The following is a 144,179-nucleotide window of genomic DNA, read 5'->3' as shown; positions in this document are numbered from 1 at the left end:
TCATTCTCTGCTCTTCTTTCTGTTCTCCATGCTTAGTGTGGCACACTCAGACACACAACAGAAAGGTTGAGTCAACTTTTCTCCATTTTAACTGGCTTCAGGTGTGATTGTTATATTACCAGCACCTGTTTCTTGCCACAGGTGAGTTCAAACGAGCATCATATACTTGAAATAAAACGATTTACCCACAATTTTGAAAGGGTGCCTATAATTTTGTCCGGCCCATTTTTGGAGTTCTGTGTGACATGTCAGATTTGGCTTTTTTTCTGTTGTTCCAATGTACATAAAGGAAATAAACATGTATATACAAAAACATTTGCAATTACAATAATTTTCTGAGAGAAATGGTGCATTTTCTGGGAAAATTCCAGGGGTGCCAATAATTTCGGCCATGACTGTATCTGTTGAGCCCACCCCTGTGACTAAAAGAATCTGACTTTGTCATTAGTGAGTTATGAACTAGTTAAAATGAGTTGCTTGGTATGTTACGTTAACACTCAACTGGCTTCATGGGAGCACACTGCCAACTGTCTGACTCTCTAAGAATTATGTAAAATAAAGGCTACAACCGAAAATCACTGGAAAGTAGTCTTAATGTGAGATGGCTTTTATTTACCTAGACAAGGCAAACAAGCTGTATCAGAGCTATGAGAACTTGTTTTAAGCTGGTGAAAATGAACAACTGTAAATCCTAGGCTTGCAGACATCCAAATCTATTGCTCCACTTACCAGTCTTTCTCCTTTGCTCTGAAACCAGATCTTTTTACAAATAGCCAACACAGCCAATAACATCCAGAAGTAGGTTTCTGATAAATTTTTCCACTTTTTTTTTTTTCTTTCCCCCTCCATTTTCTTTGTTTACTTGACAAATGCCGGCATTCACTTACAAAAGTATTTGCACTGGCATATATTGTTTATCAAGTGCTCGCTGTTAGTGTCAAAAAATGGTGTTGATGCATCTCTTCTGGCAATTGTGTAATTCAGACTGCTTGATGAACTCTTAATCATCTCCCATTATTTGTAGTTTTTCTTATGTGCTTACTGGGCATGTTTCACTCATTTTTCTTTCCCATTTTAGGACTATCTTCCATCTCAGCAAGATATACTGTTGGCCAGAAAGCCCACCAAAGGAATCCATGAGTACGACTTTGAGATCAAGAATGTTCCCTTTAAGATGGTTGATGTGGGTGGACAGCGATCAGAGAGGAAACGGTGGTTTGAATGTTTTGATAGCGTCACATCCATTTTATTCCTTGTTTCATCCAGTGAATTTGATCAGGTGCTGATGGAGGACCGACAAACCAACCGCCTTACTGAGTCTCTAAATATTTTTGAGACAATAGTCAACAACCGTGTGTTCAGCAATGTTTCTATCATTCTCTTCCTAAATAAGACGGACCTGCTAGAGGAGAAAGTAAAAATTGTGGATATCAAGGACTATTTCCCAGAGTACACTGGGGATTCTCACAGCTTGAATGATGTTCAGAAGTTCTTGGTGGGGTGTTTCCAAAGCAAGCGCCGGGACCAGCAGCAGAAGCCACTATATCATCACTTCACCACTGCCATTAATACAGAGAACATTCGTTTGGTATTCCGTGATGTCAAGGATACTATCCTGCATGACAACCTCAAGCAGCTTATGCTACAGTGATACTCAGCTGGGACTTTGTTTTTATTTCGTTTAATCTTTTTATTAAAATTTTAATGGCAATTTTGGCATGGTTAGCAGGGAATAAGTACAATTCCTTTCGGACTTAATATTGTAGTGGCTAAACATTGCAATTTTTAACTTGCCAAATATCTGATAAAACACACCCTGCCTATCCATTATTTTATTTCCTTTTAATACTTTTCCTTGTGCAGTTATGTCAATCTTTAACACCGAAATTCAGGATTATTAGTTTATATTTACTAACTTAATGTTCAGGCTAAATAAACATGTTTTGGACATGGCAGGTAAATGGTTATTGTAACAAAATAGCTCAACTTGTTTAGAGCAGAGCCCTTGTTTTTCTATTTTTGAGCCTTGAATACTGTTGGGTCTTGTTGGAGTTTGAAGTTATAAATACTGCAAGCCTTATTGTGCCAAGCATGTAATCGCTCTTTGCTTATATTTTTATTTTAATGTGCAGTCTTTTTAATGATTTTAAGTTATATAGTAAAGGTTTACAATGCTTGCCTTTTGGTTTATTTTTACTAGTGAACTTAAGGGTAAGGAGCTACAATTTGCTGGCAAACTCACATGCACAAAGCTAATACTTAAACAGTAATCTGTAGTGCCAAGCAGTACAGTAGCTAAATTATCTGTTTTTTATCTCAGGGTTTGAAAATAAACCACTTTTGTGTGTGTGTGTTCTTGAAAAATACTTTGGATTGCACCTTAATATCCTTTAAATACAAACATCGCAGACCAACAGCGATAATCTATCCAGATGGTTTTCTTATACCCGTTTTTAGTAACTAATGTATTCTCATTTATTAATCCCTTTAGCAACTGAAGTTAATGTTTATATACTTTTTTCAACTGATTACTGTATTTGTATGTGCCCTTTTTATTACAGTGGTGAATGCCAGCTTTAAAATGTTCCTTAAAATATGCTGAAAGAACCACTGCTCAAATTTCTCCAACAGCTAGTTTATAATGGCACCAAAAAGCGATCAAAAATACATCACATAATATGTGGATTAAACTTTGAGACATAAACTGATTCTTTCTCCTGGTTTTTACACTTCTCAGATGCAGTTTTATCCTAACATATGTATGAGGCATGGATTTTGGATTGACAAACATGCATGTTTAACTACTTGAATTCCTATTCCGTGCTTTTTTTTTTTTTTTGTTGTGGGCTGCCTAGATACTTTGGTTCAGTGGAAATTATGATATACCAAAACATTGTTTTCCTGGTTTTTTTGGTCATTGGCTTTTATATAAAATGACCTTGGCCATTACTACCTTAACTTTTTTTTTCAGTGCTTTAAAAGCTGACCTTATTTCTTTTAGTAAATTGCAGCTGTATACAGTACTGTTTTATTTTTGTTTAATTGGGTAATGGGACTTCAAATTAAATTTTAAGGAGTTGATACATGAGTGTTTTTTTTTTTTTTTTTTTTTGTTATAAATTTTAAAGCTCATCATGCACTAAACTGTGACCACTCTGTAATTTTAGGATAACTATCCCATAGTCAGAAATTTGCCTGCTTTTCTGTCATACAAGTTCCAATCCACGTATGCACAAATTCTAGTTGTTATTGCATAGAATAAGAATGTCATTTTTGACCCTAACCAAAATGTAACTGACCTGAATTTTTGTTTAATCTGGATTTGTGTGAAACTTTGCTGTACATGAAAACCTGCTGTTTTTCCACTAACAGGACTTTCCTTTCTTGCACATACTGTGCCATTTTGAATAACAGGACTTTTTAAGTTATTTGCAGAAGTACTGACTGTATTCAGTCTGCAAATCAGACAGTGTTCCAAGCTGGCACTTTTTGTTATTTTCCGCAGCTACATTAAATAAGCATAATGTGAAAACAGAAGTCTTAATGTTTCTAACTCACCTTTTAATACTTTCAGCAGATGCATGTTATATCTTTGCTTCTGATTGGTGTTATTGCTATTCTTTAGGAGTCCTTTTATTTTATAGACCAAATAAGATATAAAAAAAAAAAAAAATTGGTGGTGGGTTGTTGTGGTAGATTTTATTTTTTCCCTTCCTCCACACTGTAACAATGTTTTTGTTATGTAATAATTATCTCACGTTTAGTCCAACACCTGTGGTGAAATTGACACACGAAATAAATGTAGCAGGTACTGGCTCTGCTGAGTAATGTTTGAAACCTTTAATGCAGTCCCATGCTTGGCTTGTTGCTCCTTTTTTACTTTATGGATAACTGCATCTTTTATTAATGTATAATTGATGATATAAAATGTAAAAAGTCCTTTTTAAAATATGCTTAAATTATGATTCTGCTTTTCCAGTCTCATTTTGCAGTATAGACTGGTCTAACATAAGCAGCCTCTTGGAAGCAAGTTATTAGTATCATTGTGATTTTATGTTTGTAAATCTAACGATCTCTAAAAGCATTCACCTTGAGCCTCATAATCTATAACAGTGCTGCTGTGCGTTTGTCATCTCAGTCTCCTGTAGTATGGTGGCTGTTATCCAAAAAGTATTTTTTGAAATTAACTGTTTGTAAACTACAAGCATTTATCAAAAACTTCTGTTGGGCAACAGTGCAGATTTATATAAAGTATGATATCCCTACAGATGGAAAATGGGAAATGAATGCAAGGCCAAGAATGACTATAGATACTTATGTTAAGAGATTGTTTAACTGGATCTTAGTTTCTGCCACATTTAACACATAGCAACTACAAAAGTGTAGATTCAGGGACAAAATGTTATAGTAATGTCACATAACACATGTAAATGTTTCTCTTTTTGCCTTGAAAGCTATGCAAAACAGTTTACCATTTAACTGCTTTGTGTCCTTGTTGTAACTTAAATTAGAAATCTGCCTATGTAAATTTTTTTTGTTCTTCGTAAGATTTCATGGACCCTTTGAGCAAATGGAAGTGTATATAAAATGCATTAATGCAATATAATGCAAACTTAATTTGCCAAAAAAGTTATGTAGTGCCTCTATGCAATTGTAGCTAGTCATTTGAGCTTCCCTTTGGTTATTGGTTTAAAGAGCGAAACATCGAAATCCAACATTTGCCTTAAATATTGTGTATGTCGTCCCAGTTTAAAAAAATATATACAAACACAAATATAACACTTAAGGTTTTGTAAGCACAGCCTTAGACTCATGGTTAACTGGTGATGTCTCTAATTTATTTTTTTTTCTGTTTTGGAAAAAGCACAAAGGGGGGGTTAACGTGCTTTATACTTTTTAATCAAGTATTCCTGTACAAATGCAATCTTTTAATGCATTCATTAGGTGCAGTTTAATCACAACAAATGTGTAAAATACTTGCCAATGTGACCTATGCAGATATCCAGTATAATTCAGTGTGAAACGTATCCTTTCTTCTTGAGCAGAAGCTAGGAGAGAAATCCTAATTAGCCAGAGTTATTTAGGTTGATGTAAATTTGTTTTTAGACTGCCTCTGCTCTGTCTTACCCCATGTCAACTTTTCAATAAAATGATGAAAAAGGTGTGCACGCTTTTTTTTTTTTTTTTTTTTTTTTTTTTAAGGTTCTGTATCATGATGAATGCCTAGAATGTCCATGAAGCAGCCTGTAGCGAGAGGTGTTCATTGTTGTAAATGAAAAAATGTTTGAATCAACATTTTAAGTTAAAATATAAGTTATTTGTTTTAAGTGAAATGGCATTGCAATATTTTTCCATTTATATGTTCAGGCTGGTGCTCTGTCCATTGTTTGTTCCTGCCTTGCACCCAGGGACTGCTGGAATAGGCCCCAGCTTCCCTGCAACCCTTCACTGGATAAGCAGGTTAAAGTGGGTGGATGCAAAAAGGTTTACCAGACGTTACTCCCTTTCATACCAGTATTTTCTGGATGCTTTATTATGAAATTGTTAAAGGCACAACAGGCTGGACAACATTCTTGAATCATTTGTTACATATACATTTTGCCCATTTTCATACTGTCCATATTACTCAAGCATTTCCTGTTTTGTGTATTAAAAAAGATATTAAAGTGTGCATGCATAATTTTCCTCTACAGGTAACCTTAAGCAAATATCATATCTGTTTTCTAAACTTTTCCAAATTTATTGCGATATCACTAACCATTTATCATTGCTGTCTTAATCATCTCTTCATTGCAGACACTAGGAATTTTGTATAGATTCTTTCTCGCTGTAGTCTCTGATGCAGGAGTAAATCTTGTGTGGCACTTTCTGCAGACAGGCAGCGCTTGTGGGCACAATTACAAAAGGAAAATAAAATCGAATATCAACTGTGAGGCCCTGAAGGCTAAAAGGAGTGTGATTAGAAACGGGATAAGAAGTCTCACAGGGCTTTGTCAATTCCTTCGGTGGTGCCATGGGAAAAAGGTTAGGGGCGGATTATTCTGTAAACAAGTCTCCCTATGCTTGCAAGACGGTGATGACCTGCTGCGACTCAAAAGTGGCTGATAAACACTGGTTTAGGTGTCTGTATGACTAGCTCAGGACTGCACTGTGCCCAGGCAGCAAAGGCATGTCCCTACTTCCGTATCCCAACACTGGAAGAACTGATATGAATATGTATGTACAGTACTTGCTTTATTGCAAAAGAAAAATTGTGGGGCAACTGCAACAGAAGGCAGGAGAAGATGGGAAAATAGCACAAACCCTAATCTAGTTAGGTACAAATGTAAGGTTTTGCTGTGTCTTTTTAAATAAACTCAAGGACTGGCATGAAAAATAATTTTAACACTAAAGGTTTTGGTAAATATTTTTTCAGAGTGATATAAAGACTGTGTGCATATGTATAAGTATATATGCAAAAGAATACATAACTGCCATACTTGTTTTGAGAGTGTTTATGTGCAAATGACGAAATGTTTTGGTCAGGTGTGCACCTTGTGCCAAACAGTACAACTGCAATACTATGGGGTATGACATCTAACCTTGTACAGTGATGACTGGGGCACAAAAGAAGGTTGATTCTGGGTGTTTGCCTCATAAATTGACTTGGTTGTTTACTGTAAAATCCAATTCGGTGAAATCCCTATAGTAACCTTTTTACAGATTTTGGTGAAAACAAAAGCTTTTAATTTTTGAAATATTTTAGAGCTCTGAAGTGATTTGGACTCTTCAGCCATCTACAGCACTGAGTTAATACCCATTTATAATGAGGTATATAATTTAGAAGCAATAATGCTAAAAACCCTTTAGTGCATAAGGAGTTAATTCAATTTAAGTCTGTAGGGACAAGTCCATGTTCTATTATTGGGTACAAATTTGGATCTATTGTGAAAACAGGAGACCAGTTCCTTCACAGGGTGCACTCTCCACATAACCTACACAGTCGTACAAAGTGTTGCACTGTAAATTAAATTTGCACAGTAATCAAAATGCAAAGCAACTAGAGAACATCGAGCAAGGTTACGGCAAGCCAATGTGATCAGTGCTTAATGCAAGTGGTGCTAGTTATGGATGATATTAAAGGAACAACAAAGATTGAAAATTTTATTTCTCCGATTAATGCTTTTTGTTTTGAAATTGCAACCAGGGTTAGAATTCTTCCAGGTAATAAAGACATTGCTTTGATAGAAATCACTTGATAAATGATTAGTATTTTGCCACATCTTTGTACACTGAAAGTAGTTGTTAAAAGAATCTATGATCATTTCAAATGTGTTTGATAAATAATTTTAGACACTGGTCCTTTGTGGCATGAGTTGTGGAATTTCCCAGAACTTTATCGTTTGCGTGGTAAAAATGAAACCTCTATATTCTCCAACCTTAGAAAAGATTACAAGAGAAGACTCCGTGCTGTTATATTGGCAAAGGGAGGTTGTTCAAAGTATTAAATGCAGTGGTGCCAACGATTGTGGCACGTGTTTTTGTTAAAAATATTTATTTCTTGATGAGGGCTTTGTTTTTCTTTGAATGAACTTGTTTCAGTTAAGTCGCATGTTTCTCATTTTTTCAGTGCAAGATGACAGTTCTTCAGCAAACAGTATTTTTTTTTTCTAACCCTTCTAATTTTTACACGGGGTGCCAATAATAGTGGAGGTCACTGTATATATTGTTTTTTTTGGCCCTTGTTTACTTTTTCTTACTCCAGTATCGTATTGTTTTTAATGATGCTTATTTTTATCTTTTGAGCGTCTTACCAGGAGTATTTATAATGTTTTGTTATTTTTAGCAATTTGCTAGTCGCTGCTGTCGGAGGGAAGCTGTGTGTTTGGGTGTGCCAGCTTTCCTGAAATGTCAGAGGACTGGAACTCTGAAGTGTTTGATCTTATCCTAGTGTGGGGGGGGGGGGTGGTGAACGGAGAGGGTGTGCAACCTTTCTGTGCTTTTGCTTATCTTATTCTTTGTGCACATGAGGTTTTGATTAGTGGACTTGTGACAGGATTTTACTAAAATAAAATTTAGCAGATTTTTATCTTCAGAAGTTATATGCATATATTTTTTTTATGCATGGAGTTACTATTTCCTTATTGATATTAAGTAAAGGTAGAACAGTTCAATTAGCTTCTACACAAATTCATATTTTGTGGACACCAATGAATCCCGGGAGGTAGCTGCAGGCCATGAGCATGAGCACTCAAACTATAACTGTCGGGACACATCATTTTTAGGTTTTGCAAAATTTCCAACTTACGGTGCATCCGGAAAGTAATCACAGCGCATCACTTTTTCCACATTTTGTTATGTTACAGCCTTATTCAGCTGTAACATCCCTCTACAGGGATGTGTCCGTATCGGATACCCAAACCACCTCAATTTTCTCCTCTTAACATGGGCGGTCAGCAACTCTACTCCAAACCTCTCCAGGCTGTATGACGGTGCTGGTCCGCTCTATACTCCCAGTCCCAGTCTTAAACCCATCACCATCTGTAACATAACCAAAGGATGAGGACACAGGCAGACAACAGGGAGGTGCATAAAGGTGCCAAAGTGCTTTTAATAAAACCATCAAAAAAAAAAAAGCCTCCAAATAGTGCAGTGCTCAAAAATATTCAGTAAATAATCCAATAAAAACAGTGAACTGTAGATGGTAAAAACAAATAAATAAAAATCCATTAAAACAAGGTTAAAACTATCCTTTCAAACTCCCTCCAGGTGCATCCATTTTAAAAAAGGATGTCTTTTCAGCAACCCCCAAGCGGGACCTTACAGCCGAAGAGACACCGAATTGGCAGTGCAGCCAACCCTTTGCGCTTGCTCTTAAGCTCGGAGCCCTGCTGCCATCTGTGGCCCCAGCCGAGCACTACACCAAGCTGCTGACTCCAGCTGCCTGGTTCAAGTCCCAGTAGTCCACAGGACCCCTCAATGAGCCTTTCAATTCCCCGGCAGCCCCTGCTGCCTTAATCCTGGCTGTAAGCGGAGTCACCCCAACCAATCAGCATGTCAGCTACTGCAGCTCCCTGACCACTCAACTGGAGTGCCCCCCCCCCTTCAGCACCTGAGCGTCTGTTTGAACCCCCCAACCCCCTTTTTCCCTGTTCGCTTACTGGCTCTCTTGCACACCTCTGTGGGCAGAGTGCCTCAAACGCTAACCACGAAAAGCCAATGAACCAAATAAGACAGAACACACCTTCACTTGCAGGTGTGCTCTGCCTCCGCCACCCCACCAACCTCCCATACCTGCAGTGCATCCGGAAAGTATTCACAGCGCATCACTTTTTCCACATTTTGTTATGTTACAGCCTTATTCCAAAATGGGTTAAATTCATTTTTTTCCTCAGAATTCTACACACAACACCCTATAATGACAACGTAAAAAAAATTTACTTGAGATTTTTGCAAATTTGTTAAAAATAAAAAAATGAGAAAGCTCATGTACATAAGTATTCACAGCCTTTGCCATGAAGCTCAAAATTGAGCTCAGGTGCATCCTGTTTCCTCTGATCATCCTTGAGATGTTTCTGCAGCTTCATTGGAGTCCACCTGTGGTAAATTCAGTTGATTGGACATGATTTGGAAAGGCACACACCTGTCTATATAAGGTCCCACAGTTGACAGTTCATAGTTCAGAGCACAAACCAAGCATGAAGTCAAAGGAATTGTCTGTAGACCTCCAAGACAGGATTGTCTCGAGGCACAAATCTGGGGAAGGTTACAGAAAAATTTCTGCCGCTTCGATGGTCCCAATGAGCACAGTGGCCTCCATCATCCGTAAGTGGAAGAAGTTCGAAACCACCAGGACTCTTCCTAGAGCTGGCCGGCCATCTAAACTAAGCGGTCAGGGAGGTGACCAAGAACCCGATGGTCACTCTGTCAGAGGTCCTCTGTGGAGAGAGGAGAACCTTCCAGAAGGACAACCATCTCTGCAGCAATCCACCAGTCAGGCCTGTATGGTAGAGTGGCCAGACGGAAGCCACTCCTTAGTAAAAGGCACATGGCAGCCCGCCTGGAGTTTGCCAAAAGACATCTGAAGGACTCTCAGACCATGAGAAAGACAAAGATTGAACTCTTTTGGTGTGAATGCCAGGCACCGCTCATCACCAGGCCAATACCATCCCTACAGTGAAGCATGGTGGTGGCAGCATCATGCTGTGGGGATATTTTTCTGGAACTGGGAGACTAGTCAGGATAAAGGGAAAGATGACTGCAGCAATGTACAGAGACATCCTGGATGAAAACCTGCTCCAGAGCGCTCTTGACCTCAGACTGGGGCAACGGTTCATCTTTCAGCAGGACAACAACCCTAAGCACACGGCCAAGATATCAAAGGAGTGACTTCAGGACAACTCTGTGAATGTCCTTGAGTGGCCCAGCCAGAGCCCAGTCTTGAATCCGATTGAACATCTCTGGAGAGATCTTAAAATGGCTGTGCACCGACGCTTCCCATCCAACCTAATGGAGCTTGAGAGGTGCTGCAAAGAGGAATGGGCGAAACTGGCCAAGGATAGGTGTGCCAAGCTTGTGGCATCATATTCAAAAAGACTTGAGGCTGTAATTGCTGCCAAAGGTGCATCGACAAAGTATTGAGCAAAGGCTGTGAATACTTGTGTACATGGGATTTCTCAGTTTTTTTATTTTTAATAAATTTGCAAAAATCTCAAGTAAACTTTTTTCACATTGTCATTATGGGGTGTTGTGTGTAGAATTCTGAGGAAAAAAATGATTTTAATCCTTTTTGGAATAAGGCTGTAACATAACAAAATGTGGAAAAAGTGATGCGCTGTAAATGTCTATGTGTAGTGTATATATATATGTACACAGTTCCTGCGCTCTCAGCTCTTATAAATTTTAATGTTTTCCTCACTTTAAGTTCCCAATTAAAGAAGACTTACAGTATTATATCCAAATCTTATTGAAGAATTTCATCACAGAGGGTTATCAACAGAAGAAACAAGTACATGGGCAATCCTAGCACCGAGAAACGATGAAGTCAAACAAATTAACACCAAAAATGTCGATCGGCTACACAGCAAATTGGTTAAATGTGTACCAATAGACTCTGCTGAAACAGTTGGTGGTGATTGTGCAGAAGAGGAAAACATCAACTTGCAATATCATGAAGAATATCTACAACTGTTAACACCGTCCGGTCGTCCTCTGCATGAATTACTGTAGAAAGAAGGATGTATCCAAGAAAGGTAATGTAGTAGATCTCCCGCAGATAACATTAGACACCAAAGGAGATCTTGATATGCCATTCGTATTAAAACGTTAACAGTTTTCCATTAGAATAGCTTTTGCAAAGACAATTAACAAATCTCAGAGCCAAACATTCAAAAAAGTTGTCTTATTTAATAGAGAGAAAGAAACTAAACCCAGTCACGTCACGATGAAAGTCCAAACACAGAATCAAAATTCAATTCAATATTGACGAAAATTTAATTCAAAAATTTGTTTTTACTGACGTTTTACAGTAAAAGTGTAAGTTTAAAAATTATTTGCATGTTAATTTCAAATCCAAACAGAATGAAATTGTATAACACGATGAATACATCTAACGCAACATGAAATTTACTTTCAAATTTTTATTTTTATTTTAGTATTATACTAAATTAAGGATTACCTGTGTTCGTATTGTATTGCGCTTCTTTTCAACACCCACTGAACGCCCAACCTACCTTTAAACGGGTCGCTCCTTGAACTGCCTTTCTCAAGGTTTCTTCCATTTTTTCCCTACTGGGGTTTTTCTGGGAGCTTTCCCTTGTCTTCTTAGAGAGTCAAGGCTGGGGGGCTGTCAAGAGGCAGGGCCTGGTAAAGCCCATTGTGGCACTTCTTGTGTGATTTTGGGCTATACAAGAATAAATTGTACTGTAGTGTATTGTACACTGCACACATCTTCCAATATTAAAATTGCCAAAAATGTATCAAGGATTGAGCGCTAACTATGTATGATGGTATTAAGCACCAGCCTCACCAGGCCATGTGTTTTGAGGTTGTCCTAAGAAACTTTAGCGAGAAAATATTTGCTTATTTGCCATATAATGTTTTTTTCCCCACAAGTATTGCTAATCATTTAATATCATTGGTTTGGTGTAATACCCAAAGGGATACAGTTATGTAATGAAAAATGTATTGTGATTTATTCTGCTGTATTGCTTGTGTGTCAGTTTATTTTCTTGCCTTTATCTGAATGTTTGCTGTTTTTGATGAACTTTGACAGATATGGCATATCACATTCCGGTAGAGTGTAGCTGCACTTTTCCAAAATTAACAAAGTTCAGCAGCCCTAGCATAAAAATGGGATTCAACAAAAGCCTGACGCGCTGAAATGATTCCACAGACAAAATATCTTCATTTTTAAAAGTTTTAGTTAAAATTCAAAGTAAAACAGTTCACACAAAAAAAAGAAAATCGAAATAGCAAAAAAAAGGAAAAGTTCTGTTCAAAGCCTAAATCTTGTTACATTTCAAATCGTTACAAATCACTTCAAAATGTATCTGAACCATTTGAAAACAGTCGGAAAACTGTATGCCTATCCCATTTCTAAGTTGAAAACGTCCCTGTGTACTGGGACCACCAATTCTAAACAACAACTGACACAGTTAACACAGTGTGTCTCAGTTAGAGCAAGAAAGTCCTATCTCTTGGTAACTTATAGGGAGAAAGGACTATACCATTGTCTATGACTATTAAAGAAAATTATATTCTATTCAAATTAAGCAAACACTAATATGAGTTTAATTCAAAACTTTAACTTTTAACTTTGGCTCTTATATTGAGTGTTTGCCTCCTTAAAGATTAGGAGATTTAAGAAACAGACAAATTGCAATATATGGCTATGTCGTAATTGGGGACCATATGTGACAAATGCATATTGAAATGCTCATTCTTGTTTTTTTTTATTTAAGTCTCAACTCAGTCATGACAAATTAGTATTATCCAGTCCAGCTATATTTCTTTATGATGTCAGATATTTAAAATAATGACTTAAGGGTCTTTTAAACAAGTTATCTTAATACATAATTCGCCTGCCTCCTCACTCACTCACGTCCGTCCGAAGCTGAATGCGCAGTCGCCTTCTGCGCAGCTGCCCAAAAAACTTTATGAGACCGACATCCAACCCCAACATCGCGGCAGGCGGCGGATTTACGGCCGCAAAAATTCAAAGAGAAAGGCGACTTCGATTAAAGCTCGAGGCCTAATTACACATTCATTCAACACACCTACATCAGGTTTGTGGTGCTTATACTTATTACTATTCCATATTGTACTGAAATATTCATCATTCAATATTATACTATAGGCCTGGAAAATTCATCAACTAACAGTACAAGCCTGTACAGTAATGAGTAAAGCGGACTACAATCATTACAAAACAACTTCTTCGTTACTTATCATTTGTTTTTCATACACTGCTGACACAAACTCGTGCCCGTTTCATCTTACGTTGTCGAAACGGGCTCTTTGTCTAGTTGTAAATATTACACAACAAAGCCAGTTGTCATGAAATTGAGAGATAATGTACTGTATGTGCAAATGATATACACTTCATGTGATGAATTCTTTATTCAGGAATACACCTGAATTTGCATTTTACAAGTACGGACATAACGATATATTTTTGAGAAATTTGACTATGAAACTGTTTCTGTAATGCAGTACTTATTTTGCTTTGAATTTAAAAACATTTTTTTGTGCATTCATCCATCCATTTTCCAACCCTCTATCTCCTGACTACAGGGCCACGGGGGTCTCCTGGAGCCAATCCCAGCCAACACAGGGTACAAGGCAGGAACCAATCCCAGGCAGGGCGCCAACCCACCACAGGGCACACACACACACACACACACCAAGCACACACCAGGGACAATTTAGAATCGCCAATACACCTAACCTGCATGTCTTTGGACTGTGGGAGGAAACCCACGCAGATACGGGGAGAACATGCAAACTCCACGCAGGGAGGACCTGGGAAGCAAACCACGAGGCAGCAGAGCTACCCAATGCGCCACCGTGCCACCTTTTTTGTGTATTTCTTCTCATAATAATTAGAATAAGGCATTTAGATCAGTAATACAATTTTTAGTCCAATATGGCTTAAATTAAAGATTTACATTAGTTGTGTACAGCTGTCTAGTGCCCTTCATTATATAAATGAGATTAAGTCCTACATACTTGTGTCCTAATACTTTTTAATTTAAAAAGATGGGTTTAGTAAGACAAGAAGCAGTCTTGTATTGTCCAATTGGCTGCAAGACGAGACTAACGATATTAAGAGAAATCCCAAAACAAAGGTAACCATTTTTTGCTGTGGTACCGCCAAGCCATGATGGCCTGTGCTTGACTTAGGCGGTTTGTGAAAAGAAGCCGAGGAATGCGCTTTAAAATCCTTAATTTGTGGGCTGCAGTAGTAGGATTTTCCCTCAGTCCTCTGAAATGAAACCAGTGGTGGGAAAAATAAACACAACAGGAAAAACAAAATTGCAATAAAACAAAAAAGAGAAGTTGTGAAAGGAGAGAAGTAATGATAAAGGGGACACAATGTGCCACTATATTTGGGAACTGATTTCTGTTTTTCAGTCAGTCATTCTCTAACTGGCAATATCCTACCACAGGGTCACGGGGATCTGCTGGAGCCAATCCCAGCTAGCACAGGGTACAAAGCAGGAAACAAACCCCAGGCAGGGCGCCAGCCCACACACACCAAGCACAATTTAGGATCACCAATGCACCTAACCTGCATGTCTTTGGACTGTGGAAGGAAACCCACGCAGATACGGGGAGAACATGCAAACTCCATGCAGGGAGGACCTGGGAAGCAAACCCGGGTCTCCTAACTGTGAGGCAGCAGCGCTACCACTGCGCCACTGCACCACCCTTTTGTTTCTCTTTAACTCCAAAACAAAGATCAAGGAAAGTGGAGACATTAGAGTTTAGTGATTGTAAATAGTCAGAAATGTGGCAGCAGAGATGTTCAAGAGAGCAAAGTGTGAGCATTAGGGGAAGAAGGAGGTTTATCGCCCTGAATTCCCTCATCTTAGGCACAACTGCTTACTTCTTTCTGGGTATTATGACTATCGTCACTGTACTGTATATTTGGCACGTGCTGTTACTCAAGGTGCCTTAATCAAAGCCAAGAGGACATTGTAATCACTTCGTTGTTATTTTAAAAGGGGCTCAGGCAGATCAAATCACTTGCCCAGGGTCGCAGAGTGTGTTGAAAATGAAGACTGAGCTTGGCAGCCTTGTAGTTTCATGACTATGCCAACCTACATTTATACCCAGTGATTGATGCCAGCTATACTTTTATTTTATCAAAATAAAAGTAACTGAATTATCTGTTTGCTTTTCTTTGTTTCACTTTTCAAATCTGAAAGTGCTACTGGACATGTCAACACACACAGAAAGCAGTTTTTTTTTTTTCCTTGTTACAGGCTTTGCATTTGGTAGACAGCTTTCAGGGACGTTTCGTGAGGTATCCCACCCCCATTGAAAAAAGCCTTATGGGAGCGTAATAGAAGATGAGGCTTAGAAGGAAGACTTCAGTAAATGAAGCTTTCAGGTCTCTCCGGCCTAGGTCAGCCCTGGCAAAGACACTTGGTAAATAAACTGAGCGGCAGGCACTTTCACATCTCTGTCAAGTTCTGCAATGACTCAGCGTGTCACTTGACAGTGGAATGTCCCCATTCCACCCCGGAAAATCTTCCCAGCACGAAAGAGAAAATGTTAACATGCAAAGAGGATAAAACTTGTAATGTTTAAGAAAAGAAAAAAAAAAACAATTCTTTGCTGCTGGTTGGGTAGTTCATACTGCAGTTTCACTCTTTGCCTATCTGACTAAATATTTCTCATACATCAATAGATTTTTATTTATTTTTAGGAAGTCACTACGTACTGGAGAGATGACGAAGGACTGGAAAATGGCAAATATCATCCCATTATATAAAAAGGGTGACAGGGCAGATCCAAGCAACTATAGGCCAGTAAGCTTAACATGCATCACAGGAAAATTAATGGAAGGAATTATTAAAGATAAGATTGAGCAACACCTGGGAAGGACGGGAGTTATTCTGAACAGTCAGCATAGGGTCAGAAGAGGGAGGTCGTGTTTTACTAACATGCTGGAATTCCATGAGGATGCAACAAAAGAATATGATCAAAGTGGAGCATGTGATATTATTTATCTGGACTTTCAGAAAGCATTTGATAAGGTGCCACATGAGAGTTTGGGCATCAAATTAAAAGAAGTGGGAGTTCAGGGTGATGTTTTTAGATGGGTGCAGAATTGGCTCAGACACAGGAAGCAGAGGGTGATGGTGAGAGGAACCTCATCAGAATAGGCCAAAGTTAAGAGTGGTGACCAGCAGGGGTCAGTGCTGGGGCTGCTGCTATTTTTAATATACAGTGCATCTGGAAAGTATTCACAGCGCATCACTTTTTCCACATTTTGTTATGTTACAGCCTTATTCCAAAATGGATTAAATTCATTTTTTTCCTCAGAATTCTACACACAACACCCCATAATGACAACGTGAAAAAAGTTTACTTGAAGTTTTTGCAAATTTATTAAAAATAAAAATACTGAGAAATCACATGTACATACAGTAAGTATTCACAGCCTTTGCTCAATACTTTGTTGATGCACCTTTGGCAGCAATTACAGCTTCAAGTCTTTTTGAATATGATGCCTCAAGCTTGGCACACCTATCCTTGGCCAGTTTCGCCCATTCCTCTTTGCAGCACCTCTCAATCTCCATCAGGTTGGATGGGAAGCGTCGGTGCACAGCCATTTTAAGATCTCTCCAGGGATGTTCAATTGGATTCAAGTCTGGGCTCTGGCTGGGCCACTCAAGGACATTCACAGAGTTGTCCTGAAGCCACTCCTTTGATATCTTGGCTGTGTGCTTAGGGTCGTTGTCCTGCTGAAAGATGAGCCGTTGCCCCAGTCTGAGGTCAAGAGCGCTCTGGAGCAGGTTTTCATCCAGGATGTCTCTGTACATTGCTGCAGTCATCTTTCCCTTTATCCTGACTAGTCTCCCAGTCCCTGCCGCTGAAAAACATCCCCACAGCATGATGCTGCCACCACCATGCTTCACTGTAGGGATGGTATTGGCCTGGTGATGAGCGGTGCCTGGTTTCCTCCAAAACGTGACGCCTGGCATTCACACCAAAGAGTTCAATCTTTGTCTCATCAGACCAGAGAATTTTCTTTCTCATGGTCTGAGAGTCCTTCAGGTGCCTTTTGGCAAACTCCAGGCGGGCTGCCATGTGCCTTTTACTAAGGAGTGTCTTCCGTCTGGCCACTCTACCATACAGGCCTGATTGGTGGATTGCTGCAGAGATGGTTGTCCTTCTGGAAGGTTCTCCTATCTCCACAGAGGACATCTGGAGCTCTGACAGAGTGACCATTGGGTTCTTGGTCACCTCCCTGACTAAGGCCCTTCTCCCCCGATCGCTCAGTTTAGATGGCCGGCCAGGTCTAGGAAGAGTCCTGGTGGTTTTGAACTTCTTCCACTTATGGATGATGGAGGCCACTGTGCTCATTGGGACCTTCAAAGCAGCAGAAATTTTTCTGTAACCTTCCCCAGATTTGTGCCTCGAGACAATCCTGTCCTTTGACTTCATGCCTGGTTTGTGCTCTGACATGAACTGTCAACTGTGGGACCTTATATAGACAGGTGTGTGCCTTTCCAAATCATGTCCAACCAACTGAATTTACCACAGGTGGACTCCAATGAAGCTGCAGAAACATCTCAAGGATGATCAGGGGAAACAGGACGCACCTGAGCTCAATTTTGAGCTTCATGGCAAAGGCTGTGAATACTTATGTACATGTGCTTTCTCAATGTTTTTATTTTTAATAAATTTGCAAAAATCTCAAGTAAACTTTTTTCATGTTGTCATTATGGGGTGTTGTGTGTAGAATTCTGAGGGTAAAAAATGAATTTAATCCATTTTGGAATAAGGCTGTAACATAACAAAATGTGGAAACAGTGATGCGCTGTGAATACTTTCCGGATGCACTGTATATAAATGATTTAGATAGAAATATAAGTAACAAGCTGGTTAAGTTTGCAGATGATACCAAGATAGGTGGATTAGCAGATAGTTTGGTATCTGTTATATAATTACAGAAGGACTTGGATAGCATACAGGCTTGGGCAGATTTGTGGCAGATGAAATTTAATGTCAGTAAATGTAAAGTATTACACATAGGAAGTAAAAATGTTAGGTTTGAATACACAATGGGTGGTCGGAAAATCAAGAGTACACCTTATGAGAAGAATTTAGGAGTCATAGTGGACTCTAAGCTACCAACTTCTCAACAGTGTTCAGAAGCCATTAAGAAGGCTAACAGAATGTTAGGTTATATAGCACAGTGTGTGGAGTACAAGTCCAAGGAGGTTCTGCTCAAGCTTTATAATGCACTGGTGAGGCCTCATCTTGAGTACTGTGTGCAGTTTTGGTCTCCAGGCTACAAAAAGGACATAGCAGCACTAGAAAAGGTCCAGAGAAGAGCGACTAGGCTGATTCCAGAGATACAGGGGTTCAATTATTAGGAAAGATAAAAAGAGCTGAGCCTATACAGTTTAAGCAAAAGAAGATTAAGAAGTGACATGGTTGAAGTGTTTTAAATTATGAAGGGAATTAGTACAGTGGATCGAGACTGTTATTTTTCAAAATGAGTTAATCAAGAACACGTGGACACAGTTGGAAACTTGTTAAGGGTAAATTTTGCACAAACATTAGGAAGTTTTTCTTTACACAAAGAATGATAGAAACTTTGAATAAGCTACCCAGTAGTGTGGTAGACAGCTTTAGAGACTTTCAAAACTCGACTTGATGTTTTTTTGGAAGAAATAAGTGGATAGGACTGGTGAGCTTTGTTGGGCTGAATGACCAGTTCTCATCTAGATTGTTCTAATGTTCTAATGAGTGCTCTAATTTATGGAATTCATTTGGGTTTGGGTTTACAGGATGGTTTAATGTTTTTTCTTGGCATGACTATAAGCAATGCACAGTTTTAAACAAGTATACAGGTAAGTGATGGTAACCTATCCAGAACTGGATCATGCTGAGGTAGATTGTGGGTACCCATGATTCTGAACTACAATTCAGCTGGCTCAGAAAATACAGTAGATTTATAAACCTGTACGTGGTGATGGAAAGCAGAGGGCCACTGGGATTTCAGTCATATTCATGAATATGGAAATTGCTTATTGCCACCTAATTTGCCTGGACACTGCCACTTTTCCTTAAGAAAGGTTGAAGTGTCTTACATTTGCACAGTCTGGTGTTATAACTGGGTACAAATGTCACCTACACAGTGCCATCTGCGTGAGCATTCATTCCAGAATGTACAGTATAACCAAGCACTCTGAAGCTCTTCTCAAGTAACTTCCAACCTCTCCTGAGTTTGTCTTCTGCTTAACTTCTTTGAGAAAAACAAGGTGGTGGTGGGAGTGTAAGCATAATTTCCAGGAAAGACCAGGCAGTTGGTTGGTATCACTGTTCTTAAGGATGATATAGTAATGAGGCAATCAGCACTGCCACCTTATCCATCCAACATACTCAGTCTGAAGCTCTTACTCGGTTATTGTTTCTGGAAAGCTTGTGCAACCTCTGTTTCTCTGTGGATTTTTCCTCCAGGTTCTCTAACTCTTTGAGGGCTGAATATTTTTCCAAAAACATAATTTCTGAAAAACAATAGGTTCACACAGAAATCAACATAAAACGTCTGTTGCTGCATGCTGTGGCTGCCAGTTTACCAAGATTATGCCTCAGGCTTGCTGCCATGCTGTCTTTGCGTGGCTGGGACAAAGTCACAGTGCATTCAATGTGGTTTCTACCTCTTATCATTGTTAAGTGGCAGTCCTACCTGGCGAACATTCTTAGTACAACGATTAGCTGAGGACCAATCAGCTGAAGCTGGAACCTCACATTCATTTTCAATCAAAATCTGAGTCCGACAAGTCATAGTCCAGTTCAGAGATAATAGGCAAAACGTCGTCCACGGAGTGTTTTGCTTTACGCATTCACTTTGATCTCTCTCCAGATGTCAGTACCATTTTTGCCATTGTTTGCGCCTTGCTACTCACAAGAGTGCAGGAAATCTCAGTCAAACCAATCAATCTAACGTCCTTCTAGCAACGAGAGTGCAACTAAAAAATAACGGTTGGTTTTGTCATGGTTTACAGTTGATTACCATCATCAACCTCCTTTTGACAAAAGTTGACATCAGCCCTGAAAGAGTTCATTTAATTCCTACATCCCTAAGGATTATTAGTTTTAAATCAGTCTTGTGTGTGTTGGGGGGTCCCTTTGGTAGACTGGTGCCATGCCCAGGGCTGGTTCCTGCTGGAGCAATGAAATTTTTGTTCATCCTTTCTGTTTGCTTGCTTGTAGGTAATGTCATTAGAAAATCTAAATGTACAGTGTGAAAGCCGGCCTCGACCACGAACAGAAACCAAGACAGCTATGTCCAAAAACACATGTTTATTGCTGTTTTCCTTGTCCAACACAGCACAATGCACAAGTCACTCACAGTCCTTCGCTATAATCTTTTCCTGCCACCTCTACTCCTCTCTTGTAAAGCTCCGTCACACTACCTCCCAACTCTGGCTCCCCGAATGGAGTGAGGCGGACCCTCTTATACAGTACCCGAATGTGCTCCAGGTGCTTCCTGACGAACTTCCTGCAGCACTTCCAGGTGTGGCAGAAGAGGCTGTATGACTACCCGGAAGCACACCGGGTGTATCTGTCTTCTGATTTGGCCAGTCCATGTTTCCTACAATGTTCTGGCACCCCCTGGCGGTGATGCCACGTGCCCCAACAGGGTGGAGCATCCCAGCTCCAATCTTGTGGCTCCCCTGCACTCCAGGGCAGCAGCCCTCTTGCATCCCAGGGGAGGTTTTGGTGTTCTCTCAGTCCTTCCACGTCCCAGGCATCCCGACTGTACAGCCGTCTATCACAACAGTTTGTGTTAATTATTTTTAATGGCACCTGTACCTTTAAATATATAATATGACAGTGAGGCTTCTTTAGTGAGGAGGAAGAGCTAATGTTGTCTATCATAAAGATGTAGGGAGGGCCAAAGTAAGCATGCAGGACAAAAGTGCCCAGGCAAAAATATACAAGGACAGTTGTTGTGTTGTGTTGTGTTGGGCACTTATACAAATGATTAATGGTTCCTCAGTGCATTAAACATGTTATCAGCTTTAAGTTTTGTACTTTGAGATGACATGCCTGCTGCTTTTGAAGAGCGTTTGGATACTTTCTTTCCCTCCTGAGCTAAAGATGGGCAATAAACCAGTTGATACAGTCTCTCTATTATAATAAAAAAAATCCTGCGACGAGACGAGACTTTTTGGAAGATTTTTTCAAGTCCCGCGAGTTGAGACCTTGGCCATGAGATATTTTCAAGTCACGCCCTCCTCTTAACCATTTTCAAACGCGTACCTCTCAGTCGTGTGAATGCTTTTGTCAGACACAGTTCCTGCGCTCTCAGCTCTTATAAATTTTAACGTTTTTCTCACTTTAAGTTCCCAATTAAAGAAAACGTATTATGTCCAAATCTTATTGAGGAATTTCATCCAGAAGGGTTACCAATAGAAGAAATGAGTACACGGGCAATCCTAGCACCAAGAAACAATGAAGTCAAACGAATTAACACCAAAAATGTCAATCGGCTACACAGCAAATTGGTTAAATGTGTATCAATAGACTCTGCTGAAACAGTTGGTGATGATTGTGCGGAACATGAAAACATCAACTTACAATATCCCAAAGAATATCTACAACAATTAATACCATCTGGTCTTCCACCGCACGAATTACTGTAGAAGGAAGGATGTATCCAAGAAAGGTAATGTAGTGCCACTTCCACGAATAACATTAGACAACAAAGGAGATCTTAATATGCTGTTTGTATTAAAACGTTAACAGTTTCCTGTTAGCCAAACAAAACAAAATTGTATTACACAACAAATAACTCTAATGCAACATAAAACATAATTTACATTCAAATTATTATGTTTTAATATTTTTTAATATGGTTAATTACTCGCTGTATTGTAAAATAGTTAGTCAATTGTACATCCGCATCCCCGTACGCGAGTGGCAGAACTGCAAAGCACGGAGGTTAGCGAGCGAAGCGAGCAGGGGACAAAGCCACCTAGTATACCAGATGAAAAATTTCTTGTAATATGGATTAAAAAAAAAAACATTTCATCGGTAAGCTAAAAAGTAGGTGGAAAACCTCCAAGCACATTTTAAAACATAAAGCACAAAACTTCCAAAATGAAATCTGGAATGTGATTTTATGTTGGTGTATCAGTGACTTACAAAATGTTTTGTGTATGTGAACTGTGTATAATGAGTGAGCCAACCATCTTTAAGAATATTACTCATAGACTGGTCAGTTGAGGTTGTCTCCTTCCTCCATGACTCTACATTAGGTTAAGTCGGCTTGGCAATGCATGTATGTTTAGAACATTAGAACACTCTAGATGAGAACAGGCCATTCAGCCCAACAAAGCTCGCTAGTCCTGTCCACTTAATTCTTCCAAAATAACATTAAGCCGAGTTTTGAAGGTCCCTAATGTTTTACTGTCTACCATGCTACTTGATCACTTATTCCATGTGCCTATGGTTCTGTGCGTAAAGAAAATCCTCCAAATGTTTGTATGAAATTTACCTTTAACAGGTTTCCTTCTGTTTCCCCGTGTTCGTGATGAACTCATTTTAAAATAACAGTCTCGATCCACTGTACAAATTCCCTTCATAATTTTAAACACTTCAATCATCCATCCATCCATCCATCCTCTTCTGCTTATCCGAGATCGGGTCGCGGGGGCAGCAGCTTGAACAGAGATGCCCAGAGTTCCCTCTCCCCGGCCACTTCTTCTAGCTCTTCTGGGAGAATCCCAAGGCGTTCCCAGGCCATAGTCCCTCCAGCGTGTCCTGGGTCTTCCCCAGGGCCTCCTCCCGGTTAGATGTGCCCGGAACACCTCACCAGGGAGGCGTCCAGGAGGCATCCTGATCAGATGCCCGAGCCACCTCATCTCACTCATCCGGCTCTACTCTGAGTCCCTCCCGGATGACTGAGCTTCTCACCCTATCTTTAAGGGAAAGCCCAGACACCCTACGGAGGAAACTCATTTCAGCCGCTTTTATTTGCGATCTCGTTTTTTCGGTCACTACCCATAGCTCATGACCATAGGTGAGGGTAGGAACGTAGACCGACTGGTAAATTGAGAGCTTTGCCTTGCGGCTCAGCTCCTTTTTCACCACGACAGACCATGTCTCCTCTTAATCTTCTTTTGCTTAAAGCTAGAAGTATGAAGTTGAGAGTGACGACTAGTTAATAAAAACAAAAGCTTTGTCTTGTTGTTTGTTTGCTTGGTAATTGCACAAGTGTTGGAGTGGAAAAAAAGAAGCTGCACCTTCCTTGTTTCATGTCAGAGGGGTGAATTCTTGCTGTCAAATCCACCTGAGTAGGAGTCATGATCAAGAGTTTCATCTGGTAAGAGGCTTCCCAGTGTGCACAATTTATTTGTAATACATTTGTTAATATGTATGTCTCAATTTAAAAAGTGTCAGCATTTACCTAAACTGTAATACTAGGGTGTTGTATCGTGTTAGCCATTATGGATTTGGTGAGAAGTCAAGCAAAAGGACACCTTTTATTGGCTATCGTACCTGAAGAAGGAGCCTGAGTTGCCTCAAAAGCCTGCATATTGTAATCTTTCTAGTTAGCCAATAAAAAGGGTCATTTTGCTTAACTTTTCACCTGAACTGTAAGAATTTTTTTGCAATACTGCCTATTCCTACATCCAAATAAAGTTATGTTCAGCTTAATCACCACCTACAACAGTTAATACCAATATGTTAACTGCTACCACTTTTAGTTGCAAGGAATTGCTATAATATGGCAAAATAAATATCAAAATACCGTTATTTTTTATTTATAGGTTCTATATATGTTGTTTTACAACATTTTCATTTAATTTATATTATTTGTGTGAAGAATAGTCTCATATCAGTAAATGAATGTTACATCCATCCATCCATTTTCCAACCCGTTGAATCCGAACACAGGGTCACGGGGTTCTGCTGGAGCCAATCCCAGCCAACACAGGGCACAAGGCAGGTAACAATCCTGGGCAGGGTGCCAACCCACCGCAGGACACACACAAACACACCCACACACCAAGCACACACTAGGGCCAATTTAGAATCACCAATCCACCTAACCTGCATGTCTTTGGACTGTGGGAGGAAACCGGAGCGCTCGGAGGAAACCCACGCAGACACGGGGAGAACATGCAAACTCCACGCAGGGAGGACCCGGGAAGTGAACCCGGGTCCCCAGGTCTCCCAACTGCGAGGCAGCAGCGCTACCCACTGCGCCACCGTGCCGCCCGGGGTGTTACATGCTTCATGTATTTGTCAGTGCACATTTGCTTTACCGTCCCAAAGTTGTTTTATCAACTGTGGAAGAACAGGAGTTATATAGGGAAGTAGCTAACATAGCTGAAATATCCAGACAAATAAAATAAAGTGTTTTTTTTTAATTGTTTGAGAAAATATAATAAAAAAAAACACAACTAAAAATAAAATAACAGACAATGAATACTCCCTAATGTCCTTGCCTTGCAGTCTTGAATGTATGTTATCATCCAGTTGATGCTTGGAACCGGCCAACTCTATTTAATTTCAAAAGCAACAGGGGCTTAAACATAAAGAATGCTGGCAGTCGCCCTCTGGTGGTCGTTCTGAGTGTCAACCAGATCACTGGTCCCCAACCTTTTTGACAGCAAGGACCATTTTATGAGATGCAAATTTTTCCACGGACCGGGTTGGGGGCAGCAGTTTTATACACAATTTATATAACATTTCTATTATTATTAAAGTTATTAAGCAGTTCGCATACGTTTGCAATCTGAGATTTTTCTTCTTTTTTTGCATATAACAAAGACATATGCTTTACATTTGCCAATCCAACAGATTGCACATCACAAACATTAACACTGCAATCTTTTTTTCGTGTCTGTCGTTTCTCTAGGAGGGTGACAATGAGTTAAATTCCAATGGATGTTTTTCAAATGTTGACAAGCAATAAGCAAAAGGAATCAATGAAAACCACAGACAACAAAAACAGCAAAAAAAAAAAAAAAAACAGTACGAGGAAAGTTCGAAGAAAGAGATTTTTTTACAATGTTTCTGTTTGGGGATCGTTGTGCAAACGTCACAACTGAGCTGCGACCACAGATCTAACTGCTCTGTGGATGATTCGTTCAAGCATTTCAAGGTCACTTCGTTGTAATGAAAGCATCTGTTGAATGTACTTCGTAGTAACGCGATTTCTATAGACTCGTATCATATGGGGAAACTGTCGGGACCATAAAAATACTTTATTGTAATAGTCTCTCACCTCGGTCTCTCTCTCTCTGCACCGCTGCAAAGCCCCGCCCGCCAAGCGTTCTGAAAAGTCTGAGTGAGTCGCCGTTGCCGGCAGTTCTCTCGCGGCCCGGCTGTCAGACAGCTGCGGACCGGTAGTGGGCCGCGGACCGGGGGTTGGGGACCCCTGAACTAGATGATAACATGCATACAAGACCGCAAGATCACCCCCCACCCTACACAGAAAGGGGTGGGTTAGGGTTGATTTCACCGTACAGTATTTTTAGTTGACCACTGAGAAACATGTTACCAAGTTTCATGAAAATCACTGCAGCTGTTCAGAAGAGATGCTGGAACATACATACATACATACATACATACATACACACATACATTGACTTTTATATACGGTATAGATTAATATAAAAAGACATAGTACAATCCGCCATACAGATTCATCATCTTACATTCTTCAAGTAAGTTTTTCTTCTCTTACACCTGCATTCTTGAAACATGCATGTTACATTAATTGGTGATTTTAAATTGGCACTGTGTGCGTGTTGATGTACTGTATATATGAGTTGGTTCTGTGCTTGTCGGAATACATACATCCATCCATTTTCCAACCTGCTGAATCCAAACAGAGGGTCACGGGGGTCTGCTGGAGCCAATCCCAGCCAACACAGGGCACAAGGCAGGAACCAATCCCGGGCAGGGTGCCAACCCACCACAGGACACACACACACACACATCCACACACCAAGCACACACTAAGGCCAATTTAGAATCGCCAATCCACCTAACCAGCATGTCTTTGAACTGTGGGAGGAAACCCACGCAGACACGGGGAGAACATGCAAACTCCACGCAGGGAGGACCCGGGAAGCAAACCCGGGTCTCCTAACTGCGAGGCAGCAGCGCTACCACTGCGCCACCGTGACGCCCCGGAATACATACATGTTTTCATTGTATTATCTCTCTCTTCATTATCCATAATGGTGTAAACTTTTTAGTTATCTATTATGTCTTTCACAATATGTAATGTTGGGCGGCACGATGGCGCAGTGGGTAGCACTGCTGCCTCACAGTCAGGAGACCCAGGTTTGCTTCCCGGGTCCTCCCTGCGTGGAGTTTGCATGTTCTCCCCGTGTCTGCATGGGTTTCCTCCCACAGTCCAAAGACATGCAGGTTAGGTGGATTGGCGATCCTAAATTGTCCCTAGTGTGTGCTTGGTGTGTGTGTGTGCCCTGCAGTGGGCTGGCGCCCTGCCCGAGTTTTGTTTCCTGCCTTGCGCCCCATGCTGGCTGGAATTGGCTCCAGCAGACCCTCATGACCCTGTGTTAGGGTATAGCGGGCTGGATAATGGATGGATGGACAATATGTAATGTTATACTTGTTATATGTATTGTTAGTCACACAGGAATCCTTTGTTTTGTTTTTCATTTCAATGTTTTTTCATCTCTAATTATCATAGTTACTCTGCATGATCCACCTGCCAATTACATTTTATTCTATTCTATTTTATTATGTTATTGATAAATAAACATATAGGATAGGAACATTCAATGGTAATAAAGGGAGGCAGATGCATTATATATAACATAGACTGTTTTGCCATTGAGTTCCTTTGTTTAATGAACAGTGACATTATAGCGACAGCTTGGCCAGATTTTTTAAAATTTTATTTTAAAGTTGTCAGGATCTCTGGTTCTCTGCTTAAAGTCACATGCCACATGCTATTGAAGGAGTGGGCCGCTTTCCTAAAACGTCTTCTTTAGTGTAAAGGATTCAGTTTTATTAATGATGAAGTGTTAAAGCATTCCCTTCTAAAGTAAGGGTGTTAAAAAACGCCTTGGTTTCTTTCATGTAATCATCACATTGAGAACACCGTGCCTCTTTGTTTTTGTGACCAGCATTGCTTTTATCAGCCTGCTTTTAAGATGAGCGCCCCTGTATTTTTTCATTTTGCCTTTATAGAAAAATGTGGAATTACAATACACAGTGCCCTCGATGACGTTTGAGACAAAGACGTGTTTTTCCTTGCTTTACCCCTCAGCTCTACAGTTTAAAATTACAAATCAAACAATTCAGACGTGATTAAAGTGCACGTTGCAGACTTCAATTTAAGGCTGTCTGCATACTATTTAATACAGAAATGACAACACTTTTTATACAGTGAAAATACGTCTCTTGGTCTCAAACATCACGAAGGGCACAGTACATCACCTCATCATGAAACATGTTTTCCAGAGCACAAATCTTACATTGGAAATACTGTAGATGTATATATTTCTTCAGTCGCAGAGGAAACTGAATCTGCTAAAACAACGGCTGCACTGAGAGGAAGTAACGGTGAATTCCTAACCCAAGACCTACGTTAGGAGCCCTCAATGAGAAGTTGCCTCCAACAATAAGTGCTTGTCATGAAGCACACCTCATATCAGATCCTCCATAGCAGCTAATCTGAAGAATTACTTGGGTTGCACCTCTCCAATAGTCTCCACCTGTTTAGGATCAGACTGGACCAGATTCACACACAAAGCAGTCTTTGATCAGTGCCCTAAAAAACAGGCGCATGCTGCACACACCTCGCGAGCAGTGGCTTCCACTGCTTTTCCACTTGCATTATTTCCATTGCACAACATCATTTATAAAATAAACAAAAGAGGAAGGAAGATAAAAGATGGAAACTGACATATGGCAGCTGCTTCTGTAGAAACACAATCATATGTATAATGGGGGAAAGAATCAGTCACACACTCTGGTTGTTGCACAATAGTACAGCTTTTTAAATATTTATATGGCTTTTACAGGAAGTGCTTATGTCTCTGTTAGGATTACGACTGACATGTTTGTCCACAACTCCATCCTTGTTATTTGTAAAACCCCTGACCTCGTTGACACGACACATTATTTACACAATCAGGGCAGTCAGAAAAGTCCCATCAATACTCAGCTTTGTTTAGGTTTTATACTGGAACGAAAGAAAAAAAAATCTGCAGAAACAAAGTGCAAATCCATTGACATCACCCAAGGAAGGAAGATCCAGTTGATACACAAATGTACTTATGCCAATAAAAATAAACCTGAAAAAGCTTATTGATACTTACATGACCAGAGGCCTCAGATATTTCAGTTTACTGACTTGAAAAACTGGTCAAAAGGATTTACTTGTCATTTCTGCATGAGTATGGACTTAAAAACAACAAAGTAATAAGGTACAGTATGCTCATATGAGTGTTGTATAGAATATCAGCAATAAATAATCTTTTTCTTGCATTCAATTCTTTTTAGATGGACCAGAATCCCAAACTCTTCATCAAAATCACAAGCCAGTCCAGAACACACAAAAGTTCATAATAGTCACAACATGGCAATAGCAAAAAAGGAAAACCAAACTGAATTTCTAAGTACACATATAAACATTTTCTTACCCTCTTAATCCAGTTGGTGAGGGTGAGGTGTGTCGACAGAAGAGAATAAAACACTACAGAACACAAAATAAAATAAAGTGCCCGCTTCTCTCTGGGCCGACTAACAGTGCTCAGTTCAGACTGCTTAGGCCAGCATCTAAAACTCTGGCCCAGCGCTGGGATCAGAGTGTAGTCATTTATTAATTTTTCATTTTCTATTTAATGGTTATGTAGAGCAAAGAGCCTTTAGCAACTGCTTCAGGTGCCATGCCAGGCACCAGCCCATTGAAGTCCACCTTAGTTTTTAGTAAAATATATGATTGGTGATTCTCTAATTGGAATGAGTATGTGTGTGATATCATAGCTCTTCACTGTTGCTTTAAAAGGAGTCTGACATCCGAGTGTCATGGTTCACAGATCCTTCAACCAGAGAGTAGAAGAGGTGCAAGAGCGAGATTGACTGCAGCTAACTCAAGTGAGTCACAGGTTGGTGGTGGCCATGGTTCTTTCATTGCAGGCCACTTTGAAAGGAAAAGAATGAACTGTTGTGGAATGTTGTAATTATGAACAGAAGAGCCATATAAGTAAGGAGTCTCCTCGTAATAGAAAAGGCGGACAGAGATCTATATTATTTGCCAGATCTATTGCCATCATTTTTATCTGTAGTAAACAAAAAAGGTGACAACTGTGTTTATATGATGAGAGTACATCTTGCCTGAAGAAGGGGCCTGAGTTGCCTCGAAAGCTTGCATATTGTAATCTTTCTAGTTAGCCAATAAAAGGTGTCATTTTGCTTGGCTTTTCTCTACATTCATAATGGCTAACACGGTACAACACCCTAGTACTATGATGAGAAGAAAGTCTCTAAATTCCTGAATTCTTCTGTTAAGCAGTGAAGTCATTCCAAAGTGTACGTACGGTGATGAGGTTATTCTTTAGTCAAGGTGGACCTGGAGATTGGGAAGCAATGAATATTTTTTGTTCTTTATTCCGTCTTATACGATTTCTCATATTAGAAATTTGTAATTTTTCGCATACCCCTTGGGGTCAGAGCGCAGGGTCAGCCATTGTACAGCGCCCCTGGAGCAATTACAGGTTAAGGGTCTTGCTCAAGGGCCCAGCAGAGTAGGATCTCTTTTTGGCAGTGACGGGGATTCGAACCGATTCAGGATACCAGCGCAGATCCTTAGCCTCAGAGCCACCACTGTTGTAGAGTATTCCAATTTTCAGTGTTTCTAGGGCTGCACAGGCCAGGTACTGAGGATCTGTTGTAGATTGATTTGGAGGGAGAGATTGTGGTTGTCACTAGGGCCCAGGCCTCCAAAGAGAAAGTGAGCGACTATGAAAGATGGAAATCAGTCCTTTTCATGGACAAATATAAAGATGGCATTTTCCATAAGATCCGTTGTCAGAAACACAAAAAAAGTCTGGGGACTATGACAGGCCACGTCATTGTGCTGACATTAGTCGGGATCATTGCTGTTCTTAACTACTTCTAGCCAGAGAGACAACTTGTAAATAGTTCTAAGTGCACTTACTTGAAGTAAAACGAGATGGTACAGAGTGGCATGCTATTAAAAAATGGCTCCGAAGTGCCAAATAGATGTATTTTGTTATAGGTCCGCCTGGAATATGTGTGAGTCAATGCACATCTTTAAGGAAAAAGGAACTCATGTTCTGGTGTTAGTCTACAACTGTGGGAGAATGGAGCAAACAAGTTTTTGGTTGTCAGCAGAGAGAAAGGGCCCAGGCCCTTGAAATTAGAAAGACACCAGGTTATCTGAAAGTGGAAGCTCACATGAGACTTAACAAATTGCAATGATTTTCTGCCCATGAGAAGCATGTCACGTTGCAAATATCACAGCGTGTATTATAATTGTAGGATACAGGAGAGAATTCATTGGGATTTACAGGTTAAATCCCACAAGTATATAAAAAACTAAAGCAGACGCCAGGCGTTGTCTTTTGAACTTCTAACTGAACTGTAGTTGAGAAGAAAAGGTTGCATGAATAAAGCTCTGATGTGGGGAGAGTAGTGGAAGTATAGGAAAGAAGAGCAGTTTGTTTGTTCATTTGTCATTTTGTTCTTTCTGGAATAACTTTCTGAACTGTTAATTTATCATTTGAAGAAGGAAAAATTTATTTTTGATTTTTCTTTTCTTTACTACTTAGCTTTTTGGGGTGCAGTTGTACATATGTAAATAATTATTCATTATTATTTTTTTAGTATGGTGTTTACAGTTGTATGACTGCATAACACTTTGTTTCTGGAACTTGCTTCAAGAAAAGAATAGCTGTTTTAATACCTTATTTACTTCTTATGTCTCTTCTTCATCCAGTCATATGTTCAGTCATGAACTACAAGATACCCCGGGTATAGTCTGTGCAGGACTTCTAATGCATGGGGCCTCACAGAGACACCTTCCAAAAGAGAGGTTCAGGGCACTGACTGTGGTTGTCTGGAGTTAAACTTTGACATACCAGACGTTTCTCGACAGCACAACTTCAGCCTGTAAAATTAGATAGATAGATAGATAGATAGATAGATAGATAGATAGATAGATAGATAGATAGATAGATAGATAGATAGATAGATAGATAGATAGATAGATAGATAGATAGATAGATAGATAGATAGATAGATAGATAGATAGATAGATAGATAGATACTTTATTAATCCCAAGGGGAAATTGTTTTACTCCTAAGAGAACTTCTGCTCAGAAACAAACCAAGACAGGAGAAAATTTATTAATTAATGAAGGGTGTGAGGTGACTATATAGTGTCTACCTATTGTTTTAAGATATTGAAGATAGGGCACAATACAACTTGACCACGTTAATTAGGATAGACAAAGACAGCAGATCATACTGCAAAATATTTTATTGGCCAGAATAGTTCAAAGATGTGGCAAGATTTTGCAAAACCTGTCAGGAATTCGAGAAAGCAGATCCAACAAAGCGAGCACCTTTGATACCCTTACTAGTAATTAAGGAATCATTACCGAGGATTGCTATGGATAGAGTAGGCCCATTAGAAAGCAATAAATTGGGGCACAAATATTTTACAGTGATGTGTAATTATGCCACAAGATAACCAGAATCGTTTCCACTTAGAAAGATATACACTGCCTATATAGCACAACCTCATAACTGAGTTATTTTTAAGGTTAGACAACAGGGACGTGCAGTCAGGGGAGGTGTCATCATGAAAAGTGAAAAAACTAATAATGATAACATAAAATAAATTTGTCCACTGGTCTGTGCTATAAATTTGTTTTCTATGTGACTCCAATAACTTTGACCATTTTTATAGTAAAAATCGCCAAACTGGCACATTTCCTGTTCAAATGCTGGGGTGAAATGCGAGGTGCGGCAGCGACGAGCCTCACCTCACCTCAGACTGCGCTCTCCCTCACACACTGGACTGATGCCTGCAATTGGCGCGTGCCTGCGTGTCGTTAATATAATGTCTGCAGTCATGTTTATTATACACCCTGACTTTCCACAGTCTGGCTAATATCTTTAATGTATGTGTGTGACATATTTAGTCTTGCTGATCGGACATAAAACCACAGTGAAAAGGCACAAGGCGAGGCAGACAGTACCGTGCCGCCCTGAAGGGGGCGCCTGTGAGCCCAATAGGTGCTCGTTGCTGCTGTTCTTCTATGCAGAGGCTCAAGGCACCAATAAGTTAGCAATATCAGAAAGTCAAGTGCACTGCAGTGGTCCATTTATTTTTTGTTTTTTGTTCCGACTGACTGCCAAAATATAAGATTAAGACCTTTAAAACTAAAGTCAAATAGGAGGACTTTTACAAGAAAGTGAGAGAGATTTTCATGAAGAAGGATAGGTAAGACCATAAATGGCTTTCAATTTTTTTTTTTTAATTTTATATTTTATTAATTTTATTGTAATCATTCTGTACAAATAGATCAATTTTTACAAAAAATAGGATTGAAAACAAATCAAACCCCACCCCTGAGAAGGAGAGCATGGCCAAAGGAGTAATACTTAAAGCTTGTAAACATACCTAAATTGTTGAGTTTAATAGGGCAATAACGATAAATGGAGAAGAAAAAGAAATGCAGAGATAATTATTTCTTCTTATTCTAAAATATTATTGATTAGATCCTGCCAGGTTTTGAAAAAGTTCTGTACAGATCCTCTAACTGAGAATTTGATTTTTTCCAATTTCAAATAATATAAAACATCGGTTTCCCATTGACTTATCAGAGGAGAATTAGGATTCTTCCAATTTAACAAAATAAGTCTGCATACCAAAAGTGTAGTGAATGCAATCACAGTTTGCTTGTTCTTCTCCACTTCAAATCCATCTGGAAGAACACCAAACACAGCTGTTAGTGGGTTAGGAGGGATTGTGACACCAAGGCTGTCTGAAAGGCACTTAAAAATTTTGGTCCACAATGATGCTAATTTGGTACAGGCCCAAAACATGTGACTCAGTGAGGCAGGAGCTTGGTTGCAGCGTTCGCAGATTGGATCTTGCCCTGGAAATATTTTGGACAGTTTTAAGCGAGACAGATGTGCTCAATATATAATTTTGAGTTGAGTAATTCTATGCTTTGCACATATGAAGCTCGAGTGAATTCTCTGAATTGCTACCTTCCACTCTTTTTCTGATATACTAATTAAGAGATCTTTCTCCCATTGTCCTCTTGAATCTTTGAAAAGAAGGGACTCTAATAAAATTTTATATATTGCAGAAATTGTGTCTAAGTCCTCGAGGTTGAGCAGTATTTTTTCCAGCATGGTGGAGGGTACGAGATGAGGAAAATCGGGCAGGTTCTGTTTAACTAAGTTTCTAATTTGAAGATAGTGAACGAAATGTGTAGCTGGAAGGTTAAATTTGGAATGTAGTTGTTCATAGGATGCAAAGATGTTGTCTATATAAAGATCTCTGAGCAATTTAATCCCAAATCTTTTCCAGATATTAAAAACTTGATATGTTTGCGAGGGTTGAAAGAGGTGGTTCTCTTGCAGAGGTGCCACAGATAAAAGATTCTCCATCTTAAAATGCTTTCTAAATTGGTTCCATGTTCTGAGTGAATGAAGCACAATTGGGTTATTAGTATATTTGCGATAACTTGCATTTATTGGGGCACAGAGCAGGGAATGTAAAGAAGTACTGCAGGATTTTACTTCTATTGTGGACCAAGCCTGTGTATGTTCATCTGTTTGTTTCCAGGTTTTTATAGCTTTATGTTTGCTGCCCAGTAATAAAACTGAAAATTAGGTAGAGCCATGCCACCTTCTGCCTTAGGTCTTTGTAGGGTCGCTCTTCGGATACGTGAATGTTTTGAGTTCCAAATAAATGAGGTTATGGTTGAATCTAATTGCTTAAAAAATGATTTATTGATGTATATTGGAATGTTTTGAAATAAAAAAAGAAGCTTAGGAAGGGTATTCATCTTAACAACATTAATTCTTCCAGCTAGAGTGAGATGAAGTGACCGTCTATGCTTAATTTTTTCCATACAGACGGCAAAATTTTGTTGATAAAGAGCTTTATGTTTACTTGTGATATTTACCCCTAGGTATTTAAACTGATCTGCTATGGTAAAAGGTAGGGTGTCCAATCTAATATTATCTGCTTGAGAATTCACTGGAAAGAGTACACTTTTATTCAAATTAATTCTGAGACCAGAGATCTTTTGAAATTCTGTAAGCGCTGTTAAAACTGCAGGCACAGTGTTTTCTGGGTCTGATATATATAAAACCATATCATCTGCATATAGAGAAATTTTCTGTTCCAGTCCTTCTCTGATAATCCCCTTTATCTGATTAGAATTTCGACAGTGGACCGCCAGTGGTTCAATGGCGATTGCAAACAGCAGTGGTGACAAGGGGCATCCTTGTCTGGTGCCACATTCTAGCTTAAAGTAGTCTGAACAAATGTTATTAATACAAACTGAAGCTTCTGGATTGGTATACAGTAGTTTGATCCATGAACAAATATTCGGGCCAAACCCAAATTTCTCTAATGTAGTGAAAAGGTAGTTCCATTCAATCATATCAAATGCTTTTTCTGCATCCAATGATAATAATATCTCTGAGGTATTTGACTTTGCTGGTGAACATATTACATTAAACAGGCGTCGAAGATTGGAAGATAAGTGTTGGCCTTTAATAAATCCAGTTTGATCCTGTGATATTACCGAAAGCAGCACTTTCTCCATCCTTCTAGCTATAATTTTTGAGAGTATTTTAACATCATTATTCAGAAGTGAAATTGGTCTGTATGATGCACATTGTAACAAGTCCTTATTTTGTTTAGGAAAGACGGTGATTAATGCTTGACGAAAGGTTTCAGGTAGAATTTGATTGTCTCTAGCTTCTGTAAATGTTTGCAATAAGAGGGGAGCTAGCTGAGTGGAAAATTTCTTATATAATTCTACAGGGTAGCGATCAGGGCCTGCTGATTTCCCGCCTTGAAGTGACTTTATAGCATCTAGTAATTCCGATAGCATCAGAGGTTTATCCAGTTCCTCAGCACTAAAAGTATCCATTTGTGGTATCTGTAATGTATCCAGAAATGCATTAGATTGTCTGTTATCTTCTTTAAACTTAGTAGAATATAAGGTTTTATAGTAGTCTCTAAATGTGTGCATTATATTTTTATGGTCAATGATTTCATCTCCATTCGTGTTGGTGATTACTGGGATTACATTGCAAACTTCTTGCTTGTGGATTTGTTGAGCTAAAAGCTTATTGGATTTCTCTCCATGTTCATAGTAATGATGTCTTGATTTATAAATAAGTTGTTCAGTTTCTTTAGTTGTCAAGATGTTGAGTTCTGTATACAGAGCCTGCCTTTTCCTATGAAGAGCCTCACTTGGACACCTGGCTTGTTCTACATCTATTCTAGTAATTTCGCTTCTTAGCTCTGACACTTTCTTGGTTTCTAATTTATTTCTGTGGGAAAGATATGAAATAATCTGTCCTCTTAAGAAGGCCTTTAGAGTTTCCCAGAGTGTTCCTGCAGAAACCTCTGAGGGTGTGTTTGTCTCTAGGAAGAAGCTAATTTGTTTGGAAATAAATTCTGTACAGTTCTCGTCTGCTAATAGAAGTGGGTTAAGACGTCATCTGCGAGGTGAGTGTGAGGGGCATAATGATTTTAGCTCCAAGACCAGAGGTGCATGGTCGGAGATAACAATTGTGTTGTATTTGCAAGATTTAATTGTAGGCAAGAAATTATTATCTATAAAGAAATAATCAATTCTTGAGTAGCTATGATGTACTGGTGAATAGAACGAATATGTTCTTGAGTTTGGGTTTAGAAACCTCCAGGAGTCTGATAAGTTGTGGTCAGTTACAAACTGTGTGATTGTCTTTGCAGTGTTAGATGTCGTCCCCCTTGTCACAGGAGTCCTATCTAAGAGTGGATTTAAAACACAATTAAAGTCCCCAGCCATTATAATTTTATGAGTGTTCACATTGGGAATGGATGCAAATAGATTTTGCATGAATTCCTTATCGACATTGGGTGCATAAACATTTATCAAAATCATTTTACAGATAAATAAGTTGCCCATGACCATCATATATCTCCCTTCAGGATCCGATACTACATCTGATGCTACAAATGAGACTGTTCTATGTATGAGAATTCCCACACCTCTAGTTTTCTTTGTAAAGCTAGAATAGAACATTTGGCCAGTCCAGTCTTTTTGCAGCCGGAACTGATCCTTGCTTAGTAAGTGGGTCTCCTGTAAAAATACTATTTTAGAGTTTAAGCCTGTTAGGTGAGAGCATACTTTCTTTCTCATTAATTCATGATCCAGGCCTTTAACATTCCAGCTCACAAAGTTAACTGACCCATCATGGAGATATTGATTCTGAATTTTTAATGTCATTTTATAGTCTTAACTGGTAGTGAGCCAGTTTTAATCTTAATTTCCAATTTCCTCACAAGTTATTGCCATACAGCCTATTGTTGCGTTGATAGTTATAATTATAAGGATTAAAATGATAGATTAGATATAGCCTACTCTCTTTCTCTCCCCCCCCCATATCCCCCCACCCCCCCATTTTGAGGCTAGACCCCACTTCACAATGTCCCGGTCCTCTCATACCGAGAGACAGAGCATGTCCAAAATAAAGCGAGCATAAACACCCCCCCCCCCCCCCCCCCCAACCCCGGCCAGAGTGGCAATTGAGATTTGAAAAGTAGAGATATCTATTGCAGCTAAAGTCTAAATACTACCTGCCAAAAATATAATCATTAACAGACTGTAAGCTTAAAATATAATCTTCAGCAATCTTAAAATATTAAGATAATAAAATAATAAACCCTGGGAATAGTGTTAAAAAGTGGTCTAGGATAAGCATAGTAAATCCTAATGCAATAATAGCAATAACAATAAACCAAGGGTATGATGTTAAACAGTCTCCTTTAGGGTAGTAAATGAAAAAGAAAAGGAAAAAAAACCCTACTTTAATTTCTTCCACACACACGTCTATAACTGTAATTAAAACATAAACATAAAGCGTCCAAGTAGAGAAAAGGATGTATAATTATAATACCCGTATCTTTACAAGTGGATCAGACAGCAGGTGATATCTCCTTGCCATGCCATGACAGGATATGGCTCACTATTGTCTTTCAAAAGAGTGTTGGGATCAGCTTCCTTAATTCCTTTTCAGCTTCCTGCTTGCTGGAAAATACGTAGTATTGGCCTTGAACATCCACTTTCAGTTTGGCAGGATACAAGAGGCTGTATTCGATATTGGCTTTCCGTAACAGCTGTTTAATGTTGTAGAAGGCTGCACGTTTAGCAGCTATTGAAGGTGAGAAGTCAGGGAAAATACAATGAGATTATTTTCAAATATAATCTCTTGCTTGTGTCTGAGAAGTGCCATCACATCAAGCTTATATCATAATCGCTCAAAGCAAACAATAAAAGACGTAGGTTTAAAGGTATTTGATCCGCATATGCGATAAGATGCTGCTATCTCAGTATCTTATTTAAAGTCATCTCCAATTATTTTAGAAAGTAATTCTACTGCAAATTTCACTGGGTTTGTACTTTCACGTTTCTGAGGTAGACCATCGATTCTAATATTATATTCCTTCTGCACCCATCTTCCAGGGCCGCAAGTCTGTCTCCTGCTGTTTCAATTCGAGCCGTGAATGCCTGCTTAACATCATCCAGCTGACTGGCAAGTTTTTTCAGTTTAGACTTATTTTCTTCAATGTGTTCCTCTAATTTCCCCACTATACCTTTAAAGGTCGCATCAAAATGATTAAATAGACACATTTCCAGGTCTTTGTTATCCTGACGCAGCTCCTGTCGCAGTTTCTCGTTTGTCTTAAGCAAGTCACTTCTTTCTTTCTTCATATTTCACTGAATGTCTTTCTTAAGCTCACTTACAGCTGTAGCCACGGCTGTGGCCAATGTTGTGATCATTTCCTTCAGTTCAGACATATTGTTTCGGCTTTCGTGCTCCGTGGGTGGAATTGCAGCCCCTGTTACAGCCGATGCTTCAGGCTCGCGAGGAGTAGATGAGAGCACGTATTGCAAGGCCTTTTCTAGTTTCAAGTGATCTTCTGAAATCGGCGATCCATCGTGACCTGCATCACTTGCATCTTCACTCCCATTTTCGCTCTCAACTGGAGACGATGCAGTGGAGCGGGGTCCTAGGAAGTCTGCGCATTCGTCTGCCTGTTCCAGGTCAGTCTCCGAGAGACCGTACCTCGCACTTGGGCTTGATGTCTGTCTAGACTTTGATGTAGCTTTAAGTTTCCTTTCCGGTTCTTTCTGACCTCCCTTCTTGTTACTCATGTTTATATACTGTAGTGGAAGCTCCTCGGGTTGGGTAAATACAGGATACCTCAAAATAATAAGAAATATGTGAGAAAATAAAGCCTCTGCTAATGGAGCTCCACTTCAGACGTCCATTTCCTGTAACAGACGAGACCAAATGGCTTTCAATTTTATAAAAAATTGGATCAGACTAAAAAAAAACAATCCAATATTTTAAGACTAAATTTTGACCTTAAATAAAATATTCTTTTGTTTTTCTTGTTATCCTTTTATTGAACGGTCTATATTAAAATTGATTAAAGCATCAAAATTAAAAGCTTTTAAAAACAACTAAATATTTCAATCAAAGTCAAAATTGAAATGCATTTTTTTTTGTACACCATGCTATACTTTAATTTGTATTGAATAAGAATGAATTGTGGAATCGCAATGGCAAATTTAGAACACGTGGATTGTGTGGAACAAATGCGATCTCTCCACTCTCTCTCACCACTATAAATGTAACGTTCTTTCTTAGCCAAATATGTACCTTACCTATGTGTGTGTAAAGAATGCTGATGAGATATGAAACATAATCAGTAGTCAATGTGCATGCTGGCTGCCAATTGAATAGTGAATAAGCTACTCTTTTGGGTTCATATATTTGTAAATCTGACTCTGAAGGAGTCAGTACCTCACCAGATATGAACCCCACCGCATGTCACTGGTAGACATCCCTCATTAAATTTATATCAGGGCTCTTACAAGAAACATATGAGTTTTTAGGTATTCAGGGGATAAGAATCACACCAGGGTTGCCAGGTTCCTAAAAAATTTATAGCCCAAGGACAGCTTAAAAATAGAGAATATGCCTAAAAAATTGCCCAATGCCTGAGGTATACAAAATGACACACCAGAAAGCATAGCGGGGTGATATCATAGTGAGAGGGTTAGGTTAATACCATCAAAGCCCAAGGGGGTCCTATAGAGATATTTGAGAGGGATAGAATAAGTCTATAATGGGGAAGGGGTATCCCCCTCAGAGATTTTACAATGTTAAAAGCCACAGGGGATGCACGAACCAGTGTGTTTCTTTATGCCAGTCCCATGCCCAGATAAATGGGAAGGATTACGTCAGGAAGGGCATCCGGTGTAAAATTTTGCCAAATCAATATGCGGACAACAATACAGATTTCCATACTGGATTGGTCAAGCCCCGGGTTAACAACGACCGCCACCTGTACTGTTAGTCAACAGGGTGCTGGCGGAAATTGGGCTACTGTTGGCCGAAGAACAAGATGCAGAGGACAGAAAGATATGGAAGAAGATGATCCGCCATGGCAACCCCTAATGGGAGCAGCCGAAAGAAGAAGAAGAAGAAAAGACATACACAGTGCAACTGCAAATAGCAGGATAAGTGGTGCCAGATGGATGAAAATCAGTTGGAAGGGGGTTTAAAAATGGCCCAACATATTGTTGTTTTCTAAAAAGTAGCCCAAAACAGCACAGCCCACAAAAGCCCACTTTTTTCCTAAACCAAAAATTCTTAAGTAATGTACATACACACCAAAAAGTCTTTGTAATGGTATCTGCAATTTTGGATAAACAGGAAGTACATAGCACTGCCATTTATACTGCTGAGCCAATGATGTCACAGGTCACAACCTCTGGTCATCCCTACATGACAACCTCTCTAGCAACAGCATACAAAGATCCTACAAAATGTTGGCTCAAATGAAAAAACAAAATAGTGCCAGAAAACACATGAACAGTTTGCTACTAATTAAAAGAACTTGATAACAAAAACTGAAAATTGGAAATGGAACCAAATAAGTTATACTGGAAAATAAAGTCTTGAATAAAGTTCAGAACAATGAGGAAAAAATATGTAAAATGAACCCAAATCATAACACTAGGCTAGCAGGCAACTCTAAATTGAGGCTATATGAGTGAGTAGGGGTGAGTGTGCGCTGCAATGGACTGACGCTCGCTCCAGTGTTGTCCTGGTGTGGAAAATCTTCAATTTTTTAACTGCAGAACTTTACACTAAATTCTAATTATTTTTCTCAAACAAACCAGGGTGAATGAATTTACAGGACTTTAATTACTGACATTGCGAGCACCCTTTTGTATTGCACTAGTAATTTATGTATTTGTTTCAGACATTTTCTTTTCCAATTAATTTCTGATCTGGGAATGGGAAATGCATATAGATGCCACAAAACTTGTTTTAATTAGCTTATATCATGGGACCAGATTAATGCCAAATGGCTAGGCTTTACAGAAGTAGTTTACAGATTGAGAAAGAAAGGAGTGCGATAAGACTTAAAAGATCAAACACTCTGATCAGTCATTTGTCATCAGGACAAGACGGCCAATCAAATGTGTGCAAAGTCACATGTCCTAAAAGCCCATGTGTGTATTTTAACATAAATATGGTTTATCTGAGGGACCAAAGAAAGTAACGTCAGAGATCGAGACACATGTGATCATTTCATCTGGACATCGGAAAACATAACCTGCTTTGAATAGCACCAATCGCTAAACCGAAAGCTGCTCAGGACAACATCCTCCCCTTGAAATTTCTGATTTTCGATAAGCTTTTCTAAGACCGTTTATACTCAGACTTTACTATCTGTTTTATTTTCTATCAGATTTTCTTCTATTTGTTATTGTTATACATTAATAAATATCATGTTGCTTTTTATATTCTTTATACTTTTACTTTCATCTGGAGTGGATGAAATAATAAGAGGAGACAAAGTGTGAGTTAGATCTCTATTTTTGTTATTCATAAGATTTATCGAGGTTACTGGGGTGGCTCCTCAATAATTAGAACTATTAAAAGTAAGACATTGTTTGTTTGGTAAGAAGCATATAACCAAAACAGTTGCGTTTTTTTGTAAGTCACGATGACACCCGCATGTTTGTTACAGCTGGTGATAGAGTGTCCCTGTGTAGACAATCCCATGCAGAATATTTTGGCAATTGGCACAACTCGAAACTTTGTCTGGATAGGATCGCTCTGTGTATGTGTGTGTATTAATCTTCAAGGCCAAGAGCAGATGAACCCAATAAACATTCCTGGTATGTCTCAAAATAATGCAAATGCTATATGTTCATGTTGTGAATCTTAGTTGTTGGTCCCCCTAAATCCAAATACTTTTTTGTACAATTACTTCAGTTTTCTTTATATTGGTAAATTTTACTCCTATTTGTGATATTACCATGCTGCCATTTTGTGTTCACATTATTCTCATGGAGTTACTGCAACTATTTAAAATGGAAGATGGCAGAGACGGTTCTATTCAATAAGGGCGCGCACAAAAAGGCGACCTTCAAAAGGGCGACCTCAATTGAGCGCCGAATAAAGGCGCGCGTATATAAAGGCGAGCTTCAAAAGGATGACCTTCGGAGCGAATTAAATTAATTGTCCTTGATTATGCTAATAGACCGCATCTCGAATATCTATGTGGCATTGCACATAATCTACAGCTTCAAGTGTAACTTGCTTTCACCTTTTTATACATTCAGTCATTGCCTTAATCTAATTTTCTGTAATTTTGAAAACAAGGAAATATAGAGAGCTTTAGAAATAGTTCGTTAGAAGTAGTTCGTTAGAAGTTCATGCATTAATTAATTGGATGTTTTAATATTCTTGCTTTCACCTTTTTATACGTTCAATCATTGCCTTTATCTAATAAATTTTCTGTAATTTTGTTGCATTTGCCTTTATTCGCTGCGCCCAATTGACGTCACCCTTTTGAAGCACTCCTTTATTTATGTGCGCTTTTATTCGCCGCGCCCAATTGAGGTCGCCCTTTTGAGGGTCGCCTTTATGTGCGCGCCCTTATTGACGGATACCGAAAAATATCAGTCATGAATGAAAAAAGTAAAATTCTCTGATTTTTATCCATAAATGCTTCAAAAATAATTTTCAGACTGTCCTTCTGTGATGGCATAATTTATGAGGCAATAACAAAAATAAAGCATAAACATTACACTGATAATAATTTCTAGGAAAAATAAACAACTAATTTACAAATTATAATTTCATTTAGTTTTCAACCCGAATCCGTTCTTGCTCTGCACAGAAAACATCCCCACCTATCACTTGTACACTACACTGGTTCTGGTTTTCGCAGCGTAATTATATCTCTCTATATATAAAAGAAAATCCTGGAATGGAAAGCAAAAGCAAGGCTACGATACGTGATCCTCTCGGAATACATTTTAAAGACCCGTGAGACCAAAGAGACTTGCCACGGTACAAGACACGCCCTACTTACAAGATAAGACCACGGGCATAAAAAAAATCAGTAGTGTAAAGGCAGTCAGGCAGCACACACAGCTCCATGGCTCTCAGTGCATATAAAGTGTATAAGGTCAATATGGTAGAAATGAAATGAACAGGGTAGAAATGAAATGTCGACAACTAAACGAAGAAGAAAGAAAAGCGCGGAGAAAAGAGACCCACATGCGGTGGAGAGAAAAAAATGCTAAAAAGAAAAACAATAATCTAGGTGCAAATTTAGAAAGTAAGGAAAGTGATAATCAGTCCGGAAGAAATGGAATTGAAAACAAAGCACGTCCAATAGGGCTCAGAATTAAAAGATTAGAACTTCATAAACGGGAGCAGCGTTATACATCCTGCAAAAAAGAGATTTCACCACACCCGGGCCGGAAATAAAGGATAATTATTGTTTTTACAACGTCACGCGAGATAAGTCAGTGAGCCATCATTTAAAACAAGTCCACAGACATTTAACTAAGCAGTTGTTGGATTGCTTTTGGCAGACACGCACAGGGCCAGATTTTCCTATAGGCTAACTAGGCTTCAGCCTAGGGCCTCAAGATCAAGAGGGGCCTACATTCAAATTGTTAGCAAAATTAAAATTACACTATTCTAAAAACAGTGAACACTAAAACACTGAACCGAAAATAAGGAGAAATTCTACGCATATGACTAATAAACAAACATAAAAATGTATTGGTTAAGATCAACGCGTATTACGTATTTTATTATCTCTCATGTAATTTACAAACTTAAAAATGGAAGGTGAAAGGGCCTCATAAGTGGAATAGCCTAGGGCCTCTTTTCATATAAATCCGGCCCTGGACACGCATCATGTGCTCCCAGCTCTTAAAACAACGACATGCGACAAGCAGAACAGGCAGCTCGCCAGCAGGTTGAAGCCTTTTTTGTTTTAAGTGACTGATAGGTCCGATTGAGGGGGGCAGAGTACAGCATGGAAGACTGATAGCGGGGTATTGATTGATGCGGTAAGGGGGAGGCGAGACCCGAGGGAAGAAGGGTCGGAGAGGGTGCTAGACAGTTGTGTTTGGGGTTACGAAGTCGGTGATTGTTCAAGTAAAACGTTTGTGACACTTTATTACGTCAGCCGCTACAGTATCAAAAAAAAAAAGATAGTAAAGATCTCATTAGCGCAAACAAAAGGTAATTAATCATCAGAGCCAGGTGCAACTGAAAAAATAGCAGGACAAAGCAAGGTCGTCCCACAACAGTTAAAGCAACGACAAGTTTAATTTCAAAGAATACACAATTCGGTCAGGTGTATATTTATGATGACGAAGAAGCGATGCAAATTTTAACAGGTGACAAGAAAGGTGATATATATATTCTGTGAATAACATTCGACACCAAAGAAGATTGTGATATGCCATTCGTATTAAAATGTTTACAGTTTACCGTGAGAATAGGTTTTGCTATGACAATTAAGTAGTACTAGGGTGTTGTACCGTGTTAGCCATTGTGAATGTAGAGAAAAGCCAAGCAAAATGACACCTTTTATTGGCTAACTAAAAAGATTACAATATGCAAGCTTTTGAGGCAACTCAGGCCCCTTCTTCAGGCAAGTTGTAACATCTTACATCTTGCCTGAAGAAGGGGCCTGAGTTGCCTCGAAAGCTTGCATATTGTAATCTTTTTAGTTAGCCAATAAAAGGTGTCATTTTGCTTGGCTTTTCTCTATGACAATTAACAAATCACAGGGACAACCATTAGAAAACGTCGGATTATTTATTAGAGAGACAGAAACAATATTCACTCACAGGCGATTATATGTTGCGTTGTCACAATGTATTTCCAAAAACGGATTCAAAATTCAATGCGATCTTGAAGAAAAGGTAATTCAATATATTGTTTTTAATAAACCTTTAAAGTAAAAAGTGCAACTAATGAAACTGAAACAATTCCAAAGAAAAAAAAAGCTTTTAAAATTGTATATCCGATTAACCAAACAGCGGCACAGTGGTGCAGTGGGTAGCGCTGCTGCCTCGCAGTTAGGAGACCTGGGTTCGCTTCCCTGGTCCTCCCTGCGTGGAGTGTGCATGTTCTCCCCATGTCTGCGTGGCTTTCCTCCGGGTGCTTCTTCCCACAGTCCAAAGACATGCAGGTTGGGTGGATTGACGATTCTAAATTGTCCGTAGTGTGTGCTTGGTGTGTGTGTGTGAGCCCTGCGATGGGCTAGCGCCCTGCCCGGGGTTTGTTTCCTGCCTTGCGCCCTGTGTTGGCTGGGATTGGCTCCAGCAGACCCCAGTGACCATGTAGTTAGGATATAGCAGGTTGAATGATGGATGGATGGATTAACGAAACACAGGGGTTGGCGAGCGAAGAGAGCAGGGGGCAGAGCCCCCTAGTTATACTAATAATTAGAACACAAATTATCAGTGCGTCTATACTATATTCTTGTCTAATTGATGCTTATAAATAATTATATGTGAAAATGTTTGCTGTTTCTCTATATATGAATAAATCTATGCAAAAGGTATCTTAATTTTTCTCTATACATCATTTTTATTTTCTATTTAAATAGGTTAACATATTCAGATATGTTGGAGGGCAGAAAATTGGAGCACCGCCCCGCTCCGAGGGGCACGAACTCGAGTTACGCCACTGTGTTCAAGATTATGGATTTAATTCCATTTGAGCTACTTATTTAGGGAAAGGATTCTAAAGCAGTCAGATCCCTTTTGCTTTGGTTTATTTTGACTTTGATTTGTGATTTGATAATCATCTGTCTCTCTTCACAGATTAGATCCTCACTAATCTATTATTTTTTGGCTTACACCTTGTCACACACGTGCGAGTAGGGGGACGTTGTGTAGACCAAGTAAAGGTAATTCCACGCCAGGCCGGGGGCGGAGTGCACTAAACCTTCTCCTGTTGTCTCTACAGACCAGCCACGGGAAAACCTATCTGAATCAAGAACGTCACTTCCTGTTCCGGCGCCTAGAAGGACGTCACTTCCTGTTCCCTACATCACTTCTGGTTACCCTACATCACTTCCTGTCTGACCACTTAAAACCGCCATCTTTTCCAACCTTGATCAGTTCTGCAATCAACAACTTTGTTACATAAAAAAGGACTTAATATGGATCCATCTAAAGTTAAGACCTTTATAGAGTAAAAACTTCCAAACACATCAAAACTTGTAAAAGAATTTATGGGGTGCGCTTATTATTTCTGATATTATAAGAGTTTTAGTTCAGTGATTGCTTCAAATTGCTGCTTTAACCAAAAAGAACATTACATTCTGTTGGACCTCTGATGCTCAAGAGTCTTTCGTCCATTTAAAAGGATTGTTTTCCACAGCTCCCATTCTTTGATACCCAGATTATTCACAACTAGGGATGCTCCGATCAATCATCTGCTGATCTAAATTGGGTGATTTTCATTAAAGAAAACTTGATCGGTGATTAGTAAATTGGCCGATCACTAAATCTTTTCAGCCCCTGCTTTTCTAAGCTTTACGGTAATTTAATTGCCATGCTCCTTTATGCAAGGCATTATGGTAGTTGAGTCAGTGTGCTTCTTTTCTTCTTCTTTTTGTTTTATCAGAGAGCTTAACCTTTACGTTAAAGAAAGTGGAGTAATGAACAGAGAAAATGGAATCAGAGAAGTCGTCCTGTGCTTTTAGACAAAGCTACTTTAATGAATTCAGACCTTTTTACTTTATCCTTTAAATTAAAATAGACACTGTCCGAGTTTGGACTGCAAGCTTGTTTTAAGTGCAGCTGCTCACATTTTCAATTGGAAAAAAAACATAAAAGACAAATTTGAAATTATTGCTTAGTTAACAGATAGTCTTGTTAGCTTAACAGCGAAATGCATCTTTTACTTATAAACCTGTTAAGCATGTTAGCCTTGTGTCTTCTTGATGAACAACTTGTGAACATTTGCAACTTTTTAAAACAGTTGTACTGTGTCTGTTATTTATTTCTGTGCGTCATGCAGTATATTTTGGTAAGAAACAAGTACTACATAATTAAAAGGTAATCCATACTTTATAATTACACTTCAAAAATAATGAATGTCTGGCTAATACACTGAAGGAAAAAACACATCTTTATAAATATAGTAAATGTATATTTTAACAGGAAAAAAGCTGGAGTGCAATTAATGATTAAAAATAATTAAAACTGAGAAGTATATATATATATATACTAGTGGTCTCTGCCCCCTGCTCGCTTCGCTCGCCAACCCCTGTGTTTCGTTAATCCATCCATCCATCATTCAACCTGCTATATCGTAACTACAGGGTCACTGGGGTCTACTGGAGCCAATCCCAGCCAACACAGTGCTCAAGGCAGGAAAAAAACCCCGGGCAGGGCACTAGCCAATCGCAGGGCTCGCACACACACACCAAGCACACACTAGGGACAATTTAGAATCGTCAATCCACCCAACCTGCATGTTTTTGGACTGTGGGAAGAAGCACCTGGAGGAAAGCCATTCAGACACGGGGAGAACATGCACACTCCACACAGGGAGGACCAGGGAAGTGAACCCGGGTCTCCTAACTGCGAGGCAGCAGCGCTACCCACTGCACCACCGTGCCGCTGTTTGGTTAATCGGATATACAATTTTAAAAGCTTTTTTTTCTTTGGAATTGTTTCAGTTTTATTAGTTGCACTTTTTACTTTAAAGGTTTATTAAAAATAATATATGGAATTACCTTTTCTTCAAGATCGCATTGAATTTTGAATCCGTTTTTGGAAATACATTGTGACAACGCAACATATAATCGCCCGTGAGTGAATATTGTTTCTGTCTCTCTAATAAATAATCCGACGTTTTCTAATGGTTGTCCCTGTGATTTGTTAATTGCATTGCAAAACCTATTCTCACGGTAAACTGTAAACATTTTAACACGAATGGCATATCACGATCTCCATTGGTGTCTAATGTTATTCGTGGAATATATACATCACCTAACTTGTCGCCTGTTAAAATTTGCATCGCTTCTCCGTCATCATAAATATACACCTGACCAAATTGTGTGTTCTTTGAAATTAAACTTGTCGTTGCTTTAACTGTTGTGGGATGACCTTGCTTTGTCCTGCTATTTTTTCTATTACACCTGGCTCTGATGATTAATTACCTTTTGTTTGCGCTAATGAGATCTTTACTATCTTTTTTTTTTTGATACTGTAGCGATTGACGTAATAAAGTGTCACTGTAAGAGCCAATCTTAGAAAGTTAAAGTTTTGAGTTAAACTCATATTAATGTTTGCTTAATTTGAATAGAATATAATTTCTTCCATAGTCATAGACAATGGTATAGTCTTTTCTCCCTATAAGTTAGTAAGAGATAGAATCTTCTTGCTATAACTGAGAAACAGTGTGATAAGAAGCTCTTGTTGTGTTTAGAGCAGGTCCCAGTAAACAGGGACTTGAAAGATCCATTTTTAAGTTAGAAATGGGATAAGCATACAGTTTTCTGACCGTTTTGAAATGGTTCAGAAATTATAAGTGATTAGTAATGATTTAAGATGTAACGAGATTAAGCTTAGAACTACATTTTTCTTATTATAATTTTTTCCATTTTTTTGCTATTTTAATTTTCTTTTTTGTGTGAACTGTTTTACTTTGAAACTTAACTAAACTTTAAAAAACGAAGATATTTTGTCTGTGGAATCATTTCTGCACGTCAGGCTTTTGTTGAATCCCATTTTTTCAGTTAGAGCTGCTGAATTATGGAAACTTTGGGAAAATGCAGCTACAGTCACAAACATTTTACTTGAACAATCGCCGACTTCGTAACCCCAAACACAACTGTCTAGCACCCTCTCCGACCCTTCCTCCCCTGGGTCTCGCCTCCCCCTTACCGCATCAATCAGTACCCCGCTATCAGTCTTCCGTGCTGTACTCTGCCCCCCTCAATCGGACTTATCAGTCACTTAAAACAAAAAAGGCTTCAACCTGCTGGTCGCATGTCGTTGTTTTAAGAGCTGGGAGCACATGATGCGTGTCTGCCAAAAGCAATCCAACAACTGCTTAGTTAAATGTCTGTGGACTTGTTTTAAATGATGGCTCACTGACTTATCTCGCGTGACGTTGTAAAAACACTAATTATCCTTTATTTCCGGCCCGGGCGTGGTTAAATCTCTTTCTTGCAGAACGTATAACGCTGCTCCCGTTTATGAAGTTCTAATCTTTTAATTCTGAGCCCTATTGGACGTGCTTTGTTTTCAATTCCACTTGTTCCGGGCTGATTATCACTTTCCTTATTTTCTAAATTTGCACCTAGATTATTGTTTTTCTTTTTAGCATTTTTTTCTCTCCACCGCATGTGGGTCTCTTTTCTCCGCCCTTTTCTTTCTTCTTCGTTTAGTCGTCGACGTTTCATTTCTACCCTATTCATTTCATTTCTACCATATTGACCTTATACACTTTATATGCACTGAGAGCCATGGAGCTGTGTGTGCTACGTGACTGCCTTTACACTACGGATTTTTTTTTATGCCCGTGGTCTTATCTTGTAAGTAGGGCATGTCTTGCATCGTGGCAAGTCTCTTTGGTCTCACGGGTCTTTAAAATTGTCTTCCGAGAGGATCACATATCGTAGCCTTGCATTTGCTTTCCATTCCAGGATTTTCTTTTATATATAGAGAGATATTGTGGGAACCAGCCCGGATACAGACAGGTAGACATGTTGTTTTCACCACACACACGTTTATTTACACTATTATTTATAAGATAGTGGGCACACCCCAGTGCCTCTGCACCAATCACCCCTTCAAGTCCTGGCCAACATACACAATGCCTTTACTATTCAGACCGCCTCCACTCCTCTCCTCCGAGCTCCATCAACTTCCAACCGATTTGAATGGAGGGAGGCAGCCCCTTTTATTCACCCCCAGATGGGCTCCAGGTGCTTCCTGATAAGCCTCCGCCGACACACCCTCGTGTGGCGGAAGCACCAGCTGTGTACCCAGAAGCCCTCCGGGTGTCCCTGATCCTCTTCCCCCCAGCACTTCCGGGTGTGGCGGAAGTGCTGAGGTCCAGGGCTCCCAAGGCATCAGGGCGCCCCCTGGCGGTGACCACGGGCCCCTATAGGGTTGAACTTCCCAGCTCTGTACCTGTGGCCCCCAACACAACCAGGGTGGTCGCCCCCTTATGGTCTGGAGGAGGCACAAGCCCTCCTCCGGTCCTCCTGGGCTTCCCGGCTGGGTGCCACAATATATATATATATATATATATATATATATATATATATATATATATATAATTTTAAAATATATATATTTACATGTAAGCAGTGTTTAATTGCCAATATTAATTAATTGTGTGAGAATATTGTGGACACCTTTATTTACAGGTGGGGAAGCCATTTTCTTTGCTCCCCACAAGAGCAGAATGTCCACAAGACCAAAGCACAGTCCTTTTCCTTTCTTCTCCTTCTCCTCTTTTTCTGCATCCACTCCTCCTCCAGCAAGCTTCATTCTCTTCCTCCCGACTCTGGCTTCTTGAATGGAATGAGGTGGCTCCTTTAATTCAGCTCCTGTGAGTGCTCCAGGTAGTTCATCATGTTACCCTGAATCACTCCCAGGTTTGGTGGAATTCCTCTGTAGGGCTGTGCAGCTCCCATTGGCAGCCCCCACAGAACCCAACACGGCTGTAACAAACTCCAACTCCCAGTGTGCCCTGCAGGAATTCATGGTGCCACAGCGGCCCAGCAAGGCTGTCCTCTAGTGTCCCGGGGAGGTAGTGCCTTGTAGGTGCTCTCTCCCCTGGTCGTTCCATCCACATATGTGTGTGTGTAATTTTTGTTTTTTTGTTAGAGAAAGGTTGAATTTTTTTTAATTAAACCTTGTTTCAGATAGGTGCATTACAGAAAAAAATATCCAATATGACACCTTATAATTATAAAAAGGATGTTATTTTCTTTTATGCCATATGTATTATGAATACATACTTCTGTATATATTTTACTGGTTAAAGTATGAATTTTAAGGAAATTTTATTTATTTTATTATTTTTATTGTCATTGAACAGTAAGCCTACAAAATTTCATTTTGTTAATAAAAAAATAAACAGTTAACACCTGTGGTCTAAAGTTTAATTATAAAAATACCAAAGGTAACACTTCAGTATAGAACAAGGCTTCTATGCATCTGGTTAAGCAGGAGCTTAGTGTGAAATGTTTTTTAAAGGAGTAAAGAAAAAAAATGGAATTGGACAATCAAGAAATCAGTGATCAGTATCGGCCTTCAAGAAGCCTGATCCCTATTCACAACCCTTTGAATTGGAGGTTGACATTTTTAATATTGGGGTCAGACCAGCCCTCTCATAATGTTTCACAAATATACTGCATCCTTTTACATTTTGTTCTAAAAAAATTAGCTCCAACTGATCGTAATTATGATGTAGGAAACAGAGAACATTTAGCTGTAAAATTAGCTTGGGAAGAATGGAGACATTGGCTCGAAGAGGCCAAACAGCCATTTGTGATATTAATGTATTTGAAGTCCATAAAAATACAGGATATTCATGAAGCTAGGTGGTTGTTATTCTTTAACAATTTAATTCTGGTATTCCATATATAGTTGGAAAGCAAAATGTAAAAGGAAATGCTTTGTCACATAAAGTTTGATAAAACAGAAGACCACAGTGAACCAGAAATTCTCCTTATCGAACATTTTGCTGGGGCAGTGACAATAGGAGAACCCTTTGATTTAATAACTAACATCACTGTGGCCCAGCATCACAAACAACTGCCTGACAATGTTCCAAAATATGTTACATACAGTAGTTTCCCAAATCAGTTAAATAAATTGCGTTTTTGGAGACATGACTCCCTTTTAGCTAGGCATCCTGGAATATAGAGAACAATATAACTAATCAAACATTAATTCTGGTGGAAAATGATGAACATGGATATTAAGAACTACGTAAAAGCATGTAAGGTCTGGTATAAATCCAAAAATAGTTTAGGAAGCTACTCAGGTGAACCTCAACTCCTTACTCCCTCCTAGGAGGACATTACAATGCATTTTATTTCAGATCTGTCACTTTCTGCTTGGAAGATCTGAAACTTTTTCTACTGAAATTTTGGTCATAGTAGTTTTCTAAAAGTGTGCATTTAATTCTTGCTTGAAATTATCCTTTTAGAATATTTTTGTTCTCAAAAAAATCTTTTCTTAAATCTGTTATCTTCAATCATGGTCCTTAATTTGTATCTAGGTTCTAATGATGTTTTTGTAAAAAGGTAGGACTAAAACTAAATTTTTGCTCTGGTTATTTCCCCAAAAGTAACACACAGACTGAACAGATAAATGAAGATCTGGAAAAAAATTTCAGATATAGAATCATACCCTGGGAACTGGTATTATCTACAGGATTAGCTATGGCTATTTCAAGGCATGTTCACTTTAAGTCTGCTTTAGGAATGTCTCCATTTGAACACTTACATGGGTATAAACCTCATTATTAACTTTTGATTCTGATTAATCTTCTCTTCCTAGTTCTTGCCTAGGTATCTGTGAACTAACTGGAGTGGTGTTTGAAGGAATCTGTTGACAAGGAGAACTTCTGCTAAAGGTCAGTCACGTAAAAGTCAGAGAGTTGTGCCAGAATTTAAAGTAGGACATAAGGTGTGGCTTGTTACACAAGACAACTGCCTAAGGGTATTGTCTCAAAAAATGGCTTCCAGGTTCATAGGACCATACACTATTTTAAGACGTGTTGGTCCAGTTTCATTTACTCTGGCTCCTCCTATTCATTTTCGGTCACACCCTACTTTTTATGTTTCTCAGTTAAAACCTGTTTTTTTCTAGTCAATGTAGTTGTCCCTCATCCCCCTGTGGATGTTGAGGATGAGCAGGAATTTAAAATCTATAATATTTAGGATTTTAGGTGACAACGTTCTATGATGTTTTGTTTGATGGACTGGAAGGATTATGGCCCTGAGGATCAGTCATGGATTCTGGCAGGAAATGTCCGTGCTCCTCGTTTTTTACATTAGTTTCATTTGTGTCATCCAGATAGGCCTCATGGGTATGCTCAGAGCCTGTGCCTTAGACAGGAGTCTCCGTTGTGAATGTTAGTTTTTTATCCACTTCAATCCATTTGTTTCTCTTATTTTGCACAAGCTATACAGTATGTGATTAGTACTTGAGAAGTCTAGTCAAAACTAGTGACTCCATATAAAAAATGGGATTAGCTAAGGAAGAAGAAGATTTCATTTTTCTTTATTTTAAACATTTTAACCGTTAGAGTAGGTTCAGTTTTGTTGTCATTGTACAGGAAAAGTGCAAATCGTAGAGTAAGGTGCAATAGACAGTGGGTGCAAATAGTACATTAAAGAGAAATAGAGAGTAAAGTGTGATAAGGCAGCATACAAATGAGAAAATATATCTATATGATATTTGAATTTACAGGTAGTAGTATATACAAAGAAGAGTAAAATAGATATGAATACTGATCAGTAAGTAAGTACAGATACAACATATGAATAAATATAGATAATGTATATTAAATATTTTTTTGTACAGAACACATATGTAAACCGGTGAAAATATACATAGAGCACGTTCAGAAGTTACTGATATTTAGAAAGGTCAGCTATTGAGTGGTTAAGGGTTGAGAATCGTGATGGTGTTATGAAACTGTTCCTGAACCTGCTGGTGTGGAACCGGATGCTCCTATAGCACGTGCCTGATGGAAGTAGGGTAAGTAGTCCATTGCTGGGGTGTAAGGCATCCTTGATGCTGCTGTACAGGTGTCGCAGGTTAGTGATAGTTGGCAGCGGGATGCCAATGATGTGTTGGGCAGTTTTCATCACCTGCTGCAGGGCCTTCCTGTCAGCTACAGAACAGTTGCCATACCACACCATAATGCAGTTTGTCGATATGCTCTCAGCAGTGCAACAATAAAGGTTCAACAGAATCTGAGGAGACAGACAGGCTTTCTTTAGCCTCTGCAGAAAGTAAAGTAGCTGCTACACCTTCTTGACTAATCTGGAAGTGTTTATTGCCCAAGAAAGGTCCTCAGAGATGTGGACACCCAGAAATTTGAAGCTGGGAACACACTCCATCTCAGCTGCATTTATATGTATGGGAGTATATCTGCTGCCTTAAGTTTTCCAGTAATCCACAATAAGCTCCTTGGTCTTCTTGGTGTTGAGGGCGAGGTTATCATCAGCACACCATGTTGCTAAGTGCTGAACCTCCTTTCCGTAAGGTGACTCTTCATTGGCACTGATCAGTTGTATTACCGGGGTGTTGTCTGCAAACATTATGATTGAGTTGGGGCCAAATAAAGGGATGCAGTCATGGGTGAAGAGGGGTTAGAGGAGTGGGCTGAGCACACAGCCCTGCGGAACACCGGTATTCAGGATCAGGGTAGAAGATGTGTGGTTGTTTAGCCTGACAGACTGGGGTCCAATTACAAAGAGAGGTGTTGATCCCGAGGTTGCTGAGTTTATTTACCAGATTGAAGGCAATGATAGTGTTAAATACAGAGCTAAAATCAACAAATAACATCCTGACATAAGAGTTGTTATCCAGGTGTGTCAGACTGAAGAGCCAAGGATATGGCATCCTCTGTTAACATATTGGGACGATAGATAAATTGGTAAGGATCTAGTGTGAGAGGGAGACTGGGTTTGAGGTGGGCCAGAACCAGTATCTCAATGCACTTGGTGATGATGCGGTGAGTGCAACAGGGCGGTAGTCATTCAGGCTCCCTGGGGAGGATAGTTTAGGCACCAGTACAATTGTTGTGGACTTAAGACATGCAGGGACAACAGTCTGGGCCAATACAGTTCAAAGATGTCACTGATGACTTCAGACGGTTGCCCAATGCAGGCCTTAAGCACACACCCTGGTATGCCAACAGGGCCAGCAGTCCTGCGTGCATTCACTTTGCTTAGTGCAGACTGTACAGCACAGGTGATAAGTCTGAGGAACTGGTAGCCTCAGGGAGGAGAAGTTTTAGTTGCAAGTGTTTTATTCTCCTGCTTAGAACGAGAATAAAAGTTGTGTAGCTTGTCAGGAAGGGAGACATTACTTGATACTGAGGTTGTATTTCCTTCCTGTATTCTGTGATGGGCTGGATTCCTTGCCAAATACGTTTGGGGGTTGGAGTTTTTGAAATGATTCTCAATTTGTTGCTTGTATTTCGGTTTGGCTCTCCTGATGCCCTTTTTCATGTTAGCCCTGGATTTACTGTAGCTCTCAGCAACGCCAATCTTATATTTGTGACATCACCATGCCACCATTTTGTGTTGACATTATTCTCAAGGCAGTTACTGAGGACAGGATTTGCAGCATCACTTTGGGGTCTGCTAGGCCAGAAGCCTGCAGTTAGCAATTTTCAGGTTAGCTGGATTTGAGATAAGTCTTCTTGGGCAGGCTGTTTAGGTTAAGGCCTTACTTTTGTAGTCCTATTAGGAAGCTTCAGACCCATATTGCTTTGTTTTGGGCTCGTAGTCATAATACTGTTTACAGGTAAGATGGCACTGCTGAGACATCAGTCCACTAGTATGCGGATAAAACCCTTAAAAATTTCCTTTTGAGCTATTAATTAGTTAAAAGATTCTAATGCAATTGGATACCTTTTGCTTTGGTATATTTTGACTTTGAACTGTGATTTGATGATAAAGTTTTTCTCTTCCCAGATTAGATCCATGTTAGATTGCTATAACAATGAGGACTGATTTAGATCATTTATGTTAGGTAGAACACCCAGTGGGAGCTGGATGGTCTCAGGACCTTGGAACCCCTGCAGATTTTGTTTTTTTTTTCTTCAGCCCTCTGAAATTTTTGTTTGTTTGTTTTCTCTGTCCTCCTGGCCATCTGACCTTAGTTTATTCTTTGTTATTTATTGCCTAATGTTATTTTTATTTTTTTTATAAATTTTTATTTTTTCATCTTGTAAAGCACTTTGTATGAAATGTACTATATAAATAAATTTAGTTTTGTCTGGTCCCCTTTTTGGTGTTCAATTTCCTGGTCTCTTCCTAAATTTTTTGTGCTAGCCAAGTCTTGCCATCAGTTCATTTCAATGTCAATAGGCTATGACAGGGGGTCTCCAACTCCAGTCCTGGAGAGCTTCTGTGGCTGCAGGTTTTCATTCTAACCCTTTTCTTAATTAGTGACCAGGTTTTGCTGCTAACTAACTCTTTACCTTAATTTTAATTGATGCACAACTTAATACTCAGGCCCCCTAATTATTTCTTTTTTCCTTAATTAGCAACCAAACAACATTAAGATACAAAATGTACCAACACATAAACAACCTGCGTCCATCACACAGTAACTGAAAATAAAGAAAGGTGAAGGCCTCAGTAATGTTGATCTGCTCAGGTCCATAAAACATTTTGACAGCGCTCTTAAAAAAGAAAATCAACAGTTTTGAAAATGTCTGCCATGGCAGAATGAGCACCATGGAATTAGATAACTGGTTTAATTAGCAACGAGAATTGGCTTCAAATGAAGAAACTAAATGAAATGAAGTTGGTTGGAGTTTGAGGCCCCAATTTAGTTGGTCATCTGTTGGCTCACTTCACATCAAATTTATGTTTAGGTGCCGTTTAAGGAAAAAACGAATCAATTCAGTAGTCAGAATCTCAAGAAAAGTCAATTAAAATAAAGGGAAATAGTTAATTAGCAGCAAAAAGTGGTCACTAATTAAGAAAACAGAATAAAAACTTGCAGCCACAGTAGCTCTCCAGGACTGGAGTTGGAGACCCCGGGCTATGCAGTGGTGTAGCTTGAGTTCGTGACACTCGGGACGGGGCGGTGCTTCAATTTTCCGCCCTCCAACATATCTGAATATGTTAACCTATTTAAATAGAAAATTAAAATGACGTATAGAGAAAAATTAAGATAAATTGTGCATAGATTTATTAATATATAGAGAAACAGCAATCATTTTTCACATATAATTATTTACAAGCATCAATTAGACAAGAATATAGTATAGACGCACTGATAAGCCATGTTCTAATTATTAGTTTAATAATTGCGCTGCAAAAGCCAGAACCAGTGTAGTGTTCAAGTGATAGGTGGGGATGTTTTCTGTGCAGAGCAAGAACGCATTCGGGTTGAAAACAAAACGAAATTATAAATTGTAAATTAGTTGTTTATCTTCCTAGAAATTATTATCGGTGTAATGTTTATGTCCTGCGGTGGGTTGGCGCCCTGCCCGGGATTGGTTCCCTGCCTTGTGCCCTGTGTTGGCTGGGATTGGCTCCAGCAGACCCCCGTGACCCTGTGTTCGGATTCAGCGGGTTGGAAAATGGATGGATGGATGGCTGTTTATGTCTTTTTTTGTTATTGCCTCATAAATTTCAACTGCTGTGTCTGATGCCGTCACAGAAGGACAGTCTGAAAATTATTTTTCAAGCATTTGTGGATAAAAATCAGAGAATTTTACTTTTTCCATTCATGGTTGATATTTTTCCGAACCCTGCTGCTTACACATGAATTGTACTGAGGCTTTTGGCCAATAATGCCACCCCCAAAAATGTGCCACCTGGGACGAACTGCCCTCTCCGCCCACCCCTAGCTACGCCACTGAGGCTATGCACCAGCTCAACATAACCATGAACTGGATAACTGGGTTGGAAAAGGTATAGCTTTAAAATTTTAATTAATAATATGGTTTGTGTGCAGGGACAGAGAGTATCAACATAGCTGCAGGGACCTGGCTTCACATCCTGGTCTGGTCACTAGCTGGGTGTAAACTGCATGCTCATCCTGTGTCCATGTGTGCTTCCTCATCCATCCATCCATCCATTATCCAACCCGCTATATCCTAACTACAGGGTCACGGGGTGCTTCCTCCTTGTTAGCCAAATACATTTACTGTACGTTAGGTTATTGATGTCTTTCCTAATCTCACTAGCACTTCATTGTCTATGGTGTAGGTCTAAAATTGAACCCAACCATCTCTGGCATCTTTCCCCATCAAAATGAATAAAGGATATAATAGGCCAGACTCACAAAAAGGTTTATTTTATATAGCACTTTTTGTGTTTTGCTCCATTGGTTATAAATTCTGCAGGAAATTTTACAGAATTACAGGTGGCAGCACAGTGGTGTAGTACTGATTTTGGATTCACATTCTGCCCTGCGTACAGTTTGCACGTTTCCAAGTCTCTATGTAGATTTACCTTCAGGTACTCCAGTTTCCATACCAAAGACATGGTGACTTTAAGTTGGTCTAGTGAGGGTCTGTTCATGAGTCTGCCTATTAATGGATTCACACCCTCTGTAAAGTTTCTTTCTAACATGCACTCAGTGTTGCTAGGATAGGCAACAGCTCATTGTGACCCTGAAAGTGGATGGCTGTACTTTAGAATTTGGGAACCTGGCACTCGAAGTGATAGCTGTGGTTTCCTTGTGTTAGCACATCTGTTATGTTGTTAAACCATATTTTATCTTTGGCTCATATTGTTACAGGTTGTGCACTGGAGAAACAGTCCCTGTAAAATCTTTAAAGGACACCTTTCTTCTTTTGCTCTTTTCAATTGTATTATCATCTGTATTGCCAAATGCAACAAAAACTGCATAACTTATTTAGGATTATCAGTGTAAAAATAAAACACAAAGCAAGTTTGGGACGGCATTCAACAAAGTGCTGGTTCAAGGAAGTAACATGTGGCAAGGGGTTAAAAAAGACTAAAAGGAGAAGAGCCTGCACATGTGCATATTCCTGATGATGGCTTCTTTCCTCTTCTGTCTCTTAAAGAGGACTAAAGAATTCTGGCTTGTTCTTTGTTTGTGGCTGGCACTCTGGTTTTGGAGTCATGTGTATAATCCCAGGTATAACCTAACAGTTCAGCTTCGAGTGTCAAGAACTCTGTCCAAGAGTCTGATGACACATGCTAGGCTACTGCCAGGCGTCCGTTTTGGATAACAAGTGTCTGGTAACAGCCTCTCATCATGTGATAAAAAAAGGTCTGACTTTTAAATATGAAGGTCAAAAGAGAACATACATTTTTAAGTGTTCATGCTGTACAGTAAACCAAAGAAGGAAACTGCCTTTGTGCCACTTGAGCAATTAATTATGGTACAAGGCCCTCCATAATGTTTGGGACACAGACACATTTTTCCTTGATTTACCCCTCAGCTCCATTTAAAATTACATATTAAACATTTCAGACGTGATTAAAGTACACATTGCAGACTTTATTTTAAGGGGATTTGCATACATTTTGGTCATACCATTTAGAAATGACAACACTTCTGCTACATGATACTGGCACACTTATCTTCATTGATGATAGAACTGCTGATAGCAGTCGCACAATGAATTCTGAGGTGTATATAGCGTCAAGCAGCCATTACATGCAAAGGCTATGCAACAAAGTGCTAAATACGACTGCTTTAATAGAACTGCCATTGCTATGTCCCAAACATGGGGGGACCATGTAAAATCATTTCTACATGCTGTGACCAAAACATATGCAAATCCCTCTAAATGGAAGTATGCAGTGTGTACTTTACTCACATCTGAATTGTTTGATTTGTAATTTTAAACTGTAGAGCAGAGGGGGAAATCAAGAAAAATGTTTCTTTGTCCTAAATATTATGGAGAGCACTCCATCTAATATAAAATATGCTGAGTCTACTGCTTGTTTTAGAAAAGAATTCTTTAGAATATCCTTGAATGTGTCATCTATCTCTCACACAGTGTTTCCTATCTATCTATCTATTTATCTATCTATCTATCTATCTATCTATCTATCTATCTATTACTTAAAGTATATAGTGCATTCCTATCTATCTATCTATCTATCTATCTATCTATCTATCTATCTATCTATCTATCTATCTATTACTTAAAGTATATAGTGCATTCCTATCTATCTATCTATCTATCTATCTATCTATCTATCTATCTATCTATCTATCTATCTATCTATCTATCTATTACTTACAGTATATAGTGCATTCCCATCTATCTATCTATCTATCTATCTATCTATCTATCTATCTATCTATCTATCTATCTATCTATCTATCACTTACAGTATATAGTGCATATCTATCTATCTATCTATCTATCTATCTATCTATCTATCTATCTATCACTTACAGTATATAGTGCATATCTATCTATCTATCTATCTATCTATTACTTAAAGTATATAGTGCATTCCTATCTATCTATCTATCTATCTATCACTTACAGTATATAGTGCATATCTATCTATCTATCTATCTATCTATCTATTACTTAAAGTATATAGTGCATTCCTATCTATCTATCTATCTATCTATCTATCTATCTATCTATCTATCTATCTATCTATCACTTACAGTATATAGTGCATATCTATCTATCTATCTATCTATCATTTACAGTATATAGTGCATTCCTATCTATTTTTTTTCCTATCTATTTTTGAATAATTGGGATCTATTTGCCATATACAATTTGGCCATGTTCCTGAGTGACGTCTTTACTGCAAACGATGGAAAAACACAGAAAATTAATTTTCAGTGAATATTAGCTTGCATGATTACTGACTGAAGTGGAGGAACCAAAAACCTTCTTTTTGTTCTGCAAGAGTCACAAAGCAAAACAAGCGTTGGAGCGAGTGACAGCATCTGAGAGGGGACAGTAACAGCAATGTGCCATAATGCAGCACACGCAAAAGAAAACCTACGGTGCCTTGAGGGCCACTGTAGTAAACAGTGTGAATTGATGCAGGCTGTTATGTCATGCAGAACTAAGAGATATGAAGAATTTTCTTATTGATCTTTTAAAAAAAATCTGTTTGCCAAGGAAATATCAATGTTGCAACACATACTGTACAAGTGTCTTTACATTTAATGTACAAAAGCGAAACATTTTTAGTTTCAACAGGCATGTAGGCAGTCCAAGTTTCTGCTGTGTTTTGTGGTACTGCACAAGCCATCACAATACAGCAAATCCTTGTAAGGCTGTACGGCAGTGTGCCACCTGATGAGTTAAAACTCCGCCATCTACCTTTTAATGAACCAATGAATCAATAGGGCCCTTGCCCGGCCGGGACATTTCCACACTTGGGAGGACCTGGGGAGTAAGCGTGGCCAGAGCAGCTCCCCTGGGTTGCAGCGGTGCCTTGGACTCCTGCAGGGCTTCATGGGAGTTGGAGTTTGCTGCAGCCCTGTTGGGATCCGCAAGCAATGAGTCATTGAGCACCTGGAGCACTTCCAGGTGCCTTTTAAAGGAGCCAGCAGCCACTACTCGGGAAGCCAGAGTTGGGAGGAGGGAGACGAAGCTTGACTTAAGGAGTGGAAGAGAAAGAGAAGAGAGAGAAGACTATTGTGTTTGTACTCTGCTTGTGCTGGGACTGTGTTGTAAGTGTGGGAAATGGGGAAGGTGTTTCTGATGAGGTAAAAAGAAAATAAAAGCCAACGTGTGTGCCTTAAATCTGTGTCCCACATTTGTCTGTGTCAGGTTCAGCTGGCAGTGCCAGCCTGGGTGGGCCACACCATTTTGTCATGCCTTTCAGTATATCTCCTCTCTTGTAGTGTCTGCAGGTAGAGGAATGGGGGTACCTACTACCACCTGAAAGATGGATTACCTGTGCATGACATAACTGGCAATGGCATTATTGGCTGTTTTGGATGACATCCAATGGCATTCTGTACAAGGAACGAGTTTTCAAGGATTACAATGTTTCTTTTGGCTTGTGATGATGACAGGCTTTTAAGCCAATTTACATTTTGTTGAATTGTCCTCTCGGGAGATGAATGCTGAATTGGAGTTGTTTCAACAACTATAAGGTGTTTGGCAACGGGTACTTTTCAGCGTGGTCTGTCTGACCAGTCTGGAATCTCGCAATCATCCCTGAGCCTGAACCATTTTGTGTCATCTATATAGGATGGTAGATGTGAGATAGTACCCAGATACATCTAACTTTCTTACCGTCTGGGTAAACAAGCTAAGATCAAAAGGCAGTTTGCAGCAATTGTTGATTTTACTAATGTAATCAATGCAATTGACTCCACACCATCACTGAATGAATTTACTTTTGTATACAGGAAGCACATCCATTTGATTAATATACAAATAATATGTGATGCTCAAATGTGTCTGGCTAACGTTGTTGCAAGGTGGCCCAGCTGAACCCGTGATTCCTTTCTAATGTGGGAAGCAGACTTTAGGGTCATGGTCTGTGCGATAGTTGACTTCTTGCTATAGCCACTATGTCATACAACAAACAGCACACGTAAAATAGATATGTGACACATTAAGACAATTAACAATAAGCATATGCATTAGGCGTCAACAAGCACTGAAGGCAGAATATGTCATTTAATCCTTATTTGTCCCTGCTCAGTACAAAGCAGATTTAGAAAATGAATGGATGAATAATTATTTCAAGAACATCACACTGTGACCAATGTGTCACAGAAATGAGCAACAAAAAGAGATTTTTTGGTAACTTCATTGTCCTGCTGCCACCCATTCAGTAAAATGCCACCACCAAAAATGTCTGTATAGGACTAAGGGCTCATTTATACTTCACGCTCAGAACGCGTATGCGCCCGCATCATGGCCGCCACGCGTTCCCAGCGTTCATTTGACTTGTCCTCTGCATAGACATAGAATTACTAGACGCCGCATGACCTGCAGCATCGTACGTCAACGTCGCCGCCATATTGCAAGTGGCACTGCTATGGAGTGAAGTAATGGATAAAGATGCCTCACGCATGTGCTGCTTGGGATTGTACAAACCGCTGTACGCTCCAAACCAGATCACAGGGATTACATTTCATAGGTAAAGCTGAACAATTGTTTTGGTTATATTTGGCCAATAGATAATCCAGTTTTATAATCTTAACTTTAGCTACACCAGGCTAAACTAGCAAAGCAATGCAATTATGTGTTCAAGTGAGCCTCCAAACAACGTTTTGGCTAAACGTATTTGGTCACTAACTATGTAGATCGTTGTTAGCTGCTAACATTTCTCAAACTCTGAAGGTTTCCCAAAGAAATCCACCTCAGGAAGCAGTGGGAGGAAGCCCTTAGACGGGATATTGAGAAAGCTGTCCTGTGATGTGTGCTGTGCTAGTTTGGTAACAGATGCTGTACCTGAATCATATGATCAAAGCTACCACTTCTGAGGGTACAGTCAAGGTGGTCAAAGTAGCTGAGCATGTTATCCGACAGTCGACATTAGGGCAAGCTGTCAGTGGATCTTTGATCAATCAGTTTGTTCGGGCTGAGATTGGTTCAGATGATGTGTTTTTTCTCACGGAGCACATTGAGGAAACACAGTTTGTAATTGACAACCATCATATCATGCTCATGTCTTTAGTTGTGTCTGTCTTCCACAAACTAAGGCTGCACCGTATTACCAGACTGAATACTCTCAAATTACAGGATCTGAGTGAGCGACCGGGAGTGTAAGTCTGGAGGAGATCAGTGAGGTAGTGGGGAGCAAGACTGCAGAGAGCTTGAAATGCTAAGAGCGGTATTTTGTATTGTATTCAGGAGTGAACAGGGAGCCAGTGAAGTTGAGAGAGAATAGGTGTAATATGTTCAGTGGATTTAGAACAGCAGGTTATTAACCTGGCAGCAGAATTTTGAAGAAGTTGTAAGCGATGGATACGTTTTTGTGGGATGCCAGATAGAATAGCATTACAACAATCTAATTTCCGTTTCAAACGCGAAAAGAATTTTATATATATATAGAAGACAGAAGATGGTCCTCTGAGCAGGTCCTCAGAAATTAACGTGACACGTGCGCGAGTTGCAGTACCAGCAAAAAGTCTGGGGGCGCAGTGTGCTAAAAGTTATAAAGTGACATCAGAGTCTCTGTTTACTATCATGTGACAGACAGCCTCTACAGTCGGGGGGCTGGAATATATATAATATACTTAATATATACTTAATACCTATAATATTCTTAATTAATTTCCAATATATATGATATCCCACTATAAGATATATATATATATATATATATATATATATATATATATATATATATATATATATATATATATATATTGTGAATAAGGCGCTATATAAGCGTCCAACCCGGCACAGATTCACACTGAGGCACGTATAAATTGTACACAAACCTTTTTATTTTCTCTTCAGCCGTGGGGCTCGTCTTCCCCGTGTCCCACAGGCCCAACACAGTCCCACAAGCATTTAACACAATCAACAGAAATAAATCTTTTTCTTCACCTGTGGGGCACGTCTTCCCCGTGAACCCCACAGGTATAACACAGTCCCAAAGTACCTCTTTATAATGACAGCAATCCTTCCGTTGGCACCACCACTCCTTTCAGGCACCTTGTCCTCTTCCTCCCAATTCTGGCCCTGAGTGGTGGTTGCTGGCTTCTTTTATGGTCCTCCCGGGAGTGCTCCTGTTGCTTACTCACCTGTTCTCAATTGCACTCCCGTGTGGGCCCAATGATTAGACTAGCTGGGCTTAACTATCTCCACCTCGCCCTCTGGCAGCCATCCCAGGTCCCCACAGGGTTGGGAAGAACTCCATCTTCCATGAAACCCTGTGGGAAACTGAGGCATCATCATTAACCAGGGAGGCTGCCACCAAGCGTCCCGGGGGGAGGTATTGAGGAGTTCATGGCTGCTCCCCCGGAATACAAGTAGAAGGGACGTCCTGGCCGGGCATGGACCCTGGACGTCCTCCACATCATATATATTCATTGCATTCGTAGTCTGAGTCCCGACCTGATTGTATTGGTGGTTACCTACCAGGTAACGCATGTGGTTGGTCTGCCATTCGGCAAACATCCACCACGGGGCCCTCTTGAGTTGCGAGAAGCAGATCATGGAATGTTGCATAGTTTACTGTCAAATAATGCAAAGAGTACGCGACACGTGTTTCACCCTTATTTGGGCTCATCAGGCGTACACACTCTACTGCTCCCCTTGTGGGGAATGGCAGACCAACCACATGCGTTACCTGGTAGGTAACCACCCAGACAATCAGGTCGGGACTACGAATGCAACGAATGTAATTACTCCGATCTACAGGCTGTCAAATAAACAAACTACACGCCGTGGCGCAGTGTAAAGGAACTTCGTCTCTGATGCTGATGTCCGATGTTCGATCCCCGCAAGAGGAGCAGTAGAGTGTGTACGCCTGATGAGCCCAAATGTGGGTGAAACACGTGTCGCGTACTCTTTGCATCATTTGACAGTAAACGATGCAATATATATATATATATAATTCTATTTAATGAACAATCACAAAAACAGTTTAGAAAATTTCAACTTTTGATACTGACTCAAAATGCTCTGCCAGTAGATTATCAGACTGCAGATCAATGAGTCACTGGGTGCATTATCCACACTATAAGTAAAGGGAGAGAAATCATGTGCATTTATTTCACTCTCAACTGTTTTGAAGTCTTCAAATCTTCTTGAAAACTCACCATGCAGTGCCCCTAACATGGATGAATACTTGTGGAGATGATCAGCTGATAGTGCGACTTCTTTCAGTGTTGAAATTGTGAGTGAGAATGTTGCCCTCTAATTGACTTGAACTTCAGCTTTCTCATGAAAGCTGTCACCAAGCTGTACATTTCGTGTGCAAAGAGGGCCTTGCCTTGCAGCTTGGTATTTAGTTCATTCATTAGTGCAATCACATCAACAGCAAAGGCCAGATCTGCAATCCAGTGTGTATCTGAGAGCTCTGGAATGTCCTTGTCTTTCTTTTCACAAAACTCCTGAATCTCTGCTCTCAGGTCCCATACTCTTTTAAGCAACTTGCCAAGGCTGAGCCATCTCACAGCTGTCTGGTAGCCTATGTCACTGTGTTCACTTTCATGCTCCTCTAACAGTGAAACAAGCTATCTGTGATTCAGTGCTCTTGCCCTGATGAAATTAACTATTTTAGTTACAACATCAACAACATGGCTAATTTTTAGCACTGACTTGCACAATATTCCTAATGAATGATAAAATATCAATTTCTGTTCTGGGTTAATTTCAGTCACTTTATCTTGCATCCGCCTCAAAAGTCCAACATTTTTCCCCGTCAGATTTGCATAGCCATCGGTTGTAACACCTACCAGTTTGTCCCATTTTAGTCCCAGCATGTCCATGGATGCATTTACCTCTGTGAACAAATCACTCCCCGTTGTAGTCCCTTTCATTGGCCGCAGAGCTGCCAGCTCCTCCGTCATCTCAAAGTCTTTCGTTAATCCACGTACAAAGATAAGTAACTGGGCTGTATGACGGATGTCACAGCTCTCGTCCAGAGCCAAGGAAAACAAGACAAAATTGTCCATTTTCTTTTGCAGTTGAAGCGCCAGATTCCCCGCGATGTTCTCGACCCACCTCGAGAGAGACACATTTGCAGATGCAACTTTTTTCTCAGGGCATATTAGCACTGAAGACTCCACCAAACAGTCTTTGATAAACTCCCCATCAGAGAATGACTTACTGTATCTTGCAGTTTTGTGGGATATTACAAAGCTGGTCCTGACTGCTGCATCCCTGGATGAGTGGAGCTTTGTAAAAAAATCTTTGATGCTTTTGCAGTTTAGCTAGCAAATCTTCCGATGCTCGTGCCCGCTCTGCATCAGTGAAATTCTTGTATTTTTCTCCGTGTTTACTCTCGTAATGGCGATTCAAATTGTATTCCTTAAACACCACTATATGTTCTCCACACACTAAGCACACAGCTTTACCTTTGATTTCAGCAAATAAATATTTAGAAGTCCACACCGTGTTAAAAACTACATTCTGCGTCAATTTTACTTTTTTTAACGTTAGCTGACATACAGTATTTAAAGGCTAAGATCTCATTTCTTGGACCTGCTCAACACATTAACTAACGTGCATAAACGCACTGATAATTAAGAAAAACAATAGTGGCCTTCAAAATAAAAGCTGTGTAACTGTATTTCGTGCACCTATCACAAAGTAATACACGTCACTTCACGTTTACTACGAACTCATCCGGGCCAGTCAAAAGTAGTCAGCTGGCCGAATGTGGCCCACGGGCCGTAAAATGCCCAGGTCTGCTCTATGCGGATCCTACGGGATCGATGTGCACACTTCGATGGTTGATGAATTGTTCGATGTGGTGAAGCAAAATGCCATCATACAGATGCATTCATGTTGCATTCATATTCAAGCGTCTCATATTCCCGATCATAATGACACGATACATTTTAAAAGTCTCACATACCATCTTTTGTGTCGTCTTTTTTTTTTGCAACTTCACAACAGCAACATAATATACAGCGCTGTATTTAAGCCACTAAGAAAAAAAAAATTAAGGACATGGTGAAAATGTGTATTTTGTGATTAAAGTGGAAATTTCGGCTTTAATCTCGAAATGTCCACTTTAACCTCGTAGTTTACTTTATCATTAAAGCAGACCGTCGTAAACGTTTTTAATCGCTACGGCAAGCAGCAATAGATCACCACACAGAACACATTAAATGTATGATATTCCAACTCTCTGCAAATGTAGAATCTTTAGATTTATACTTGATATCACTTTCATGATGAAATACATTAAAAGTATGTATGTTACATTTTACAGATAAATCGTTAATTTCGTTTAAATAATGAATATTGTTAATAATTACACACATGGGGTGACACGGTGGCGGAGCGGTAGCACTGCTGTCTCGCAGGGAGTTACGTCGCTGGTATTCCCTGCTTGGATTCCACACTGTGCTCCGGTTTCGTTCCAAAGATATGCAGATTTGGGCATTTGGTCCCGCTTAAATGACTCCAGTGTACAGTATGTGTGTGCTTGTATTCACCTTGCGATAAGGTGAGGCCCCGTCCAGGGATTGTTTCTGACTCATGCCCAATGCTTGCTGGAATGGACACATCCCTGGATTTGTGGATTTAATCATTAAATATCCTTTTCAGAGATATTTGGGTAAGGTGTCATCGGAATTTAATGGGTGTTCCAGGCAATTCACAACACATAGAAGCCGAACATGTGCTCACCGTGATAATATCTCGCACTGCCACCTGGTGGATTCCTCCATATTTACGTAAAGTACGCGCACAAGTATAAACAGTACAACGCTTGCGTAGCAGGAGCGTCCACTGGAGCATGTGTCGCGTCGCGTGAAGTATAAACCTAGCCTTATGGATGGTCGAAACTTTCTGTAACGTCAAGCCAATTTTCACCGCAGTTTTTTTTTTTTAATCCCGACTTTTGTTTAAGAAATGGTTCATGCACGTTTCCGAGTGTAAGCGAATTTTATATATGAGGCTCCTGGATGCCATGTACACCTCATAGCTACAGAGTCCTAGGTTGAGATCCCAGCCTGGACAGTATCTGAATGGGACCTACATGTTTGTGCGAGTTTACTTCTGGGTACTCCTGTTTCCTCCCACGTCACATGCAGGTTAGGTTGACTGGCACGTCTAAGCTGCATGTTGTGTGCCCCGTGCTGCTATTTTGGAAAATGTAGGTTCAAAAAATAAATGATCTTTTAAGACTTGTAAAAAAAAAAAACACATTTATAAATTTACGCATTGCATGGTATTTTGTTTTTACTCATCCATCCATTATCCTATCCCACTGAATTCTGTAGTCCTGTGAGCTGCACTGCATAATCAATAATTTGAGTTTTATAGACAGTTGCACTCTAACATTCTCCAGCAACTTTTTCAATGTTCACAAAAATGCAAAAAAATATTTTTTGTCACCTTAGTCATGAACTACATTAAAAAGTAATGATTATAAAACAATCTATTTACATATACTGTACATATCAGCTTGTTTTTTTTTTTAATTGATTTAGGTTTCTGAGATTAAGATTTTTCTTAGTTAAGTAAACGATAACACAAAGTAAATTAACTAACTTTACTTGAGTAAATATTTTGGCTAAACATTCAAACAAATCCTTCCCAGGCTCCAAAGGAGGACATTAAGTATTTCTTTGACAGAAACCACTTACCGAGAAAATGTTTCTCTATATTCTCTGGCCTCAGTGGCGCAAGGATTAATGTCATACTACTTCTCAAAGATGTTCCGCTTAGGTTGGCATCTCTGAAGTCCTCCTTAATGAGTGAGTTAGTGCCTGTGTTTTCTTGCCCTGGCACCCTGTAACTCTGAACTGGATAGGAAGGTTAGAATATGAATGGATGGATTCTCTGAATTTGTTATAGTGCTCAATAATCCTTAGATCTCCCAGATGTTTTAATTCCTCTTAGTTCATATGATGCACTCTAAAGCAACATGGTGTACAGGGCAGTGACAGCAAGGAAGCCAAGAGTTTAATTTTAATATTACTCAATGGGTATTCAAAAAGACTAGTCACTGAAACAAAAATACACAGGCTAGTGACAAAAAGTTACACTTTTTCCAAAAACAACGTCCCTCAAACCTACACAGATAAGCTTGACTTGGCACTTAATGTAAATCCATAATGACCTTAGTAATGCCAGGTGTGCTCAAACACATTTAGGTCATTGCAGAGTGTGGCATCCATATAGTGGCACAGTTGTTATCAAAAGCTGATTCATTGTTAAAAGTTTTTTTTTTTTAATTTATGTGAAATACTATTTTAAAAGTATTTTAAATTCAAGTTCATCCATTTTAAGAATGTACATAATGCAGTTCAAGGTTGTATTGAGCTTCTTTGAAATATTTCAAGCGTGTCAAAGGAAGATCACATGCTATACCCACAGCTGTAACAGTGTGCCACCATTACCCAGAAAAATAAGTGCTATGAAACCATCAAAAATGGCTGTTTATTAAACAAAGCAGACAACAGAGGGATGATCAAAGTAAGAACAGAAACTACACAGAAAATAAACCCCAGCTGCCCCACTGGGCCTGACTTCCCATGGCAGGATGGCTCCAGTATAGTCATTCACTGGATTGGCCTTTAAAAGTCCTGTCACTGCTCCACTAGCTCCTTCTGGTGGCTATGGTAGCAATGCAATTCAGAAACTTATTTTGTAAATAAAAGGTCTGCCACCCTAGTTATCTATCAGCCTGCCTGCCCTCTTGGCTGCGTTAATCTGCTATAGGAAATTCTATATTCACCCTCACCCATGATAATGTCTGGTTGGTATTTTAGGTTAAAAACCTGGTTGCTGTTGATTTGCTGTTTAATCTGCACAAGATGCAATTCAAGATTATCTCTGTTTTTTGTGAATGTAAAAAACACATTAAACCTGTTAAGCGTGTTTCACATCACTGAATTCAACATTACCGTGAAATGCTATTTCCATCTGACTGGATTATTATTTTGTTACTCTATGTAATGAAATGAGATGACAGGATTGTCACATAACTGATGTCAAAGAACTGTCTTCGGTTCCTTGACAGAACTTGTACCAGGTGTGCAGCATGCAAAATCGAGTGCACGTCCCACCTGAATGATACTGGGGTTACATTAACAATTTACAATGGTCATCGAGATTTCTGTGGGTGCTTGTTGAAGAGAAGTGTTTTAATCCAAGACATACACCACCCACCAGTCAAGTGTTTGAACACAAAAGAGCTTTCCATATTTTGATATAAACTGATACCTTTTTTGTGAAGACACCATTAAACTGATTTAAAAATGCTGTCAAAACATTACTAGTGTTGCTAATGGCAATTACTGCTAAAAAAGATTTACTTATAATTTATTACCCACATATAACCACAAAGCCCCCTTTTCAGCAGCCATTCCATCAGTGTCCTGATAGTCTTCTCCCTTAGCTTATCCTTAATTAGTCACTAGGGGGCTTTACCCCATGCTCGCTTTGCTCGCCAACCCCAGGGCCGGCACTACATGCAAGCCACTTTATTTCTGCTGCTCACGTATGGGGATGCGAATGTACAATTTAAACAGATTGTTATTTTCATGGGAATTGTTACATATGCATAATAGAACTAACTATTTTACATTACAGCGAGTAATTAACCATAGTAAAAAATAGTTAAACGTAATAATTTGAAAGTAAATTATGTTTCATGTTGCGTTAGAGATATTTGTTTTGTTATACGATTTAATTCTGTTTGGCTTTGAAATTAACACGCAAATAATTTTTAAACTTACATTTTTACTGTAAAACTTCAGTAAAAACTATTTTTTGAATTAAATTTTAATCGATATCACATCGAATATTGATTCTGTGTTTGGACTTACATCGTGACGATGCAACGTATAACATGAGTGAATTTTGTTTCTTTCTTTCTAATAAATAAACCTACTTTTTCAAATATTTGTCTCTGTGATTTGTTAATTGTCTTTGAAAAAGCTATTCTAAGGGGAAACTGATAATGTCTTAGTACGATTGGCATATCAAGATCTCCTTTGGTATGTAATGTTATCCTCGGAAGATGTACTACATTACCTGTCTTGGATACATCCTTCTTTCAATAGTAATTTGGGCGGTGGAAGACCGGACGGTGTTAATGGTTGTAGATATTCTTTGGAATATTGTAAGTTGATGTTTTCATCCTCCACACAATCACCACCAACTGTTTCAGTATAGTCTATTGATAGATAGATAGATAGATAGATAGATAGATAGATAGATAGATAGATAGATAGATAGATAGATAGATAGATAGATAGATAGATAGATAGATAGATAGATACTTTATTAATCCCAAGGGGAAATTCACTTACTCCAGCAGCACCTTACTGATACAAAAAACAATATTATATTAAAGATTGATAGTAATGCAGGTAAAAACAGACAATAACTTTGTATAATGTTAAATGTTTATGTTTACCCCCCCAGGTGGAATTGAAGAGTCGCATAGTTTGGGGGAGGAACGATCTCCTCAATCTATCAGTGGAGCAGGACAGTGACAGCAGTCTGTCGCTGAAGCTGCTCCTCTGTCTGGAGATGACACTGTTTATTGGATGCAGTGGATTTTCCATAATTGATAGGAGCCTGATGAGCGCCCGTCGCTCTGCCACAGATGTCAAACTGTCCAGCTCCATGCCAACAATAGAGCCTGCCTTCCTCACCAGTTTGTCCAGGCGTGAGGCGTCTTTCTTCTTAATGCTGCCTCCCCAGCATACCACTGCGTAGAAGAGGGCGCTCGCCACAACCGTCTGATAGAACATCTGCAGCATCTTATTGCAGATGTTGAAGGACGCCAACCTTCTAAGGAAGTATAACCGGCTTTGTCCTTTCTTACACAGAGCATCAGTATTGGCAGTCCAGTCTAATTTATCATCCAGCTGCACTCCCAGGTATTTATAGGTCTGCACCATCTGCACACAGTCACCTCTGATGATCACGGGGTCCATGAGGGGTCTGGGCCTTCTAAAATCACCAGCTCCTTGGTTTTGCTGGTGTTCAGGTGTAGGTGGTTTGAGTCGCACCATTTAACAAAGTCCATTGATTAGGTCCCTATATTCCTCCTCCTGCCCACTCCTGATGCAGCCTAGGAAAGCAGTGTCGTCAGCGAACTTTTGCATGTGGCAGGACTCCGAGTTGTGTTGGAAGTCCGATGTATATAGGCTGAACAGGACCGGAGAAAGTACAGTCCCTTGTGGCACTCCTGTGTTGCTGACCACAATGTCAGACGTGCAGTTCCCAAGACGCACATACTGAGGTCTGTCTTTAAGATAGTCCACAATCCATGCCACCAGGTATGAATCTACTCCCATCTCTGTCAGCTTGTCCCTAAGGAGCAGAGGTTGGATTGTGTTGAAGGCGCTAGAGAAGTCTAGAAACATAATTCTTACTGCACCACTGCCTCTGTCCAAGTGAGAGAGGGATCGATGTAGCATATAGATGATGGCATCCTCCGCTCCCACCTTCTCCTGATATGCAAACTGCAGAGGGTCGAGGGCGTGTTGAACCTGTGGCCTCAGATGGTGAAGCAGCAGCCTCTCCATGGTCTTCATCACATGTGATGTCAGAGCTACAGGCCGGAAGTCATTCAGCTCACTAGGACGTGATACCTTTGGGACTGGGGTGATGCAAGATGTTTTCCAAAGCCTCGGGACTCTCCCTTGTTCCAGGCTCAGGTTGAAGATGCGCTGTAGAGGACCCCCCAGCTCCGATGCACAGACCTTCAGCAGTCGTGGCGATACTCCATCTGGAGCCGCTGCTTTGCTGGCACGAAGTCTCCTCAGCTCTCTGCTCACTTGCACTGTTGTAATTATGGGTGGGGATGTCTCTCCTATGCTGGTATCAGCAGAAGGATGGGTGGAGGGTGTAGTACTCTGAGGTGAGAGTGGGTTAGGGTGGTCAAACCTGTTAAAGAAGTTGTTAATTTGGTTTCCTCTCTTTACGTCTCTCCCGATGGTGGTACCCCGCTTCGAGCTGCTGCCAGTCACGATCTTCATCCCATCCCACACTTCCTTCATGCTGTTATTCTGCAACTTCTGCTCCAGCTTTCTCCTGTACTGCTCCTTCGCCACCCTGAGCTGGACTCGGAGTTCCTTCTGCACATGCTTGAGCTCATGCTGATCACCGTCTTTAAAAGCCCTTTTCTTCTGGTTCAAAAGGCTGTTGATGTCACTTGTAATCCATGGCTTGTTGTTAGCATATCAGCGTACTGTTCTTACTGGAACTACAATGTCCATACAGAAGTTGATGTAGTCAGTAGTGCAGTCAACAACAAACAATATTGATATGCATTTCACCAATCTGCTGTGTAACCGATCAAAAATTTTTGCGTTGATTCATTTGATTTTATCATTTCTCTGTGCCAGGATTGCAGGATTGCATTTCTTCGGTTGATAACCCTTCGGGATGAAATTCTTCAATAAAATTTGGACATAATACGTCTTCTTTAATTGGGATCTTAAAGTGAGGAAAACGTAAAAATTTATAAGAACTGAGAGAGCAAGAACTGTGTCTGTTAAAAGCATTCACACGAATGAGAGGTGAGAGGACCGTATGCGTGGTTGACTATGGTTGAGAGGAGGGCGGGACTTGAAAAAATCTCATGGTAAATGTCTCATCTCTCGGGACTTGAACATATCTCTTGGAAATAATCTTGTCTCGTCTTTTATAATAGAGAGATATATAAATGCCATTTGGTTATTAGAGAAACCTTTGCAATTGTGTTAGCACCACTGAAACCTGTTATTCTTATCCCTTGGTTTGCAGGGTACTGGCAACTCCTAAAGTTCAGTTCTGTGTACAAAAATGGTCAAAATAAAACTGAGATCTTTAGAAACGTGTCACCTATCTTGACTCACACAGAATGAAGGTTATTCAATGGAACAGACTGCCAAGAACTTGAATATGTCATACCAATATCAAATCAAATTTAAAAAACTGAAATCAAAGATTTTTAAGACTATTTTGGGAGAAGAAGCCAAAACAGATCTAAGCAGAATAGAAAAGGAAGGGGAAGGCACAGATGTTGTGATGAAATAACGACTGTAGAAATCTCCAAAAACAGTTGGGGAATGATCCCATATAATGTCCATCAGACACAATGAAAAAAATGGCAAAAAGATGATCAAAAACAAGAGCATTTGACAATGGAGTAATGAATACAGGGAGTTTTTATAGAAAATGGTGGGAGGAAATGATCTATACAGGAAATTAAATCAAATGCAGAGAGTTGGAAATGACGTCTTGATTGGGGGCCGGAAGTGACATCATTATGGAGGAGCCGGAACTGACGTCGTAAGAGGGAGCTGGAAGTGATGTCATCTCGGGAGATCTCGGAGTTGGATGGAAGCCATTTTGGGTGACCGGAAGTATTGCAGGTGAATTATGGTTTGTCTTCTTTGATTCTGTTGATGGAGAGAGAGGCATTAGTACATACAATCAACCCTTCATCCCTTGTAATATCACTCACCTCAGGGCTTTTTCACTGCTTCCTAAGCACATGTGTGTGACAATGCCCAACTGTATAAGGGGTAAAGGACATCAGAGTGTGTTTATTTTGGGAAACAAACGCCTTACATGTCCTCAGTTGCCTTAAATACATACTAAATACTTTTCTGTAAAAAAAAGTTTTCACTTTTAATTCAATGTCTCAACAATGTATCCGCTAATGCAGAATTACCATCAATTACAGTTTTCATTGCCTGCATCGACACACGTTTCACATGAAAACCTGGCTAACATAAACAGGTAGGGTACTCTGCATCATGGTGGTCGAAATTGCCCATAGTGGCAACTGCAGGAACTCCAGTACTGACCACATTCTGTCTCAACCATTTCTGGCCAAATGCCACTGTCATTTCCTTTCAGCATTGACAGCCTGCTGTCATGGAAACATTCTGGTACATACTGTACAAATAGTCCCAAACATATGACCATCCATTTTAGGTAGATGTGTATTCCACAACAAGGTTGCGTGGGAGCCTGAATCAGTCCAGCAGCCTTCAGACCTGTCTGAAAGTCCAAACGTAAAATACTTTGTGTCTAATGTATAATTACATATGTAAACGCTTAGCAATGTAAAAGATTTTGAAGAAATTGTAATTTGATTAGTCTAGCACGTACGACCCCCTGCTCCTGACCCGCCATAACCCAACCTCAGTCCCTACACTTTATCAGCGCAGCACGAACGCTCTTCTTATTTCTGTTTCAGAGAGTTTCACATGTACAGTAGATTAGGGGTTGACTGTCATCATAAAATCAATCCTTTTAGAAACTAATGCTCATTTTCAGTCAGTTGCAGAGTCCAATTCAAAAAGTTCTGCTAAAGAAGGAACAATCATAAACTTACCAGCATCAAAAGAAACCTCTCGGCAAGGCCAATTCATTAGGACAGATTGTTGGCATCTATAATTAAAATGACCTATTCATGCATACGTTACCGAAACTGTTTGATTCAGTTCGGGTGCTTGGATATTGGAGTATACCATAGCATTGACGTTATACATGTATAATAGGGCCGCCATTCCTATTAATGGCAATACGTCTTTGCTCCGCCATATTGGAGCGGTCAATATCCACTTTTAAATTCAAGCATGTGCAGAGATCTGCTGAGCCCTAATGATAAAATCAGTGATAACTTTCTTATTTGTCAACCATTTGAAAAAAAAAGTATAGTTATAATTGTTAGACATATCAGCATAGGTATATCCACTTTTCCAATTTATGTAATCTATTATTTCTAAAACATTTTTTATTAATGACTGCAGGAAAGAGTAATATGGTATGAGCTACAATAAATAAATAGTATGTAAATATTTAATATGTTCAGTTTTCCTCAAAGAAACATAAAAAATATTATGTGTCACCTCTTCACCATAGAGAACAGGAAGATCCAATGAATAGTACACATAATAATAACAATACCATACCATCCTCAAAGCCCACTTAATCATGAACAGGGTTGCAGAAGGACAGAGCTTGGCCCAGTAAGCATAGGGCACAAGACAGGAGCAATCCCCTGGACAGGGTGTCAGTCCATTGCCGGGTGAACACACACACACAACGGGGCCAGTGTCTACCTGACTTGCACATCTTTTGAACCTTGGGAGGAAACCGATGCAGACACATGCAGAGCATTCAAACTTCATGCAGGCAGGACCTAGGACCAGAATCCTGGACTCTTCACTGCAAGGCAGCAGCACTACCACTGTGCCACCTACTGATAATAATATTACAAAGCTAGAGGCAGCTAAATGCATAAATGAATTAAAATAAGCATTACTTTTACTAATATTCTGATTCCACCATGTGGAAAGTATTCTTAATTCAACCACAACAATGTATAGTGCCTCTAAATTTTCTTTGGACAGTACAAGGCAGTCATGGAGGCATGGTTTCACTGCTGAGATCTGGACCTAGAATGTTTATGCAGTGTCAGTTCAGTGAAATAAAACAGCCGAGAGACTGTCAAAACTGCAGGTCCAGACAAGGAGGTTCACCTGCTCACTTGTAATAAGCAGATCACCACATGGAAGTCCAGCATTTAAACTTTCTTCTCACTGTATGACAGAATAGTACTCAACATTCCTGCTGCGCCACCTAATAGCGAAGTGGAAAATCTCCCTGCTGATATGTTATTGCCACCAGTCACACAACCGTAGCGGAAACAAAGACCATCCCATCGTTTTGAAGAGTAGTGAGCCATTTCAAGAAGTTGGAAGTGGTTTCTGGAACAGTGATGGCACTGACAAATTGCATCAGTTAGGGAGGCAATTTCACCCATACTATGAGCTGGCATTTCATCACCAGCGGCAGTGGAACCTATAAAAACCACAAGCCTTCAAAGTTGCAAACAGAATTCCATCTAGTGCCACAAATGGCGAGCAGTTCTTTTAACATCCTAAAAGAGCCATGGAAAGTTGGCACTCTACCCCACAGTATGATGCCATAGTCTTTAAGAATTGAATTGTACTACCGTATGTGTACAAAATTCAATTAAAATTTTATATCCTAAAATACATTTTGAGATATTATTAAATTTAATTTTGGCTTGACATAAGTTTTTGCTGTATTTTTTAATCAAAAAATTAATGATATTAGAAATAATATAGTACACCTCCCCAACACTGATCCTCTTAAACCCCGGTACTCCATTATAAACAAATTAAATTCTTTCACCAGGATAGATTTACCTGATTTATATAAAATAATTTCTCAACTGAGACCATCCACCTGCGTCCTTGACCCAATACCAACAAGTTTTTTCAAAGAAGTATCTGGCATGCTAATCAATAGTATTCTTGACATAGTAAACTCGTCATTAGATGTGGGGGTCTTCCCAGACTGTCTTAAGACTGTGATAGTTAAACCCCTGCTGAAGAAAAATAATCTTGACTCCTCTGCTTTTGAAAATTTGACACCTATTTCTAATCTGCCTTTCTTAAGTAAAATCCTAGAGAAGGCAGTCATTATGCAGCTAAATGACCACCTCAATAAACATGCTATTCTTGATAAGTTTCAGTCAGGTTACAGAACAAATCACATTACAGAAACTGCACTCATTAAATTAGTAAATGACTTGCGAGTAAATGCAGACAGAAGCCGTTTATTTGTTCTCATCCTCTTAGATCTGAGTGCCGTATTTGATACCATCGATCACAATATTCTTAGAAATCGCCTTTGTCAATGGGTGGGCCTCTCTGGCAGTGTCTTAAATTGGTTTGAGTCCTACCTGGCAGGTAAGAAAATTCTTTGTTAGTTGTGGTAATTATACTTCAAGGACACATGATATTTTATATGGTGTTCCACAAGGCTCTATCCTGGCTCGATTTACATGCTTCCGTTAGGTCAGATTATCTCATGGCATAATGTGAGCTACCACACAGCTGTATTTATGAATAGCACCTGACGACCCCGATGCTCTTGATCCACTGACACAATGTCTTACTTGTGTTTCTGAATGGATGAGTAGTAATTCTCTCAAACTAAATAAGGAGAAAGCAGAAATTTTAGTGATTGGCAAAAATGGATATAATGAGGTTATTAGAAATAAACTTGTTGCATTAGGATTAAAAGTCAAGACGGAGGTAAAGAATTTAGGGGTAATTATTGACTCTGACCTGAATTTTAAATCACATATTAATTAGATGGGCGGCACGGTGGCGCAGTGGGTAGCACTGCTGCCTCACAGTTGGAAGATCTGGGGACCCGGGTTTGCTTCCCAGGTCCTCCCTGTGTGGAGTTTGCATGTTCTCCCCATGTCTGTGTGGGTTTCCTCCGGGCGCTCCGGTTTCCTCCCACAGTCCAAAGACATGCAGGTTAGGAGGACTGGCGATTCTAAATTGTCCCTAGTGTGTGCATGGTGTGTGGGTGTGTTTGTGTGTGTCCTGCGGTGGGTTGGCACCCTGCCCGGGATTGGTTCCTGCCTTGTGCCCTGTGTTGGCTGGGATTGGCTCCAGCAGACCCCCGTGACCCTGTGTTCGGATTCAGCGGGTTGGAAAATGGATGGATGGATGGATATTAATTAGATTACTAGGACAGGATTTTTTTCACTTAAGAAATATAGCAAAAGTTAGATCTCTTATAACATTGCAAGATGCCGAGAAATTAGTTCACGCTTTTGTTTTCAGTCAGCTAGATTACTGTAATGCACTCCTCTCAGGACCTCATTAGGACCTCAAAAGCCATAAATTGATTGCAACTCATGCAGAATGCAGCTGCTAGAATCTTAACTAGATAAAGAAAATCTGAGCACATCTCTCCAGTTTTGATGTCACTACATTGGTTACCTGTGTCATTTAGAATTGACTTTAAAATACTGCTTATAGCTTACAAAGCCTTAAATAATCTTGCTCCATCCTATATTTCAGAATGTCTTTCACCTTACACTCCAAATCGTAACCTTAGATCTTCAAATGAGTGTCTGCTTATTATTCAGAGAGCTAAACTTTAAAGAAGGGGTGAGGCGGCCTTCTGCTGTTATGCACATAAAATCTGGAATAGTTTACCAATAGAAATTTGCCAGGCTAATACAGTGGAGCACTTTAAAAAATATATAAAAACCCATTACTTGAACATGGCTTTCTCATAGCTTCATTTCAGTTTAATCCTGATACTCTGTATATGCATTTAATTATCAATATAATTCCTGGTGGCTCCATAATCCGTACTAACCCCTACTTTCTCTTCTGTTCTTTTTCCAGTTTTCTGTGGTGGTGATCTGCGCAACCACCAACTGATCAAAGCACTGTGATGTCCCTACATTGATGGATTAAAGGCCAGAAGTCCACATGACCTCATCATTTCTTCCGTGTGAATCCTGAATACAATGAGGACGGATTGTGAGGCCATTTAGATAGATAGATAGATAGATAGATAGATAGATAGATAGATAGATAGATAGATAGATAGATAGATAGATAGATAGATAGATACTTTATTAACCCCAAGGGGAAATTCACATTCACAAATTCACATTCACATTTATGTTAGATAGACTGTCTAGAGGGGGCTGGGTGGTCTCGTGGCCTCGGAGCCCCTGCAGATTTTTTTTTCTTCAGCTGTCTGGAGTTTTTTATTTTTTGTTTTTTCTGTCCTCCCTGGCCATCGGTTACCTTACTTTTAATTAGTGTACCCTAATTCTGTTTTCTTATTTGTGTAAATTTGTGTGTCTGTTTTCTTCATTATGTAAAGCACTTTGAGCTACATCATTTGTATGAAAATGTACTATATAAATAAATGTTGTTGTTGTTGTTAATCGAAGAGTCAGCTGCAATGAAAGACAACAGCCACAAGGGCAACCAGAAGAAGGGACACAGTTTTGAGATAGTCCCTAACCGGTAGTGTTGTGGGCGTGGCCTCGTGGTGACGTTTTGTTTTCTTCCGGTTAGCGCCTGCTTTCTTCCGGCTGCGCGGCTTCAAGCTGAAAAACCAGAAAGTAAACAAGCGTGAGCGCTAACGTCTGACAGGCTGGTCGATGAGGAGATTTGCAGATGTCTTATTACATGTTGGCTCTGTAGTTGACGTGACGCTAGATTCCTAATATGATATCTGGACTGTCTTCCGTTTCATGATTTTCTTGCAACTCGCACCAATGATTGATCCTAAAGAGGTACGTTTGCAGGCTAACGTTTGTAGTTACGCCCCTGCTGTGTGTGCTTCAATTGTCTTTAAAACCGTACGTTTTTACATTGTCCACCTAAAAATTGCGCATACTGTGCTACAGTATTAAATCTTACTAAGCTATTTAACGCGAACCGATAGACAGCTTCATACTTGATGAAACGTATCGAAGCTCACATTGCAAACAACTTTAATTTTATAAAGCGTCTTCGTAAAGAACAGTAACCTTCCAGAACATTCTTCCACTTTGTCAGTACGCTTACTCCAATAGAATGGCATGGATGAGGTGTGGAATCTCCTCTAGAATGTCGTTTTGTTGCAGACCTTTCGCCGCTTTTTTAAAAAAATGTGCCCACCTCCGATCCAGGGGGCCATAGTGGCTGCAGGTTTTCCTTCCTGGTTCTTTCGTAATCGGTGACCAATTTCTGCTTTTAATCGACTTTATTTCAGTCGCCTTGTTGTTCAAGACTCAATCCTCTGAATTGCTTCATTTTTTCCTTAAGTTTGATTTGAAGTGAGACAACAGAGGGCCAGTTAAATCGGGGCCTCCAGTTCCTCTATAACTAGTTTCTTAATTAGAATCCATTTCCTTTTAATTAAACCTGTTATTTAATTCCACTGCGTGTTGGTGTTCTCATTCTACAACACCAGACATTTCCAAATCTGTTTTTTTTTCTTTTCTAAGACCACCTTCAAAATGTTTTGTGGACCTGAACAGATCAACATTACCCAGACTTTCACACTTATTTTTAAATTTATTGTATAGCTGGTCATGTGTTGGCTCATTCTGCATGGCTGCCAGTCAAGGACAAAAAGTCTTAAATAGCAAGTCAATTAAAATTAAGGGAAAAGAAGTTAATTAGCAGCTAAAAACGGTCCCCAGTTGAGAATACAGAGTGAAAACCCGCAGCCTGTAATCCTCCAGGATCAGAGTTGAACACCTGTGAAATAGGGAGAGGAACAACAGGATTAATTGATCATACATTTTTGTTTGAAATATTCATTATTAGCTGTGAAGTTGGTGGCTTGGTGTTAGCACTGCTGCCTCAGAGCTAGCAGGCTGGTTTTCACATTTCGGGTCATCCCCGTTTGGGTTTCCAAGATATGCAAGCTAGATGATTTAGTGTTTAGCTAATCTATGTGTGTGTTCACTCTGTGGTGGTCTGATGGCCCAGTAAGGGATTGTTTGTGCCTTGCGCCTGATTCTTGCTACTATAAGATCCAACTTCCCTGCAACCCTTCTCAAGACAAAGTGAGTTTAGGAAATGGGTGGATTGTTAGTTGCAAAGTGTGCTCCATCCTTTGTATAGTCACTGTTACATTGTTCACAGCTGCTTAAACGCAAAACATTACCATTTAAAGTTTTAACCACACTGTATGTGACACACTGAGAGAAATACCAGTATATTGAAACCTTTGTGCTCGATTGAAATGCCTTAATTATCCTAAATTGTCATCTTTGCAGCAAGATTTTTTTAAAAGAAAATCTCATTAATCTTAACAATAAGTCATAGATCTTTTTCTGAAAAAGAAACAAAACAATGCCTTAGTTCACATCAAACATTATTTCTGTGGTCAGAAAGGTAACGAGCACAGTCACTGAGATATCAAACCTGTGAGGAATGGAGCCAATCCCAAAACCTCATGCAAAAAGCTGGAGACAAGTGAGGAGAGAGAGCACACTCCTACAGAGCCAGTTTTGTGTACACATTTAAATTAACAGGCACATCTTTTGAGAAAAGGGAGCTAAGCCCACAGAAACAGGCTTTGGGACTCAAATCCAGGACTGTGGACCGAGCGTGTATTTGCAAATTACACTATATACAAACATAAACAGAAGTGGTGAAAAAAGTATTGCTTTTGAGCATCATGATCAGTTAGAAATGCAGACTTTTTTTTTTTTTTTTTTTTTTTTTTTAAAGTAAAGCATTACACTCTCATTCTGCATTTATTTATTTTAGATTCCTACTGCCCCATGTCTCTCCAGCCTTATACTTGAGTACATTTTTTAAGAACTTAATCTCCAAGTACTGCCTGTACAGGTATATTTCTTCTCTGGACGTGGTTAAGTGCATAATATAACATTCTACAATTTGCTTACTCCAATTCAGGGGCATAGAGTCGGGAAGCCTCTCCCTGCAGCACTTGGTGCAAAGCAGAAAACAGCCCTGGACAGGGCAATTGCATGTCAAAGGGCACATTCACGTGCACACTTGCTCGGGGCCAGTTTGAAATTGTCATTCAGCATGTCGCTGGAGTGATGGCTGGAAAACTGGAGTACCACACAGGTACCAGGGAAACATACAAACTCCATAGAAACAACAATGGGGTCAAGGGGTTGATTACATGTGACACATTTTACACATGGATCTTTGAGGCAGCAGTGGTTACCATTGCTCTCCAAATGTGAACACTCTATGCAAGTATTTTTATGAAAAAATTTGCATTTACATTTCAGATTCATTTAATTTCCAAACAGTATTGCTGTGACGCTGCTGTTGGTTCTGTGTTAACCACATGCTGCACCTCTGGTTCCTGAATTGGAAACGGTCAACACAGTGTTTTTTCTTCTTCTTCAATGTAGTTAACTACCATTATTTTAAGAAATGGTTAAGTTCAGAAGATGTCCGAGTTGTGAACAGGCAGAACACAACAGTTTGAAAGATACATTTAAGACTATAGACAAACCAGAATCAAAGATTGAGGAAGCAGGAGTGTGCTCTGTAAATCCAACACTGTGGAACAGAAACAGCATTTTGAGCCATTCACATTTTGGAGTCTGTGGAATAATGAAATGTGTTTCACGCTTGATACGTATGATGATCTGTGTGATTACATCATTGAAGAACGGCTGATTGACATACGGTACACAGAGTATGCTATCGTCATGTGAATAATAAAAAAAATTCCTGTAGTATTTTGTGTATGTTTCAAGGTGTAAAAACAAAATTTAAGCCCACTGTATGCTGCGTTTATTAAATTAGTTACTGGCCCCAAATTTGCCTTTAAAATATTCAGGAGGGGAAAAAAGTATAACCACCATTCCTCCCGTATTTTGCATACCTATAGATTCATTTCTCAGACTGCATCCCTAAAACTGTCCTATTTGGTGCATTATAAACATTGTATACCACTCCTTACATCACATCAAGAAATTTTTTTTTTTCTAAATATTGGCTATTTTACTGCAATTTATTTTGAATATTGTGTTTCATTCATTCAGAAGGTGTACTTACTGTATTCCAATTCTTTGTAGAATAGTAGCGGCCCTGTAATCTCAAGCATTGCTGTTAGGTTGGTATGATTCTGAAAGCTCAAATCTCTGGCACGCACTGGAGTGTCCTGTCATCCACTTCGCTGAATGCTGCATAGATGTACCCTTCTGCAAGAGAAATAAAAAGTGAACAATTTTGGTATTTCCTTTTTAAGAAAGAAAGTAGAATTTGACTGATTTAGCCAAATCAGAACCTTCATACAGAAGGAAAATTGAAAAAGAAAAAAAATACTTTCACTATAACTTATATCAATAATAGGTTTGCATCAGAAACTAATGAAACAGTTCAGATTTAAGAATTGCCAGTCTATTATTCAATATAATATTTTGACTTCTTAACCTATGCAAACTTCCTGTCTACAGTTCACTTGACAGAGGAGAGCCACATTCCCCATCAGGCACTTTGAACTGTAATGGGGGACACTATGTCGCTTGCAGATATATTGTATCTGGTCCCACTAGTAAATTCATTATTAAACAATGGGAGCCTTGTCAGTTTAAAAATCGTATTTAGTGCATTTCTTGTAGGCAGTATCCAGCCATCTACAATAAATAGGTAAAATAGGGAGACAGCTAGCAGGTTGTTTCAGGGAGCATGTTCAAACCATTAAAATCAAAGACCTAAGAAAGCCTACTGTAGAACACTTAACATCCCTTGATCATAGCCGCACTGATCTCTCTGTTTTCTTTCACAGGGATTCAAAGAAAAATAGATAAAGCTAAACTCCTTCTCAGACCGGGATAATATATTTCTCCAGCTCTTAACGACTGACAAAATTTCTAATCTCTCAGTTCCTCTTCTCTAATGGCAGGTTTTCCACACATGCTATCACCTTTTTTCCTTTTATCTTCTTTGGCTTTTTTTACCTGCTCTTTACTTTTCAGTTGCACACCTAATGAATGCTATACAGTTAAAAGATTGTGTATTTAACCTTCTTCCCTTTTCAGCATGGAAATAACCTTTAATCTTTTTTCCTATTGCAAATTATGCTTGTAATAACACAAAGTATTTAAGGAAAATGATTTCTACTCACACTAATGAAAAAAATTTAAAAAAAAAACCAATTGAATTAGAAACAATGGGCAGCTTTCTGACCATAAACATTCTCAAACATGGTTGTTGTCCTTGTGGAGTCTGCATTTGTTCCCTGTGTGTGTCTGGGTACTCCAGTTTTCTTTCCATGTCCCTGGTGACAGTCATGTTAGGCCATAGCTCTAAACAGAATTATATTTTATGTAAACCATTTTATACTTGTATATACTTATGTATACTGCTCAAACAAATTAAAGGAACACTTTAATTAGAGTATAGTATCAAGTTAATGAAACTTCTGGGCTATTGATCTGGTCAGTTCAGTAGCAGAGGGGGTTGTTAATCAGTTTCAGCTGCTTTGGTGTTAATGAAATGAACAACAGGTGCACAAGAGGGGCAACAATGAGATGACCGCCAAAACAGGAATGGTTTAACAGGTGGAGGCCACTGACATTTTTTCCTGCTCATCTTTTCTGACTGTTTTTTCACTAGTTTTGCATTTGGCTACGGTCAGTGTCACTACTGGTAGCATGAGGCCATACCTGGACCCTACAGAGGTTGCACAGGTAGTCCAACTTCTCCAGGTTGGCACATCAATACGTGCCATTGCCAGAAGGTTTGCTGTGTCTCCCAGTACAGTCTCAAGGGCATGGAGAAGATTCCAGGAGACAGGCAGTTCCTTTAGGAGAGCTGAACAGGGCTGTAGAAGACCTTAACACATCAGCAGGACCGGTATCTGCTGCTTTGGGCAAGGAGGAACAGGATGAGCACTGCCAGAGTCCTACAAAATGACCTCCAGTAGGCCACTGGTGTGTTCTGACCAAACAACCAGAAACAGACTTCATGATGGTGGCGTTAGTGCCTGATGTCTTCTAGTGGGCTCTGTGCTCACTGCCCGGCACTGTGGAGCTCGATTGGCATTTGCCATAAAATACCAGAATTGGCAGGTCCACTACTGGTGCCCTGTGCTTTTCACAGATGAGAGCAGGTTCACCCTGAGCACATGCGACAGATGTGAAAGGGTCTGGAGAAGCCATGGAGAACGTTATGCTGCCTGTAACTTCGTTCAGCATGACCGGTTTGGTCAGTGATGGTCCGGGGAGGCATATCCATGGATGGACACACAGACCTCTACAGGCTAGACAATGGTACCTTGACTGCCATTAGGTATCGGGATGTAATCCTCGGACCCATTGTCAGACCCTATGCTGGTGCCTGACACTGCCTGGCCTAATGTGGCAAGAGTATGCAGGCAGTTCCTGGAGGATGAAGGAATTGATACCATTGACTGGCCCCCACGCTCGCCTGACCTAAATCCAATAGAACACCTCTGGGACATTATGTTTCAGTCCATCCGATGCCATTAGGTTGCACCTCAAACTGTCCAGGATCCCAGAGTTGCTGCAATTTCGGCAAAATGGACTAGCCTGCCACATCATTTTTTCACTTTGATTTTCGGGGTGTCTTTGAATTCAGCCCTCAGTAGGTTGATAATTTTAATTTCCATCAAATGATGTGACATCCTTTCGTTCCTAACATATTACCCAGTCTATATCAGTATAGATATCCAGCAGGATTTTTTTCCCATTGAGATCTGATGTGTTTTCAAAGTGTTCCTTTAATTTTTTTGAGCATTTACAAAGGATTTCTTTTAGCTGGCCCAATTAGAACGAAGAGTTCATTTGCTGCAGTCAAACAGAAAATTGATTATATATATGGAAGCAAAGGTCTGTGATACGGTTTGTATATTTGCAGCTGGAGATCCAAAGGGAGAAAATGAATCACGTATTATAATGTAGTTTTTATTCCTGAGCTTTCAGCCCCTACCAGGAGCCTTCATCAGAGGATAATGCTTAGACATACAAGAATCAAAGGTGATATATAGCAAAATTAGGTGGGGGGGGGGGGGGGGGTATTGGTCGTAATGGCCAATACCCCCCCCCCCCACCTAATTTTGCTATATAGCACCTTTGATTCTTGTATGTCTAAGCATTATCCTCTGATGAAGGCTCCTGGTAGGGGCTGAAAGCTCAGGAATAAAAAGTACTTTATGATACGTGATTAATTTTTTCTCCCTTTGTGGATCTCCAGCTGCTAATATATATATATATATATATATATATATATATATATATACTCACACACTGTATACACCAAACTTTTTTGCAGAGTGACTTTGGAATATTTAAAAGAATTCTTGACAGTGTGTAACTGAGTGGGCTTCTTGATGAACTAGCACAGGAGTCATCAAAGAGATTTGACCTAGGGTCAAATTCTCACAAAGTACTCTTTGGACTAAGTGAGTTTCACAATGATTTTCCTTCACCACCCTACACCTTGCACTCTTTTAAAGACACTCCCTCGTTCACTTCTGGACTCTCTTATCCTATCACTGACTCTTCATTCCAAACTAGTAAGTTTAGTCTTTTAAAGTGCTTTCTTTTTTTTCTTGAAAATGCAGCATCATGTAACCTTTATTAATTAGCCGTAAAACGTTCAGGTTGCAAGATACTTATCAAAAAAAAAAGTTGGAGAGCAAAAATATTGCTGTCAGAATGTTTTAGGAAGAAAATCAATACATAGAATCCTCAATTCACTGAAGAATGGTCCTAAAGGTATATCTTTAGAATGTTGTCATTCTGAAATGCATAGCAAACACATCTTGCATGCAATGAAACAGCTGCTGTCATAGAAGATAGATAGAAGAGTAGTGTGAGGCATCACTATGGTCAGAAGCACATTCAGTAAATCTCAACACAGTCTGAAGCCCATCATAGGATGGAGTGGAATTCAGAAAGAACAGCAGGTACTTAGAAGAGGGAGATTTCTGACCACCCATATCATCTTAATAAAGTTGACCATTTGAAACCAGATTTTGTTTCTGTCCCTGCTGAATCTATGGTGAAACACTGAAGGCATGGTGCCCATTAAAAAATGGAAAGCACTCATCATTTATATTCCATTTGCATTTACTTTCTGATGAAACAAGGGCTTCACTCCTCTCCATCATACATTGTCTTTTTTTCTCAGGTTTTTAAGAGTTAAAGCTAAAGTCTGATATAATATCTAGTTCTTTCTGCTGAACTATCCATTCATTCGATAACTGATCTTAAGTTAATCCATTGTTAGGATCATAGGGAGCCAGAGCCACTCCAGGTAGCAAGAAAACATGAATAAACTGAACAGTTTCAAAACTGCAAACATATATGGACTCCTCTCCAAATTGAGTTCAGGTGTTTCAGGCACACCCATGTTAACAGATGCCAGTCAAGCACATAGCCAGGTAGTTTCCTTTGACCAACATTGGCAGTAGCACTGGTGGCACTGAAGAGCTCAGTGTCTTTAAACATGGCACTGTCATATAATGTCACCTTTTCCACAAATCAGTACATGAAATTTCTGCTGTGCTAGATCTGACCTGGTTTACTGTAGTACTATTATTGTGAAATGGACACATCGAGAGGCATCAATGACTCAGCCTCAGAAGTGATAGGCCACGCAAACTTCGAGGTGGGCCTCCAAGTGCTGATGTGCATAGTGCTTAGAAGTCACCTATGCTCTGTTGCATCACTCAACATTTCTGTAAGCAACATCACATCAACTGTGCAGTGGGAGTTTAATGAAATGGATAGAGAACACACACACAAGCCAGTGATCACCATACATAATGCCAGGCATCATCCGGAGTGGTGTAAAGGACACTGCATTTGGACTCTGGAGCAGAGGAAATATGTTCATCACGCTTTACTATCTGGAAGCCTCATGGATGAATCTGGGTTTGTATAGTACACTTTGTACAGTGTACAAAGTTGTTTTAGAAAATTGTGCAAAAAACCAGGTCTAAAAAGATAATGTTTGATGAATTTGGAGAAACTCAAGTGACCTGCACAGAACCCTGACCTCAACCCTACTAAACACCTTTGCTGTGAATTAGAATGCTGATTGTGAGCCATGTCTTCTTGTCCCAACATCAGTACATGACCTCACAAATGCTGTTTTGGTTAAATGGGCATAATTCCCACAGACACACTCCATAATCCTGTGGAAAGCCTTCCCTGTAGAGTGCAGGCTCTTGTAGCCACAAAGATGGGGCCAACATATTCATGCTCTTGGTTTTGTAATGGATGTCTAACAAGCATATATAGGTGTGATGGTCCAATATCCACAAACCTTTGGCTATATAGTGTATCTCTGCCATCTTTACCTGTACACATACTGTACTCTATGAATGATACAACCAGCTTCACAATTCAACCACCTTGTAAACCCACTTAATCCAGGTTTAGATTTGTGGGCTTGTCTCTGAGGTTGCAGTTTCTGTCTTATTACCAACCACATGATAGGCAGCATGCCTATGATTGGGAGTCAGATTGTCTGGGCATTCACCAGCTTTCTTTTAATAATGGCAAGGTAAGTATGTCTGTCAAATATAAATAAAAGTATTTGTAAGAGGTTGATGACAAAACCATGAGAGAATATAACTTGACAGAATGGCAACAACATAATGCTCTGAGTAGTTTGTATTCATTTACCATCAATTACAGGCTAACGCTGCATATTTTCCATGCCGCTAAGCCTGTTTGTATGCAAACTGTGTGATTTGCCAAACACTAAAGAACTGCAGCTTTTGAAGCCTAAATATTCTCCATAGTTGATAGAAGAATGAGGGAGGTTTGAAGGCCATTTAATTGTACATTTACTTGGTATTCTGGCTTTATATACATGTTTTTAAAGGGCTCAGGTCTATATGCACCTCAATAATAATAATAATAATTCATTACATTGGAGCTGAGCCTCAGCCTGCCACTTGTATCCACAGTGAACATGGGGTATGGGCATTTTAAAGCACATTGGCATTATTGAATGAGCCCATCCTAGACTGAAATGGATGCGTGTTGTGCTGCATTTCATATAAAAACAATTATTTTCCCCATCTCTGATCAAATGTTTACTGTTCATGCTGTACTTAGGCCATTAGTAAACTATACATCCAGTGTAGTCATAATATTTTTTCAGCCTTAAGAACATGACCTTATGCACAGCTGAAGACCAATAGTGTTAATTTAGATTATGTAACTGAGAAATTAAAAGTTTAACTGAATTAGATTACATAGGTTAACAAAATGAATGCCCTGATGGTGTAGTTGTTAGCACAGCTGTCACAGAGCTCTACTTAAGAGTCCTGTGATGGACTAGCGGACCCAGACATATCTCTGTGGAGTTTGTACACTCTTTTTGTATCTGTGATCACTTCTCTGTAAAGTCCAGTTTCTTGGCCATGTCAAAGATGTGTTAGGTCAAATGATGACTTTCAACTGCCCTACTTCAGTGAACGTGTCTGTATCATTGTGCCCTGTAATAGTTCATAGTTGGTTCTCATCTTGTACCCAGTGCTGCCATGAAAAGCACCAGCTGTTCACATCCTTCACCTGGATAAGCAGGTTAGAAATTGAATGGACTGATGAATGAATCTCCAGGTGTCTAAACAGAAGAAGTGAACTAGCAATAAGAGTTCATTGTGTTCTAGTATGAACTAAAATGCTCTAGTCTATATTAATAGTATGTGAAGTTTCACAAACACTGTTCACATTAGATATTTTTACTCTGAAAACAACAGATGTCATTTTTTTTGTCACTTTCTGGATGTCTTTATTCAGATGCAGACTATCCGGCATTCTGAAGACGCACTGAGGACTGCTCTGGTCTCTAAGAGACAAGATTTGATGGACCGCTACAACAAGTATAGCCCCGGGGAGCAACGGCTACTAGAAGATTGCCTGCGCCCTGATAGTACACTCTTCCATCCCATTACATTGCATTCCCCATCAGATTGGATCATATCTCATCCAGAATCTACACAGGACTTTGAAGCTTTCTACAAGAACCCCTATCGGAAGACTCCCAACAAAGGAAGGAATACCGTGTATATTCAGACAGTTGGTATGTTACAGCATGCTAGATTAGTGATGGAGTCTGATTTCTTACTTGACTAAATGATGACTGCTTCTTTCGTGCAGTTTATGACTGCCGCTTGCCTGCTGGTGACCTGCTGCACACTGACTTCAGGAATTGCAAAGTAATAGTAATTTTATAAACTTCAAATCTAACATTATGGGAGAGCAGATGAACTCTTTGCCAGCAGTAGTTCCTCTGCTTCTCTGGTAATTAGTATAGAGTTTCCTAGAATTCCAGCTTGACTCAGTTCTGCTCTTTATGTAGTGAGTACATTTTGTGCTGAAAACTGGTTAAAGGTATTCCCTGTTTTATTCTCAATGAAGTCAGTATGGTATATATTTTAGTAAATACTCAAATTCCAGTCATATCTAATTTTAACTGTATTGTGTTGCAGTTTGCAGTGTTTTCTGCAGCTTTATGTAATTGGGCATTGTTCAAAATGAACCATATGCTGCAAGGAATTGTATAAACAGAGGAGGATTCCCTTGTTTGCAGCCACATCAGGGCCAAATACAGTTTCTTTGCCAGTACAGATATGTCATTGTATGAACAAATACACTTTTTTTAGTGATAAGGGGGAAAGGTATATTATGTTATTATTGGTTTTATGTGTCCATTATGATGCCTATTGTTGGCTGCAATTGCCTAGATGGGCAGAAATAGTAATTTGCTGAATCAGACATATTTTTTCTAGTGCCAATATTTGAATGGAAACTGTATTTTTTATCAGAGAAGTTATGATGGTGTTGGTTACATTGGATGCTAAATTGTCTTGGCTCTTAGTAAGACCATTGGTGGGATAGATGCTCCCTATTTATAATATTACATTAGTTTACTGAATAAGAAAATAATTTAAAATGCAGATGGTGGTAAATTTAACACTTTTTTACATTGTTAATTCATAAATTTTTATATTGTGTTGTTTTAATTGCTACTGTTCTAAGTATGCCACTACATGTAATAGGGCAGTGAAGCACATACCACTGACAGACATGACTGTGCAAAATAGGGTGGATTCAGGGTTCATCAGCTGTCCATATTCTAAACTTTTTCTTCTAAGTCAGGATTGTTGATGTCAGGGGGAACCTGGTGCGAGGCGAGAATCAACCCTGAATGGAACATCCTGCTTGCGTCATCATTCTAAGAATCTGGCTTGATAGATAGATAGTTAGTTAGTTAGTTAGTTAGTTAGTTAGTTAGTTTATTTGTCCCCTGAGGAAATTTGGCTTTTTAAAGAAGTTCTTTAAATAAATACTAGAGGGCTCCGCCCCCTGCTCACTTCGCTTCCCAACCCCTGTGTTTGGTTTACCGGATATACAATACAATTTCTTTTTTGTATAGCCCAAAATCACACAAGAGGTGCCACAATGGGCTTTTACAGCCCCTGCCTCTTGACAGCCCCCCAGCTTTGACCTTCTAAGAAGACCAGAAAATACTCCCAAAAAAAAACCCTTGTAGGGAAAAAATGGAAGAAACCTAGGGAAAGGCAGTTCAAAGAGAGACCCCTTTCCAGATAGGTTGGGCGTGCATTGGGTGTCAAAAAGAAGGGGGTCAATACAATACAGTACAATACATAGAACAGAATAAATCCTCAATACAGTATAAAAATAAAAATTCTAGAAGTATGGAGTAGAATTTCACATTAGATGATATCACATAATATGATTTGGATTTGTTTTAAGTCCTGGAGACCTCATTCATCAAGCTGCCTCCCCCATTTTGCCATTCCACATCTGAAATAGCGCTAATCCGATGAAAGGACCCCTCATGCAGGCAATCTACAATTTAAAGAGATTGTTATTTTCTTGTGAATTGTTACATATGCATTATTTTCACTTTTTCTTTAAAAACTTTTGTAAAAACAATACTTGTTTCTTTATTTCCTGCCCTGCGCAAGGTTTCATCTCTTTCTTCCCAGACGTATAATACTGCTCGTGTTGTGAAGGGTGTTGCGGCTGAACGTGCGCTAAGGATATGCCTTTGGATTATTTGCTGCCTTTTTGCTGCTTGCTAGCTGCCTCTTCTGCCTGTCGCATGTCGTTGTTTTAAGAGCTGGGAGCACATGATGCTTGTCTGTCAAAAGCAATCCAACAACTGCTAGCTTAAAGGTCTGTTGACTTGTTTTAAATGATGGCTCACTGCCTGGTCTCACGTGACGTTGTAAAAGCAATACCTGCCTTTTATTTCTGGCCCCGGGCGTGGTTGAATTCTTTCTTGCAGGATGTATAACGCTGCTCGTGTTCGGTTGGGGTAGCTTCCGTCGCGCTGCCCTTCGATCTTTTTAAAGCCTGTACAGCCGCTGTCCTTTTTGCTACGGCCCTGGGACAATCTCTTGGCACCAAGTCTCATGTTTACAGTCCCCGCGAGACGCACCGTGGCAAGTCTCCTTGGTCTCGCGGGTCTTTAAAATGTCTTTCGAGATTATCACGTATCGTAGCCTTGCATTTGTTTTCCATTCCAGGATTTTCTTATATATAGAGAGAGAAATACATACTGTAGATAGATGGTAGTTAAAGTAAGTAAATGAGTTCGGAAAAAAGAAAAGGTAAACATATGATATTACATTTCACAAACTTTATTAATACCCTTGGGAATTTTAGGAACTTGCAAGAAAATGTGAAAAAAAGACATGGAGCTTGACAATATGATTGATCGTGTGAATGTAAGTACACTACTGTATACTGATACAAATATTACATAAGCTACTGAAGTTCCATGTTATAAGGATGAAAAGAAATGAAAATATTGTTAAAAAGAAAAAAATACATTATTCCCATATAACTGCTTGGTACATATACATATATATATATATATATAAAATTTTTTTTTTTTTTTACCAAACATAGTTTTTTAATTAATTAATAATTATTCCCAAAACACAGAACTTGGGAAATAACACATCACTTAATTAGCCCAGGAGTCCAATTAAAAACAGAAGCTGGTTGGAACAAAAACCTGCAGCCACAGTGTGCCCCCAGGACCGAGGTTGGGAAACACTGCTATAGACCACAAGTATTAGCTGCCATTTTTTATTAACAAAATTAAATTCTGCAGGCTTATTGTTTAATGACCGTAAAATTACAAAAATAAATAAAATCTCCTAAAATTACATACTTTAACTAATAAAATATGTACAAAAATATGTATCCATAATACATGTGGCATAAAAGAAAATAAAATACTTCTCATAATTGCAAGTTGTTATATTGTTTATTTTTTTCTGTAATGTACCTATCGGAAACAAAGCTTATTTTAAAAATAAGGTAGTTTCCACCATTTCAGTAGCAATATATATATATATATATATATATATATATATATATATATATATATATATATATATATATATACTGTATATATATATTTATTTATATATTTATATTTATACATATATATATATATATATATATATATTTATATATGTGTGAAAATATACTCCCACAATCAATTGATACTGGCAGTTAACACTGCTTAAATGTAAATATACCTGCACTTACAAATTTTTCTAATTTTTAATCAATAATTGCACAACAGCTGTTTGCGGTTAATATATATTTATTACATTTAAACAGGTGTGTTTTTGTTTTCCTTCAGTGTATGAACTACACATTCGTAAGGAATACATGGTTGAATATATTCGTATTCTTAAGGTGAAATTATAAATATGGATTACCATTTTAATTATGTAGTTGTTTCTTACCAAACCTTATGTTGGAAAGGGAACATTGGTTATCCAGGAGGTCCTAAGCCTTACTTGATATGTTATTAGGACTCTTTGCCTTGTGCAGTGAAGCTGCCTAAAGAGGTCCAGGCTTGTCCACTGCAAAACACTAACGTTTGGTAAAAGTGTTTCAGAGGTCTGACAATAATATTTCCATATACTGTACTTCACCCTCTTTTATGTATAGAGAAATTTGGTATTTTGAGGACAGTTGATGACACCATATACACTCAACATTATTCTGGTTTGGCTCTTTGCATTTGTTTAAAAAGGAATGAAACACCATCTCCTTGTTGTATAACAGTCAGTTTCTGGAAAGCATGTGAGGCATATAGCTTTGAATATGTCTGTTAGAGCTGGTAAAGTCATCACTATGTGAAAGTTTTAAAAAAAGTAGTCGAGTATCATTGTTTAGGTGCAGCTGAAACTATTGCTTTGCCATCCATAAAATGTAGGTTTTAGTTTTTCCCCAGCATCTCATATATACCTTAAAGTCAACACTGAAAAGAGTGAGTCATACTTATTTGAACAGAAAAGAGCTTGTGTGCTTGTGAAAGCCAAGCCATTAAAGTGATGGTTCAGATCCCTTTTCTGCCAGAAAATATCCTATTCCGCTGGACCCTTGAGCAAGGCCCTTAACCTAAAAATTCCTAAAGGGGCACTGTACAATGGCCAACCCTGTGCTTTGATTTGCATAGGTTATGTGAAAAAGCAGTTTCCCCACAGGGATTAATAAAGTAGTTCAAAATCAAAAAATAAATTAAGGGGCATTGTTTGCTTCTCCTCCCATGGCTTAATGCATATGGCAAGTTTAAGTGTCATAGCTTAGGATGTACCTTAGATGAGTATACAGTAATGGAGAATATTGCAGACTTGCAAGGCCCACAGAGGGCAAAGTATGTCATATGACAGTCTTTCTTTTACTAACTTTAATATTCATACTGCAGCTGTAGGGTTTAAGTGAAGAAACTTTAGTAACTAGAAATATTCACCAAAATATCTATGACAGCAGACAGAACATACAAATAACACCTGACAGTGTATTGGTCTGCCAAAAGTCTGCATTACAACAAGGTTTTATTGTTAATGAATAGGTTACTACCTCTGTCTGAAAATGCAGACTTCTTCTTGTTTGTTCTGCTTTAGGTTCATTTGGCTCTTCTGAAGATAGCACCAGGCTGTATGTAGAGTGGCTGCAGGAGTACTGTGAAGCGTTTTATTATGGTCTTGCAGTCAGACTCCTGGAGCCAGTTTCTGTTTCTGAAACGGCTTGTGCCTTCCGGATCAATGAGAACACATGCAATTTACAGGTACATGCAGGTAAGTAGCTCTCAGAATATCAGGCATTTGTTTGTTTATTTATATATTCATTTGTTTTTACTGCTTCTAGCAGAATAATGTATTTTAGAGAGTCATGTAAGCTCAAATTTTTTGGCTGTCTGATTTTATTACATGACAAAAACACTATCAGCCATCACTTGGCTCAAATAAAAGTGATTTGGAGATCTGGTATGTGCAAGGTACTGAAGATGGCAAGGGTGTCACTAAATGGACATGGTGGGTCTACCCGCTAATGTTTTGATGATTTATTCAAATGCTTAAAAGTAGTTAACAAATAAAAAGAATAGTCAACCATTTCAATTTGAAACCTTTTTATTAAAAAAAGAGTACTCAAGAAACCATAGATATTGTGACCTTTCCCCATACTAAATAAAACAATAACAAACTGGAATTGATTAAAAATGCTTTGCACAAAATTTTGTGACCCTTTTAATTTTCTACAAATTTTATTTGAAATATATATTTTTTTCAAAGAAGAATCTTTAGGTAGTTTTCAAATAAAATATTGTAAACTGTATTCATCATTGAAAGCTCAAAGACTAATTTATTTCACTTTTTTCTTATTAAGCTCACTTCAATCCCTGCATGATATGCAGTAATTACAAATTTAGCATGGATAAAAGACAGACAACATAAGCACACAGCATAATGAAATATTGGCTGTGGCCACATGTACTGTAGTTAGGATAGGCCTGGCGGGTATGGGGCCATCCTAACTATACTACATACACAAACTACCTCACATTAGTTCCTCTAAATCTGGAGAATGGTGGTTGCACTCCAAGGTCCTCCTGTATTGCCAAGCTCCTCACCCCGTCATGGAGAACAAGATCATCTAGTCTACACAACATCATAATTTTAGATGCTTGTACTGGTGATCTAATTCTTTCAGTCACTACCCAGAGCCTTTGGGTGATAAAGGGGTTATAAATTTTACAAGTAAATTGACAGCTTTGTCTGTGGACTTTGCTTCTGTTTCACTACTACTTTCCGGTACTTTTGTAAAGCTTCTTCTGATTTACCGATTTGTTACCACTACCCTCACTCATGATCAATGCCTGAAGGTATCTGTATTTCTACAATGGAAGCAGCTGCTCGCTCTTTTAGTGCAGAGGACAGGTCTCATCTTTTCAGGGAGGAAAGTATGACCTCGGGTTTGGAAGTGCTAATTTCACTCCCAATTGAGAACCATCCCATTGTGCACTGGATGGTACAGTTTGATGATGCCAAGAGGACAACTTCACCTGTGTTAAAAAAAAAAAAAGCAGAGCAGCAACTGTTAGTCTTTCAAACTGGATATCCAACACACCTTGGCTGTGCCTTGATATTTTTTCATGAACAGGATAGGAAACAAAACACACCCATGGCCTTTGAACATTCTTGACTTAACATTAAGTATATGATCATATGTCTCACTCCAAAAAATAGGGACTGAATGACAGCAACCCCATATTTTGGTAGTACCTTCCACAAGTTGCTACAGGGTACACAGTCATAAGTTTTTTTTTTCCAGATCCACAAAGTACATGCAGACAGGATTTTCAGATTCCCATGATTTCTTGGATGTTTGTGCAAAGTCAAAGAGCTGGTCCACTCTTCCATGGCCACAGCAAAATTTGCATTGTCCCATTTCATTAAGAGATTCAGCTATTAGGTAGATTCTACACTTCAGTACTCCAGGATAGGATTTCCCAGGATGGCTAAGGAACGCGATCCTTTGGTTATTGAAATGCACCCTGCTGTTCCCCTTGTTGTGAGTTATTTTGTTCTAGAAGTAATAGTCTGGGTATTGGCCAGATGTTTCATGTAAAGAGCGGTATTATTCTCTTGTGACTGGTAACTTGTTTGCAGCTTTAGACAAGTGATCTCTAATGTTGTTCTGGGAAGACTCTTTGTTATTGATCCAACTAACTTTGTAATTAAAATAAAATTTGTTGCCTTTACGTAATTTGTTGGTGCATTTCTGGGTGTATTGTCACTCATATATTGGAAGAAAAACTATTTTCGGACAGGCATAATAATTCAGACAACAATAAATTTGAACTACAGATGATGTTGCCCTCTTAGATAGTAATAAACTACAGGACACTTTTTAGCCCCTTCTGAGACAGGTGACACCAAAAACCTGCAGCTGGTGCATAATTCTTGAACTAAGATAACCAAACAAAACTACAAAGGTCATTCATTAAATAAAGACATCATCAATAATATTTTCAGAAATACGTATCAAGAAAAATGCTGTTTAAAATACTATTCCTCAAAAGCAGAAACATTTTTCTACTCTATTAGACTTATTTACAGTCATATGAAAAAGTTTGGGAACCCCTCTCAGCCTGCATAATAATTTACTATACTTTCAACAAAAAAGATAACAGTGGTATGTCTTTCATTTCCTAGGAACAGGTATAGGAGTATTGAGGTGTACTGGGGTGTTTTCTCGAACAAAGATTTTTAGTGAAGCAGTATTTAGTTGTATGAAATTAAATCAAATGTGCAAAAATCTGGGTACCCTTGTAATTTTGCTGATATGAATGCATTTAACTGCTCAATAGATAGATAGATACTTTATTAATCCCAATGGGAAATTCACATTCTCCAGCAGCAGCATAATGATACAATAAATAATATTAAATTAAAGAATGAAAATAATGCAGGTGAAAAACAGGCAATAACTTTGTATAATGTTAAATGTTAACGTTTACACCCCCAATAATAAGTAATAATAATAATAATTAATTAATATTAATTATTATTAATAATAATAAGTAATACTGATTACTTGCAACACCAAATTGGTTGGATTAGCTCATTAAGCCTTGAACTTCATAGACAGGTGTGTCCAATCTTGAGAAAAGGTATTTAAGGTGGTCAGTTGCAAGTTGTACTTCCCTTTGATTCTCCTCTGAAGAGTGACAGCATGGGATCCTCCAAGCAACTCTCAAAAGATCTGAAAACAAATATTGTTCAGTATCATGGTTTAGGGGAAGGCTATAAAAAGCTATCGCAGAGGTTTAAACTGTCAGTTTCAACTGTAAGGAATGTAATCAGGAAATGGAAGGCCACAGGCACAGTAGCTGTTAAACCCAGGTCTGGCAGACCAAGAAAAATACTGGAGTGGCATATGTGCAGGATTGTGAGAATGGTTACAGACAACCCACGGATCACCACCAAAGACCTGCAAGAACATCTTGCTGCAGATGGTGTATCTGTACATCGTTCTACAATTCAGTGCAATTTGCACAAAGAACATCTGTATGGCAGGGTGAGGAGAAAGAAGCCCTTTCTGCATTCACGCCACAAACAAGAGTTGCTTGTTGTATGCAAATGGTCATTTAGACAAGCCAGATTCATTTTGTAACAAAGTGCTTTGGACTGATGAGACACAAATTGAGTTATTTGGTCATCACAAAAAGCGCTTTGCATGGCGGAAGAAGAACACCACATTCCAAGAAAAACACCTGCTACCTACTGTCAAATTTGGTGGAGGTTCCATCATGCTGTGCGGTTGTGCAGCTAGTTCAGAGACTGGGGCCCTTGTGTGACAGGTGGCCGGGTCCCATGAAGGCATGCCCCACGGCTGAAGAAAAATAAAAGTGTTTTATTTAAGTACGTGCCTCTGTCTCAGTCTGTGCCAGGTCGGGCGCTATATAGTGCATTTTCACACTTGTTAAAGTCGAGGGTTGGATGAATTCAACCCAATATCAACAAATTCTTCAGGATAATGTTCAAGCATCAGTCACAAAGTTGAAGTTACACAGGGGTTGGATATTCCAACAAGACAATGACCAAAAACACAGTTCGAAATCTGCATGAGGGAGAAGTACAATGTTCTGGAATGCTGTCACAGTCCCCTGACTTGAATATCATCGAAAATCTATGGGATGATTTGAAGCAGGCTGTCCATGCTCGGCAGCCATCAAATTTAACTGGAGAGATTTTTTTATGGAAGAATGGTCAAAAATACCTCCATCCAGAATCCAGACACTCATCAAAGGCTATAGGAGGTGTCTAGAAGCTGTTATATTTGAAACTAAGTATTGATGTAATATCTCTGTTAGGGTGCCCAAATTTATGCACCTGTCTAATTTTGTTATGATGCATATTGCATATTTTCTGTTAAACTTAATGTCACTGCTGAAATACTACTGTTTCCATAAGGCATGTCATATATTAAAAGGAAGTTGCTACTATCTATCTATCTATCTATCTATCTATCTATCTATCTATCTATCTATCTAACAAAATATAAAGTGTGTATCGTGCCAGATGTAAAATGCTCAAAAATGTGTATTTTTGGAAATATATTTAGTGCTCCTTTGCTTATATTTATGTCTTAATAAAAGATGCTACTAGATATAACAGAATGGCTTTTTTAGTAAGGCATTGTGAGTTTCATAGAACTTTTGCTGCAACAGAGTGATGTCAAAATATCAGCCAGCCTGTTTAACTAGACAAGGTTCACTGTTTGAAGTGTCCAGGATGATGGTAAAGAGTCAGTTAAGATCAAATTTAGTATTTCTCTATTCACCCAGTAAAGCAGCACATCTAGTGTAATTAGTGTTTCTATTGTTTATTTTTTATCATAGGTAGTCTTCTTCATTACTTGAAGAAGAGGAAACCTAAAGATGCCTTCTGCATTGTAGGAATCACAATGATCGATTTGTATCCTGAAGACTCCTGGAACTTTGTATTTGGACAAGCTTCTCTTACAGAAGGTAGCTGAGAAGGGAATTTTTGGGTCATAATTGTTTTAAATTTGTGAATTTATTGCATAATGCCTATTTTTTTGTATTTATAATATGTTGCATGCGGGAGTTGGAGTTTAATTTGATATCAGTAGGTCAATTTGCGATGGTCAACCAACAGCCTTCATGTGTTGCAGTTTATCAGTAAGGCATATCTTAATGGTTGTTCCTTCAAATATAAATTACAAAAATATATATATTTTTTTTTTCTATTTATAGTCCCGTTGCTGTGCTTTAATTAACACAGTAAAGTACATTTTAGTAAAATATTGTACAGACTACTGTCTTTTTGTTCTTGTACTCTGGTTCACATTCATCTTCAAACCTGTGGTCTAGTAAGAAGCCATAATTATATTTTTCAATTCATTCAGGACAGAAGTTGGTCCCTTCATTTTGAGAAAGTAGCAATATCTATTGTGTTCTTTTTTTTTTTTTTTTTTTTTTGAAGTGCAGGATGGCTTGGTCATTCACTTGAGGTATTCACACAAGATGCAAAGCCTACAAGGGGTCTGATTACAGTGGAGCAATGCTTGCTTTGGCTGGATGTAACTTAAATTAACAACAAGATGCAAACTGACTAAAACTGTCAGGAACCACTTAATTGCAGGGCCCATTCACTTGTACATCAGCACTCACAGGGCCAGTTTACCATCACCATGTAATCTGGCCTGCATATCTTTTGGGATGTGCCAGTAAAACTCACAGTGACATAAAGAGAACATGCAAACTCCATATGGACATTACTGGTAGATAAAAAGTTCACAGAACATTAGATCCTTAAAGCTGCTGATCCTGTTGTAAAGTATATATTAGCTAAATTGTTAAAGAATACTGATAGTGTGGTTTACTTATGTGTTGAGATATCTTAACACAATACACACTTTTTAAAATTATATTTTTTATTGGTACGTTTCTTGTGTTTTATTTTGTGAAAGAGATAAGGTTGGCCTGTTTTTATTATTTGGCTCATGACATCCCCAGTACTGAACAGATACTCTATTTAGGGTTTGTTCCTGCCTTGCAGTCTTTGAATAACATTGGGTTTCTTAATGAATGTGCCCTGTAGGCAAATTCACTTAAATTTACATAGCACCCTGAACTTTGCTTTATCACAAAACATCTTTATATATAATACACTACTGTGACTGTCTGTTTGTCTGTCCAGGATTTGAAATTATCTGTAGCTTGCAAACCGTTTGACCTATTGACCTGAAATTTGGTACAAATATACTATGTGACATCTACTCTCTGCTTTCGGGGTGATGATTGACCTCCAAGGTTATTACTCTTTTCAGTTTTATTTTATTTTATTGTAGAATCACCTCTGTGCAGAGGCTAGCGGGACAGCCTTGGGGCGCATGTGTACAGGCGTCGTTCTCATCCCTTCCACCTTCGCTGTCACTTCCCCTACCTCTTCATATCTTATATCATTCTTGAGGCAGATTGAAGACTTAAGTGCCAGCTTAAGTGAAAAATTAAAGAAACACAAATACTGACTTAATCAGTTTTAACACGAAAAGATGCTGACGAAAGAAGAGAAGAAGCGGGCTGCAAGGGTGGAGAAAAGAAGAGCTGCTCAGGAAGCAGCAAGCGCATCAACCTCTGAGCAAACAAATGCTAAACGTACAGAGAAAGAGTATTAAAACTATGAGTGCCCAAGTCAAGTGTATTCGTGCAATGCACCGTTACTGGTCATAGAATTAATTGCAAATGTGCTTTACATTTACTTTTATTTTATATTATGTTTGATGTTGTCTAGGATTTGCTTTATGAAATGACATACTGTAATATAGAAGTGGTAGCAGCTTTCCCGAGGGACACTTTTTAACCAGCAAGTCGTACACGTAAGGGGGTAGTGTGCAATTTTGTACAATTATTGAATATAGCAATCCCTTAAATGTTTATGTGCATAGACCAATGAACAGTACACCACAGAATTGTGGAAAATAATCTTAGATGAATTTGGGTCTTTATGGCATCTTACACCTTTTGCATCTTATTAATCGTGTTGCCTTTGTTTTAAGTGATGCTAAAAGGATTTTCAAACACTTTAATGTTCTTGTTGTCATCTGTGAATTTCCAGAACTTTATTCAGAAGACTTGTAACAGTGTCTTGTGGAAGTTTTACCCTTTGAGATACACTCTCTGGGAAACCTCAACATATGGTTGGTGTTATTCTTAAGAAATTGGAATGGTACAACCAAAACTCAACACAGCTGGAGGCCATTCAACCTTTCTGGATGGTTGGTGGTCATACAAGTGTTGATATACGTTTTAATGTTAACAGGTGTGTATTTTTTTAGGGTATTTTTTTTTTTTTGCTACAATTTGGATTGCTAACATTAAATTCTTTCTCTTATTTGATCCAGTTTGGTATCACAGGGTGCTAGAGCCTTTCCAGATTGTGTTGAATGCAAAGCAGGAACCAGTGATAAATAAGATGTCATTCAATTGCAGGACCAACTCATACACACGTTTTTAAAACACACTGATTTAAAAACGTCACTTAAAGGGGAACAATCACATTTTTTCTATTTTGAAACCAGGAGGAAGGATCTGTGTCACTTGGGCATCTGTGGTTTTCATAATCTGGTAATGTGTCTTGATTTCAGGTAGTTAAACTGTGAAAGATGTGTAGATTTTCTATAGAGGCTGTTATCAGTTATGCACAAGGAGTAGGCTCCAGATGGAGTCGTTTTGTGTGTGTGTGTGTAATTGATGTCTAAATACATTTTTACATGATAAATGAATACAAACTTGTCCAATCTACAAAAGTTGAATGCTTCAGAACTTGGTAACATTTTGTTAATTTTTAAAATTTTTATTTTAAGTTCCAGAGGCAGCATTTTGATGTAATGAATGTTACAACATTACTACATCACAGATCTCGTGTCTGGGCTGGAGTCATAGGCTTGAATTGTTGTCTTTGTGCAGTTTTTTGTTCTCCCCATATCTGTATATGCATTCCTCTCACAACCCCAGAGTTATGTAGGTTATTTTAATTAATTGGAAATATCAGGTTGGGCTCCACAAGGGACTACTGCCCTTGGCCAGGGCTGTTTCCTGCCTTGCACTCAGTGTTGCTGGAATACATTCCAGTCCCACCTTGACCTTATAGTGGATTAAGGGTGTTTGAGAAAGCTCTCTTATGTCAATGGTTAATGAGATAATCTGTGTTGCACTTTCAGAGTTAAGATGACAATCACGTGAATGTGCAAATGTGGCTGTATTTTAACTTCGCTAATTCTAGATGATCTCATTAAGGAAAGGGAATGGAAGTTGTCTTGTTTTATTCAGATGAAATCATGATCTTCTATTATGGCTCAAAGTACTGTGTTTGAACACTGGGTGGCAGCACGCTCATGCTTTGATCTGACAGTCGCCCTGCTTCCTTAAATCAGTCTCTTAAACTTTCAGCAGCATTTTATTTACGTCAAATGTAGCCTTGCCTTAGTCAAATGTTTACTGTGTTAATTCATCTAACCCAATAATGTGAATAATGATATCTTGTTTGTAGTACCAAATTAAATGACTGCTCATTTTAAGAATGTATTGCTATTGATATTTAATGTTGTGGTCTACTACTTTTTTTCTTGTTGCATTTACTTAACATACTTAGTAGCTATGCCAACAAAAGATTTTGTTTTTAAGTAAACCGTATATTGATTGGTTAGTTTACGCTTCAAGAAAATGTTGCAATGGCCCCATTGTCTATTGAAATAAAATTAATGCCACAGATTCGGTCTTTATTTTCCACATGACCCTGGGAACAGCAATAAGGGAATGTGACTGAGCTTGTGTTTATATTTCTGCTTTCTACTCTCTCAATTGTCAACATTTCCTGATGAATGTTGCACGGAGATTCAACATATTTATCAGTATTTTGTTATGTCTATAATGTTCTTGCTTCACTTATAAGTGAACTGGTTGCAGCTCCTTAGCTGAATTTGTTTTTGATTGTTTCTAAACTAAAACTAAATGTGTGTGGTGTCAAGGTTTTGTAACTACTTCATACACTATTGTAGCAAAAGGGTTGATCTGTCTAATGCCATCAGACACCATAGTGGGAAAATATATTACTGTGAATGTGGAGTCACAAACTAGAGGAGTTTTAAAATGTACAAGATTTGCAAGCTCAAAATAGTGTTTTTCCTTTCCCTTTTCATTATAGGGATGGGCATTTTTAGTTTTGCCAGGTATGACGACAACTTTTATAGTCGTGAGTACAAAGGCCGGATACAGAAATCAAAGAAGCTGACTCCTGGAGACTATTCCATATTCAACAGTTACTATACCCCACCTGTAACCAGTGCTCTACTGTATCGCTCATGCAGAGTAAGTTCTAGTTGTACAATTATGTGTATCCTGACTTTTTATGATTCTAAATGCATTGCATGGTAAGAATGCACAAACACCTTATTGTCAAGGTCCCTTTATACCCTATCACATTATCATTATTTCTAATATTTTTGTGAAAATGAAGGCCTTGATTCTTGTCATTAAGTACTACATTGGAAAGTTAAAATATTAGTTATTATGAGACACAATGCTAAAAGGGAATCATTTACATTGATTGGAAGTATGTTGTGTTTGTGTGGCAGCATAAATTCAAGTAATTATAGTTTATCTTTAACACAACAATAAATATTTTTAACATAGTAAGATTCAAACGGTCAATTTAAAGAAAAGATAAATCACCAGTATACTGTAAATATCTGTATCTTCAATACATTGACCCATATATCGATGCGGGAATCACTCTATGATTGGGCTCAAGATATAGTCAAGTCAAGTCAACTTTATTTATAAAGCACTTTACATACAACAGCCGCTGACCAAAGTGCTGAACATAGGCTAAAATAAATTTTAAACAAAAACAAAATAATAAATAAGTAAAATAAAATACAATAAATGAAACTAATTAAAACATAGTAAACACAAGTAAACAGAGTTAATACAGAGTAAAATCAACTGCTCACACAGGATCAAACGCCAAACCAAAGAGGTAAGTCTTAAGAGCAGACTTAAAAATGGGCAGTGAGGAGGCCTGTCTAATGTGGATCGGCAGTGAATTCCAGAGCCTTGGAGCCACAACGGAAAAAGCCCTATCCCCCCTGAGCTTTCGCTGAGTCCTAGGCACATCCAGAAGCAGCTGACGAGCTCATCTGAGTGAGTGGGAAGGAGAGTGCATATGCAGCAGCTCAGCGAGGTAGGGCGGAGCAAGCCCATTTAAGGACTTAAAAACAAATAAAAGAATCTTAAAATGAACTCTAAACTGAACAGGCAGCCAGTGCAGTGAGGATAACACAGGTGTAATGTGCTAATTTTTTCGTGTGCCAGTTAAAAGGCGTGCAGCAGCATTTTGCACCAGCTGGAGCCGAGACAGGGTGGACTGGCTAACACCAACATACAAGGAATTACAATAGTCCAGCCGGGTTGTAATGAAAACGTGGATTACTGTTGTAAATTGATCTTTGGAAAAAATGTTTTTTATCTTCGCCAAACGTCTCAGCTGAAAAAAACAAGATTTCACCACCGCGCTGATCTGACCGTCCAGTCTAAAATCCTCATCTATCCTAAAACCCAGATTTGTAATGACAGGTGTACCATATTGTGCAAGGGGACCCAAATCCACAGGAGCAGAAGTAGAAATAGACCCACTGGTGCCCCCAGGACCAAAAACTATAACCTCTGTCTTATTTTCATTAAAATTTAAGAAGTTTACTGCCATCCAAGCTTTCACCTCTTCTAGGCACATAACCAAAGTTTGTATGGAGTAAGCATCCTTGCGTTTGAGGGGTACATAAACCTGAGTATCGTCTGCATAACAATGGAAAGCAATTTTATGCTTTCTAAGAATAGAGCCAAGAGGCAGGAGATACAAAGAAAATAGCAGAGGACCAAGTATGGAGCCTTGAAACCCCACATGATAGTGAAGCAGAGGAGGATCTAAATTCATCTAGCCTCACTGAAAAAGTTCTTTGAGTCAAGTATGATTTAAACCATGCCAAGGCAGTACCACGAATGCCCACATAATGCTCCAGACGAGATAATAAAATACTATGATCTATAGTATCAAAAGCAGCTGTTAAATCGAGCAGAACTAAAATCACATAATCCCCTGAGTCTGTTGCCAAAAGGATGTCATTAAAAACCTTCAGTAATGCGGTTTCAGTACTGTGAAGCGGCTTAAAACCAGATTGAAACACTTCGAGCACATCACTTTTATCTAAAAAGGCTTTCAATTGAATATACACACTTCTCTCCAAAATTTTGGACAGAAATGGAAGCTTGGAAATCGGTCTAAAATTGGATAGAACAGTGGGATCTAGGCTTGGTTTTTTGATCAATGGTTGCACTATGGCATGTTTAAATAAATTAGGAACTATGCCTGAGGAAAGGCTGCTATTGATAATAGCAAGAACAGATGGGCCTAAAACAGAAATAATCTCTTTAAAAAGAGAAGGTGGGACAACATCAAAAGGAGAACCTGAGAGCTTCGATTGACCATCAATCTCATGTAAACAAGATAGAGTCACCGGCTCAAACTGATAAAAAACAGCAGAGCAGGGGAGAACAGCTAAGGGGTCATAAACAGTGAGAGGTATATGAGCCCTAACATTGTTCACCTTATCTACAAAGAAGTGCAAAAATTTCTCACATGTCTCAAAAGAAGGTTCCATGCAGGCATTCTGTGGAGCATTTAAAACCCTATCTATAAGTTCAAATAACACACGAGGTTTGTGATAGTTTGACAGAATAATATTTGACATGTACGCTATTTTGGCATCTTTCACAATAAACTGATAACGACGCCAGCAGTCTTTCAATACTTGAAACGATACATGCAAATTGTCCTTTCTCCACTTGCGCTCGGCTTTCCGGCACTCGCGTCTAACAGCGCGTATCTGTATAAGTATCTGTATTCTTGGTGGACTGCATGGTATCCTCATTCTCCAAACATCAACACATGGGATTAACCTTCATTTGAGACTGTTTTTTCTTGATACATATTACTTTTCATAGGATGGATTTTTGAGATGTTGTGTACAAAAATACTGGGGGTGGGATTTCAGTTTAACTGTGAGGGCATTATATTTGTATAATACATGTATGGTTTTTGATGAAGATAAATGATGAATTTGGCACCTGGTTTATATTGTTGAGGTGCGATTCTGATATCAGTATATGGGTCTATGTATTGAAGATATACAGTAGATATGTATAGTATATTGGTAGTCTATCACTTCTTTAAATTGACTGTTTGAATCTAGCTATGTTAACAATACTTATTGTTGTGTTAGAGGTGCGCTATAGGTTTGAGAATATTGTTACGCTTCTCTTTTACTGTTACATTTTTTCTGAATGAGTGTAAATTCTAATATTCCTGACGGTTATAATTACAGTTGCATAATTTTGATTTCATACATTCCACTGTAACAGTAAAAATTAGAAGGTGGACGTTAAGACCTTTGCCACTGTTGCCATTTCACCTGCAACATACCCAACTGAAAATCAAATCAGGTTCAAAGAAGTACGGCCTTTATTTCAAAATGACTTCTTTATCTGGCAGCCTAGCAATTCTGACTGCCTTTTCTCTTATCATCCATTATTTATTTTCTGGTTGAAGGTTATTCTGACAAGTACAAAGTTATGTTAAGTTGCCTTAAATTACATTATATGACTTGTGTAAATGAACAGAGTGGAACATGGCTGGTTACTTATTAAATATTTCTCAGGTCAGTTTAAAGTTTCCTTTTTCAGTTTTGAAATCATGTAATGTTCAAATGGCAATGGTCTTGAAAGACCCTCTCATGTAAGATGTAAAAGGAACTAAAGAAATGATAAGGAGGCAATGCAAAATAAAGAAATAGCATTTGTCATTTATTTAAAAGGAAATTGGTAATTTCAGAAGTGAATTTTCATGATATTCAATTATTAGAATGGTTAATAAAGATTTGTGTTGATACCTGATAAAAATTGGAATGACATTTGGTGCAAGCAATATTTAAACAACCTCCATTCATTTTTCCAATTCAGAATTTCTAGGAATAGTTCTGTCTATAGGATGGAACTGTTCATGGAAAGAAGGCCAAAATGTCATATGTCACTCTTAAAGTTACCTAAACACTTCTTTGTGGGGAGGAAATACAAAATGTTAATCACAGCAAAGCCAGAATAATCGAGGTTATGGCTGAATAAACATATTCACTCATGCTGTCCTTAGGTTGACACAGTCCATCATTTTTATAGCTCTTCTCTGACTAATTTAAGGATTTTGTGCTTGATTTTTCATCACATCACAGTAAGCTGGAGGCTGTCCTGGCAGCAATGGATGCATGGAAAGAACTAAACCTGAATAGCATACTAGTTCATCATAGAGCACATGCTCAAAGTCAATTGCAGCGGACCATTTTGTAGTCTCCAGTTAATGCAGTATGGATAATTTAAAGTTATGAAAAGAACCAGGAATTAGCAGAGAGCAGAAAAAGTCAACACAAGTGGTAATCAGTCTGAGAATTCTAGTTAGGTTTCTGGCTTTTTAAGGTGGGTGTCCTAACCATTTTACTATCATGCCATAATGACCAGTTTCAACTATCCAAAAGTTGTTTTTGTGTACTGTATATGATTTAGAATCTGGATTAATATTTAAAGCAAGATGGAAAAGAATTCTCAATATAAACTTCATTTTTAAAAATATGTTATATATTAACTTGAGCTACGATTTGACCACCTATGTGAGAGTTCGAGTTACCTTGTAATCTTAACTTGTTGGTTGGTTAGAGACTAAAAAAATCTTCATTTACATTGATAATTAGGACCACTTTCAAATCTAAAGTTAACCTTTTCACAGTATTTCTGCGTTAAACTGGGAACCAGTGAAAGCAGTGATCAGATTTCTGGAATTGGACAGATAGCACACAGGTTTACGTGAATTTCAAATCTAGAAAATGTCATAGGTATCGATTAATGTGGCTTTATTCTAGTTTAAATTAGCATTCTTAATTTTTAAACATTTTTCACTTTATTTTTGAGGTAATCATTTATAGGCAAATAAAATGCTTTATAGGAATGCAAGACATGTCTCTATTACTAGTACTGTCATCTTAGCAGCATCTGTTTATTATGAACTGGCTATTACTGCATGGCACTGGTTGTGGTCGTGACCATAAGTGAAAATATCAAGCATGCAAGAACATTTTTTTTTCTTCATTTTCTGTGAGTACTGTTTACAAATCCCTGGTGTACCCATCAGGAATTGTTAGCTCCACACAGATGGACCAGGTTCAATGCTGGGAACTTTACAGTGGAAGGTCATTCTGTTTATGGTCCTGCCTCACAACCGCAGTGGTGACAAAATAACCACAATAACAGCACAAGTCTATCACAACACAAATGATAATTTTATACTTAGCTTGTAAGAAATTATCTTTCAGCATACAAACTCACACTTTGTTCCCTGCATGGCAATCTGCAATAAAAGTTGGCAAGAGCTGAACACAGCGGTTAGCTGAGGTGCTTGCAGTTCTTATCCGGGTGCTGTCATAGAGTGCACACATTTAGAAGATGGAAAGATCATGGAGTGCTGCAATTGTGCAGTCAGCAGTAATGGTGCTCCAGAATTTGAGTGGTACAGTGATTGTGGGCTCTCAAAATGCCAGTGTTTGATAACACTTTATGCATGTTTAAGATAATGCTATTTTGGTACAATTAATTGGTAGCTTCATAACACCTAAGATAATGCAATTTTGGTACAATTAATTGGGAGCTTCGTAACACCATGTTAGAAGTTATCTTACCAGCGCTTATTCTGGCAGAACCCAAGAAAGATTTTTTTCACAGTGTAGTAATGAAACAAAAGCAATAATGTGTTTAATAAAAAGGAAAAAGAAAGCAACATAGCATAATAGTATTAAACAGAAATGGTATATGAAAGAATAATATTTCATAGGCAAGATTTACAAGTGTAAAAATTATTGACTACACAGACCACAGTGACAATTTCAATATAGAATATTAATTGAACTTTATGGCTGATTACATCATGTTTATGCATTTTTCTCTTTCCTGCTTGTTTTAGGGAGAATTAGCCGACTAATTTTGGCTTATTTTGGCAGTTATTTGAGTTTCTTTCTGAAATCTGATTCTGTTGTTCAGTTTTCTAAACTCGGTTCTTTGGAATCCAAATTGTAAATGCCATCCATGTATTTTTCACCCTGTCTTCAAAAAAAAATACACCTACAGATCTAAGCAGGGCATGTTTTGCTTTGACTGCTAACTACCAAGTGGCACTTATCTACTCTTGCTGTATTAATGTTTATTGTGATGTGGATCTTTAAACCAAGCAGTTTGTTTTCTAGTTCCTACAGTATAATCCAGAAAAAGATGTCAGAAATTCATGGAACCAAATGCACAGCATGTGTGTAGCTTATGAGGTTTGTTGTTTATAGGAACAGTGATAAATTAAAGATTGAACCCTGGTACAGTTTCTGTGAAGTATGCTGTTTTCTTCTGTATGCAAGTTTCCTCCCTAAACACCTACTGTTGGATAGGCTGCAGACTTCAGATCGGGCCAGTTGAGTGACAATGCCTTACAGTGCATTAGTGTCATGTCCAGGGCTGATTTTTGCCTTGCTCTTCGAGGCTGGCAGGAAATTTTCCAATGCCCCATTTTGATAACAAGCATGAAGCAGGTATAGAAAATCAATAACGAGAAGTATTGTTTTTGCTTTCTACAAACTTTTAACTCAGTGGGGATGTTTGCAGAACAGGAAACTTGTTTCGCAGATGTACTTTAGTACTGTTGTTTTAAATTTTCTCTCGGTGTCTTTGTAAATTTTTTCTGATACCTCCAGTTCTCAAAATTGTGCTTAACGATTTGTCATCCCTTTATTAGCCTAGCATAACTGTGGCTGTCTGTCTGCATGTGCCCTGTAGATCGATGGAATGGCATTAAGGATTGATTGTTGCACCTGAAACTCTCAGGATAAGCCCCAACTCCTGCCAACCTAAGGCTGAAAAAAATAGATTAATTGCATGGATATGAACTTCCTGAGTCACTTGGTGCAATTTAAATTTAAATGTTCTGGTTCGATATATCTCTATATTATAATAAAAAAAATCCTGAGACGAGACAAGACTTTTTAGCCTGGGACGAGACGTGACTTTTTCAGAGAGATACTTTAATGTCCCGCAAGATGAGACGTTGTGCCAAGAGATTTAACCATGCCCATGGCCGGAAATAAAAGACAAAGAGTAGATAACAAAGTAGAACTTCATAAAGAGGTTCAAAAACGTTGGCGCGATACACATGCAGAGCAGGTTAGAGAAAATGAAAATACTAAAATTCGAAAGTCTCAAAAAAATGATAGTAAAGATTGCATCAGTGCAAACAAATGTAAATTATTACTTGGTGAAATTACGGAACAGCGAAAAGAGACTGAATATATTGTTCGGATTTAAACCTTAAGTCGGAGACTTGTAGAGTGTCAAATTCGTGTTGCCATCAGTGAAAAGTAGTGTTTCTTCCCAATGAAGAGGCGTATCTGTGAGAATTAAAAGATCTGTTGTTTGGTGAAAGTGAAATCCACATATGTGAGTGGCAGAGACGTGAAGTGGCGATCGCGTAGCACAGGCCGGCGGGGGGTTGGCGAACGAAGCCCCCTAGTTTGTTTATTAATTTGTGGTAGTAAAAATGACATATTAAAATGCAGCTTGATAGCCATATTATAAAAAATATGAATAAAAACAAATCTCCACACTGCATGTACAACAGGTGCTAATAGAAAACCTAGACTGCTGCCTGGGGACCGAATCTGGAGGGTGTCTGCCTCTGTCTTTGTTGTTCATGGAGGCAGGACCCTCTGTCTATGGTTAGCACCGTAGAATTAGAGTTGAAAACTATCAAATTAAACTGGTATCTTTGTGATGGATGAAATCAGCACAAATCCATTGTAAGAATACAGCTTTTCAGCTGCTACCCACAGTGAACTGTTTCCCAGTGACTTGTACATCAACCCTTACGGTGAAGTTCAAGTAGAAGTAAAAAAAAATTTTTTTGTAGTTGGCCATTTCTTTGCCTTTTTTTTAAATGTTCATATTTAAGTATTAATAGAATAAAATGTGAATTTCCCCTTGGAATTAATAAAGCTATCTATCTATCTATCTATCTATCTATCTATCTATCTATCTATCTATCTATCTATCTATCTATCTATCTATCTATCTAAATGCTTCTTAAACTATTTTAAATGTGCTGACAATTGGAGTACACATCCTTTGACTTACAGCAGGCGTCTCTCACCCCTCAATCCCCTGGACATTCGGAATGTAGGGATGACTTATTGAAAATGTTGTATACACCGTAGTAGACTTTTGGAAAAACTAAAACATGTTTTTAGCTCACAGTGCATAAAGAGAAAAAGCTTACTGTTTGATATGTTTCTTCCTTTATCCATATATTGGATATTCTACACAGGAATGCACCGAAGGCTGTGCAGACAATGACCAAGAGATTATTCGTTGTCGCTATAGAGTCACTGGGTTTTCCTCATTTCCTCACACATCCTAAAGAAATGCACATTAGTTTAATTCGCACCCTGTAAATGCTATCCCAGTATTGGTTTTGGCTGAGTGGGATTGGGCAAGTGCATATGCGTTTCCTGTTGTGTACTTCCTAAGTACTGAGATAGACTGCTGCTCTCAGTTACCCTATAATGGAAAGATCAGGCTCAAAAAGAGGACAGATATTGTTGATGGGGTTTTTTAGCCATGAATGTTTTTGCGTTTTTATAACATGGCATTTCTTTTGAATTACATTTATTTATGCAATTTCTGTAGTGGACTGCTACTAAATCCAGAGTTGGCTCCTGTATTGGCACCAGTCACCTGTGACCCTGAACTGGTTTAAATTGGTTAAATGTGTTATGTCTTGTTAATGTCACTTATTTGGTAGAAGCATCATTTTCCAGTGATGAGTGATTATTATTGTTTAAAGTAAATAAATGTATTTTATATACTGAATACAGTATATTACCTGTTATCTTCATTTGATTACATATGCATATTTTCTAGACACTGACACATGAAATTGGTCATATTTTTGGGTTGAAGCACTGCCAATGGATGCAATGTGTGATGCAAGGGTCAAACCATCTTGAGGAATCAGACCGAAGACCCTTGGACCTTTGCCCTATCTGCCTGCGCAAGCTGCAATCCGCTACTGGTTTTAAAATTGCCGAAAGGTACAAGGTATGACCTATAAAATGTTTCTCTTAAATGTCACTTATAATTATTGCCTTTTCTAGGAAGTGGTTTTATACTGTTTTGGTAATAACTTTTCTTTTTTTAGTCTTTTCCCTTATTGCATGATTCACCCATATTTTCCTGCCAAAATTTAAAAGACCTATGATTTATATTAAATGTCAGTTATAAAGTGGCTGTGTGTGTTCCCTGTGAGGCGCTGGCACTCTGTTCAGGTATATTTCCTGCTTTGTATTAAGTGATGCTGGGATTGACTCCTCATATTGAGTGATCCTGAATTAAGCAGGCCTTTAAGCACATCTTTAACTTGAGAAGAAGCTACTTACTTAATTTTTGCCAACTGTAAAGCTGCATTGACTCTTGACATTTGTACTGAATTTTTAGAGTGTTACAGTGAGAAAGTATTACCACTGTAAAGGATTAGTGAATTTAATAGGAGTTTCAGCCATTTTCACATACAGGCTCTAAACAATTATTAGCCCCCCATCCCAAAAGAGTTTCAGCCTTTTTCACATACAGGCTGTAAACAATTATTAGCCCCCCGTCCCAAAAAACACCAATTTAACATGATTTTTAAACAGTGTATTGAATGTTGATATTATAGTAAATATATGTAAAAGTATATTTAAGGCAAACTGGTCCTAAGTGAGGGATAAGACAAAGAGCAGTTCAACAAACCTCCAATGATGAATCAAACCTTTGGACGACGTTTTCCCTTGCTCGGACGCGGGTCACCCGGGGCCCCCCTCTGGAGCCAGGCCTGGAGGTGGGGCTCGATGGTGAGCGCCTGGTGGCCAGGCACAGCCCGAAGAGGCAACGTGGGTCCCCCTTCCCATGGGCTCACCACCTATGGGAGGGGCCAAGGAGGTTGGGTGCAATGTGAGTTGGGTGTTGGCCAAAGGCGGGGACCTTGGCGGTCCGATCCTCGGGTACAGAAGCTGGCTCTTGGGACATGGAATGTCACCTCTCTGAAGGGGAAGGAGCCTGAGCTAGTGCGTGAGGTTGAGAGGTTCCGGCTAGATATAGTCGGACTCACCTCGACGCACAGCTTGGACTCTGGAACCAATCTCCTTGAGAGGGGCTGGACTCTCTACCACTCTGGAGTTGCCCCCGGTGAGAGGCGCCGAGCGGGTGTGGGCATACTTATTGTCCCCCGACTTGGAGCCTGTTCATTGGGGTTTACCCTGGTGGACGAGAGGGTAGCCTCCTTCCGCCTTCGGGTGGGGAGACGGGTCCTAACTGTTGTTTGTGCGTATGCGCCGAACAGCAGTTTAGAGTACCCACCCTTTTTGGAGTCCCTGGAGGGGCTGCTAGAGGGCATAACTTCTGGAGACTCCCTCGTTCTGCTGGGAGACTTCAATGCTTACGTGGGCAATGACAGTGAGACCTGGAAGAGCGTGATTGGGAGGAATGGCCCCCCGATCTGAACCCGAGCGGTGTTTTGTTATTGGACTTCTGTGCTCGTCACGGATTGTCCACAACAAACGCCATGTTCAAGCATAGGAGTGTTCATATGTGTACTTGGCACAAGGACACCCTAGGCCTCAGTTCGATGATCGACTTTGTAGTCGTGTCGTCGGACCTGCGGCCACATGTCTTGGACACTTGGGTGAAGAGAGGGGCGGAGCTGTCAACTGATCACCACCATGTGGTGAGTAGGCTTCGATGGTGGGGGAGGATGCCAGTCAGGCCTGGTAGGCCCAAACGTGTTGTGAGGGTCTGCTGGGAACGTCTGTCACAGTCCCCTGTCAGAAGCAGCTTCAACGCCCACCTCCGGCAGAACTTTGACCACATCCCGAGGGAGGTGGGGGACATGTTCTGTGCCTCTATTGTTGAGGCGGCTGACCGGAGCTGAGGCCGTAAGGTGGTTGGTGCCTGTCGTGGCGGCAATCCTCAAACCCATTGGTGGACACCGGCGGTGAGGGATGCCGTCAAGCTGAAGAAGGAGTCCTACAGGACCTTTTTGTCCTGTGGGACTCTGGACGCAGCTGATAAGTACCGGCAGGCCAAGCGGAATGCGGCTTTGGTGGTTGCTGAGGCAAAAACTTGGGCGTGGGAGGAGTTTGGGGAGGCCATGGAGAATGACTTTCGGACGGCTTCGAGGAGATTCTGGTCCACCATCCAGCGTCTCAGGAGGGGGAAGCAGTGCAGTGTCAACACTGTATATGGTGGGGATGGTGCACTGCTGACCTCGACTCGGGATGTTGTGGGTCGGTGGGGGGAGTACTTCGAAGACCTCCTCAATCCTACTAACATGCCTTCCAATGAAGAAGCAGAGCCTGGGGACTCGGAGGTGGGCTCCCCCATCTCTGGGACAGAGGTCACCAAAGTGGTCAAAAAACTCCTTGGTGGCAGGGTGGATGATATACGCCCGCAGTTCCTCAAGGCTCTGGATGTTGTAGGACTGTCGTGGGTGACACGCCTCTGCAACATTGCATGGACATCAGGGAAAGTGCCTCTGGATTGACAGACTGGGGTGGTGGTCCCCCTCTTCCAACTACAGAGGGATCACACTCCTCAGCCTCCCTGGAAAAGTCTATTCGGGGGTCCTGGGGAGGAGGGTCCGTCAGATAGTCGAACCTCGGATTCAGGAGGAACAGTGTGGTTTTCGTCCTGGTCGTGGAGCAGTAGACCAGCTCTACACCCTTAGCAGGATCCTGGAGGGTGCATGGGAGTTTGCCCAACCAGTCTACATGTGTTTTGTGGACTTGGAAAAGGCATTCGACTGTGTCCCTCCCTGTGTACCCTCCCTGTGGGGGGTACTCCGAGTGTATGGGGTACCGGACCCCCTGATAAGGGCTGTTCGGTCCCTGTTCGATCGGTGTCAGGGCTTGGTCCGCATTGCCGGCAGTAAGTCGAACCCGTTTCCAGTGAGCGTTGGACTCCACCAGGGCTGCCCTTTGTCACTGATTCTGTTCATAACTTTTATGGACAGAATTTCTAGGCGCAGCCAGGGCATTGAGGGGGTCCGGTTTGGTGGACTCAGGATTGGGTCACTGCTTTTTGCAAATGATGTTGTCCTGTTTGCTTCATTAGGCCGTGATCTTCAGCTCTCTCTGGATCGGTTCACAGCTGAGTGTGAAGCGGCTGGGATGGGAATCAGCACCTCCAAATCCGAGACCATGGTCCTCAGCCGAACAAGGGTGGAATGCCCTCTCAGGGTTGGGAGCGAGATCCTGCCCCAAGTGGAGGAGTTCAAGTATCTCGGGATCTTGTTCACGAGTGAGGGAAGAATAGAGCGGGAGATCGACAGGTGGATCGGTGCGGCATCCGCAGTGATGCAGGCTCTGCATTGGTCTGTTGTGGTGAAAAAGGAGCTTAGCCGCAAGGCAAAGCTCTCAATTTACCAGTCGATCTACGTTCCTACCACGCTAGAGGGACTATGTCTCTTGGCTGGCCTGGGAACGCCTTGGGATTCTCCCAGAAGAGCTAGAAGAAATGGCCGGGGAGAGGGAAGTCTGGGCATCTCTGCTCAAGCTACTGCCCCCACGACCCGATCTCGGATAAGTGGAAGAGAATGGATGGATGGATAGATATGTAAAAGTCCTTAATGTCAACTGTTAAAACATTTATATTGTGATAGATACAACACTTTATATTCATAGCACAATAGAACAATAGTAAAAGACTCTGCTTCATCAAGGTGGGAAATAAAAAGCAGATCTTTAGAGTGCAACCTGCTCGGTTCATCAGATATCACCAGCACACTAGATGTCATATATACAGTGATTTTCCAGTTAAGTAAGGTACACCCCCACCGTCACACCAGTTCTCCATTCCAGCATGTCATACTGTACATCAAGTTACATTAGTACCTGGTATAAATTAAACAGCATTTCTAGCTTCAGTTATTGTTGGAATAGGCAAAATGAGTGATTTCAGTGACTTTGGATATAACATAATTGGCAGTAGGTTGTTGGTTCTTGCATCTCCCAAATGGGTGTCGTCATGAGCACAAAAACAACATTTCAAGGGTGTACTGATGATGGTGTGAATAGCAAAAAAATACTAGTGTAGTTGATCCTGTGGGCAAAAAAATCTTGTAGATCAGAGGTGTCAATGGAGAATGGTGAGAACCATGCAAGCAAATAAATGGGACAAAATGAGATTAGTCATATCACAATTCAACATTGGTGTGCAGAATGTCTTGTCAGAATACATGACGTATCTGATTTTGTCTCGAATGGGCATCAGCAGAAGATGACCAAGTCATGACTCACTTACCTTTGAGGATTGGGAAAAAAAGTTGCTTGGATGGATGAATCCAGATTCCTTTTACATCATGCAGGTGGAAGGATCAAAATTTGGTACAAGCACCAAGAGTCCACAGAGTCATTGTGATAGTGTAGGGGAATATTTTCTTGGGACATTAGCAGTTGATTGTGTCTGAGTAACCAACAAGTTCTTGATGAGTCTTCTACCAAAGGGACTGGAACATGTTTGTAGAAAGATACTGATTTGTTTGCATGTAGTGCCTTTTGTCAACAGCAAACACAAAAAAAAACACATAATTGTTTTGTCTATAGAAAGTATTCATCCCTTGGGAATGGCACATTTTTGTTATTTTACAGCATTGAATAACAGTGGATGTAATTTGGCTTTTTTGCACTGATCCACAGAAAAAGAATATTTGATGTCAAAGTGAAAATAGATTTCTGCACCTTAATCTAAATTAACTACAAATGTACAACACTAAATAATTGCCCACATAAGTATCCAGCCCCTTAAAGTTAGTATTTAGCAGATGCACATTTGATAGACATGACAGCCTCAAGTCTGTCTGCATAGGTCTCTGTCAGCTTTGCACAGCTTGGCTTTGAAGTTTTTCCTCGTTCTTCTTTGCAAAACTGCTCAAGCTCTGTCATTTGAATGGGGGATCATGAGTGAACTGAACCCTGAATCCTCCACTCCAGGACATTAACATAGTTATTTTTAGACCACTCCTGTGTAGCTTTGACATTCAGCTTGTGGTTGTTGTCTTCTTGGAAAATAAATCTTCTTCCAAGGGCCATGCAGACTACATTAGAATTTCCTCTAGGATTTGCTGTATTCATGTTACCCTTTATCCTCACAAACCTTTCCAGTGCCAGCTACAGAGGAGTGTCTCCCCAGCATGATGCAGCCTCACCATACTTCATGGTGTATTTTTGGTAATTTGCAGAGTCTCACTTATGACAAAAATAGTATTTAGTCTAATTGCCAGAAAGCTCAATTTTGGTCTCACCAGACCATAGGACCTTTTTACAACTGACTTCAGAGTCTCCCATCTTCATTTCTAACAAACTCTAATCAAGATGTCATGTGTCTGTCTCCAGTCTCAGCCACCTAAGCTTGTAACTCCTTCAGCGTTCTCTTTGGTCTCTTAATCAGCCTTTCTCACTAGTCTTTTTCTTGTTCAGTTAGTTTTGTTTTGGACTGCTTGCTCTAAGCAGATTTACACTTCTGCCACACTCTTTCCATTTCTTGATGATTGATGTAACTGGACTGCAAAGGATATTCAGTATCTTGGGATATTTTTTGTCGATCTCGACTCGTGCTTTTCAGCCAATTTACGGAATTGCTTGCAGTGTTCTTTTGTCTTCAGCGTGTACCTTAAGCCAACATACTGACGCAGCACAAGTTGGACCTTCCACAGAAGGTGCATTTATTCTATAACCAACTGAAACCCCTTGACTACAGGCAGGTGATCTTCATTTAACTAATTACTAGACTTCTAAACCACCTGGCTGTACCAGGGCTGATTTAGATGTGTCGTATTGAAGCGGGTAACATTGTCATTAATTTAGATCCCTTTGCAGAGAGGATGAATACTTTTTATAGGCACTGTAGTAATGCACACAGGAAAGAGTAAGTTACAAGTAAAGTATGTTAAAAACTGGCAGGTAATAGTAAAAAGAGCAAAACCTTTCAAGGTGAAAAAAGATCTTTAAGGTGTCTCAAGTTACCAGAAAAAAATCAGTATGTGTGAGTTTAAGGCCAGCAGGTAGATAAATCCTTCTTAAGCATTTAAAAACTATACAGAAGGGAAAGCATGTATAGTGAAGTGTTCTATGTAATTCATACCTTAGTATAATATTTAAATTACTAGGGGGCTTAGCCCCCTGCCAGCGGCCGCTTCTCCAAAACCCCTCTTAAACGGTGATACAATGGGAACCAAGTAACAGGTGTTTTTTTCACCTCCTCTTTGTAAGAGAAGCTGTTGGCTTGCTGCTGCTGCTGTGCTGCGTGATCTGCATTTCGATGTTTAATGTATAAAAGCCTGTATAGCACCTGAATATTCAATCTCTTTTCGCTGTTCCATAATTTCCCCGAATAATATTTTCATTTTGTTTGTGCTAATGTGATGTTTACATTCATTTTTTGAGACTTTTGAATTTTCCTACTTCCATTATCTCTAACCTGCTCTGCATGTGTATCTCTAGACTTGAATCTGAAGGTTGTAAGTATGACGTGACTTGTCCGTCTCGCGGGAAATGTAAGTGTCTTTGTCTCTTTTCAAAAGATCACGTCTCATCCCCAGAAAAAAGTTTTGTCTTGTCGCAAGTTTTGTTTTTTATAATAGAGAGATATAAAGTACTTACATCAAATACATATAGGACATTCCTGGATGCCAACATATTATAGCTGTTATAAATTTTTAGGTGTTAACTAGGGAACAAATGAAAAATCAACAGCAGCCACAGCCATCACTGATTAAAGTTTGAACTTTTTTTTTTTTCCTCCTCAAATAATTAGGCCCTGCTTCGGTGGATAGAAAGTGATTTAACTACAGACACCCATATGGAAGCTGCGAAAACAGCTCAGAAACCCACTGCAGCATTTGAAGAATCTAGAAAGTGGCTAATGGAATGCTTGTGCGTGATTGGTGACTAATATCCCTTAAATGGTAAGAAAACCTTAAAAGAAAACCTTAAATAGCATTTTCTTCTTCTCTGCCTTTGATGTGGACCTGGTACATCAATAACAAAACTCATTTTCTCTGCAGGATTGTCAAAAGTAACAAGTATTCTTGAAAGCAAATGTTCTCACTACCAAGAAGCATTGTGTTCTACACAAAGTAATTTGGATTAATTATTCTTTAGTTAGAAATGACAAGTGAGCATCCCCACCACCCAGTTTTTTTATGCTTCATTTTCAAACCAAGTTATCTTTTAATAGCTTTTCAGAGATAAGAGCCATGGTTTTTAATTTCAGTTTTGTAATACATCAGTTAGCAAGGAAATTGTTTTGTACAGCTTGTCAAGTGTGCTTTTGTTGCATGGCAGGTCGGCAAATTCAGTAGGGTTTAAAACTACACCCACTATTTTATTCCCTTTTTTATTGTAAATTGTCCAGGATCTAAGACGGCAGAAAGCTTTTAACCTCTTGTGCCACAAAGATGTAATTGTCAACCAATTTGTATACTGTTCAAAAAAAGGAGGGGAACACTTAATTGATGATCACAGTCTAACATCAAGTCAATTAAGCTTGAGGAATATCAATTTGTCCAGTTAGGAAGCACAAGAGATTTTGAATCATCGTTGCCTGATTTGATGCAAATGAAAGTGACAACTGGTGCATTGGAGAGGCAACAGCAAGACAACCCCCAAAAAAGGAAATGGCTTTGCAGGTGGTGGCCACAGACAGTTTTGTAGACAGTCTACAGTTTTGCATTTTGCCAATGTCCTTGTCACTACTGGTAGTATGAGGCAATACCTGCAGCCAGTTCAAGTTGCACAGGTAGTCCAGCTCAACCAGGCTAGCACATCCATACGTACTGTTGCAAGAAAGTTTGCAGTGTCTCCCGGCACAGTCTTAAGAGCATGGAGAAGATACCAAGATATGGGCCGTTACATGAGGAGAGCTGGACAGGGCTGTAGAAGAGCATCCTCCCAGCAGCAGGACCAGTATCATCTTCTTTGTGTGAAGAAGAACAAGAGAGAGCACTGCCATAGCCCTACAAAATGACCTCCAGCTGGCTACAGGTGTACATGTCTCTGACTAAACTATCAGAAACAGAATGCCTGGACATCAGGAGTGCACACAAGCACATGGGGGCCATACACACTACTGAGTCACATTAGGCATTGTTGTGATGAAATTCACGCAAGTTGGATCAACCTGTGATTTCAATTTCTGATTTTGATTTTTGGTGTGATGTTAAATTTTTGTTTCCATTGACCATTGTTACATCATTTTGTTCTCAATGAATTACACAGTATTACACAGCAAAGATTTTCCACTTGAATATTTCGAGATCCAATGTGTCATTTAAGTGTTCCCTTCATTTTTTTGAGCAGTGTATTTACTAACTGTACAACCTGTCTATATGGTAGTAGCAGCTAATAGCTACCCCCTGTACGTGTCTGATCATATTTATATAAGCAAAGTGAGTGACTGACATGTAAAATCATTTACTTGGTCTGTTTAATCACACATTAAAGAAAAAAAAAAAGGATCGGGGACATTTATTTATTTAGAAAAAATTCAATAGTTTGGCAACAGTAACAACCCTGGCAAACACATCATTCACGGTAAGAGGGAGAGTTTGTAATTTAATATTGCCATATACACCCTTTCTTATCTATACTCTAATGAACTGATAAAATGTACAAACGAATAAAGCATTTGACTCAAAAATACTGAAATCAAACATGATTACAAAAGTGCAAAAGTTGCAAAGATACCCTTCCCAATAAAATGACATAACAAGACCAATAAAAGTTTCGTGTTATCTCCTGAAACTAGGACACACATTGAGGAGTACATTCTTGCCAAAGGTATCAGATATATTTGAACTTGTTGTAAAACATGAAAAAAATGTAGTTTCAGAAAGATCCATATGGGAGTAGACAAGTACTGCATGTTAAGGCCACTTTATTTTATGTATCAAATAACTGTCAGTTTGCTTGAAAATGCACTGCACTTTCAGAATAGAATTGTATACACTTTTTAAAAATATCTGGGATATTAGAACTGGAGTTTTTTCTTATCTACTATATGCATTAACAAAAATACACGTAATTTCAACTCTGAGTGTAGGGCCAGGAATCCACAACTATGAAAGATTTCTTGTTGAATTTCTGTTGTGGCTGCTCCTTGTACATACAGTAGTTAGTTTGCTTTTCCTGAGGTCTCTATTCAGATGTTTACTTCATTTTTAAGTTGAAAACTGTTGTTATATGAGCCAGCCATAGAGGAAAAACAGTTCATTTTAAAATTTTCAGGTTGAGTACTATAAAGGGTCTCTAAAGCAGTGGTGTCAAATTCAGATCCTGGAGAGCTGTTTTTGTTTTGAGCAGATCTTGAATAGTAACCAATTACTGTTGCTAATGGCAGAATGTACTTTGTCTTCATTTTCATTGACTTGGTTTTAAAATTTAGAACCCATAACGGTTTCCCTTTTAATGAATGCAGTGAAGCCCTGAGAAATACTGATCTGCTGTAGTCCACAGACCATTTTTATGATTCTCTAAAAAAAGAGAAAATCAACAGTTGGTGTTGCAGAATGAGAGCACTAGGAAGCCATATATTAAATACATGTGTTTCATTAACAGTTAAGTATCAACTTCTAATTAAGAAATTAGATCAAAAGTGAAGTCAGACTTCGGAATTACCTAGTCATCTGTTGGCTCTCATTATATTTCATTATTTAACTGCTAGAAACAATTAAAGGTTGTGAATCTTAAAAAGAGAGTAAATTGAAATTAAGGCAAAAGAAGTCTGTTCCATTCGTAATAGTAATCGGGTAATCATTAAGAAAAATTGCTGGAATTAAAAACTACAGTTGCCTTTCAGGATCCGACTTTGACACACCTGCTGTAAAGACTTTTTGATCTGATAAAATAAATGCTGTAGAGCCAGAATGAGAGTCAGGTTACAGTACAATACAGTAAACTGCCTCATATCTACCAATGAATGGGCATCATAAAAATCTTTAAAATGGAAATACAGATAAGAATGTTATTAAACCTGGCTAAGAACATCTGAACAAAGCACTTGATTAAACAAGAAGGAAAGTCAAAAGCAGAAATATAACTTATTACGTAAAAGTCTACATAAAGAGAAATTAGCTGAAAACTTGCAGATTCCATGCCCTCAACTTGCAGTTCAACACCATAATGTACTTAATGTATAAAACAATTCTTCCTTTGTATTTTGTAAAATTAAGTTTACTCAATTTGGAAAACTGTCCATTCTTGTAATTTGTGGCAGGGCACATGATTGTATAAACTTTACATTGCGGTATCTATAAAGAGAGGATTCCCCAGTATTGTCTTTGGCTCTAGATCAATCACAGGAGCCAGTAGAAAATAATGTCAGCATTGGTGTAGGCACTTTGCAGACTTTTTCAACACAGACAAAAAGCATTACATAAAACAATCCATAATAATTTAAATTTATCAAAATAATAAATTAGCTACAATGAAATACAACTTACATACAAAATTTTGTGAGGTTTAATAAATATTTAAGTGAGGTACACTTTTAAGTATTGATCCATGATGCAGGCAGGGTCACAGAACCAATGCCTGAATAGTAATTTGAAGTACGTAAAACATGAAGCAGGAGTTACTCTTCTTAATATGAAACTCCTGTATATGTTTTATCTTTTAAAGAGGCAATAATGTACAGTATTCAGTGTACAATTCTTCAATGTCCTCCAATAGAAGACAACATAGAGGTAAGGCCTGTCCCAGTTCATACTCTCTGTATTAAGTGCACAATATTAAAACATCTAACCTTTCATCGCCTTGTTATTACTATAGGTAGGCAGGAAGGCAGGTGGGGGAACCCGGGGGCTTCAGATGTGAACTTCTATATATTTTTCTCATGTCTTAAGTGTTACCTAGCTAAACTTAATTTCTAATTTTCCTTTAGGGACAATTAAGCAAATGAAGTATATCTGTCTTTCTGACCTCTAGTGCAAGGATATGTCTGTTGCCAGATCAAGTATCATTTACTTGATAACATTTTCTAATATCTCATCTCATGCCTAAGCAACCATTACACATTCTGATAGTATATAGATTAGTTATTCCATTGTCTGCACTACAGACAGAGGTGTAGCAGTCATAAAATGAATTAAAAACTATTCAAGGCAGTAAAATTTGTCATAAACCAATAATGCAGATACATTAATTTCTTTCCAGAAAAAAAAAAAATTGGATTCCAGAATCAAGGCTCCCATGCTTTAGCAGGCTCAATGTTTGACCTGTTAGATGTGTGTAGTATTTGTTCACACTTGACCGAGATTCTTTTTCCCAAGTAGGCAGAGGTTGGTATTTTTCAGTGCCAAAGTCAGTGTATGTGTAAGCGGGAACATACAAACAGGCTCCTCTAGCCATCACATATGAGAAGTTACAATTACAGGTTTCATTCTGTCTCATTTCTTTTTAACAACATGGGCTATTTCATCTAAGAAGCTTATTTTAAAATGATGTGAACATTTCTCGGAAGTTGTACAATTAAGACAATGATTTTTTGCCTCTCTGAGCGCCAACACCAGTTCAAATTTTTGTTAACTAAAATGAGAGCAATTTACAACATAGTCTATCACAGGATGCAAGTCTGGTTCAAGTATTTATGGAGTAAAACAATGAAAAATCCCTGCACTTTGAAAGTGACCCATAAAGGATGACCCGATTGGAAAAGCCTTCATTTGAGATACCTATTGTTGGAACCTCTGTGAGTACTCTTTAATATGCAGCATTTTATATTATATACCTCTACTATATAATTGCATAAGGGTTAAAATAAGTTGGAGCAGGGGGATAGGTTCATACTTCATTTGTTTAAAACCATTTTTTCTAGGTGCTGTCTTGTGCAAAAGCTGCTTTATTGAGACGTTCAGAGTGCTATGGTTCACGACATGAGGTGCATGCCCAGGTCCCTTTGGAATTAAATTATTCAAACAATGTCATTTTGGTGCTCACTTTTGGAATTTATTTCTTCTTTAATCAAATCAACTTCTAGAAATTCTTCAGACTCTTCCTCAGCTTTAGTTTCCTCAGAAATTTCCTGTGGCTTTTTGCTCTTTAAGTCTTTTTCAGTTCTTGATTTCCTTCTTCTTTTTCGTTTGCAGAGGCCAGTTTTTGCAGGCCTTACCAAAGCCAAGAAAAGGGCTCCCAACCCCATTCCAGCAGCGCATGAATAAAAAGCTGATCCATAACTCTTTGTTACATCTACTAGAAAACCTGAAAAGCAAAATAGGAAAAAATAAGCACAAGACAAAATAATAAAGTGCAACTCCTTACGCTAAAAAGAAAAAAAAAACCAGAAACTGGTCCCTGATTAAACACTGAGAATGCATGTTTTGTGTGTTACCGGTCAGCAAAACTTCAGAAACTTGGAGCTTTCAACTGGACCACTTGAAAGAAACAACTATAAACTTCAAACAATATGGTACTAGTTTCTGGGTTAGGTTTGCTCAGTTTCAAAGGCACACTGAGTACTGACTGTAACATCTACCTCAGGATTTGAATTAATCTTTTTAATGACTTTGGCAACTCACTCTCATTCATGTGGAATTCATTGTTTTTTTTGTTCATTTTTTGAAGCATACTACATACACTAAGCCTAAACCTGTTACTGTATTTTGCAAGATTTATCAGCATATTTTTCTTGAAATCTGGTTCTTTCATACCTCCAAGGGGTGGGCCAGCCAGCCCCGCAAAGCTCTGGATGAAAATGTACACTCCCACAGCAGATGGCATTCTCTGGATGCCTACCACATCATCCTCTGCTAGCATAGGAATGTGAGTTGCAGCCACTGTTCCCAGGAAGAAACCATATAGCACACAGCAAGCCATAAGACCCCAGAAATCTGTGGCAAATGGGAAGACGATAAGCACAATACAAAGCAGCGAGACACAAATGAGTTCAATTAAAATCTTCGGGATGGGTTCTTTGTTAAGCACCCACCCCACAGTTATCCTTCCAAAGATCTCGGCCACAGCCATGGCAGATAACATGTATGCTGCTTGCTCCTTCTCAATTCCCAAACTGATGCTAAGAGGAATGACAAACAGCTGAGGTGCAAAGAATCCCATGGTTGCAAAGAGTCCAAAAAGTGTGTAACAGATGAAACTGCAGTCTTTGAGCAGGGAGAAATCCAGAAGTTTGTTTCGGAAAAGAATGTTGGAGGTTTCAGTTTTCAGTGAGGCTGGTGGAAGAATTCCAGCCTCTTCCTCCTTTGAATTTTTGCAGGTTTCAGAGATATTTGTCTGTGAGGTAGATAGAGACTGAACTCCTGAGTCCACAGAGTCAATCGATGTACGTGTTTGTTCATTTTCAAGTATATATCTTGTCTCTGCTTGTTCTGTTCTAAGTTTTTTCTCTGCCCGATGTGGCTTTTTTTCAGCTTCTATGACTATAGGCTGCAACAAAGCTCCACAGACAGTAATAGTAAGCTGAAGAACTCCTATTACAACCATAGTGTGTCTCCAGCCAACTTGATTCTTTAGAGCAGTAGAAGCTGTTTAAAGATAAAAATAGAAAATTAGCTTTTAGTGAAGAACTTTATTTAGACAACCTCAACAGTGCCATAGTAATGTGTAGGGTAGTATTCAAAAACAAGCTGTTATCAAAAAGGCTGTACTTTAGCTATTGTCTCACCCAATATCAAAGGTACATCTTATAAGAAGGATTTAGGAGTCATAGTGGACTCTACACTATCAACTTGCAGACAGTGTTCAGAAGCCAAGCCATTAAAAAGACTAACAGAATGTCAGGTTATATAGCACCCTGATGTGTGCAGTACAAGTCCAAGGAGGTTATATTCAAGCTTTATAATGCACTGGTCTCCAGGCTACAAAATGACATAGCAGCACTAGAAAAAGACCAGAGAAGAGTAACTAGGCTGATTCCAGGGCTACAGGGGATAAATTAAGAAGAAAGATTAAAAGAGCTGAGCCTTTACAGTTTAAACAAAAGAAGATTAGGAGGAGACATGGCTGAATTGGTTAAAATTATGAAGGGAATTAGTACAGTGGATCGAGATTGTTATTTTAAAACAAACTCATCAAGAACATGGGGACATGGTTGGAAGCCTGTTAAGGGTAAATTTTGTACAAACATTAGGAAGTGCTTCTTTACACAGAGAACCAAAGACACTTGGAATAAACTACTAAGTAGTGTGGTAGATAGTAGCTCTTTTGAGACTTTCAAAACTAGACTTGATGTTTTTTAGAAGAATTGAGTGGACAGGAACAGTGAACTTTGTTGGACTGAGTGGCCTGTTGTCTTCTTGATTTTTCTAATGTTCATTAAAAAATCCATCTTTGCCCAAAGGACACAGTCAATGTAGTGTCTGCTTTGAAATCTTTGTTTTACTTTGCAGACTGTAACTATTGACATATTTTACTCCCATTATTAAACATTGAGTTGATTTCACATTTTTATACATAAAAAGTTGCACAATGATATATAAAAGTTTATTTAATTTTAAATTATATACATTGTTGGTACTGTAATTATTTGTTATTTTTAAACTAAGGGTCATAACATATCCTATTAATCAATTAATAATTCCCTCAACTTCTTAATAAAATTTCTCTTGGAGGTTGGATGTGGGCAGTTTTTAAGTGTATGAAAAATATTGTACTTTTGTTTCTTTACACACCTTACATTTAAATACCTGAGAAATTATGTTACATTGTAATTAATGGTATGTATCAGCTACCAATCATAACTTGTTTTTTCCTAATCGTGGTCTACTGGGACTAATGTTACTGCTGGTCCTTTAATACAGTCAATTTCTATCAGGTCAGAGTTTGCATTAAAATTTAAATATCATCATTTAAACCCCTTTGTTTTTTTTACCATTTAATATTCTACTTCAAATATCTGAATGGTATGTACAGTTTCAAGCCTTCAGAAAGACACTTCTAAGGATAATGTACACTTGTATTTAATCTGGAGTTAATCTTTCCTTAAAATGCTTTAAACTTGTAGCTGTCCGTTGGTACATTATATCAAAGCCATACTTCTTAAATTTACCCTGATTGGCATATATCACTCATCCTGATTGACAAAAAGATTACACAACCCTAGTAAACGGAGTTCTTCTGAGTTCTTTTAAGAAATAGCAGTTGTGTACAGAGTGGAAGCGATGAAGTATCTTGTTAAGAGATCTGATTACATTCTTGATGGCATTTGGCCAGCATGTACAGCTTTATAGTTCATCAAGCCTTTCTTGAAATAGACCTTCAGTAGGATTTTTTTTTCTTTCAATAAGTCACCCTAATTGCATACACGATAAATGATATTTTCTGGGAAAACAAACAAAAAAAATAGACACTGAGAAAAAAAAAAACTTCCCAACATATGGGTGTTTAAAAATCCTTAATGGTGGAGCATCATGAGTTGGTTTATCCTGTAAACAGCTTGGTTTGCTCATCTGGGACTTTTTTTTCCACAATTCTCAGAACACTGAGAGAGAAAATTAATTTCTCTGGATCCTTGACACGTACAGGACAAACACTATGTTAAATAGATGGCACTGTTTTCAATGTGTCACAGATCATAAGCATAAAACCCAACAGAGACATTTTCGTAGAACGTCTCTTTAAATGTTTCTGTGGACACAGCAGATTATCCTCCTGCCTTGAAAAAAAAAAGTTTTTGAAATATAGTAGGTCATAATGTTCATAGATCTTAGTAGGTCATAATGTTAAGGAAACAAATAGACATGGGGTCATACAGTATGTCTTACATGAAGATCTCTAGTCTATGCTGCTCCAATTTGAAGTAACAGCGAGCACATAACACCCATCCTGCTTCACTTTCACTGGCTCCCTGTCTCTTATAGGATTGAGTATAAAGTTAATTTAATAACATACAAAGCTTTAAATGGCCTTACACTGGACTATATCAGTAACCTCCGTTCAAAATGATGTTCCTGTGCTACTACTAAGATTCACTGATTCTGGCAATCTTATGCTCCAAACTAACCTGTGCTGTATGGGTGACAAAGCCTTCCGCTCCATTGCACCCAAACTTTGGAACAACCTCCCTAAATTAATAAGATCAGCTGACTCAATTCATTCTTTTAAAAAACAGCACATTTGTCCAGAAAGCCTTTTAACTTACCCTGACATTCTGATACTTTTTCAGTTTACCCTCTCTGTCTATGTAGGCAAGATGATTTATTATGTTTGTATCAAAACTTATTATTTGTTCAGGGTTTCCTTTTATTTTTTGTATTTTATTCTGGTTTATTGAATTCTGTTCTAATACTTTGTATATCCTGTATTGATCTTTACTATTTTTTTATGGATATTATTTATATCCAGTGTTATATATACCCTGTTGTTCTGAATATTTGTGAAGGCTTTGAGCATGGGAAAGGCACTGTATAAATAAAAATGTATTATAAAATGATAGGGAGTATTAATTAAGAAAATTAAAAAAAAATATATATGAAGCTGTGTATAAAAGTGGCAGACTGATAAGATCTACATGAATAGCTTATAAAAAGCTTGTTATTGCTTGACATGGCCATTCTGAGAGCCACCCCCCTCGATTTCCAGGTATTATTCAGTTTTTCTAAGTTTACTCAGATTCAAATAGAATACTTTTAAGTCTTACCTGGAGCGAAAGCAAACACGGAGAAGCATTCCCCTGTAGAGGCAACTGCAGTAACAAGCGAGCGGCGCTTTTTGAAGTACTGGGAGAGGATGGTGACAGTAGGGAGGAAACTAAGGCAATATCCGAGTCCTGTGAATAAACAGGAGAAAGGAAGATGACAGCCAGTGTAATGGCCTGCAGTGCCCAAGTGCTATTGTTATTATTTCTTTGCCACAGAAATGCATGATATTGAGGAGGATCCAATGAGGAGGTTTACCAGTATACAGTGCATCCTGCAAAAAGAAAATGCATCAAGGGGAAACAAACAGACAAAACAGGAAACCAAAGAGGGATTCTTGTTAGACGTCAACTAAAAACAGGAGCTCAGCCACTCATTTGACCAAGCAGCAAGGCCAGGACATCACTATCCCGATTCAGTGATTAAACATATTAGCCATTTCCATTTAAACAGTTGTACAGGTTACTTCCTCCTTAGCAAGGTATTCAGTTGTAAAGACCAGAAAAGGGGGACTCCTTAATCTGATTCATGATCTTGATGGTAATTTGACATAATCTACTTGGAATAATTAGCTTTAATATTAATTATGATGGCTCCAGCAGACCCCCGTGACCCTGTGTTCGGATTCAGCGGGTTGGAAAATGGATGGATGGATGAAATGGGATCTCTTCATGTAGTACTAATTTTATATAAGCAAAGGTTTCATTTTGATTGTATCTGTTGACCACTAATTCTTCTTAAAATATGAATTAAAATATCTTTCAAATCCAATAAAAAAAACGTACAAATTCCAATTTGTTATTCATTACTATGAAATAAGTATACGGTGTCCAGACAGTGTAGCAGGACTTTTTGTTGGTTTAATTATGAATAGTGCTGAAAGCAGAAGGCGCAGTTGACTCTCCGTACTTGTCTCAGCTTTCCAGTTGTGACTGCTAGTGGGGCAGAAGTGTGAAGTACAGAAATGAGTCAGACTTGGACAGTAGTGAGCCTTAGTTACACTGTTGTGTGGATGGCAGGGAGCATTTCACTGTTGTATGGAGTTAATGAAAGCAGATTTATACAAAATAAGGCCAATTGGATGGCATAAAGAAATAATGTAGCATAACCCCAGCTAATAGGGTCAAAAGACACATGGCAATACAAAAACAGATTTGTTCAGTTTGGCCCCTTTTAAAACAGATGAGAGGTCCTAACCAAGTGTGATATAAAAGCACTTTGCATGTTTGAAAAGGAGGTATAATGGATTTTTTAGGATGAGAAGTTATGCTATATACTGTACCTAACTCACAATGCAGAAGGGATTAAAACATTTGACTTTCATTTATGCAAAAGCTTGCTTCTCTGAGCGTGTCAGTAAGAGTATAGATTCACTAAACGCCTCCAATGGGTATTTTTGAAAATTTGTAGTCCTACCTGCCAGCCTAGTCAGTAATGCCATTTTGCTGCACAAGGCCACCATAGCGGCACAACATGGCGCCATACAGCTTTAATGAGGGTGACTGCAGCTGTCAGTTATGACAGTTGCACTTGTGCTCGATTTCCTTCCTGTTTTCACTGTGCAGGATTTCTCGGCTGCTCTTTGCCATATTTGGACTACCTTAAAATGTACAACTGGCCCTACCTGCCAGCTGTGGAATGTTGCTTACATTGTTCTGATTCCCCATTACATTTTACAATGTTTGGAAAATTCCATGGACTGGGTGACCTGTGTATACAGTGGAAGAACAAGATCGGTGGCCACCATTGCCACTTCTTGGCAGAGATGAGCTAGATTTGTCAACCTTGTGCCTCGTTTTCCTCTGATATTTTTAAGGCTATCTTTGTCAATAGTGCTGCAGGGTTGGTTATGTTTGCCAGAGTATATGTCCAAGTTACAAGGCACAGAGGCTAAAGAACTCTGATTAAAGAAGAAGAGATAATGTTTTGTCTGGACATTAAAAGCTGAATTCATTCCAAAAGGGGTTTAAAATGTATAAAAGTAGGCAATCAATTGTGTGAGATCATTTGCCAGTCATGATGGTAATTATCTTGAAAAGAAGTGTCTTTTCAGCAGGCAGTGTCCCTGGAACTGGGCAGAATGAAAGCCACTGCACAGTGACATTTAGGATGTGTTAACATTCTTGTACACACACAACCGCACTACAATGTAAGTGGAAATAAGTCCTATGAGTTTTAGCAATGTACATCCCTGTTCCCACCTTTAAAAAATCTTCTCATTACCAATATACCATACCAAATAAAAACTATTTAGGCACAGCAATACCATGCAGAATCTCACTTCAGGTGTTGAAAAACAACAAAGAATTAAATTATGAAAATAAATTAAACAGAAACTTAGAGCTAAATTCAGTATTGCATACCTGAAATTATGCCCAGAGTCAGATACATTTGTACAATTGAGTTTGCAAAGGCAGACAGAATAGTTCCCAGGCTGATAAGGACACCCCCCAACATGACAACTGGTCGATGTCCAAAACGATTACTCAGTATTGTAGACAATGGAGCTGCAATATTAAACAAAAGGCAGAGGTCAGGCCTATTCACATTTGTATACACATTTTTTAAATTATTACTATGCTGTTTTAACTTCTAAATGTGATGTTACAACACCGACAATCCGTTCTTATTTTATGTTGCATCTTTCAAATTAATAAATGAAAGACTAGTATAAGGCTGAGCAAGTAACTATGTCATTCCCCACCAAATGCATTTTAGAATACTGTAGTTGCTTGCAGCTCACATTGGCTGCTATAATCTCTGGGAAAAAAATCAGTGGAAGAGATGTTACCTTTTTTTGACATGTGTTATTATTTCTCAAGCAAAGAGCTATAAAATGTACATACAGTGACAGTCAAGAAACAATACAGATTGAAGCAATTTCTGAACCTATGTAATAAATGTCACTGTCTTCGAGTACCAAAGACTACTGTGGAAGCTGGCCCGGACACAGACAGGTAGATATGTTTAAAGCACCACAACATGTTTATTTACAATACTAATATTTACAATAGTGACACACACAACCCCAAAACTCCCCCAAAGTCCAGGCCTTGTCAATAATGCCTCTCTCAGGTCCGCCGCCACTCCTCTCCTCTATGACTTTGTCTCTCGTCCTCCCAACTCCAGCCATCGAATGGAGGGAAGTGGCCCCTTTTATCCCCACCCGGACGTGCTCCAGGTGCCTCCCGATTAGCTTCTGCCGGCACTCCCCAGTGTGGCGGAAGTACCAGCTGCGCACCCGGAAGCACTCCGGGTGTTCCTGGTCTTCTTCCCCCCAGCACTTCTGGGTGTGGCGGAAGTGCTGAGGGCCAGGGCTCCTCAGGCATTCGGGCGCCCCCTGGCGGTGACCACGGGCCCCTATAGGGTTGAGCTTACAAACTCAGTTCCTGTGGTCCCCAAAGCCACCAGGGCGGTCGCCCCCTCGTGGTCTGGAGGAGGCATAAGCCCTCCTCCAGTCCTCCTGGGCGTCCCAGCTGGGTACCACCACCAGCCACTCGCCACACTACTTTTGACTCTTTTGGGGAATAGGCAAGAGCCATCCCTGAACATAGGCAGACACTATTCACACCACCTGGTGGCCAGTTCAGTCCTTACCACTAAACTCTGTAAGCCCAATTGACTCCTTCCAGACCAATTCAGACTTATTGTTTAACCTAACGTTCAGGTCTTAGGAATGGTAATAGACACAGGGATCTCTGCAGAAAAGCCACATGGGCATAAGGAGAATTTACAAACTTCACACAGACAGTGTCCGAACTGGTTTCTAGATTAGTGTTGCAGCAGCACTAATCACTGCACCATGGTTTCATCCCAGAGGCAATAAAAAAGCCGTAATTATAGCTTGAGCTCTTTCTTGCACATTTTATGCCATTCACTTTGTTAGTGTTATTTAGTTACTGTATTAAATCTAACAACTCTTGGAAAATTAAAAGGAAAATTGATATTATGCCTTAATTAGGGGTATTTCAACTACAAGAGCGTGACACTTGTCCATTATGAAAAGGAAGACAAGCATAATTCTGCTTTAAGGGACAAGATTTTATAGTCACCTGCAGTTACACATTTCTTATTTTATAGACTTCAAAGCAAAATAACTTCTCTCTTTACACTAAAGACCACAAGTAATATGTGCATGATTTAACAACTTGACTAATCAGGTGATCAACTCCATTAAATGTCAGGCCCAGCCCTTCTGAAGAAAGAAAGAAAAAAAAAAAGAAAACAAAGTCCTGCTTTTTACTTTATAATTGCAGTCTATTGTGCACTTGTGCAATCAGAAAGGAAGCTGACTACCTTATACAAAGTCTTTTATTCACAGATGTGAAAGACTTGCTTCTCTGGCCACAAGAACAGGCTTAAACTGGAACTTTAAATGGCAGGTCAGGTTGGGAGAATGAGGAAACTGCATCTCCTCCCTTCTTCACTTTCAAACAAACTGTGCTGTGCGTGTCTGTCTCAACAGGAAATGCCAGAACATGGAAACATGAAATACATCCTCTACAAAGTAAGGCTAAATAACCACAATAGTAGTAAATGTGGTTATCTTCACGTCACAAATCTTTCTCACCACATCACCATAATCTGCTGGAAACTTAACAGCATATTTTTTGCTAGGTTCCCCAACATAGTTCAGTTCCTTAACTTACTCACTTGACATAAAGTTCAAAACTCCTCCTTTTGTAATGTTTCTTAACTGCTTAAAACAAACACTTCAAGCCAGTTTAACAGCAGATGGTGAACAGTTGCCCATTTTGGCTTTTAAAATATTCTTACATTTTTTTTTATAAATGTAGAACATGCAAGTGCAAATTTCACTATAGTACTGTCATGTATACAGAGTAATACCAGTACTATTAAATCATGGATTTATTTTTCCTTTTATAGAAACACAAAGAGATGAACACCATCCTGGCAACATTACTGTTTGTCTGAGATTACGGATTCTGTGCATCCAAGGTTTATCCCTTCTTTCAGTAGATAGATGGAAATATAATAACAATTCAAACAAACCCCTAGAGGCTTATTTCATATTTTTTTCAGCGTTTTGTTGTGTGCGCCATTTACAGCATTATGAATTTAAAACAATTTAAACAAAAGTAACGTGTGCCGGGATGTTACTTGTGCACATCATGACACAGAAATGCTCGAGTACCATACTCATTTTTGCTTTAAACAATCAGAATATTTTTGACTAGACCGTTTGGCCTTCTCTGCATTTTCCTCTGTGTATGTACAAGTTAAAAAGTGCTGTACAAACATGTGATAATTATCAAAAACAGTTACCCTCAGTCTTTGAAGTCTTGCAATTTACCAACATTTAAAATGCCCCTCCAAACCCAATTCCCACTTTAAAGCTAAGGCAATACTTGATCCTGCATTGTTATTATCTTTCTGGCACAGTGGTTCTGGAGATGCGGCAGTATGACAACGACTTGTTTTATTTGCTTGCCAAATATCTTCAAATTAGTTTATCCTGAGGCACAGTGATCAATGCTCCAGAGGTGAGACAGGCGGAGGGATTTTACTATATAGCATTTGGGGAGTGTAGCAGCATACATTTAAAAGCCTGGCATTTCATCTAAAACTCACACATCTGTGAATCATAAGGTAGTGATGGACAGTTGGCTTGCTGCTTCATGCCTTTTGACATGCAGTTAATTGATGCTAAAAACATTTATACACCAAGATCTACAACTTAGATAAAATTAAATGTAGGGGCTAAACAACGTCTTATGTTCTGATGGAAATTCTTAAAACACAAAGGGACTACAAAACCAATTTGGATAAAAAGCAACCATTTTCTTTCTTATCCCATATTTATGTATTACTACCTATTCTAAAGAATTTAAAAGGTACCTTCTGCATTTCCTCAAATCTCACTTTCGCTGGAATATGAAACAGGTGACTGAGATTGCCATGGATCCTAATAATCTCACTCTAGATTATGCAGCATTGAAAATTAATGACTGGTTTACAGTTCTGTTGGTCTCGCAGCACCAAGCATTTAATTTATATGTCTGAACACAACCATGAGTAAATTTTGTTTAAAAGTGGGTAGAAACAATTAGATGGTTCACTTAGTGTTTCCTGTGGTGGGCTGGCGCCCTGCCTGGGGTTTGTTTCCTGCCTTGCGCCCTGTGTTGGCTGGGATTGGCTCCATCAGCTTTTCTCTGGACATATCAGCTTTTCCTTGACCCCATAAATACATACATTTTAAGTCCTGTTTTTAGGGAGTTTGGGTGTGTGCATGACTAAGGCCAACAATGGTTCTTGCAGCTGCCAGGTAGGCTGTTACTTCCTGCAATCTTTAACTGGAATGAGGTGGTTTAGACAATAGATGGATGGAAAAAGGGACTTCCATTCATAATCTACAAAATTAATTACAATGTACACAGAATAGCATTTAATAAAAGCCAAAATATAGACATGAGCATATTATTAGAGATTCCTAAGACTCTTAACAGTAGTACTACAAATAAACGTTAATGTTTTAAGGAAATTTACTTAAATCGAGCTGACAATTGAGAATATAAAAAGAAACCTACAATTTACTCAAATGTCAGAAAGGTTGCTCATAACACCTTTAGGTGATTGTCATTTCCCCTTTTAGACCAAAAGGTTTACCTTTAAGATAAGTGCAAACCCCAACTCCAGTAAAGTAGAAATGTTGCTTCAGGCCTGATCTTAAAAGAATGATATCAAATGTTGTATTTTGCATTTAAAGTATTAAAGCAATTAGATTACCTTAGTGTACAATGGTGAATTTGAACAGTTAAATCCAGATATTCAACAGTAAACTTTATAACTGGGTTAATCGCAAAGAAATAGACAATTGACTTGTACTCCATGTGGGCACATAACTGAAAGTGATGAGTGAAGAAATGAAAAGAGCTGCTACCAAGACAATAGAAAAGTTTTTTGATTTTACATTTACTTATTTGGCTGACGATTTACAACATTTATGATACAATTAGTTACATTTTTGTTGGGTTTCCAATTGGAGCACAGGCAAGTGAAGTGACTTCCTCATAGTCACAGAGTGTCAGTAGCACGATTTAAACCCACAGCCTTGGGGTTTGAAGTCCAAAGCCTTAAACACTATGTCACACTGCCTGGAACTTTTCAGAAAGTTAATTTTTCTTGGACATTCTTCTTGCTGTGCCCAGCACATCAAAGCATTTAAGAAAGCAGTAGAGGGCAAAGGTCTGGTTGGCATTATATCTTATGCTTGAACTCTGATATTACCTTTGAAAAAGCAGACTTATGAAGTAGGGCATTGCTTCAAAAAATAAAAAAGGTTGGAGTTAACTTTCTGTACTGTTTATAGTGTGGCTGCATATGCTTGTCTGTGCGGTTGCTAAGACATGTAATCATCTACAACAATTCACAGGGACACTTCTAAAAGAATATTATTACTGTGCTTCTTTATGACAGCACCCCGGTTTCTAAGAACAGGAACATGCTGGTTTTGTTTCTATGAATAATCAGCTGGTCTCTTGTGGTTGATACAGGTTTTATTGCTGGTGTATGAAAGAGCAAGTTCTGGGTGTATGCCAGATGCTTAAAGCCAAAGTTAGTGAGAACCCTCCAGGATTTATATCAGCATTCCAAACATCTCAGCAAGAGCTAACTGGCTTTAGAACAGTAGACTCATTTATTTTTATTTTTCATATACTGTATATTCAGGTCCTACCAGAGAATATTGCTATGAATCATCTATAAAGGAAAGTGACAAACATGCACCTTACTGCCAACTCTTACATTCTGGCCATTCCTTGCAGCCAAGTCTACCTTGTGTACACTTTTTTCTCTATTAAAAAATTTCTCACAAATTTATTTGATACTCGTTCTGGAAAAGACCTAGATCAGGTGGAAGGATTGTTACAATCTTAAAATATGGAATTCCTTTTTCACCACATACACAATTAATCCAGTTAAGAGTTACAGGGTAATTATTCTCCGTGTCACTGGATATAGTGTTGGAACCAATCCAGGATGGAGTGCAAATTCATCGCAAGGCACACTCAAGCACATGCTACACTCATTTACACAGCACAAACTTAGAACTAATAGTTAATCTAACAGCATATTCTAATTGACTGCAGATAACACTTTTAGTAGAATGGCTCAAAAATATTGTGTTCATCCATCCATTGTCAATTTTTGCTCTCCATATTACAGAATAATAATCTCTTGTAGCCTGCAGTGAAGGATGTTTGTTTAACAGTGATACAAAAAAAAAAAGAAACTGTCTCTCAGAGAGTAAAATGTTTAAGGAACAGAAGGTTATAATTATTCAATATTGCTATATTGCATTCTTATACCACCATTTTCTGAAAGTCTGTTGTAGCTTTTGAGCTAATGCACTCAGAAACAGGTACAATTAAGTTGTCTTACTCTTCTAAAATAAATAAATCATAAAAGTGCAGAACATTTTAGGATAATTTATAGATCCAAATTACAACACCTGCAATTATTTCAGCTTTTGTGCCTAGCCACTGTGGTATTGATGGAATCTAGACGTATTAAGCTTTTAATTAAAAAAAAAAAAAGTAACATTATTGTTACAATATATACTGTATTTGTGGCAGCTCATCCTTTAGTGCTTCACTAAAAGGAGGAAAAGTTAAAAATGACAAATACAATGAAAAAGAGCATTGGGTAAAAAGGAACGTTAAGATTTGCAAATATCAGAATGCAAAAAATGTCTCTTAAATCCCTAAATATGTTCATATTTTTAGTTACAGTTTATAAAAGAAAAGATGTGGGAAACAAAGCACAGATATTGTGATACAGACTTTGAGACGACAACTTTTTTTCAGTACTTTTCCTTGCTTTGTCTAATAAATAGCCAGATAACAGCTGTTGTTCTAGTAAAAAATTAAAAAGTAACCCAAACCAAAGATGCCTTTGTTAAAATTAAAAAAACCCCACTGCCAAAAAAGTTACATTTTAAAAGGCAGTTAAAAATTATGAACATCCTTCTCAGATAAAAACTGATTTTTGGTGATATAAAATGTAATAGGAAAATGCATAAATGTTGTAAGACTTGATTTTAGAGCAGTTAGGCCTGTGGTAATTAGTAAAGGTGGCACACTGCAGGCTGGGGTATCAGTTTCAGCTCTCATTTTATGAATAGTCTGTGCTCAGAGACTATTTTTGCCTTATACAGAAGCCAAAAAAAACCGTAAGGCATTACATGATTTAAACACTACATTTGTTGTCTTTTTTATTTGTTATAAGATTTAAATAACTTTTAAGTTTAAGGTCCTATTTAGTTAATTGTGGTTTATCTACATCTGGTGTTCTCTCATTGTTTGACAGTGTGTTGCTGTCATCTTCCTCTTACCACATTAAAAAGTAGAATTTGACATGAGCAGTGATTCATTCAAGTTACAGCCTGCAAGACTGCTATGATGTATTTAAACTGTGGAATTCCCTGCTGTTCAAGGATTTCCGGTACTAGCTTCCTATTTCCAATAGTTTGACTGGATTTACGATTAAATGAGACATTCAGCAGCATGATCCGACAGGCTTGTTATGAATGGAATTTTTGATACGTTGACTTAAGTGTGGTGTGAATTTTAGTAGTGTGTACTCGGCTACTGGGAAAAAAAGAGCTGGCCAAGGTCCTGAAACGTCTTCAAAGTTGAGTTTCCTGTTCAGTAGCCACTCTTGAAAGGGATTTGCCTTCAAAAAGGCTTTATGGTTTACAGCCATAAAAAGGTGCAATTAAGATATTCCATGTGGTCGCCTGCCAATAATTAAATGGAGATGTATTTCCATATCTAAGTCCTTAAAAATGTACATATTGATAGAGTGATGCTTCATTTTGAGAAAAGTACTGCAGAAGTGAGATACACTTTAAAACATTTTTAAAAGTAAATATTTTTCTCACCACTGTAAGAAATAAAAAAAATACATGTACAAAAATGAAAAGGAACACTATAGGTAAAGTACAACATATATATACACACACACACATACATACAAACATACATGCATATACATATATATTACACAGTGTATATATATATATATATATATATATATATATATATATATATATATATATATATATATATATACACATACACAAATATAAATAATATACATATACATAAGCACTCCTGCGGTGGGTTGGCACCCTGCCCAGGATTGTTTCCTGCCTTGTGCCCTGTGTTGGCTGGGATTGGCTCCAGCAGACCCCCATGACCCTGTGTTCGGATTCAGCGGGTTGGAAAATGGATGGATGGATAAACACTCATACAAACTACTAATGGTCCACAAAAAAGAAAAAAACCAAAAACAAAAATGCATGATTGCTCAAATGAATCAAATTGAGAAATTCTTACCTGTAAAGGTCATGACAAAGACACATATGGAAAGAGTCCATGATACCCTGCTGTTGGATTCATTCAGTTGTGTCATTAGGTCCTCAAAAAATATTCCAAAGCTCTTAATTATTCCATATGTAAATACTTCCACAAAAAAGAAGGCCACAGCCACAACCCATCCCCAGCCTCCATCAGGCTCTTCTGTGTAGACATTTGGACCTCTGCACCCCTTCACTCGAGCAACAAAACCCATCATTCAGACTGTCCTCACTGTGGAAAATAAACTCAAGTTAGCCTCTTTTTTGGAATAAACCAACAAATGCCACCTCAAGTACAGCAGGTCACATTATCAGGTAAATAAAATATATTTGTGTATATATGTTCTTCATTACCAGGCTCTAGCTCTTTTGTTTAATACAGGTTATTTATGCATCTTGTTTTAAATCAGTTAGAGTTGAAGATACTTAATTGTTTTTAAACTCTTACCTGATTTTCAATATATTGGCCACTCTTTATAGCAGCATCTTATCTTTACTTAAAAAAACTAAATATAGTCTATATGACGCAAGTAACTGAAGAAGACTGATTTAGCAGCAGACATTCTTGGTTTAAATATGACACACAAAGAAGGCGCCTCAGAAGGGAATGAGAGGGCATGATCTCAAAATACTAACTAGTGTAAACTGATAAGACACAGCTATTGGGTAGGTTAAATGAGAAGTTAAATCTACTGGCTGGCCAACAGAACCTTCTCGTGATTTTTAGCTTAATAGAACAGAAGCATATAAATCCGTTTCATGCCTTTTACAGATTTTAGTTCCACCAGCCAAAGTGTTGTGCTCTTTATTTTAAAGGCATCGTTCTGCTGTTACATTAGATTTATTAATGTTTAAAATTTAATTTTAAACAACAACTGCAAAAAGCAATTTTATGTTGCAGTGTCTCAGATTTTACAAGATTTGCATGCATGCATATTATATATATATATATATTAGAAATACTCTGTAAATTATTGTTTTGACAAAATAAGTCTATTGCATGTTCTTCTTTATGCAAAATGTTGTTTCACCAAATATGCTCTATCTGCTGTTTAAGAATGTAAAGAATAACAATGACACAAAGTCATTTTTTTTTACAAAACAAACAAACATATAGCTAGTAACAAAAAGGCATGATTAAAAATTGAAGTAATTAGTAGTGTTCTGTTTAAAGCCCAGGTTAGCAAGCCAATAATTCAAAAGAGTAATGATTTAGTATCAATGCAGCGGCACTGTTGTCTAAATTGCAGAATAAATTTTGAAAGTACGTTCAGTTAACAGGGCACAGACACAAAACCATAAGAACTTTTGATTTGATGTGCCTGCGGACTGTGCTAGTAACTGTGTCTGCTGTTAATTCTGTCATCCATTTTACTGCAGCACTGCTGCAGTGGGAGAGAAAGAGAGCAAGAGTGGGAAAGCGAACGTCTCTGCCAACATTACCACTTTCTGCACTAGAACCACTCCAGTGAGTCTTCATTATTAATCTGTGACTGGAAGAGCTCAATGCAGCTAAATAATAGAATATGCAAAGACGCTTCATTTTATTGTGGGTCATGCAGACATAACCTCCCAGTTGACACTTCTTAAACAGGTGATGCCAACAACAAAGTATCTCATGACACTGAACAAAGTGACATACTTCTTTAGGTTACTGAATTGTTTTACTGGTGTTGGGGCACTATCATCTCCCAATGTCCAGTTATTGGCAGGTTTTCGTTGTGGGCACCTGCTGCAGTACCATAAAAATGTATTCATGTTAGGCTAAGAGGTCTGTTCAAATTAGAGGCAGAATTTACAGAAGTAACTAAAAACCAGAAACCCACAACAATGATGGACCTGGTCACTATGTCATGCCAGGACAGCCATGATCTCATATCTGCCACAGATTTTCTAGTATTTTTTTAGACTCTTCCATTTTATTACATGGGTGATTCCAACAATTATTAAACTAAGCAACTGGGGCAAAATTTTCGTATTAAATGTTAACATCAGTGAGGATTTTTTGGATAAATGTTGTATTTTCCTTATAGTTTTAAAACTATTGGAGTTGCGGCTATAGAACTAATTTCCCGCTTTTTAGTCAGGGTGGTAACTTCTGCACAAGGGCTAATAAACGTTTTTCTTATCGCAGATTTGAGCTACTGCACCCAACCGCAGATAGGCCAACAAGTGCAGATTACTTGGGAGAGTATGAAAGTCAGAATATTTTGGTCGATCTATTGTTTCGTGTAACCCAAGAATAAATCACTTAGTGTTCCTTCGGTGTAACTTTGTAGCGCTCTCGGGTCTACTCGCTTGTGGAGTAGGGGGCGCCCTAGAATCCGCTTGTCTGTTCCAAAGCAGCTCGTCCGAGGCGCCTGTTCGGGTTCATTTATAAAGCAAAACGGTGTTCATAAGGGCAGATCGACCCCAGCGGTCTTGTGCAGACACGCCGTCATTTCTGTCGAATTTAAAAGAACATATTCGCACGCAACCCGGTGCCTGTCAAAATGCCTCCACCACTTTGCTTGGCTTCATATTGCGACCTTCGGTTTGACGATGATGCAACAGAAAAGTTTCCGCCACGCTTCGTACATTTTCGTTCTCGCACCTTGAGAGGCACTTTATAGAGCAGACACATAGGAGACTATTTTATTTTCCAGTTACCTTATTTGACAGTCAGTTAAACAAACAATAAGAATTTAAGCGTGACGGTATTACTTTCACTCACAGTGCGACATTCAAATTGATAAATGTAATAATTTGCTGACTTACCGGTGTACTGAGTGAGAATCGATGTCCTTCACAAAAAATATATAAATATGTATAAACACTTCACTGTCTAAACTAGCCTATCATTGTTATTTTTTTCCCTTGTTTTACCCAGTCTCATTTAACTATTTCGCTCTCTGATGGTTTCACTGAACGTGGTGGCTTCACGTATGAGCTGTTAAAATTATTTTACAAAAAGAGATTTAAATGTAAGACAAGGCTCTTCGGGGATCCCCTTCCCTCCGTCCTATCTGGCCGTCCCGTACTGCTCCTCGGCCGCCCTTCTGCCACCTTCTAGTCTCCCCTGTCTCACCCGAGCCCCGCTTGCCAATTTTCTCTGTTGTCTCGCTGCTTTATATTCCGGCTCAAGCCGGTCCACCACTCACACGAGCGGGCGGGCGCGCGCCCATGTGCGAGGCACTTTTTCCTGCCTGTGATGCGCGCGCTCATTGATTGCTCATACTTTATGCAGAGTAGAATTAGAGAGCTATTGTATATTTTAGATTTATAATAAAAATGAAAAAGTAATACTGAGTCATTTTTAAAGAATCTAAAGTGCAATAAGGAAATACGGTGAAAATTAATTTATGAAGCAAAAGAGGTATTGGAGAGTTAAAGTAACTCAAAACCGTTTTAAAGCGCATTGTCACCTGCGCCAGAGAGATGGCGGCCGTTTCGAGCACAGTTCTCAAAAGTCAAACGGAATTTGGGTTAAGATTCGTGGCAAGAGTTTAATCGCGGGCCGGCATGCCGTCTTGGTACATCACTGGACACACTACAGCATTCCTAGAGCCAATACACGAAACTGTTAGGGTAAAAAGTGAGAAGCAAATAATGTATTGGTAAGTTAACAGTATATTGTAAATCAATCATAGAGACAAACCTAAATAAA

General features: G+C 38.9%; 3 protein-coding genes across 6 annotated transcripts in view; 2 read left to right on the top strand and 1 right to left on the bottom strand.

Moving 5' to 3' along the window:
* The window catches only part of gna13a (guanine nucleotide binding protein (G protein), alpha 13a), a 95,183-nt gene extending 90,452 nt beyond the window's left edge, over nt 1-4,731 (top strand). The window contains exon 4 of the mRNA XM_028819155.2: nt 1,079-4,731. Coding sequence (XP_028674988.1) covers nt 1,079-1,651 — 573 coding nt within the window. The 3' untranslated portion in view covers nt 1,652-4,731. The remainder of the gene's footprint in view (nt 1-1,078) is intronic.
* A 75,298-nt stretch (nt 4,732-80,029) lies between these two features.
* Nucleotides 80,030-125,767, top strand: LOC114664850 (archaemetzincin-2). 4 transcript variants are annotated; one of them, XM_051936249.1, is made up of 8 exons: nt 80,030-80,245; nt 90,221-90,503; nt 95,386-95,559; nt 100,167-100,295; nt 104,497-104,660; nt 113,400-113,576; nt 120,324-120,474; nt 125,653-125,767. In XM_051936249.1, the coding sequence occupies exons 1-7, from the start codon at nt 80,204-80,206 to the stop codon at nt 120,459-120,461; spliced, it is 1,107 nt and encodes a 368-aa protein (XP_051792209.1). In that variant the 5' UTR covers nt 80,030-80,203; the 3' UTR covers nt 120,462-120,474; nt 125,653-125,767. The 4 variants fall into 4 exon arrangements, with proteins under 4 accessions (XP_051792209.1, XP_028674976.1, XP_051792210.1 ...); XM_028819143.2 differs by lacking the exon at nt 125,653-125,767 and adding an exon at nt 125,382-125,529; XM_051936250.1 differs by lacking the exon at nt 125,653-125,767 and adding an exon at nt 120,924-122,752.
* Nucleotides 124,172-143,788, bottom strand: slc16a6b (solute carrier family 16 member 6b). The gene is made up of 6 exons (XM_028819139.2): nt 143,291-143,788; nt 140,514-140,765; nt 132,519-132,662; nt 130,158-130,286; nt 126,214-127,044; nt 124,172-125,764 (listed from the first exon to the last, which is right to left on the bottom strand). Exons 2-6 carry the CDS (start codon nt 140,749-140,751, stop codon nt 125,478-125,480), a joined length of 1,629 nt encoding a protein of 542 aa, XP_028674972.1. The 5' UTR covers nt 140,752-140,765; nt 143,291-143,788; the 3' UTR covers nt 124,172-125,477.
* Between the last annotated feature and the right edge of the window lie 391 nt (nt 143,789-144,179).

The sequence above is a fragment of the Erpetoichthys calabaricus genome, chromosome 14, assembly GCF_900747795.2.
Source record: "Erpetoichthys calabaricus chromosome 14, fErpCal1.3, whole genome shotgun sequence".
NCBI classification, from domain to species: domain Eukaryota; kingdom Metazoa; phylum Chordata; class Cladistia; order Polypteriformes; family Polypteridae; genus Erpetoichthys; species Erpetoichthys calabaricus.
The sequence above is the reverse complement of the archived record's forward strand: the minus strand, read 5'-3'. Positions and strand labels throughout refer to the sequence as shown.

What these genes read in the sequence shown, in the direction of transcription:
- LOC114664850 (XM_051936249.1), top strand. Translation starts at nt 80,204, where the DNA reads ATGATTTTCTTGCAACTCGCACCAATGATTGATCCTAAAGAG. An exon ending in CGTGTATATTCAGACAGTTG is followed by an intron (nt 90,504 to 95,385) that starts GTATGTTACAGC and finishes GTTCTGCTTTAG; the next exon opens with GTTCATTTGGCTCTTCTGAA. An exon ending in AAATTGCCGAAAGGTACAAG is followed by an intron (nt 113,577 to 120,323) that starts GTATGACCTATA and finishes TCAAATAATTAG; the next exon opens with GCCCTGCTTCGGTGGATAGA.
- slc16a6b (XM_028819139.2), bottom strand. Translation starts at nt 140,751, where the DNA reads ATGATGGGTTTTGTTGCTCGAGTGAAGGGGTGCAGAGGTCCAAATGTC. An exon ending in GACTCTGGGCATAATTTCAG is followed by an intron (nt 130,287 to 132,518) that starts GTATGCAATACT and finishes GTTTATTCACAG; the next exon opens with GACTCGGATATTGCCTTAGT. An exon ending in CGTGTTTGCTTTCGCTCCAG is followed by an intron (nt 127,045 to 130,157) that starts GTAAGACTTAAA and finishes ATCTTTAAACAG; the next exon opens with CTTCTACTGCTCTAAAGAAT.